We start from the raw sequence: 143,830 nt of genomic DNA, 5'->3' as shown, positions 1-143,830 counted from the left end.
ACACACCATCCAATCTGTTTGCCCAAGGAGCAGGAGACTCTGCGAGGTGGACTAAGCCTTGCCACGTGCAGAAGGATGAAAGAAATGCCAAGCACAAATGGGTTAAGATATCTCAAACACGAGGTGTCTAACGAACCCCATTCCTTTCTACATGGTAACTGTGGTACTCTTGTTATTGTCTAAATAAATGTCCTGTCTCTCTGAACATCACTGAGTTGTTGGATGGAGTAACATCCCACAGCGGTGAGGCCCACAGTCTAATGCAACAAGTATTCCCTCTTATCGGTTCCTACTTTCTGGACAGTCCCTGTTGACTCTCCCCTTGTTCTTGCTGTCTTTGATCACTTTGTTCATTTGATTAATCTCTAAAGTGAGCACTCCTCAATCCCTCTCTATGCAGCAGCATCTCAGGGTCTTTTACCATTTCATCCCTGGACTCCATGTAATCCAATGCCACAGATTTACATTAAGGCATTACATGATTTTCACTTTTATTCATCCCCAATTTTTATTTGGCCACAAGTCCACAGGCAACAGAGATTTCCTTCAAGTAACTTTGACGTGTTGGGGGAGACATTACAATTAATTTAGAACTCATCACAGCCTATTAGTTATTTAAATTATTCCTGTTAGAACCACATTAAATTCTTTGATTCAAGGAATACGCATCAGCTTTTCTCTTGTCAGAGCTCTCCACCTCTGCAAACATTTTTCTGCCTTAACCGGGCCGGGGAATGGAAGACTCGAAACTGCATTGTCTGCTGGGAGCACCTCACACATCTGTGGAGGCACATGAAAGTAACACCCGTGGGAAGGGGGTAACTGCCTGTTCCTCTCCTACTGCTGCTCGGGGGTTGCTGCAGGATTTTTAGGGGACCCCGGGTCATGCAAGGCCGCTCCACAAAAACCATCCTTTGTACAAAAACGGCTGTTTTTTGATCGTGGGTGTCTGTCAGCGCAGCAGCGTGGGCCGGCCGTGCCCACCCGTGACCCCCGCGCAGCGCCACCCCCTCCGTCCCACTCTCGCAGACCAGCACGTGGCTTCTCCCGCACCCGGTGGCCCCTGCGCCAGGTGCCTATGGGGCTGGGCCTCGCCGGAGGGGAGATGCGGGCCTGACCCATGGCTGCCAGCCCAGCACCAAGTCCCACTGGCCCATTCTCCCCCCTCCCCGACCGCTGAGGCGGGGAGCGCTGCCCCTTTAAAGGCGCCGGTAGGGGCGGGGCGTGCGGCGGGGCGTGGCGCGGCGTGCGGCGGGGCGTGGCGCGGCGCGGCGCGCTGAGGTCAGCGGCGAGCGGGCGCCGTCACAAAAGGAAGTGGCGGCGGCGGCGGCCGTCAGCGCGGGGAGGGGCGGGGGCCCGCGGGGCAGCGCGGCGGCGGCGGCAGCGGCAGCGGGGCGGCAGCAGCAGCGGGAGCGCGGGGCGGCGGGGCGGCGGCGGCGGGGGCCGCGCCGCGCCGCGCCATGGCCCAGCAGCAGATGAGCAGCTCGCAGAAGGCGCTGATGCTGGAGCTGAAGTCGCTGCAGGAGGAGCCGGTGGAGGGCTTCCGCATCACCCTGGTCGACGAGTCCGACCTCTACAACTGGGAGGTGGCGATCTTCGGGCCCCCCAACACCCTCTACGAGGGCGGGTACTTCAAGGTAGGGCCTTCCCCCCGCCCCGCCGGCGGACCGGGCCTCCCGCCGCCGCGGTGGTCCCAGGGAGCCGCCGCTGGGGCCTGCACACCTCCGCCTGCCGGGCCTCTTTGTCGGGCTCGGAGGGGCCCCGGTGGGGCGGCGGGCCCGCGGCCGCTGTCAGCCCCTCCGCCCCCCCCCGCGGGAGGGGGTCGGGGCCTGCGGGTGGAGGGAGGGCAGGGAGGCTCGGCGCCCGTAGGTGGTGCCCCGCCAGCCGCCCTTCCCCTCCCGCTGCCGTCGGCGGGGGGACGGGGCCGGTGTGCAGGGGCAGGCTGGCTGGGGCCTGCGGGACCTCCCTTCTCCCTCGGGATGCGCTCTGGGGAGAGGGGGCCGCGCCACAGCCGTCTCTGTTCTGTTATTTTCCTGTTTTAACCCCAAAGAAAGACAGGTACCTCGTGGCAGGGTGCAGATTATTCCCTTCCACCCCCAAGTTGTCCACTTGGCTCCGGTCTGTGCATATTTATTTCAAAGTGAGGGGCTTCCCAGCCCTCCCTTGATAGCTTCGCTGGTCGTGCAGGAGCATCCTGTGTAGGATGACTAATTCAGGATAAAGGCTGTGTTTTCCTCAAAACTTCACGGGCCCCAGGACTGTTTTTAACGATTATTTTTTTTCCCCTGTTTTCCTTTTCTTCCCTTCCAAACTTTAGAGGGCAGCCTTCAGAGGGCTACAGGAATACATAATTGGTGAAGGTAGATAAATGCTTTCAATTCCTCTCTCAACTTTCCTGTTAATACAAAAAAACTTTTGTGGTTGTTATTTCCCCTCTTGTAAATACAGTAAGCAAGAAATCTGGCACTGCCATCCCAGAAAGGAACTGAAAGGAGCAGACTTACATTTTCAAAACAAATGGAGGAGGAGGAGCAATTGCATATTTTTCTTAAAAGAAGCAATTAAAAAACCTTGGTGCCTGGAGAAGATATATTGCATTGGGCATACCCCTTTGCACTTGATGTCTGCTTGGTCTCTGGCAAAATATTGTCCCCTTCAGCTTGCTCCTGCTAGGAGTTAACTGGTTTAGTAGTGGCTCCTGCGTCTCCCATTTCATGCCCTTTGGCTTCGGTCAAACTGAAAAAAATTTTGGATGATCTCTTTGCTTGGCTAACATGCATCTTCGGTGCCTCTTGGCCTCTCTGGGTCAAGGTTTAAGAGTTTCGTTCCACAAAACCAAAATACCCTGTAGCTTGGGGAATAATAGATTTGAGTCACGTTCAGTTTGGCCTCATTGTTTTGAAGGAAGGCAAGGCTTTGGCACAAGGCTTGCCTTTTGTAATGAGTTGGCTAGCTTACTCATGTAGGTGTGATAGGTATATTCTTAGACTCACCTCCATTATTACTTATTCAGGAAGTCACTCTAGTCTTGGATTGGTAACTGGGTCATTTTTACATCCAGATGGTTTGGTGACCTCTTCCTGCACTTAAATTACTCATCCATTTTTTTCAAAGAAATCACAATGGGTCAGAATATTTTTTGTTTGGTTGCGGAGCTGTCTGGACTGTATGTTTGTAATTGTTCCTGGAAAGAAGCTGAAGCAGCCTGTGAAATAATCCTGGGATGTGTGTTAAAAAGTGTAGATTTAGGCAAAGTTGCCTTACCTCAGTACTATGAATGTGCTATCTTTTTTGGTATTTGATGTCCTTGAACTGTTGTGCCTTTCTTCTAAATTCTTCTGACCAATCCTGTGATACTTGTTTTGAGAGTGGGAGACTAAGGTCTTGTGATGCCTTCACCACTCCACAGAAGAGGGATTACCTTCAAGTGGCATGGCTGAAGTCTGTCACATGTCGTTTCTGTCTCATCTTTCCTCTGTGAGGAGCAGTGCGTGGTGTTTTTTGTTTTGGTAGTGTTTGATCTTTGGTTATGCGTCCTAAGTTCTGAGCCACTGAAAAAGTGGTCTTAGACCCTCATTCTGTCCCTAGGGAGAAGGAGTCCTGTTGTTCTGAGAAGTGATGTTCTTGGCTTTCTTTGTATTGGGCCTTCAGACAAACCTGTAGATGTGTGTCCTGGTTTTGGCTGGGATAGAGTTAATTTTCTTCCTAGCAGCTGGTATAGTGCTGTGTTTTGGATTTAGTAGGAGAATAATGTTGATAACACACTGATGTTTTTAGTTGTTGCTAAGTAGTGTTTATACTAAGTCAAAGATTTTTCAGCTTCTCATGCCCAGCCAGCAAGAAGGCTGGAGGGGCACAAGAAGCTGGGAGGGGACACCGCCAGGACAGCTGACCCAGGCTGGCCAAAGAGCTATTCCATACCATATGACATCATGCCCAGTGTATAAACTGGGGGGAGCTGGCCGGGAGGGGCAGATCGCTGCTTGGGAACTGAGTGGGCATTGGTCGGTGAGTGGTGAGCAATTATATTGTGCATCACTTGCTATGTATATTCTAATCCTTTTAGTATTATCATTGTCATTTTATTATTATCATTATTACTATTTTCTTCTTTTCTGTCCTATTAAACTGTCTTTGTCTCAACCCACGAGTTTTACTTTTTTTTGATTCTGTCCCTCATCCCACTGGGTGGGGGGAGGGAGTGAGCAGCTGCGTGATGCTTAGTTGCTGGCTGGGGTTAAACCACGACAATGTGTTAGACTTGGCTTACTGAATCGTTTGGAGATAAGATTAATACCCTAAACTTTTATTTGGTGGGGTGACTTCTATGATATATTTGTAGTATATGCAAGGTGAGCACTAGTTCAGATCAGCATCTGATTTATTTTTCAGATTTCTTGGCTTGATGAAATATCTAGCTTCATCTTGTTTTGTATTTTTGGTTTCCTAAGATGAGGTAAGCAGGATTAGAAATATGCAATTACAGGATATAACTTTTCCCAAACTCTCATTACCACAAAGTTTAAAATTTTCTTCCACTTGAGGTGTGGTATGAGGGTAGGAACTGGAGGGAAGGTACAAAGTCTTCTAGTTAAGCTCCAGTATAACTATTTTGAGGAAAACCTGTGTTTAATGTGACCTTAATAAAGAAAGTGTTAGTGATGGTTGATTGGGAATACAAATGCTTGATTTGTGCTCATGGAGCTCTTGGAGCTGGTAGCATCAGCTTTTGGCACCTTGTTTATTCTTGGAGAAATACGACCTTTCTCTCTGGGTTGTTGAACTAGCTGAATAAACTGAAATGAGGAAAGTGCTCTCTTTGCACCTCCTTGACAGGAGCTACTGCTGTTAAAAGCCAGTTCAACATTTCAACAGATTCTGGTTTCAGTTGCTAATCCTGTAACTCTAGCATTTGATAAACAGAAGCATAAAACATGTCCCCCTGAATGTTTGTTTAAAGGGTAGGTTATCAATACCTTATAATAAAGTCAGTGACTTCTTAAAAATTCAAGCACAGCATCTAAGCATATTTTGTCAACTAATATAGCATGCTCTGATCTGCTGCAGTACTTCATAGTTTGGGACCTCCCAGCTAGATGGAAAGGGCAGCAGCCTTCAGAAGCAACCACTGTGTGAAGAGCAGCTTGTGTCAGCGAGGGATAGGAGCAGTCCTGAACTGCAAGCCCCCCTATGCGATCAGCTGAAGGTGCACATCTGCAGTGGAGGTTATATCAACCTTTGCCTTACCTAATGACTTTATTCCTGGTCATACTGAATAGCTATATAATGTTTTTGGCAACCCTTTGCTCAAGTTCTAGATTACCACCTTCAAGGAAGGAGTTGAGCTATTCCATGCACTGGTTACTTCTCATTCCTTGCTGGCAAGGCAAAAGTAGCTCAGGATCAGTGATGTTAAGTCCTCCAAAGAGGTCCAGTGGTAAGAGCAAATGTCTGTCCCTCAGCTGCTGTCAGCAAGAAATTGCCAGCTTGACTAAAGTTTCTGGCAGAATCAGTTGTGTTGGGCTACAGGTATTTGACTGCAATAGGTGAACTCGATTTTTGGTCTCTGGCCCGTTCAGAGTTTGTTAAGAGTGAAAGGGGGTTAGACCTTGTGTGTCTAAGATGTTGATGTGCTCACAGCTGATTCAGTTACTGAGTTTGAGTGACAAAGCGAAGATTTTTCTCAGAATGAAATTCTTCATGTCCAGGTCATAGATAGTGTCAGTTGCTGCTTTCTTAGGTCAGCTAGGAAGGACATGGTGTGATAAGACAGGTCTTTAGATCAGACTCCACTGGGCTATGTGGTGGTTCTGAATTGCTCTGGAAGAGATGGGAATGCATTTTTCTGGTTCTGTGGGCAGTGCCTGAGCAGTAGAGAACCAGGTTGTGCTGTAATCTGCAGAACTATGTGTGAGCAGTTCATCAATGCCACCTTTATGCCATAGGCACCTTCTGTTCAGCTGAGAGGATTCTTTGCTACATGGCAGGAGAACTTCTTCACCTTTAATTTTGGCAGCTGATACTTAAATGAGGACCACCACAATGGTTATTAAGCTGTAATCTGGTAATGATAGGTGCTAGCTGGGATAATTTCAATGGCTGAGGGTTGTGCATGGTGAAACTTTCACCATCTCAGTTGACCATTGATCGGTCTCTCTGTCTGCCTTGAAATCCAGTGTCTTACTTTGATGCTGGTGCCTTCAGAGCCTGGAGGTTGATAAACCTCTGCCCAATGCTTTGATCAAGCAGTGTTTTCAGGATACTTGCAGAGCCATTAGAAGGTGTTTCCTGATGGCTTACTCAAAGCTGTGTGTTTGGTGCAATTGCACCTTAGTGTCACAGCTTTTGATTGTTTTTAAAAAAGGAAGTTCTTCTCACTTTCATAGTTGAATGGTATTCTTGTGCTGGGAGCCAACCTTTCAGGGAAAGTGCAAGTGAGAAATTATACAAATAGAAACTTCATTATTAAACACATAGTGCTGCCCAGAAGCATGGTTTGACCAAGTATGCTGTGTCAAGAAGCATGTTTAATGTAGAGCAAGAGTCAATATTAAAAGCTGCTTCAGAGGTGATTTAGGCAGGGTAGGTGAAAATGAATACATCTAACATGAAAGGAAATAAGAAAAATTAACTGCATTGTTAGAGTTGCTATTTGATAGTTCTTAAGGCAATTTATTTCATAAGGTATTTTTGCTACTTGAAGGAGCAAGTCTTGACACAAAGTTGGAGGGGGGAAAAAAACCCCAAGCATTATGATTAGTTTTCTCAGGTAATTTGGGGGCTAAATACTTGTCAAGGCATTGTTTTCCTTGCTTTTTGTAACTCATTAACTGTGTACTGTTTAGAGTTCTGTATTGTTGGATCTCAGCTTCTTCCAAGTGATTTGTTTTGATTTCAAAGCAATTTGCAATATGTGGGAATAATTTTTTTAGAGCAGGAAATTGATATGGAGCTTACTTACAGATAACTGATGGCGAGAACGAGTACCATGTTTAAAAGTTTGGTATTGTAGGCTACTTCCCAGAAAGGTTAAAATTAAGCAAATAGAAGTTTCTTAGGCACTTAGAATTATGTAACTGGTAGAACATTTTACTCCACAAAAATATTCCTTGGTGCCAAGGAAAAAATGTGTGGTACTCTCAGCACAAAAGCTGCCTTCTGCAGGCCTCTGCATTGCAAGGTGCTACAGAGCTTGTCTCTGTGTACTTAACTTTCTATTTTTATTGCCTTTAGGTATCATTGATGCTAATAAGCAGAGGTTTGATGCAGCGAAGGGATACGGAACTGTGGGTGAATAGAGCCTGGAGTTGTTTGCTCCAGGTCTGAAGAGCTCCTGTTCAGAGCAGGCTTTCTCCAAAGTGAAAGAGCCACTAAGCTGTCTGCAGGCAGGGAGGCAAGAAACTTCCTCTGATGTTGGTTCACTGATCATAAGCACAGTTACGATCTCTAACTCTCAGGCCTGTGGAATACCTGATTGACCCTCACTCTGCTGTTGCATATAGTTTTTTGGATGGCTGCCTCTGTGGGCCCCACAGAACCCCCAGACAACTCACCCAGCCTATAGTCTGTTTTGGACAGCAGTCTATCCTCAGGAGGAAACGGGCAAGATACTGATGGTAGCCAGCTCCTAGTCCTTTCCCTAGGACTCCTCTCATCCAGGTAGGGTTATTGTGTATGCTAAGAAGCACAGATAGTGATTTCCAGTTCTGATACTGCCTGAGAATACAAGATTGTGTGCAATTAGGTCCTGTTATATGGCAAGACGAGAGCTGTAGCACAACCCACCTCTGCCATTAGAATAAAAATGAAAAGCTTTCCATTTGGAAAGATTGAGCACTGTCAATTTGCGTAATTTTTCCATTGTATGCCTCTATTTCCATGAGTTTGCACAGAACGATCCTTGGATAAGGTAAAATACAACATGAATTTTTTCTTGGATAACAAGAACTGTGCCTCTTGAAATTTCTTGCTCATCTGTTCAAGAGATAGTAACTAAAAGCATGTAGATAGCTTTAGATCTGGTTCATATTATGGGAGTTAGTGGAAGTTTTTGACTCTGTAGTGTTAGAAGGGTGTTCTTAATTTTTTGTGTGTAAATCCTTAAGATCTCCAATATTGCAGTGATGTTATGCCAGCTTCTGAGTGTGGAACCACATCTGTAACTTCTCAAAAGCTCAAACATGTTTTTGCCTTAATGTTTCTGAAGTCACGCTTACGCTGCCTGCTATTTTACATAGTGATATATTCACACTGGGTATCTTCTCTTTAATAGCACTTTAGGTCTACTGCATGATGCTCATTTTGCATCTAGAGGGTAGGAAATGCCAGAGAAAAACACTTGCAGAACCTTAACTCAGATCTTTGACATGCAGTTTGGTTGTGTAGTTGATGACCATCATTAGGTGTTCATAGTAATGAGTAGTGTGGACTGAACAGTGGAGATTTTATGTTGAACTTAAGTGTAACTGAGTTAAAATTGGAAGTGTAGCAGTTACAGATGGACTGCAGTGTGGATGGACTAGAGGTTATGTGACTCATAATATAGCCAGTCCTTTTATAGTTTGGGCTGCATGTGATCAGATGTGTACATACACATATGCACGTGCACAAAATCAGCTTGCTGTTTCCAGAGTGCTACTTCATTTTTAAAACCTTAGTGTTTTAGCCAGCATTATGAGTTTGAGGAATTGCAGTTAATCTTACTAAGCTTTTGCGGTAGCGACTTACTGAGAATGTCTCATCTCACCATGCCAGTTTAATAGTAATAACTTTTGCATTGTGTACCCTCCCCTGAAGCACTAGTAGCCAAGATGAGCCAAATTGATTAATTGCCTATCTATACATTTCTGAAGTATTTAAAATGCATAAATATTTACCAAAGTGGCCTACGAATAGGAGGAAAAATGATAAAGCTACTGAATTAGGGTACATGTAGAGTACTTTGGAATCTTGCTTGACTTGAAGAAATGTGACCTTAAGACTTCCTGGCTGTTTGGTTTTTTAATTAAGGCTGTCACCTGGAGAACAAAGGGAATGTAAAGGGGCTGTCTTAAGTGGGTGACACTTTCAAGTATCATAGTATTTGTGATTAACAGAGAAGGCTGCCTGGCAGGCAGGCTGTGTCCTACTCCTTAAGGTTTTAGTACTAAAAGCATGACATGATTGTTCCCATTGGTCTGTTTTGTTGTCTTAAAATTATACAAGTAATTTAGAAATTCAGGTAAAGGGCTTTTGCTTGGGAGATCAAACTTAAGTTGGTAGCAGTAGGGACATGTTTGCAATAGCTATGTGACTCTTCCCCAAGTTATGTATCCTAGTCAAAGTATTAAAACATGTTTTAATGTTCATGGTAGCAAAATATGTGGAGAGGTTAAGAAGTAAAACCCTTTGCTGGAGTACTGGCACAGTGTAAGGACCAGTGTTTAGCCAGTTGTACACTTGGGTCAGTTCTTGTGCGATAGATGCTTGTCCGTTGTGCAAAAATTCTTGTTTTTAAATTAATCCTTAGACTTTTCTGCAGCTAGAAACCTTTTGCTGTCAGACCTAGGCAAAGGCTGAAATAATATTCTCTTTTGCAGCACCCTCTTTGGCCTTATCAAAACAAAAGCCATGTGATGGAGTAGCTTTGACTTACAATACATTCTGTGAAGACGCATTTGTTCTTGCATAAAGGCTGCTCATATAAGCCTCTAATTCATGGATGTAAACTACACTGGTGTGCAAGCATTTGCTTATCTTGGCTGGAACAACTATCTCTAAAAGCACTCACCTTTATTGAAAGAATGGGCTTCTTCAAATGTGTTGAAGAATGGGCTTCTTAAAATGCATTCAAGAAAACTGGATTTTGTCTCAGTGCTCCCAATTACTTCTCTTGCAGAATAGTAACTGTACCCACACTTAGTAGCTGAATGCCTTTCAGTGGTGCATTAAGCAGTATAACATGAGAGGCTAACATCTCTTCTGTACCTTTTAAGTGTCTTGCAGCTATTATCGAAATCCCTTCTAGTTTGCCATTCATGTGGTAACAAAATGCCCATACCCAAGTGTTTCAGATGAAGGGGTGTGGCACTTTTGGTTAAGGTGGAAAGAAAAGGCCTTGTCTGTTCTTAATGGTACTGCCACTTCACTGGGATCTCTGCCTAACCTCATCTTTTTTGGTGTGGCCATGTTACTCAAAATGCTAAGCAAAAAAGGCATTGAGGCTCAACTCTGGTTGAAAACTTAGTGTTCAAATTCAGTGCATGATGGTAACGTTTCTTCTCTTGTGTAATTCTGTAAGTGTCAGGTGGTTGTATCTTGAGACAACCACAGTCATGTTTAAACAATTCTCTATAGAGGACCTGTTGTTCTTTCTTTTTTTTGAAAGAACTTCTAAATGAAACTAGGCATTTTATATTGCTGTATGATCTCCATTGGAGCATATAAAAATGCAAGTTTTGAGACCAACATATGGAATGATTTCCATTTCTCAGTGTCTGCCAGAAACCTGAAAGCTTATGTGCTTTAAAATTTGACTAATATGCTTTCTGTGAAATTTAACTGTTTTTTTTTCCCTGCTGGTAGCAGTCTTTCATTTGTGTGGAGGAAGCTTGGCTGCCTTTGGCCTGAAATACAGCGATAGCGGCACTACTGGGGGAAGCTGGATAGGTGGGATAGACTTCACTGAGGCTGTGAACATTTAGGCTTTTACATTTTGGAATTGGCTGGATTGTTTTTGAAAATTTGTGAACACTGAAGTTTTTGACCCTCAGAGGTTTATGGGCAGACTCATCAGGAGCTAAAGACCAGCCTTGGCCGGGTCATTGTGGCATGTCGCTCTGGAGATCTGTTTTAAATGGCAATAATAGCCAAGTTCATGGTCTTGAACCCATATCATCCATGGCTATTCTGCACCTGGAAAGAGATCATAGTGGTATTGTCTGCTACTAAGGAAGGATGGGGTAAGAAGACTGCTGGTCTTGGCCGCTTTCTTCTGGATGGTATGGAATAAGTCTGGCTTCTAGTGCTGTTAGAGGTGATACTCTGATTTCACTGATTCAAAGCAGCCCACTTAATGTTCAGCTTGGACAAAGCATTGTTAGTTTTCATCCAATTTGCAAGCTTATCCCATACCTACAAAGTATTTAGTTGTTCACTTTGGTTCACGTCTCTGGTGTGACTGATAGGCTTATTGCTTGGGCTCTTCAACGAGGGACCATATTTTGCCTGCAAGGGACAGTTAAGTAACATGCTGGCAGATAACAAAAGCTGTGAAAAGCCTTGCTGCTTAATAGTAATGTCCACAGAGACCACAGCTAGGCTGGCTGCTGTAGGTATGTGCTGCCTACCTTAGCAAGGGAGCTTCCTGATGGGAGTTGTAGGTGTGTTGCAAAGTGGTGGATCAGGTCGGGTGGAGGTAAGGGTAGTGAGTGACCATCCCAAAGCATGGCATTGCCTGTTCCCAGGCCTCATGGGGGTGCAATGAAAAGTCACATGGGCATATCTTCAGCAATCTTCAGGACACGCACCATACTTGAGATATTGCCTGCTGTCCAAGTAGGTAATGCCACATACTGTGGGGTCACCTCTGTGCAATGGCAGAGGCATGGAGGAAGGCTCTAGTATGCTTGGCCACAAAAGACCTGTCATCATGATGCTGCCAGGCCTCTTCATCTGTCTTGGGGTCTCTGGGAATCCAAGCCCATCTCAGGTGTCTCCCTCTTCCTTCATCTTGTTTCCTATACTGGATTGACTGTACTTTGGAGCATGACTGAGGGCTGACATAAGGTCACCACGTGTGACCTGATTAGAGCTCCTGGTGTCTCAGCCTTGTTCTGTTTCGTCTTCCCCTCTCCAGCTCTCAGCTTTGCTGAGCATGTGGATGACTTTCACCTATTTCCAGGAGAACAGTGAAGTATTTTTGACCTGCCTACTTCTAACCAATACTTCTAAGATGGCTAGTTTCTGCTATTAAAAGGAAAGTAAGCTTGCTGGTGATGCTAGGTCAAGCCTGTGAATTATACTTCAGCAAATCTAGCAAAGCTATGGTTGGAGGTTAGTGGACAAAAAGAAACTCTTCAGGTGTTGGCATCTGCATCAGTTCTGTTGTATCTTTAACTCTTGCATGCACCAGTTTATTTGGGATCTCCTAGCTGTTTTGTGCAGCATGCATTAGCTCATAGCTGGGGGTCTAAGTAAGTTTTGGGGTTTTTCTTCCCTTCTCTTGTTAAGTATAGAGTAGTGACTTCTGTATTCTAGGAAGAATAAAAAATACAGTATGTTTCCTGGAATAAACTCTGTATAAATAGTGGGGTTTGCATTGTTGTCATCTAAACTCTATTCTAAATCTTTCTGTTAAAAAAAAATTACTATGAAGGAGGTGTTTTATGGCAGATGAACATAATGATGGCACTGGGAAGGAGATTCCCTCTTCTCAGAAGGGACTTCAGTTTTGTTAAACCACTTTTATGTGATAAATAACTTGTGCAATGGTAGTAATGCAGAAAACCTGAGTGACAAAATTTAGGCTAAGCCTAAAGCCTACTATTAACACTTGGTTGGCATGTTGAATTTGGATCTTAATTTGCAGATTAATAACTAGATGATGTCAACTTGAAATAAGAGGGTTATGGGAAATGAGCTTCTTCCAAGAAAGGTTTGTGTCTGTTACTAGATGCTTTTACAGCCAACCAAGGATTGTATTCTGCTAGGTAGCAGCCAACAAGCTTTCTTCAGTACATGTTTAGTTGAGCTTTGTTTGGTAAAGCTATTAAATATTGCTGTGTCACATTTACCGTGAACATGAATTGCTATGATCTGATGTTAGACTGGTGAAAGGGATGCACAGTCCAGAATTATCATCTGTTAGGCCCTTTGTGTGGGTGAAGCGTCGTACTTGTCGAGAATAGTCTGTGGATGCTACACAAACAGGAAGAGAGCCAATGCAATCCATTGTTCTAGATCTGTTGGTGACTAAGAGGTGCTCATGTGCAGGACATAGGGCTCGGATTCGAAGAGTCATGTAGAAGTGTGGGGGCTTTGTACAGCTTTGAATGTAAGGTAGGGCCAAAATGTTCTTTGACAACAGTAAGAGGCAGTATAATTTAGTGAATAGGATAGGGACTAGAAGTCTTCTGTCTGTAATGGGTTTGTAATCATGATTCTGGATAAATTAACGTTTTCATGTAAAGTGGGTATATCTTATAATAGCATAGTTGACTAAATCTGTAGGTAGAAAGCGTTCTGCTTTTTATGAATAGCACGTGGGAAAGCTTTCTTCCAAAACAAATTCAACTTGTATATTTACAAGTACAGTATTTAAATTTGGAATAGCTGAAGAAATAGTCAAGTGGATAGCTTTCAGGCTGCTTAAGCACAAAAGGAAAGAGATTTTTGGAATAAGAACTTCTGCTTATTCCTGGTTTTTAAAAATAAAAATCTGAGCAGTTTCCTGAAGTGCCCCAGCACAGATCCTGATGTACTGACAAGTCACACTCCTCTGCGCAGACTTTGTCCATGAGGCAGCTGCAGCAATTCTCTAAGAGCAAAAAATAAAGCTGGGGTTGTGTAACTTAACCTGGGGGAGGAGAGGGACATTCCTGGTGTTGAAGAGAAAGCCATCAAGTCAAAGCCTGGGTATGTAGGCTTGCTGGGGGAGATGTATGCTATGCAGGCTTCACAAATAATTCTCAGAAAGAGCGTATTGGGGAGAATCTGGGTAAACTCCTCATTGGAGGAGGCAAAACTATGCCTTGGCTGCCTTATTTGAAATGTCAGAGGGATCTGCGCTGATTTCAGAGCTACCCAGCTTTTTTACCTCCCACCTCTGGGATTTCTTTCTTGTACTGTCTTAATTGCTCTGGCTCCTTGTGCCCTTCTACTACAGCCACCCCAGGTCTTCTCTCCTGTGCTTTGAAGATTAGGTTCAAAATAAAGCCTCTCGGCATAGTGAAACCAGCGTGCAGGATTTGATGTCAAGTGTGGAAGTGTGAAATGGCTCACAGCTCTGTAGCATGGCCAGGGAAACAGCCTGGCGTGGTGCTTCATGGAGCCAGCACATTCACAGGCCAAGATTTGGTTCTAGTAAGTTAAGACGAGGTTTAAAGTATATTACTGACATGCGTCTGAGTTCTGTTGTGCTTGTCACCCGAAGTGCAATTACCCAGGCTATGCCACAACACTGAGCTTAAAGCAGATGGGCAGAAAGCCAAATTCTACACTTAGCAAGCACTTTAAATAGAAAACTACAGCACAACTGACCTGCAGGTACCTTTCCTTTTATAAGGAAAGCTGATGTTTCTAACTGCCAGAGGCTTCTTTGCTTTAATTATAAATGCATTGATAAATGCTGTTGTATAATGCTTATTCGCCAAAATAAGGTTTGGTCCCAGCTTAATATGATTGCCATGTAGAGTTTTGAGTTTCAGGCAGAATATAAAGTCTTTTTTGTGCTCTAGTTTTGTTAACCTTATATTGATAGGTACAGTGAAAGGAATTCTTGGGGCTTTCTCCAGTGACACTGTGTCAACCATGGCAAACCACCAAGGTTTGCAGGACTAAACCGTTGAGATCATTTTATAGTGTTTAAGTATGTCTGCATTGCAGCAATAGCACATTTGACCTGTCTCAAGCACAGTAGTGGCCTGGTAGCAGCAGCATGATATTTAACACCAGTTGTGAATTGACCCAGCTTATGAGTTGTTTTTGCAGCCCATGCTTAATCCCACGTTGCCATGGTTAGACCGCTACCAGTATCCGTGCTAATGGATGCAAAGCTAGTACAGTTGCAGCTATAAATCTGTAAGTCACAGCAGTGAGGGCCATGAAGACATAAACTTGGGAAGCTGCTCTCATATGGCTTCAACTGCTGACGGTACAAAGACGCTGGTAGCTTTGGTGGTGGAACTTAACCAAACTTGGCTTAACTGTTTCTGTTGGCCTCTCCCATGTTTTATAAGATGTACATTCTGATCAAAGCTCTTGTTGTGATTGAAGTTGTGATGCCTTCTTTTTTGGATCTAACACGGATGGATTGGGGGAAGGGGAGTGCTATGCAGGGTCTTATATCGCTACTTTTACTGTTAGTGAAACTCCTAGAAACTGTATTACATTTTCTGAGGACTTAGCTGCTTGCAGAGCTCAGCTGAATTGGCCACCAAGGTTTCATGGCTGCTGTGGCAGGAGAATCTGACAGCTTAAGCCTCACTTAGTTAAAACATACATATAGCTATGGAGGTTATCCACTTAGTAATTTCTTTGTGGAAGTTCTGTGATATTTTTTAAATAGCTGAGTTTGATAAGTAGTGTAAGAAATACTGAGTCACTCTCTGCTTCTCTTGGTAAATGAAAACAAAATAGAATGAAACTTCACTGAGTTACTGAAAGCACAGCATAGGTGTACATAAACCTGGTTTGGATGTATACCTCTGTGATTGCATCTTCCCCTTCACTACCTCCAGTGCCTTGGAATTTAAGCTATCATACTTCTTCCAGCTTTACAGGAGACCTCACTTCTGAGGGTATAATTAAAACAAATCTGTTCCTATGAAAGGAACTTGAGATTCATAGGACAGAAGATCTCAAAGGCTACTAAAAGTTAAAAAAAAAAAAAAGGCCAGATTTCAAAATGACTGTTTCTGGCAGCTGATTTCCTAGAAGTCATGGTGAACGGAAGGGAAGCCCAAGATAGATGAGCTGAGGTGCTGGTGTTGATGAAGCAGTTGTCTTGGCAACTGCAGTCACTTAAATATCTCTAGGAAAATAGCTAGCAAATGTTAAGATTGAGAAATGGCAATGGGTTGACAGAAGAACCAGGAGCAATGAGCAGCTTGAGGTTTATACAAGGAATTGATTTGACTACAATAGGAAGCTGCTGTTTTCAGTGGTGGGATCCTTCAGCGATGCAACCCTGATGGTTCTTCTGTTGTAATGACAGTGTGTCTGGCTGCCCTCTTGCTGCACGAAGCAAGATCCTTGGGAAGAAATGCTGACCTCTCAGGGAATATTCGTTCCCAAAAAAGTGGCTGATGAATGTGGTGTAAATCCAGGTACTACTGGAGTGCTTCATTTTGCAGCCACACTGTTTGATGTAGTCATACAAATATTGCAGCAAAACCCAGTGCAAAATAAACCCTGTATGCAAGCAGATATAAATACGAGAATTGTATTCCGTGTCAGAGCTAAATTGCAGAAGCTGCAACTGTCAGGGATTGTTTTAGGTCCTTGTAGTGCTTATCATGGTGAGAAATTGAGACATCTTACCATGTGTGTTTTGCTAATCATGATTGCACATGCTGTTTTGTGGTTCTGTAGGTAAAACTGGTAAGTTTTAATCTTTTACTTTCCTTATGGAGCACTTAATTCTCTTTCATGTTGGCACGAAAAGCAAGCCCCAGAGAAAGCCTGACTGAATAAAACGAGTGGAGTTTGAGCCAATTGTTTCCTGCTGCCACAAGCGTATTTGTAACTGCCAACTATGACAGGTATTTCTACAGGCACTGAATCTTAAGCAGAACACCAGGTGCTCGGAGAAGTTATGGAAGACCAAGTATATGCTTTCTACCTCTCATCTAATAGCTGGTTTCTGAGCTTCTCTTTGTGTAGTAACTTGTGCAAAGTCGTAGTCAAAAGCTTCATTCAAATGGAAGTGGAAAACTCATAAGCTACTTCTTGCTGCGAAGGGCAGTAAGTGGTGAAAACTGCTGGTAGGATCAATTTCCTATCACATTTTTTCCTAGGAAAAATCCTACCCTACAGATATAGGAACAGTCACTATATATATTTTTTACCTGCATGTTTAAAAGCTACCTAGCTCTGCTGGTAGTGGTCAGGATACTAGGCAGTTTTGATGTTTCTGTGATGCAGATCCAATTTGGCGCTCTGGTTATTTCATTCAAAACTTCAATCATTTGACCGGCTATTTCTGCTTAGCCACATTTTTTAGCATAGTAAAATCTCTTCTAACTTTCTCTACTAGCAATGTAAGCCAGTGTTACAATTAATAGTTGGTTGGACTTCTGAAGTCTTGCCAAAGTAGAGGGAAGTTTTCCTTGACGAGTGACATCAGATTCTGCAGTACTGAAATGTTAAAGTAAAAAATTGCAGTCCCTGGTGTAATGCAGATACTGATGGTAGGTTTTTTATTGGTGAGTAGCTTTTGCTGAAGGAGCAATGGCAAAAATACCTATTTAGATTTTTTTTCTCCTTTCTGGCTAATAAGCTTTTAACCGCTCTCACATCTCCCTCTGACCCTTCAAGGTGGTCTTGCGCTGAAAGTGCTCATGTCAGATACAGGACTTCAGACTTCTTGAGGCTTCTGAAACTTCATCTGACACTGATCAACAGATTAAAGTTCACAGATCACCTCTGGAAGTAGTAGTACATTTTCCAAATATTTCCTATCATGGGCAAAGAATATTTAATTAAAAAAGTGAGGGAGTATGGGATGAAACCTGGATCACCTTATGGAAACTCTTTGAATTCTGTACCTACAGTGGGCTGCTCTGCTGTTTGGATCTGATTCTTTTTTATCTGTCTACTTTCGCTATTTTAACAGCTAAAAGTTTCAAAAAGGCCTGGTACAATCAAAACCACCTTCTTGTCAAAATGAAGCTTGATATAGGGAGCTTTATAAACTAGGCACATGAGTAGTCTGGATTTTCTGAAGAGAGCATATGGTAGCTGGCACTTCAGCTGGAGATGACTTGGTAATTATAGCTCCTTTGTCTGAATCCCTCTGCCATTTCATGGGGCTAATGGCAAATTAAGCTGCTCTTTGTAGATGCAAGGAAGGCAGGCTGCTAAAAATATTGGTTTCTGCACATCTTTAATTATTCTATCAGACTTGCACTGGGCCAAAAGCTTAGAGTCCAAGGTATGAGGTCAAAGTGGTTAAACTCTTCTGAAATGCGTGAGTAGTGCTACCGCTGGTGACAAACCTTCTTCTGAATGGACAAGGATCTCGATTCTCTGGTTGATCTGTTTTAGGACAGGACAAGGCAAGCCTATTAGGCCATTGCTTTTTTCTCTAGCTTCAGGTATCTGAAGGTTACTGAAATCAGCTGAGAATTGCTTACTTAGGTGTTTCATTGTGATGGTCTGGATGTTTCATTGTGATCTGGCTTTGAGGGTGAGTCACATCAACTTCTGTGACTTAAATGTCTCAATTCTATGTGTTGCAAGCATTTTTAAAGGCAAATCAGCTAAAGTTTGGCCTGAGTTGCTTTTATTCCAAGATAAATGTAATAGAGTTGAACAAGCTCACTAGAGAAGCCTGAACCTAAGCAAGTGAAATCTAGTTTGATTTTGGTTTTTGTAGGCTGATCCTTGGTGCGATTTAGCTAACAGTTGCTAGAACAATGAGCATGGTTTCTATTGCTCTACACTAAGCAAAACAATCAAAGAAGAATTTATCTATGATATAGTGGCTGACTCATGCCACAAGGCTTGGTATTCCTTTAATCCTTTCATAAACGGTTTTATCCTAGCTAATGTAATTGTGGATGTTCTTATTACCCATATAATGTCTAATCCCTTTTGAATTCTGGTAAACTGTTGGCCTTCATGTTGCTTAGCAATAATTAGAAAAATACAGGTGGTTTGTGTATTGCTTAACTCTTGATCAAACCTTTGAAATTTTATTTGTGCTGACCTGTTACACTTTTGTGTTGATAATACTTCCACTGCTGAACAGTGAATGGGAACTCCTTCAGATGGATACTCGCATTAGCCTGATTGCCAGCCCTGAGCTTGGATCTTTTCTTAAGCTTGTCTTCAAAGCTCTTGTGTTGTGTTCCCTCTTGTCATGGCAGGCTCTTAGGAGTGCTTGATAGCCTCCTTCCCAAAGTATGGAGTATTTGGTAGGAAGCTTCACATTCACAGAGAAAACAAAGCATCTGTGTCCCTTTTTATGCAAATTTGTGAGTTGTGTTGCTGGATCCCATTCTACTACTTTCAGTTTAACCATGCTCTTCTTACACATAGCTATGATAAAGCAGGAGGAATGGTAGTTGGTGTTCAGACATTTTGGATGTCTGATCTGGAGGTTGTTTAGCTTTGCTAGGATACTGGAGAGGCCTTCACTTTGTGATTTTGATTCCTTGTTCTTCCTTTCTCAGATGCATTTGTTCTAGGCAGGTTTTGTTATTTAAGGTCAAAGTTCTACTTAAAGTTAAGGAATAATACAGGCTTCTTAAGTAATACCTGCTATGCTTTTGTTGCAATATTTTTATCCCATATGATCTTGCCTTGTAACTCTATCACAGTTTTAGAGCAATCTGTGGGAAGTAGGGTAAAGAACTAAAATTGTGCAGAGGTGCCTGAAGTGTCAACAACTTCAGTACAGAAGAGTGATGTTAAGGGCCACCCCACTTATTTTAAGTGCCCAGCTCTGTAGTGGGACTTGGAGGGGTTCTGCCATCTCTTGTCTGGGGACAACTGTGCCCTCCTGAGGGCTTTGGCTTGTGCAGGAAATTTAATATGTGGCTCAGCCAAAAGTACTGGTCAGCCTTGGCTTATTGCCTGGAGATGTGTTCAGTTCCCTCTTCATCTTGAAGGGACTAAGCCTATATCTTCTGGGTTTTTGGGGGTAATGTAGTCATCAGGCTGAGAATTTATACTTCCTTCCCCTTGTTGAAACTTTTGCCTCCTGGGCTCTTGGCTGCATAGTGGGGTAAGGCCAAAACCTAGCCAGCAGTGGGGGAATGTGCCTCTGTAGCCTAAGGTGCTCAGCTCAAAGGAGGGATTGCTCCTGTTTATCAGCTCACTTTCCAGTGTGAAATATTTATAATCCTGACAGCTTTTTCCAAGCTCTGAGCAGTCAGGCTCCTTTTGTTTTCTGGCTTGGGCTTTTGCATTCCTGTCTGGGCAGTGGCCTGATGCCAAGGGGGAAGCTGAAGAGAGCTGTGCTTAATGCCCTTCAGGGTAGGGCATCCGCCCAGAAGGTGGAGGATGCAAGTTAAAGTGCCTTTGGGCCAAATGCCCCAGTGCCAGCTGACTGAATAAGGTGTCCCAATTTAGCTTTTTTTGAGGAAAATAGGACAATCATCTGAATGAAATGCGTGGTAAGAGTGGTCATGTACAGGATTTCAGGCTCTGAGTCAGCCATACACATACCTGTGTGTAACCTTGAGTTCGGTATTAAATTCCCAGAGTTCAGTGTTTAGGACGTCTCAAGGCATTTCCTTCCTTGTCATTTCTGTTGGGCAGGTCACCAAGCACTACTGAGAAGGAACATATGGAGAATCCTGGGTTTAGACCTGGAGTTTCCCAGGGTGGGTCCCTAGTCAGCACTGGCTCCTGGGATGCACTTTACAAGCAGCAGACCTGTCATGCTCACCCATGCAATGCTTATTGTGTCACTCCTGTTCTAGCGGTGTCCAGAAAATCAAAGGATAAGCTACTTATAAGTAGCTATTAATCTCTTCTGGAGAGCGCAGGATCCTTTTTTTCCTGTCTAAACTTCTGTTCTTAACTTTTTGGAGGACAGTTCTGTTACATACGGGGTAAGGAGGTAGCCTCAACCAGTTCCTGTTCTGTGCTATGTATTTATGGGGGAAATACGGGAGAAAATCTTCCAATGTAAAAGGATGACGACTTCAAAATCCATCCTTATAAACATTTTGGCTGACTTTTTTTGCATATTCTTAGGTTTTTCCAGTGAAATTTTCTCACTAGTTTGCTGTAGTCAGTTGTCTCTTGGATGAAGCTGTGATTTTAAAGGCATCATTTCACATTGGAAGCAACTTTAATGTCCTATGATAACACGTACAAGAATGTCAGATCAGTCAGTGTTTAATTTGCAAATTAAAAATCTTGCTGTTGTGGCTTTTTGTGTTAAACTACTGAACTGTAAGGATGATGAACTAGTGATGCAGACTTCCATGATCATTCATCTGATGTTGCACTAGCTGTGTTTAAAGCTAACTGTTCACAGTAAAAAAGCAAATGAGCTATGTGTTACCTTAGATATAATTAGGTATGCTGCCTTGTATGTTTATTTTGGAGATTAGAGCAGAAGCATAAAAAACCGCTACAATATAGGCTGCAGTGTCCAGTGTAGAAGTGATTGTACAATGGATGTGAGCTCTGCAGCACATACTGCTTAGTGCACAGTATGGGTTACCCTGCTTTGGATTTGCTGAGAAAATTTTTTTTTTCCCTGCTGACAGAATGACAGCATTTTAATCCTGATGGCTGCAGCCAGTAAAATGGCCCTATGTGAAATACGAAATCCGGTGTCCACAGACATAGTACCCTGAAAGGCTGGGCAGCATTGCAGCAAACACGAAGGAGCTTGTGCTGTGTATATCATTGCTTGGGTACTCTTGAGGTCGCTTCCCCAGCATCCAGCTCCTCTATTTTCCCTCGGAGGAAGATCAGGGCTGTTGAGCCTAAAATGCTGTCCCACTTGCTGTTAATATGGGCTATAAACAGCCACTGTGTTCAACCTTTGTATCTCTGCAGGCTTTTTATCTTAAAAAGATGACATGACTTCACTGAGCAACACTAAACAATAGTTAATTATGTAGATGTCTTCCAGATATTTGTTTTGAAACACTTTGAAGCCATAAAATATACTGGATCTGCAGCAAAGCTGCCAGTATATTTGCTTCTAGCAGGAGAGCCATCTTGCCAGCAGGAGAAAGCACTTTTTCTTACAAAGCCCAAATTGACTCAAAGGTTTTTGATTGGTTGTTTTTGGTGTGGGGTTTTTTTTAAAAGCGCCTGGAACTGACTTTGTAGCTAGTGGTTCAGTGTTAGTTTCAGCATCTGATTCTTCTTTTTCTGCTTTCATACATTGATACTTTGAATGATGCCCTGTTGGGAAGAGGCTAACTGAAAATATTGCAGGGTAACTTGTGCAGCAAACAGTCTGGTACTCAAATGACGCTAATCTCTGTATAACAACAGTAAAGGAGCATGCTTTGAAACTTGTCTCCTTTTGCAGGAGGCAGTCAGTGCTGTTGGTGTATTTTAAGGGCAAGATATGTGTTACTGCTTGTGTAATGTCCAGTACGATGAGGCTGTGACTTGCTAGGTGCTCTCAAACCTGTGAAGTTAACCCAGCCCACAAATGCAATAAGGGGTTTGTGGCTACTAATGAGCTGCAAAAATGATGGTTAGTGTACGGCTTGTGGTATGCAAATACAAGTAAATTAGAGCTCTCTTGAAAGCCCAACATGCTCGAAAGGGTGGTGACGGGTGATTTTTTTTTCTGCTGTAACTAAGCTGTGTAAGAGCTGGCTTCTGGGGAGTGCTTGCTTCTTCCACTCTCCCAAAAAGTTAAACACGGGATGTTAATGACATGCTCCGTAGACGTACTTGTGCTGCTGAAGCCATAATTTTAAAATCTACATTGTAAATCAGGTGATCACTAAGTCTGGCCAAAAATTGCTGGCTTGGCTGTCTTTATCACTAAACAAGCAAGTAGGTCACTAACTTAACTTGCTTAGATTATTTTTCCCTGCTGCCATCCCCCTGCACTACAGCTGCTAATATATTGCTTGGGTATTAGGATGGAAAAGGAAGGAAAACTCTGGCTATGTTTTTTCTTCCCAGAGTAGAAAGGTACTGATAGATTGTATGGATGCATGCATGTATGCAGTTTTCAGATTATCATTAGATTATTAACACTTAGAACCACAATTGACAGTACACAAAATTGTCCTGTAATGAGTTTTTTCTACTAGAAAAGGTAACAGGCAGTTTTGCAGGATTTCAGTAGTAGCCAAAGGCTCCTGATGGGGATTTTTTCCTGTGTATGCAATCCCACACTTATTGAAAGAACCAAGTGGCTGCTTGGTCTAAGTGTGTCCTGCCTAAACTGTTGACACTTAACTCCAGAAATAAAGGTCTAAGTGGTCACTTCTTCCAAAATGAACCATTTGAGTTAAAAATGAGGGACTTCCTGGCTAGTTTATTACCTGGCTATGCAAATGGTGGTGCCAGGAGGGGTGCGAGGAGGAACCTCTGCTGTGACTTGTGCTGGTTTGTTCTTTACTTCTTGCTTAGGGCTTATAGTGTTTGGATGCTAAGGTATTTCTTAAGCTATAATACTAAGGATTTATCAGACCTGTAGTTGAGTGTAAGAAGTAGGAAACAACAGTTTATGCACTTTTAGTTTTGGGGGGTTCAAATGCCAGGGGCAATACTGCCCACGCTGTCATTATTCATCTGGTTCTTAATAATCCGTTTGACATGGTAATTCTGATTGCTGCTTGTGTCCTAATGTGACAACACGTTCACTTTGGTGCTCAGTTGGGACCCTGAGGTGTCCTGCTCAGCATTTGACTGGTTAGCTGCTCTTAGAGTACTTGCTAGTCCTCACTTTTTTTAAAGGCTATAAATCTAAACAAGCTCTGGGACTGTTTTGGCATTGAGCTTCCAGTGCTTTGCCATTTCCCTTAGCAGCTGGTACACTGCAGCCGTTTGTGCACAAGCAGAACTGTACACATGAGCATCCTTATAGCTGCTACTTCAAACGTCTGTAGCGGTGGAGAGAAGGCATGTTGGTAGTGAGCAAGCTTGATACTGAGAAGATACATGATGTTCTTCAAAGATAGCTGGGGAAGGAGGGTGTTTTCATTAATGGGAGAAATACAGACACAAGTTCAGGTTTCTAGAGATTTTGAACTTAGTTCAATAGAAGTTTATCAGATAGCGGTGTGGAGACTTTCTACCATCATTTCTGCTGGACAACTGTAACAAAGCTTACAAGGATGCTGCTTTCTTTTTGCAATACCTTCTTGGAATTGAAATCTCTCTCCTCAACTGAGAAGTCCAAGCCACATCTTTAATCTTTTAAAACTAGTTTCCACCTGTGCTCACCATCTAGTACCCCTTGAGCTTCCTCAGTGCTTTAATGAGTTCACTGTAACATTTTCTGTTACTTTAAAATGCCTCCTTGCTGTTGACAGGCTCTTCATGCTACAGCACAGTGAAGCTGACTGCATGGAAAATCAGCTTGAAAGAATGTCCAAGTCTGGTTTTGGCACTAATATGAAGTTACTTCCAAACAGTTGATATTTGAATCAAACTGTCATATTTTAATTTGTTGTCCTTCCCAATACTGATTTATGCACTAAATCACAATTGCTTATGTCTGCTCGGTCCACTGTTTTGTCCCTGATACTGCCTGGTAGGTTTTAATAAAAAACTTAAGGCAGCTGAACTTGCATTGTGTATTTTGATGGGGAGGAACAGAGCAACAAAAGAAAGGCTTTAAATATGGTTTGGTCATCCCTTGTGAATGAATGTAGGCATTTCTGTGAACAATTAGCAACACATGCAGATAAGATGCTGGAAGTAATGTGTAGTGGCAGTGTGTCCCCCAGAGATGGAGACCAGAGACTCACCTGGGGTCTCTGCAGAGCATTTTGATTGAGAATACCACAGTGCAGCTTAGTACTCCTGATCTTTCATGTTAGCAGGAAGGTAATTCACTGAATTTCTCAGTTAACCTTGTAAATCTTAATTTCCCTCACAGCCTTTTTTATTTTGCATTGTAACAGTTTGGAAGTACCACTTGAACTGTGTAGCACATTGAAAAATAATATTGGGCTAAATATGGCTTTCTGAAAGAATCGAACTTCTGGAGTGTGGGTAGTCGGTTTGGTGTCTTCTCTGCATCTTTCCTGTACAGACAGATAAAAACTTCAAGTCTACGAAGTGGCAGACTAAAATGGCACACATAGTACCTGAAATAATTTTGGATTTTAGACTATTCTAGGCTATTTAGACTATTCTAGAAACTAATGACCTAATAGTTGAGTTGGAGGAGACCAGGGCTGTTAGGACATTGAAATTACAAACTAAATACTACCAGGTAGAAAACCTTCCAGCTGATGCTTTTTGCTTACATATTGGGGAAGGGCTAAATGTGTTAATGAAGTTAAGAAGTTTTCTTGAGTTAGATAACCAAGGGGTGGCAGGGGGTGGTTCAAGGAAGGTAACCAAGTGACCATTTAGCTTGTGATATGCTGGCATCACATTCTCCCTTACTTCGTTATGCTACTCTGAGCAAGTGAGCTAGGTTTTATACTGATATCTCTGCAAATCTCATGTAGTAAGTGTCTGACCTATCCAAAACATTTCTGAGATGGGAGTGCCCGGACTCCCTAGACATACCATGCTTCTGCATGTGCAGTTCATGCTCCAGATTCTATAGAGGAGCTGCTGGTCTGCTTTATAAACACTAGTTAGCAGTTGTAGAAATGCTGGTTATTAGAGCTGGATTGCAGATATTTTTGCCATAGTACACAACTTGAACCAAGCAGCTGCAGCTGGTTTCCTGGGATACCAGAGCAGAAGCCACGAACAGATGAGATGTTGTTCCTCTTTCTCTCTTGGACTCATTGGCTAGGTTGTCAGTGTTGTCTAATCAACTTACATCACAGGTTTGTTTGAAGTGTACAATATTTGGAAAGGATTAGCAAAATCAATATGATGCTCCTTACTTTGTAGCACATGAAGTTGAAGACTGGTGATACAGTCAAAGGCAGGCATTTTTATTGTTCACTCTGCTTTCTATGGTAGATGCAGGTCATCTACTTGTGTAGCTCTCAAGTATCCTGTTAGGAAGGTTAAGGATTCCTGACAATGCTGTATATTAGTGTAAATGTTGTCTGTCTTATTTTAAGACATGGGATAACTTGTCAAGCATTCTGATATTTATTTTTTTTCATACCCAGATGAGTTGTATGCTGATGCTGACAGTAAGCAAGCTTTGACCTGAGCACTTCAAATGTTGGGAATGTCAAAAAGTCCCTTGAAGAAAAGTGATCCTTTTTCGAGCTTCTCTTTTCACATAGTGAATACTGAACAGTAACCTTTAGAACAGAACTTGCATGCTTTCTGTAACAGGAATTTGTAGGAAATCTCTTGCCACTTGTGGTGGTAATTGGGGAGTGGAGTGGACAACTTGTCCAAACTTCAAAGCATAGCATGCTAATTTGGAACCGTATTGAATGTCTTGAATTGCAGACTGTTTGAGAGACAGTTCCTTACCCTACTGCTAAAACCTAGTTTGGTTTGAACGCATATATGTCATGTTGGTGATATTGATAATGAACAAAAGTTAATACACTTTAAAGTCCTTCAGCAGCAGTGTGGTCGAGAGATGAGGAGACTGAGCATCAAGAAATCTGTAGCTGAAGGTACCCTGTTTGGGAGAGGGAAATCCTTGTTGAGAAATGTTTTTTCACTTCCTCTGATTCTAAATCTGACTTGAAACAAAAACATATAACTGATGTCATAGATACTATATATGGATTCTGCTGCTTCCTGGGATAGTAATGGCTTTGATTTCACCTCCTGAATTCACATGACAGTGGTAAGTGTGCTGTCTTGCTCTCCAGCAGGTTTCAGAAAGCACCAGCTTCTGCTGACATAATTGGTGCCAGAGGTGATAGTTAAGCTCTCTAAAAAGCTCTGAAGGCAGTCCTGTTAGAGTAGGTATTCATGACTGTACTAATGGATGGGTGCAAAGTGGGAGTTAAAAGGGATTCTCTTATGTTTTATGATTGCTTAGCTATTGCTATGCAGGGGAGGAGAGCTCCTCTCTTACTGCAAAGCATCTTTGTAGCAAGAAGATGTTCATATTAAAATATAAGCATTGTGTCTGGATGTGTTCAGGTGCACTAAAGTGTTTTTAAAGTGGGGGATTGCAGTTTTATTTTTTACTTCCAAGAAATTTGTCCATTTAAGAGCAGTGTGAGGATCTTTAAAATTAACAAGTTCAAGATGGTACTACTTGTGTGAACATTAAAATGAATGCTGGCGATGTTCCTTGTCCATGGGTTTGATGCATAGGAAAAGATGCTGCCATTTTGTTGAAGTGCTTTGTCCTTTAAAGTCTGATAGAGTTGTTGAGTTTGAGGTGTTTTGGCAATAAAAAAGGCAAGCTTGTTGGCCTTAAGCTTCAAGTAGCATGGTGTAAACTGCTTCCAGTGGGACAGTTAAAGGCCAAGTAGTTTTAAACATCTGTAGGATATTCTGTATTGCACCAGAACCAACAGTGTTGAATATAAATCAGTATAATGCTGAGTAGGCAGGAGTGATTTTAAGGGTCAGATATGCAGAGGTCTTTAGAGACAGTTGTGCTGCTTGGTTGAGCTGTTCATGTACCTGATGCAGAAAATGTGTGGTGGCATGGCCAAGGTCACTGGCTGTTGATCCTTCTTTGCAATGGTGTCCTGGTCTTGGCTGGGATAGAGTTGATTTTCTTCTTAGTAGCTGGTACAGTGCTGTGTTTTGGATTTAGTGTGAAAATGATGTTCATAACATGCTGATGCTGTTGCTAAGTAGTGCTTACCCTAAGTTAAGGATTTTTCAGTTTCCCATGCTCTGCTAGCAAGCAGGTGCACAAGAAGCTGGGAGGGAGCATGGCCAGGACAGCTGACCCGAACTAGTCAAAGGGGTATTCCATGCCATAGAATGTCATGCTCGGTATATAAACAGGGGGAGCTGGCCAGGAGGGGTGGATCATCGGGGTGACCCCGATGCTGGGGCATCGGTCAGCGGGTGGTGAGCAATTGCATTGTGCATCACTTGTCTTTTCTTGGGTTTTATTTCTCTCTTTTTTGTTATATTCCCTTTCATTACAGTTATTATTATTGTATTATTATTCTTAGTATTTTATTTTACTTTAGTTATTAAACTGTTCTTAGCTCAACCCATGAGTTTTACCTTTTTTCCTATTCTCTGCCCCATCCCACTGGGACAGGGGAAGGGGAAGTGGCTGCGTGGTGCTTAGTTGCTGGCTGGGGTTAAACCATGACATACAGCAAGGGAGGCTCTTGGATCTGATACTCAACTTCCCAGACTGCCTTCAGTGCCAGTGAAGGTTATTGCTGTTGCAGTCTCTGATGGAGACCATTTTGCTCAGCTGAAAACACTTCTCCTTAGAGGCTATGAAAACTGGGACAAGGTGGGGTGGGAGGGACTGAGCAGTGGTTCTAGTGAATAATGCTGAATGCCCAAGAATGGGAACAAAGGGAACTTTGTGGGTTTTTTTTCTGGGAAGGTGCTTGGATTCAGTTCCTGCAGTTGTCCCCCATGCCACCACTCTTGTAGTGCAGGTGCTTCCTCGATGTGTTACTTGAAATGCTTTGCAATATGACAGAGTGCATAACCTGAGATGTCTTTTGTGAGCTGTTATGTTCCGTTATTGCGCCTTGTGTGGCTAGATACTCTTAAAACTGAAAACATATGTATAGCATAAGGCTTTTCTTAGACTAAAACTTCCAGCATGTAGCTGCTTCTGTCAGAAACATAGCTGAGAGAAGCACAGAATGAAGCACCTAGAGGAAAACAGTTAGCTCCTGTTGGTCACCTTGCAGTGTTCTCCCATCCCAGTCAATGCTGTGATCTCCCCCAAAATCTGCCAAGACATACAGAGCTCTTAAATGCATGTTGTTGCATGCTTGCTCCACAGTAGCATCTGGAGAACTCTGGTGGTTTTTTTAGGCAATGAATTCCACGCAGGAATATAATTGTAACCAGGTAAAAGTATAGCTTTGTAGGCTACATAGGGGGGAAAGAAATTGTATTTGACTTCCAGTCAATTTGCGGTATAATTTTCATCCAGGGATCTAACACAGCAGCATGGTTTATTATATTTATAATTTAAATAATAAAAAGCTAAGCATCATCATATATGTTATTTATTAGGCAGAAAATGGCTTGAGGGCTATACTTTTTATTTCATTATATCCAGGTCTTCTAAAGCAAACCCTGACAAGTGGCAGTTACTGTAAATGTACTGATCATGTGTGGATGGCTTTTAAGTTAGTTTGCGAACAGCTGTATAATTTTTGGTAGTATTTGAAAAATTCAACATCAATTCTGTCAGTGATTTGATTTTGGGGAAATTATACTCTGCATATCAGATGGAGTCATAAGGAAAATAGAGACCTGTAGTTGTCAGACAAATCTTTCAGCTGCTAAAAACAAACCTCTGAAGAACTTTGACAGTGTTTAGTCTGCAGTTGTTGCAAAGTGCTGAAACAGCATTAACTTTTTCAGTGTCTGAACCTTTTAACTACCACCAAAAGCTGGCTGTTTTGTTCAGTACCTGATGCCAGATGAGCCTTTAAGTCCTCCAGGTGTCTTAATGGAACCTAAATGGTATGTGAGTGGATGCAGGCAGATGACCAAATGTGGGTTTTTAGCTTTTCTTTTGTGCTAGGCTAAAGAAAGTGTTACATCAGTATTAATGCTTATCAAAAACTGTAATGTTTCAGGGCTTCCTGAAAGAGTGAGACTAGCTTTCCAGTTTTTATGTGCCACATCAGTGTGGCTGCAACAGGTCACAAGATTGGAGAAACTGCATAGTTAATGATACTTGCTCTCAGGCTTGCAAATGGAGTACAAACAGAACTGCTTCCAGTTGATACTGCCAAACAAAGTTCATGCTCTGGAAAAGTCCTTTGCCAACAGTAAAATGTTCTCCAGGCTTGGTACCTATGGAAGACACTGCTTTAATGTTTGTGTAAAATTGCTCAAAGGATGTGTTTCTGCAGTGCAAATGTAAACATCCTTACTTTCTGTGTGCATGGACACAATTTATGTAAAAGTAGTGGTCTACCTGTGTCAGTATAACTTGGTGCAAAAATCGGGTACGAACACTGCTCCATGTTGTAGGAAACTCAGAATTCTTTATTCAGTTTATGTACTAAATGTTACCTACAAGCTGAAGAGGACAAGAAGCAAGCTGGTTTGTTCCCTTATTGAATCAAGGCAAGGTAAAACTTGTAAGTAGAGCACTGTTTAAATCATCCTACTTCGTAGCAGGTACATGTGTAGCTTTCAGATGCTGATCGCTGGTAACCTGACTAGGAGTAATGCATCTGTAGGCTAGTGTGAATACCAGCAAGGCTGTTAGCTTATACTTGAGCATCTGTTAATTCATAATCACATCTACTTTATCACCACTAGAGGCTCCTCCAAGTCATGCTTTGGATACGTTTGTGTCAGGAAGCAGCTCATGCTTTAAGTAGTATGCAGATGTCTGAACCTGTCAGTATAACACCTCTTTACAAGCAATGAATTGATTTTTTTAAATCAAAATAATTAGTCATCCTCTTGATGGTATAGTTGAACCTGAATCATCAGTTTGAAATAGTTACTGATCATTAACTACTGGTGAACTTAAAGTGATGTTGACTGGAAGCTTGTAGTGTTGCTTGCTAGTAACTGGAAAAAACAAGCTGGAAAATACTTGTAATGAGTGTGGGTAAATAATTTTCTTTTAACATCAACATATTTTATCCCAGCATAGATAAGGCTATAATTACCAACAGATTATTTTAGAATTCAGACACTTCCATGTGTGTCTGGGGTAGGTTTCCCATGACAGGGCTGTACTTACGCTTGTATTCTCAAAACACTGTCAACTTGCAAACTGATTATTACTGCATTGTAATTTGATAGGGTGTAGGCATCTTGCATCAGGGGCAGTGTGTCTGAGATACAGGCTCTGATCAAACAGCCTAACAACATTAAGACTAAGTTTTCAAGAATTAATCTTATAAGACAGGAAAGAATATCATCATGGGATCGTGGCTAGCATACAAATATGGATGAATTTTTTCTGTTCTTTGCCATTCCTGGGTTTTGGTAGCCTCAGCTTATTCCATATACAAGCAAGCAAGTCCTGTGCTCAGGTCTTAGGTTTTTGCAGATGTCTGGTTATCATTTTTCTGTGAATGGAGTAAGAGAGAATTCAGTTCCCAAACTGACCGTGTGGATGCTACAATTTTTGAGCATGGCAGTATGCTGGAGCACTGTACTTGAGCTATTGGAGAGACAGCATGCATTTTTGTGGATTAAGCATCAGTGATCTCTGTAGTCACAGATACTTACATGTGATGATCCTATTATTTAGAAAGTAGAGGAGCTTTTAGATGAGTCTTTGCAGGAAAGAACATGACTTGTTTCTGTGGAGGCTTCAAAATAAGGTGCTGTGTGGCTACTGGCATATGCATGAGGACCTATTGGAAGGTTATTTTTTATCTGTTTCTTTAGCATTCAGCTAGTGTTCTTAAACTTCAAGACCTTAAAGGAAGGGCGAAGCTGAAAAATAAGTTATCCAAAAATCACTAGAAGGTAGATAACACAAGTGTCTAAGTAGAAAGTGATGTCTCACAGTAGAAAACTAATTTCTCTACCTTTTTTTCTTGAGGTATCACCTGTTCCTACAAACCTCCGTAGCCATGATGCAGCACCTCTTGCAAGAGCTCTTACTGTCAATCTGCTACTGCAGTTGTCTTGTTGCTCAACTTAGACTGCTCTGGTTTTGTCCCCACTGTTGTGTTTGGAGGCTTTTCTTCATCCATACTCAAGTTCTCACTAAAAGCGGACTGTCGATCTGTCATAGATCTTGTCTTCTCTTCCCTGGTATGCCACTTACAGGTGATCACTTATCTGTCACACAGATTTTTTCCAAAGTTAAATCAGATAGGCCACTTCAAATGAAGAATAATATCTATGACATGCTTAAATACAGGAAGAAAAATTAAGTGAGTTTTAATTTCCACCCAGTTCCTTTCTTGGTACTAGTAGGCAATACTGCATAGTGTTACAGCTATTTAAGGGTTGTTTTTAGTTGCACAATTGTACAAGTTTCCTCTGACTTTCCTACAAGATCCAGCTTTCTCTGATCAAATGATCAGATCCCTTGCCTGTATTCTCATCTTACATCTGTCTCATTAAATTTCTGTCTTGACCTTGAAATCCTCTTGACCTGTGGTAGTCTGAAGTGGTTCTTCCTGACTGCTACTCTTACCCTGTAGGCCTTCAAACTTAATGTAAGTGTTTACAATTAATTAGATAGAAACTTGAATTTCAAGGATGTTTGTTCATGTACTGAGCTTAGCTCGATTGCACTGGTTCTGCTTTTATGAGAAGTATAAAGGGTACCTTAAATATCTATGCTGTACTGCAGATGAATCAACCTGCTTTGTACCCTTTTGCTGGCTGTTTCAGGAGATATTTCAGCAAACTGAGGATTCTGGCTTTAGATGTCATATTAGTCATTGACATGGCAACTAGTTGGAACATAGGTAGAAATATCAATGCTAGCTTTCACTTCAGTGTTGTACTTTCTCTTGCATATCCATCTGGCCTGAAAGATGTCTTTTTAAGGATCCGTGTATTGATTCAGGAACAACCATTTTGTAGATGGTTCTTGTCTAGTCATGTGTAATTAGCTTTTTAAATGGAGCATGGTTGTTATAGCAGGGAGGTGACTTCCTGGTGATCTGCAGGTGATGAGGACTGTATGTGAAGGGCCATGTTCTTCAGTAGCTGTTTCCTTAGGGCCACACTGGGAGCGTAAGGTCTATATGGTACCTAACACAAGGCAACTCGAGATGTGGTTCAAACAACGGTAGTACTTTGGAGCCACTGAAGGCCAAAGCAGTTGAATATCTTGTCCTTGTGACTACAGCAGCAGTGCTGTCTGATCTGCCTTTTTTAAGCAGACATTTAGCGTAAGAGCTAGTCTTCTGCCTGGTATAATGCAGCTGTTACACATATATTTGCAGGAGCTGCTACTGTGGCAGATTCGGGCTGGTGGGTGTTGCTTTTACCCCCCCAGCCCAGGCAAAGGTACTTTGTATTATGAGAAGTAGCAGCTTAACACTCTGCAGGCCTCAGTGATCTGCCTCTGTTTTGATTTTTGACTTAAGGTGAGTATCTGTGTTTTGAAGTCATTACATGAATTAAACATATTGTTTGAACTGGGCTCCGTTTCCTTAGTAGGCCAAAGCTCAAATCAAGACTTTAGCACTTCAGTAATCCTGTGGAATTTGGGGGGGGTTGTCTTGTTTTGAAAAACTAAATGTGGGATCTGAGCTACGATTCATCTTTCTTTAATTCTCATCCCTTGCAGTGCAGTTTACTGGCAAGCAAGCCATTGCTGCTCATGAGTAAAGCTACACTGATTGTAATGCTGTGAGCTCCAGATCATGTAAGCACAAGGCGGGGTGAAAAGAGGTAGAGAATGACAGAATCCTGAATGCCTCTTGAATTTGGCTCCTCACTAGCAAAAAACACCCAAAACCTGTTACCATAGAAACGATAGCCTTAGGAGCAAGGATGTGATATGTATCAGCTAATGCACTTATTTTAGCTTAAACTTTAAACTTGATCTGTTTGAAGCAGCCTATGATAATGCAGCTGACAGGTGCATCATTATGCAATAATGTGAAAATATGCTTTTGTGCCTCAGACACAGGCTTCTCACTAGGAAATACCTTCTGACACCAGTGCTGGTTCCTGCAGTGAACTGGAGGATGCTCGGCAGGGAGGCAGCTTGCATAGGTGTATCAGACCTCACAGGCTCATACAGGATTATAGACACTTTACAGATGGGTTATACACTGGGGCTATGCCTAATACAGTTGTACAGGATTATAAATCTAGACTAATACAATGCTGATTGTGTCTCCACACTAGGAGATGGTGCTGCTGTATTTAGCTCTTTCGTTGCAAGTGGTACAGCCCAGCAGACTTGCTTACTACTGCTGAGTAAGTGTTACCTGCATCTGCCTGGATTTACTGCCTGTGACCAGCTCCAAACAGGAGGGTTTATGGTCAGTAATGCAGTGGCTGAAAAATAAGTAGCAGGGCTGCATAAGTGCTTAGTTGGCTTCTGTGTGGCAGCCAGCGTAGATATGATTTTGACTGCAATTCCTGGGTGCTGCCATTCAGTTTCTAGAAACCTATATCCCTTGTTTAAATAAAGGCTGGTATGCCAGCTTGAGAAGTCTTGTCAAAAGAACTGCTGCCTGCCACGCTGAGAAAGGCAAAGTTGTGTAACACTGCAGCACAGTGCTATGGTTTACACTTACAATGCTATAAATATTCCTTTCCCCTTGCTGCTTATGAAAGAGGTGACTGCATGAAGACCTGCCCTGTGTTTTTAGCAGAACATGTGACTGGCTGTCCCTTGAGAAGAGCTTTCATCTTGCATCCAGCCCAGCTTGCATATGAAGAGAGTCAAGGCAATTAGTCATTCACTGACTCATGAATGGTGCTTGTTTAAAGAATTGTCTAAAAATAGTTAAAACAGGCTGAAGGAAAGAGTGTTCGTATATTGAGCTAGCTTGGTCATATCTTCAGTCAGCAGATGCAAATGGTATGGCTTGCTTCACCAAACAATAAAGCAATCTGCTGTATTTTGGTAAGTATGTAAATGGAGAAATGAATAGGTGAGTTCATAGAAACTGTCAAGCCTGATGCAAAATGCTGTGAAACTGGGATATGCTTTGGTTGTGATTACTTGAATTTGAGCCAACTAAACTATAGAAATGACCAGGATAAGTCTGAAGTATATCATACTGTCTCATGCTGAACCATTCCATAGACATGCTTGTGTGTAAATCTGCTTCAAGAAAGTAAATTACTTACCCAGGTCATGAAAGTTCAAAATATGAGATTGAGCAGGATGCTGAAGATGTCGTAGGCTAATGCAGTTCTTAATAAAAGAGACAATCTTCTGAAGCCTGGTGAGTGGAGGCAGATGCCCAGGGTGTCAACCCCATACACACTTGACTGGAGGACTTCCACACATGATGCCAGAGATGCCAGTAATGTAGCATGATACTTTGAATAAGCAGCCTCAAATATTCCCACGACTGCTCCAGCAAAACCCTATTCTTACAAATAGGAAGAGAGGGAAAATTGCTTTTTCTGAAGACAAACTGTTTCTAGAAGAGCTATGCTCATGCTAGAGCTTTAACAGTTCAGGTACCAGCATCCTCAGTTATACCTGCACTAGGGCTATTTCGAGTGCCAGCTTCTCTAAAGCAGAGACCTAAGAGGAGATGTATGATTTGGAGTAAACTTTAGGTGCAGTATCACCAAGTATCTTTGGCTCCTTCAGCAAGTATTAGACACTGTAGGGAGACTTAAGTTTCACACATTTGGAGTTAGTCTTCCTATTTTGTCCAAATGGGGAAGTCAGTGTGTTTGTACAGATATAAATAAGAACTGAGTCATCTGTTTCTGCCTGGAAAATAGTCACACAGACTAGCCTCTCTGCATAACACACACCCAATGAGCCTGATTTCAAGCCATACAACTCATGTACAGCCTGCAGGCAAGCAGAAGGTATCAGACCCAAGAGCACAATCTCAACCTGAGGCCTTTGGTGATGGCAGAAGATGCCTCACATCTGGCCTGGCACAATCTCTAATCTTAATTTTTTTCCCTGTTAAAATCAGGCCTGATCCTGGAGTGAAGGTTGAATTGGGGGCAGAATCTAGTAGTATTTCAGCATGGGAATTCCTGGGAGAATACAGAAACCTCAGTATGATGTCAGCTTTCTCACGTGAGAATCTGAAATTGCTTTATTGCTTGGCTCCTGTGGTCAAAGCTCAGTAAAGCTGTTGGGCTGGCAGCTTGCCCTACAGAAGAGGACCAAGTAGTTCTGTTTGGTGTTAGGTTTTAGAGCTGCTAGTAGTTGCCTTTTGTGTGATGAGGTGGCAGACAAATGCAAAAACTGAGTGAAAATGGACAGGTTATAGAAGAAATACTTGGAAGGCTCAGGATGCCACCATTTCCAACTCAATATCTCTTGCTGGATGCTACATCTCCTGCAGTTGTTGCAATGATAGTATTTTCTGTAGCATGGTGTAAAGTCAAACTGACAATAAAAGTAATGGAAGTGAACCTGGCAGTTGTTAGCCTAATGTAGATGAGTGCTCTTGTAGTCTGCTCCTTCACCTGAGCTCTGAGGGCACTGACCTGCAGTTTTGGGAAAAAATTGTTGAAGTAACACGGCTGTGTCTTACGGGTTTATGCTAAGGAGTTCAGAAGTCTAGCCCTGTCTGGCAGCGCTCTTGCTTTGCCATTATCAGCCTAGGACCTAGAGCTGAGGCAGGAAAAACCTCTCTGTCAAACTGTGGGTGCTGCAGGACTGATCTGTGCACAGCTGGAGATGGGCACCTGCTGGCCCTGTGTTGGTGGGGCTGTGCTTGGTTGTGCAACCAGGGAGGGGAACCGCTTCAGGAGCGTGCAGGTGGCCTCTGGCCAAGGGAAACTTCTTATTCAGCTTCTAGCCTGTCCCCAGCTTTCTGTTCCCAGCAAGCTCTCAACACAAGAGCGTTAACAGCTGCCCTGTCTGAAGCTGGACACTCCTTGGCTCAAGAGCACAGACAATGAGTGTTTCTAGCCAGAGCCAAAGTGGTTGTCACATGGTTCAGACTGAACGGCAAAATTAGCATGGACTGTCCCTGCAGTAAAACCCACTGCAAGAAAGAAATACCTTCTCTAACTGCTGAACTGCTCGAGATCCTAAACACAGCTGACTTGTGCAGGCTAACTCAGTCTGTAGATGAGTAGCAGCTGCCATGAGCAGTTATTGTCATGAAGGCTAGAACCTGCTGACTGAAATTCTAAGTTATTAAAGGGAGACAATATTAAAAAAAAATTATCTTTTGTTTCTTTTGAGTAATGTTAGAAGAAAATGGTTTGGTTTCCAGGCTCTGCTTGTTCTAACTTCATTGTTTAGAGCAGTTTTATTTACTCGGATCCCTTGAGAGATGGCCCAGGTAGCAGGAGTGTGAATGTGTGAGATCGCAGGAGCTTGGATGTAAACCGGCTTAACAGGGCTGTAGCGAATTCCCTCCGTATCATTCAGCTTAACTATGGTTTCATGTCTGTTGTTAGTCCTGATTTCAGATCTAAGGAGCAAAAGTAATGTGAGGGTGAAAGCCCTTTCTTTAAAGGTATAACTGTAACTTTGACCATCGTATCTCAGGCTTTCTGCTTTGGTCTGGGTTGAGTGATTTAACAGCAGTCCTAGCTTTATGAATCTACATGGGCAGATAAATATTTTAGTAACAATTTACTGTTAAAAGAAGTTTGGGTAAAAGGAAACCTAGTTTATACCAGAGGACTCTTCCATTGGAAATTACACGTTTTAGTAATGCCCCAGATAACTCAATTAGGAAGTGTATACAAGATATGATTTAGTGTGAAACAAGAATGGGCTCCTGCCTGACAAACCAGTCTCTGATTGTGTAAGTTAACCTCACTTCTTGACTCATCTTTGGCCTGCTGACTTGTGGCTCTATTTTCTTTCTTGTTTAGAAGCTTCCTGTCCTTTTTATGAGATCTAGTTCACTCTTCACATTCAGGTATTTTGTGATTTAAATTACTTATGAAACAGCGCAGGTAATACAGAATATAAGGGGTTTGCTGCTGTTAGTGTTCATATGGCCATTGTAGCAGCAAGGGAAGTTTCAGGACTCACAAGACTTAATTGACCTGGTCACTCATCTTCTAACTTGGACCAGAGATGTGGTCCTAGTTCTCTAAAAGCATGACAGATGTCAGTAAACATTGATATGGTGCTGCTGGGAAATGAAGCCAGAACTGGGCCTAAAATACCAGGCTAGTGCCAAGCTCTGCCACAAGAAATTACTTATGTCCTGAGTCATAATATCTAGACCTGAAATACATTGTTGGTCCTACATTCATTTTTACCGTGTCAAATAGTTGACAACGCAATGTGGCTAGTTCTAATGCTGCTTTACAGGTTCTGAAGCTGGACAGTATCGAGGTGCTTTAAACCTCATTGATGTGAGAAACAGGCTGCTAGTACTTACTGCTGACCTCTACTGAATGTGTTTTCCGGCACGTAGTATTTAATACTGCATGCACTAATCCAGGCTTAATGTGGAAGAGGAGAATCCATTAGATGAATTGTATAAATGCTTGATGCGCTGAAAGCAGTAAAGGGCATTTTGTGGGATTAGATACTAACACTTAACCTAGTAGTGGTCTGTAGTTCCTGTTCTTGTTGGCTTTCTTGCATGTTAAATGTACGGTGTAGTTAGCACAGTGGCAGGAGCCATTCATTAGGTGTGCAGCTATGGGAAGTGGTGATGTCCACAGCAAGGAGCCTGGTTATAGCTGTTACAAAATAAAATGAGGAGGCCTTGTGCTGTCTGCAAGTGCTGTAACTCTTACTGGGGCAGGGTGGCTGATCTGTAGGAGACCTTGGTGGTACCTGCACATAGAGTCAGTAGGAGCTTGTCTGTGGGCTGGCTGTAGCAGATAATTACAAAAAAGCAGAAAATAGTTTAAAAACTCAAACGTTTCCTTTGTATCTGATCTTAAATACAGTTTGCAAAGTATGCTCAGTTTTACTGATGCTGCGTTTTCATGGGGCTTGCATTAAGTTTGTGATGTTTTAAAATAAAAATTATCTTTAACTGGCACTTCCAGAAACACCAAGCAGCTGCAGTTTCTGTTGGCCACTGTAAAAGCTGCTGGTGCTCCTGATTTCCCCAAATCGGGTGAGTTGTGATGCTGGTGGCGTTCCAGGAAATGTGTGCTGTTCCCCCTCATGGCCTTTCTGCAGTGCGCAGGTAGGATGTATTCACTATTCCTACCCTTGCTGCCTAAAAATCAGGGATCTAGGTTTTGTCAGCTTGAGAAGAGTAGAAGAAATCAGTGTCAGACTACAGAAGTGTCATATACAGCTAGGCTGGAATAAATACTGAATTTCTAGACAGCTGAAGCTAGGGAGGAGTTCTGCCTCTGTTAGTGCTCCCCACTGAGAGGGAGATGATATTAATATGTAAGTGTCAAGTGCATGGCAAGATCTCCAGAAACAAAGTCACTGTAGTAATTATTCATAGCGACTGAATCGGGACTTAATTCAGTGGTTGGTAGAAACATTTGGTTTGTATTTTCAGTCAAATAACATAGTATCTAGTAAGACTTTGTTTTTCTGGTGTACATAGATTTTTGCTATGGCTTTTCCTTATCCAAACAGAAGAAGGGAGCAAGGCAGTAAAATAGGAAACAAAGTGACCATGCTGGTAGCAATATTCTTAAAATATGTGTTGTGGTGTAACTTTGAGGTTGAAGTTCTTGTGCAGTAGCTGTAAATGCCTGTAAAGGGCTGAATCTTCTGCCAGGCTGGTTTATTCAATGTAACATCAAGAGGAGTTTATTCTTTTTCTTGGGACTGTAAGTATGACTAGTTATAAATTGGGCAAAGGGGAATGGGTTGATGACTGTGGTCTCCACCTTCCTGGCTATTGAGTATGTTCAGTGGTGTCAGAGCCATGGTGAGCCGGCAGCTAAAATCAGGACACTGAAATAGGATTATTTCTGTTCAGTTTAAGCTCAGCTAGAGGAGTTGAGCACATGGTGAATGCAGTAATGCTTGGATACTTGTGGGGGGGGGACGACTGATCTGCATCGTTAGTCCTCCTAAATTAGTTTGGCTGTAACTGAGCTAACAATAAGCTGCCCTAGAAGTCTGCCGCTCTCTAGTACCTAGCAGCCTGGCTGAACTTCCCAGAAATAAGCTCAGATAGCTGCTTTGACTTACATCAGTGAAACTGTAGGGAGGAAACCTTTCTGTGAGCTCTATTTAAAAAAAGTTTATTGCCTAATGCAGTCTTTTTGTCTCTTAACATGTTTAGAATTGGGCTTTTAGTGAAAAAACTGACCTGTAATCGTGGCTGTTGCTGCAGCTTGTCTTGGAAATTCTTGGCTTGCTTAACCCACGCAGAAACTGAAATAGCATGCAGTGAGAGCAGAGTGGGTTTACATAATTTCCCATGATTTCTCTTACAGAAGAGATGCAGAGTAATTCTCTGGGACCTGTTTGTAATGCCCTGGAAAAGCATTTGGTTTCACTTTTCAAATTCTGGATGATCTCAACATAGGGACCTGAAAGTGATGCTTTTCTTTTTTTTTTTTTTTCTTTTTTTTTTTGAAAAAAATCCCTGCCTGTAATGTGGGGTTTCCTAGTTTGGTGGCTTTTGGCTCTGAAATCAGGTTTGTAGAGAAGCTTCACTTGCTTTATGCTCCAGTACAGCATCTCAATGTGCTAAACACTTACAGGCTAGTTAGAAATGGCTTATCAACAAGTAATGTGACTCTGATTTCTCTAAATATGCGATTGGTTACAGGCAAGCTTAGGTCTCAGCTGCCTCCACATGAGAAGAAAAGATTTCTGTAATTTCTTTCCAGCTGCATTTTCTGGTGCCAGAGCTTAAGAGGCATTCTTCATGTGGCAAAACACCAACTTTATTTAATTCTGTAATGATTGTTATTGCAGGCAGGCAGATAGCCCATTTCTAGTAGAGTTGTGGTTGCAAAACAGGATTTAGAAGTTTGAAACAGTCTTCCAGGATCTACAGATTCTACATGAGTCTGCGTCACGTACAGAGACCATAACTGGTGCTCCAGGCTCAGCCTTTGCAGTGATCTTCTCAAGATGAAACCCTCAGGGTTAGACAATTTGAGAGCAGAGGGTTTTTACTGAGAGGAATGAGACCTGCATCCTCAGCTCCTTGACCACGTATGTGGGATATAAACATGGTAATGCTGGTACACTACTGGCAGTATGCTTTTTTTGGTCGCCTAGAAACTATACCTGTGTAGAAGACTCATAGGTTCTGCCAAGAAATCTTGTAGCTAGCTCAACGCTGAGTTCTGTTGTCTCTTGCATTTTTAATCTCAGTCCTTGGGCTGTTTTATGTCTTAGATCTCACAAAACTGCGTGTAAGCGCAGGAATGGGCTTTCTTGGGAAAACCCCAGTGGTCCAGAGGAGTCTGCAGCTACATGATGCAAGTGCTTGAGCTGAAGTGAATCTGCTCTGCCCTCGGTAAATCTCTGCTCTGCTCCCAGTGCAGGATGGCGTGTTGTAGAGCCAGGCATCTCCTTGCTGCAGCAGCTGCTTTCTTCTGAGGTGGTGTGGTGACAAGAGGCATTCGCTTGCTCTTCTTGGAGCAATGCCATTCGTGTAACTGACCTTAAACTGCGGGCTAGGATTGTTTAAGTGGATCATAAATCTTTTGGTTGTGAGCATGCTGTGGCAAATGACTGCAGGGTGAGGACTTGGTGCTGCTGTAACATACCCACATACTGTCAGTATCACAAGCAGGCATGTACAGAACATAAAGCCATGTGAGCTGCTGAATTTGTTTCATAAGGGTGAACAGAAAACCTCCTTTTCTTGGCTACCCAACACTCTGGCCCCAGAAAATTTGGGTTGCAAGGCAAAGGAATATGCTGATCTATAAGTAAAACTGTAGTCAGGCACTTAATGGCTCAGTAATCCAGTTTGTTTGGTTGCCTGCTTCTGTTTCTGGGAATAAAACTTCCCACAGCTTGTCCTGCTGAACAAGGTCAGCACCCCATGTGCAAGTGGCATGGTTAGATACTTAAGTGGAAGGGGGTGGGCTGGGATTCTGCTCTCACCCTGTGCACCTTGCTTTGGGGGGGTCTCTGCTTGCATTCTCAGTTGCACGTGAGCCTGGCTGTGGTGCAGGGGCCAGGAGATGCTTCTCTGGAGGTCCTACGCTAGAGTGGTGGTGGGACTTTCTTGGCAGGTTGAGCAGTGCGAAGGGAAGGGTTTGTGCTCCGCAGCGCAGCAAGCAGCGTGCGAGTCCCCCTTTCAGAGGGGAGTGGCACTTAATCGGTCCAGATTCAGCCCGGTTTCCTACTGTCTGGCTTTTCTGACTGCTGTGAATGGCAGGACAGTACTGAGTAGTTAATATCCAGTGCTGGGATCTCTGCAGTCTTCCCACAACTGACTCAGGTCAGAGTCTTGCCCCACAGCTGGTTGCTGACCACTGGAAGGTAATGTTTGCTGTCATTGCCCATCAATATTTGATTCATGAAGTTGCACTGATTTATTAAACAGACACAGATGGTATTCAGGCTTGGGAAATGCTTGTGATGGCATGAAATGTAGTATTAGGAACACAAGTAGATGGACCAGCTTAACTTTTGCACAAGAAAGGCAAAAAAACTTTGGATCTCAGTAGAGCCAGTATCTAACAAATTTTTTTCTGCACAGAAAGAGTAATTTAAAATATTTGCATCGGCAAATGTAAAACAGGTCTCTTTGCCTTAGCAAACACTTTTAGCCTGCTTCTGAACCCAGAAGGACAGCAGTAGTCTATTTTACCCTGTTTAACAACAGTTGTTGGATAGTGCTTCTTGAATTAGGAGGTGGTAGATGCCTTTTGGCTTGTTTTCTGAGCGTTACCAGGCCAGGTCAGTCCTGGTGTTTAGATTTTTTCTTGTTCAGTTAGTGTTTTGCTCGTAAGAAATTGTGTAGAGTTATACTGTGGGGCCACATGGGCGCTGGTATATAGAATGAACCATTTAATGGCCTTAATTGAAATTGGTTTTTCCAGTTTTTCACTGTAATGGTTGCTTGTTGATCTCTTTTGGTTCTGTTTCATAACTAAAATATTTTGCTTTTTTCCAGGCTCACATTAAATTTCCTATTGACTATCCATATTCACCACCTACCTTCAGATTCCTGACCAAAATGTGGCACCCCAACATCTATGAGGTAAGGTGTTTTTTAAATAACTTTTTCTCAGGCATGTGGGAAGGCTTTCTACTTCCTCAAACTTCTGGAAGTATTGAAGGTACTAAATGTCTCTAGCCATAACTGAAGTGGTTAGCTGTTGGTGTTAAACATTAGCTTCATGGTTGAACAGTTAAATCTGGATGTTGTAGGAAATGCTGTTCCTGTAGGCAGGGATGGAGCCTTTCTCATACCTGCAAGTGCAGCAGGTAGCCCCAGCCGAAGTGCAATGTCATGAGCGTTGGCAATTTTAGGGGTTTCTTAGGTCAAGGCTGGTGTGTGGGGTCTTACCCTACTGTGATACTTAGGCAACTAATCGTTGTTTGTAAACAGTTCAAGTACACTTTAATTTGAGTATATCCTGCAAAATTGTGTGCTGAGACAACAAATAGTGGAAAACAGTCTTCTGCAGCAGTCGGCCTACAAATGAAGGTGATTTGGACTTGGGGTGCTCCAACTGCAGAAAGAACTGGAGCTGGGCTGGAGTCCAGCTTCAGAGGGAATCATGCACAGCCCAGTCACCCTTGGACCGGAGTGAACAGATACCCCCACACTTCATATCCGCTAGCCAATTTGAAGTGGCCCGTAATTCAGTGCATGTACAGGTCACGTTCAGAGGGTAATGCTGTGGGCTGTCAAGTCCCTAATTGGATCATGGTACAACTACATAGCAGGCCCAGAAGGGGAATGATTTTATATAGAAGCAATTGGTTCAAAATTACCAAATTTCGTAGAGCTGTATTTGAAAGCTGAAGGCCTGTTTGGCTCAAAACTTGACTTTTAGTGGAGGCCAGTCAAATCCTTGCTGAACTTTTGGATATCCTAGACAACTGTCAGCCTGCTGAGAGTACTGGTTGAATAGTGTGAGGAGCTAAAGGCCTTTCAAAACGTTCCTGTTGGTGCAGCTCTTGTCACCTTATCACAGGTCTTCCTATGAGAGGTTCTGCAGGCTTCCTTTGAACCCACTTCAAAACAAGAATGTCACTTCTCTTCCTTGCTGTGAACAGATGATGGCTTCAGTTGATACCTTGGGCTTGGAAGGCCCTTTTCTAACAAGTTGTTGCTGCTAAATGTCCAGCTTGGAATGAGTGTGCTTCAAATGTCATGGTCAAAACAGCACTGATGGCTTAGTAATAAATGGCCAAAAGCCTCTCCAAATTTCAGTGCAGAACAGGATAGTAATCAGCTTTAATTACTGGATGCCTAAGAGGATTGCCCTAAGGTCAGGGACATCCTGAAATCAGTTATCTGACAGTCTTCTGACTTGAGTTTTGGACTCAGCACAGAATCTTGCATGTAGCCAAGGATGGTGTTTCTCTTTAAGGCTCTATTTCAGTTACATGGGAGTTTGATCTATAAATAAAGACAACTTTGAGACCTGCAGATTATTGCAGATCTATACTGTGGATGTTGATTCTGAATCCAGAAATTCTCATGCAGGAGGTGAGTGGGAAATGGTTACCAAAATGGTATGTACAAAATGAGTCTTAGAAAGGACCTCTTCCAGTCCTGGTGGGAAAGATGAAAAATTGGCTCTAGAAACAACTGAAGGTAGGAGGAGAAACTAACCCAAAACTTGATGGGTGTGTCTTGGGGTTACTCTTCAAATACTCCAGCTCTCAGCTTTGTACTTTGTGTTCGTAGCAGTATTTCTCGGAGCTGAGGGAATCTGAAGCAGCTTGCAGGCTGTTTTGGAAACAACATTTAAGCAATGAAGATGAGACACTGGGATAACTCCAAATGAAACAGAGTAAATCACCAAAGGGCTTGAGGTTTGAGGATTTGTCAGGAGGAGGGAAAAAAAGTCTTTCAGTGCAAGGAAGATGAAAGTAAGTAGCAGTTTACAGAATCTGCTGGTGGGACCAGATGGAGAGGTTGGGGCTGACGTTCCAGTTCTGAGCAATGAGACTTGAGTAACTTGTGTGTTTTCCCCATCTCCAGTTTTCTTGGGTCATCTAGTTGAATTTTGGTAAAAATGCATTCACTTGTTCTTTATGACATAGCAGTTCTCAGTCCTAATAGAAGTATAGGCTATTTCCCATTGACAGATGAATACCCTATCCTCCTTGTTTATATCTTTCAAAAATGTATGTAGGGAAAGGCTCTCCCCTTCACTATGCTGATCCCTAAAACCTTGTGCTGATCTCATCTGGCCCCATGACACCTTTACCCTTCCAGACTCTGTAATGCAGTGCTGCCCTGCTTGAATTCCCAAACATGTAACATTGATTGTTGCAAGAGGGAAACTTCTCACATCCTTGCTTCCCTCTGTATTTTCATACTGCCAGACATCTGCTCGTCCACATGCTGCTGACCTGATCACTCGAGGAACTTCCCGAAGTGCTGTGATGCTTTCTCCTGGCCACCAACACTGCATTCTCCCAGGAGATGGTTAAAGGAAAAACTGGGTAGACTTGTGGAAATTACTAATAAAACCAGAATAGGCTGTGAACATAATCTAACATTAGTAAGGTTAACTTCACCTTAAAATGATACTAAAAGATATTTCTAGATTGCACAGGCCTGTTGGAGTCCTAAAAAGGAAAGTGCCTTGTTATGGCAAACTGTTCCAGCAACATAAGTGCATGCTTGGGTATTCAGCAGCTCCAGGTGCTATGTTGCTGTGTGTAGTTGTGTTCTTGACAAAAACCTGCTTCAAAATGATGAGGGCTTGCTAGATTAGCATACCTGGCAGGGTTAGTGAGCCTCTGAAATATGGATACTGATCACAAGCCTCCAGTGTTGAAGTAGGATCTTGTTTGCCTCTAACACAAATGTCACTGTTAATCAAGGTGAGTTGAAATGTTTGGGAGGCCCTTCAGGTGAGCTGCTGCTATCTGTAGCTGTGATCACTGGCTTGGGCTCAAAGGCACAGATGATATTGCTGTGAGCAGCACTGCTTTGTGCTCTGGCTCCTGTGTATTGAGCAGCATTGGAAGGTCCTCAGGACGTAGCTGAGACCTGGTGTGTGGGGAGCTGCCAGCCTGCAATCTTGAACAGAACTGATCTGCAGCTTCTCTCTTGTTCGTGTCATCAACCTGTGCCTTGGGTCAGGGTGACAAGGGGCAGTGTGAGTGCTGCCCATCAGCTGAGGCTGTGCCACCTGAAGGTGTGGAGCTGCCTTTAGGAACTTGTAAGTCATCCCAGCACCTGGCTGCAAGAGGCAGCAAGCCAGTGGGGCCCGGAGAGGCAAACATCTGCTGGCTGGCCTTGGGCCCCGTCTGCACCTTTTCCTCATCCTGTAGTAAGGCATTGGGACCCCATGAGTCCCTAGAGTCAATTTCAGTGGAGAATATCAGCTCTGGTGAATACTGCTACAGCACTCCTACAAAGTAATTGTCAGAGTGCTGTTGCTGATGGAGAATTGGTTTCACAGGCTTCTTAAAGTGTTTATAAATGGTAGGCATTATGGAGCTTTAAATCTATATTCAGGCTATAACACTTGTGAGTAAAACACAGATTGAGGATTACATGGCTGTATGGCTTCCATATGCTCTCAGAATATTCATCCTCTTGCATGCTGGAAGGGATTTTAGTGAAACCTTCAGAGAGTGTCTCCTGCTTTTTCACCTGATATTTCAAACAGCTGTGTCCTAGGGGAGTAGTGTAAGCCTGCCCCGCACCATCTGTTCGACCTCCTTGTGTCCTGGGAGAAGCATTGTTTTGATACCTGAGTTAGCAGAGAGTGCTAAACCCTTCAATTCAAAAATTCTTGTAGCTAACTCAACTACCACTAGGAACAAAAAATTTTTTTAACCCTGCTTTGGGTCTCCTGTGACTAAAGCTCATTTCTATCACTGTGACAGTACTTGCTATCTGGAGACCAATTTAGTTTTATGTGACTTTATTACTATTTTTGCTTGCTTTGTATGTTCTTTAAACCTCTTGACTTGAGAGTGTTTTGTACCAATTTGCAGACTAACCCTGTTTAGCAAGGGAAACTTTTGAGCATATAGATAGAGTAGACCCAGGAACCATTTCCAGTTCTTGCATATTTTTACTGGCACTTGGGGTGTTGATGTCAACAAGGTTAAACTGCTCAGAACATAGCCAGAGTGGTGGAGTTGAGTCATCAGACCTCTGCCTCAAGCCAGGCTATTCTCAACTTTTGTTTCTGTCTTGCAGAATGGAGATGTATGTATTTCAATTCTTCATCCACCTGTAGATGACCCACAAAGTGGAGAGCTGCCATCAGAGAGGTGGAACCCTACCCAAAATGTCAGGTAACTGTGAATCTGATGTACAATGGTGACCTCAAAGGCCTGTTGTCTCTCTCAAAGACTAAGGCCTGTGTTGCGAAGAGGTTTGGAAAGGAATTTAAGACTTTGGGAATTTCAGGGCTTGAATCAAGTAGGAACCAGACTGCTCAAGCTGTCTGAAGATACTGGAGTGCTGTGTGTCCTGATACTGGGCTAACAATGTGGAGCCTTCTGTGCTGTTCACAGGGTTTCATGCGTTTAAAGCAAATTATCTCAAATGTTCTAGCCTTTCCCAGTCCATGTTGTCCTACATGTAGGTTTTTCAAATTCCTCCAAGATATGACTGGTGGAAAAGAACATTTTTGAGTATTCAGGCCCAGTAGGAGTAACTTTGTGCATAATCCTACCTACTGTTTGCCTTCCAGTATTTGTCTCTGTCTCCTGTCCTGCAGCATGGTATCTTGAGCAGTTAGCCAGGTAGTTTTCTTCCTGCCAAAAAACCAAAGGATCACTAAGTACCAGGGGCATTCAAGGCTAACCGCTCCATTTTTTTGAAACACTATCTGAATTTCATTCTCATTACAAGACACTGCCAATAAAGAACTGACTAGGTGACAACTGTGAACTCATAGTTAGGAAACAGCTTTGGGCATTAATTACTTATATCGCACACACATTTTGAGTATTTCATTATATGCAGCCCTAAAGATTGACATGAAACTTCTCATGGTGCTAGGTCTCTTATTTCTGCTCTCCTTTACCATGGTGCAGTTTTTGATGCTTACTCTTTTGGAATGTGTTGGGCTTAAGGGTGACATCTGGGGAGAAAACATTCCTCAGTTGTATCAGCAAACAGAAATAAAACTTGTCCTTAACTGCTAGCCTGCTACCAGCATCACCCGTTGGGCTAAGTGCTGATAGAAATGCATCCTGCTGGGGTCCCATCTGGCTTTTCAAGGCTCTGGAGTGTCAGACAGGAGGCAGCAGGGCTGAAGGTGTGGGAGGGGAGCATGCTTCTTGTAACGAGCTGCCTGTGTAACCTTGGGCTTCTCTTCAGCTGCTGAATTTTGTAAATCCTGCTGAGTGTTGACCACTTATTACAGACAACTGTGGTTGAAGTGTCTGAATGGGGGAAAGTTATTCTTCAACTTTGAGAGCACCTGTGCTTCCACCTCTAATGGTGTCAAGCATGCTCATTATTTTAAACACAGTCAATAGGGACTTACCCATCACTCAGAGCTAGATGAGGCAGGCATAAGTAAATATGGCAAACATCCAGCAAGATGTGACGGAATGCAGCTGTGATCTGTGTGGCAGAGAATACTGCTTTTCTCATGTCCTGAGTCCCATAAAGCTGAGGAAGTGGTGGCAGGGCTTAGAGTTGAGGCTCTTTGATCATTTTAGTTGCCCTTCTCTGTACCTCCCCTGTCTCTCCTCACACCTTTGAGGTGCACAGGCCAGAACTGAGCACAATACTCAAGATGTTGGTACATCTCTATCTTGTGAAGGTAGGTGATGCCCTGTCTCACTATTGCTTTGTTTCCTGAGGATGCCCATTTTTGTTGGCTTTTTTGGCTGCCTAAGATCTGGACAGTTTCTGCAGCTGGCTCAGTGCACTAACATGACTGTCAGTACAGCCTAAGCCAAAACTTCTTGCTTTATACTGGAGAGCAAAAATGTGCTAGGACAAATCTATACCTACCTCTAAAGGTGGCTCTGAGAGGCTACAATGTGGATAGCAGCTGGAACAAAAGAAAAATCCTTTTTCAACAAGGTGTATAACAGGATGTGCTGGTTGGGAGCACCAGCCAGTCTACATGATGTCTGTTTTAGATGAAATTCGTCTGTCTGAGCCTTCTGTTGATACATGAAGAGAAAAAGGCACTTGACAGGTCTGTTTCCTTGCGCCTCTGCTGGCTGCAGAGGTACAGGGATGTAGAGGGACTCACTCTGAGACAACAGCACCGTAAGCGCTTAAAACAGCTCATAGTTCCCCAGAATGGGGTGGAGGATGTAAGAAAGCAGAAGGCAGGCTTGAAATCCCCACCCTTCATGCAATCAGCTTGCATGAAATGACATACTAGAACAACCTCACCTGAGAGAGAAACAGATCCCTGACAATATTGCGGAGGGTCAGTTTGTACCCAGTCCAGTGCAGTTTGCATCTGATGCTGAGGATGTTTTCAGTCACACGTGGTTGAACTCTTTTGTGGTTTTGGTCGTGTTGGATCCCATGTGCTGGGATCCCTTCCTGTTACTGTACCTTGTTCATGTTACTTACCCACAGCATGCAGGGTTTGAGTCAGAGCGGACAGTCCAGCTCTTAAGGTATCAGCAGTGATGGAGCTGATCTAACGCGCTGGTCAGGAATGAAGAGTGCAGAGAGCCTCACCTCTAATAGACAGTTGCCTTGGTGTATTTAAGTAGCTTTGCAGTGACTTTGGAGTCAGAGGCACTGCAGTGGAAATCAGCTTCTCCTCACTTTGCTGATGGAAGTGTGGTAGAGCAGATGCTAAATCCAGACATGAATTCCTGTCCTTGGCCTTCCCTAGACTTTGCTTGCCCTAGAGTAAAGCTGCTGCAATGATGCTGGAGCTGACATGCTGGCTTTACAGCCTGTTTGCTGAGAAACAGAGGCTTTTAAATGAATTGTTCAGATGAAGTAGAAGATGGTCTTTCTTCTGCCCATCGTTCCAGTCTGACCAGACAGTTTTTTCCAAAGCTGCTGTTCTCCTTTCCTACTGAATTATATCATTTGGAAAATAAATTGTGTAAGACTCTCCTGATAGCTGTGCTGAACTGTCTGGCCAGACACAAGTGTTTAGTTTCAAAATCTTTCAAGAAACTCAGCATCCAAATGACTAAGCATTTCCTGGAATTGTATCCCAGATTTATGATCTGGTAGATGTGCTCAGCACAGGCTGCTCTGAATGTGCCCCTAAATCAATGCAAGTACAGCTGGGGCTGTGGTCTCCTTTAATCAAGTTCTACAAGGCAGTTGCTATGTACTGCTGTATTTCAAGGCTTATTCCTTGTTTCTTGTTCTTCCTTTCCATTTAAACCGAAAGCTGTTGCCAGCAGGACCACCTCAGACATGTGAAGCTATTGCAGTGGTAGCTACAGCCAGGTGGCCGGATGTGTAGAGCTGGCTGGTGTGACTCGCTGTTGGGTTTTGTGCTGGTTGTGGCACTGTGTGAGGAGCAAAGAGCTGAATCTCTGAAGTGCAAAGGGTTGTAGGAAATGCAGGAGAAGGGTCTGGGTGAGGGAGGTGGTGTTTGCCTCTGGTAAATGCCAGCAGGGCAACTAGCTAGCTCTGTGCTGCTGATAAATCCAGGAAGGCTGTCTGTCTGCTGGGGGTTGCGTGACAGGCTCATGCTGGCTTTGCTGGTTACCAGAAGCCAAATCTTGCTGGGCCCTTGGCAGCTTGCCTGGGTATTGAAAAACATCTGCACTGTCTTCCCCTTGCTGTGCTCGAGTGCTGCTGCAGCAGCCTTAGCGATGCATGAGCTGAGGAGAGGTGAGACCTGTCCACAGCTTCAACCTCTTAACACCCAGTGGGGCAGGGAAAGCAGTATAGCCTTATCTGATGGCCTTGGGTCGTAGTGGTCCTCCCCACACAGGGCAGGCAAAGAGCCTGGCTTTCTGCTGGGAGGCTGAATGTCACCAGGAACAGGCTCACCAAGCAGGTTTCCAGCCCTGTACCATCCATGGGTGGTGTGGACAAGCTGAATTCTGGTCTGATCTGAGCTTTGCCTGCTGCCCTGTCACAAGCACGTGCACAGACATGATGGTCTGTAGTCAGATGAGATCATTCAGGGTTGTATTGTCACCTTCCCTATGCCAATGGCCAGGGTCTGAAATTCATAAGTATCTGCTCTCACTTCAAGTGTTATCCTTGGTTATCCTTAGCTTAAGTTTTGACTTTAAACAAGTTTCTGATGCATCACCTAAAGAAGTCGTCAGCATCCAGAATCTGTGAATGCGTTAGTTCTGACTCTGCTGTTGTGGTTACCTTTTTCAGGACTATCTTACTGAGTGTAATCTCTTTGCTTAATGAGCCCAACACATTCTCTCCTGCCAACGTGGATGCGTCAGTCATGTTCAGGAAATGGAGGGACAGTAAAGGAAAAGACAAGGAGTATGCTGAAATCATAAGGTAAGCTTTGCCATGTGTGATGCTGTGCTACCAGCCTCCTGCTTTGAGTCCTGTAGAACAGGCTGCTTGCGGAATTTGCTGAAACCAGCTTCTCTCTGTGGTTGCTTCTTTGGAAATGAATTTTTACTGTCTTATTCCAAGTCCACACTTCAGGTTCCTCTAGGATTTTCAGCACACAGCAGCAGTGCAGACTTCTGGAGCAGGACAACTGGGCTGATCCGTCTTTAAATTGTTCTTTTTTCAGACTAATCTGGCATGATGCTCTGCAAAACCTATTGGCTGCTAGTAAATCCCAGTCAAAGTCCCCGCTTGCCTTTGAGCACTGCCTGCGTTGCTTGGAATGTGATTCAAACTGACTGCATCCTACTAATTCTGTGCTTAATGCACTCATGAATCATAATCTTGTCCCTCCAATTCAAAGGAATATCAGCAGGATTTGGCAAGTGCTTGCAAAGCTGGGTTTGATTAGCTGGAAGCACTGTTCAATCTTGACTGTCCTTTGAGAAGTTCATGGTTCATCAGGTGCTGTAGGGAGATGATGTAGACTTGAGGCAGGGCTGCTGTAGAGCAGCGGATGGGCAACCCGTACTGCAGTGGGACCGCTGTCGCACTTGGCCTGCGGCAAGACCACATCTGCATTGACTCTGCTAGTTGGGTGTGCAGGATATAGCCCTGGTTGGAGCTACGCAGGGCAGTCAGTCTGTGCGAAGAGCCTTGCTGGGAGGTTATCTTAGTCCCCTCCAGCTCCCTTGGCTTCAGCAGAGCTGGATGTACTCCATAAACAGAGTATGGTAGGCTGATGAGCAGGCGGGTGGAGGTGAAGGGACAGGCTGCCATCTGCTCCTCTCCCTGCTGGGAGGCAGTATAGGCCAGCAACAGTTCACAGCCTGAGTGCTGCTGGGAGGCAGCAGCAAGAGCCTGGGGTGGCGAGAAACACTTGTCTTCTGCCAGCCCCAGGCAGCGGTGGGGTTACAGCTGCATCTTGGGGTGTAGCCATGTGCTCTGACTGCTCTTACCCTCCAGTGGGAGCTCAGAGCTGCCAAATACTTGTGGGAATTGGAGTTTTGAGCATGCTGGGGCAGTCATCAGTGGTGGAGTCAATAAGTCATCTTAGGAAATCCCTGACCGTCTCTTCTGTAGCAAATGTAATAAAATTTGCTCTGAGGTCTGGCAGGTCTCTAATACAGAGTCCTGTAGAATAACTGATTTCATATGTTGCTGAGAGTGTGTGCTGCAAACACCTCCCAAGCCTGGGGCTGCAGGAACTAAATCTGTTTCTAGTGCTGCTTGTGGTGCTTCAGCCAAACATCAGCTCTTCTGACTCTGTGCTGCCAGGAGGGCTGGGGCTGGGGCTGGCTGGGAGGTGGGGAGTTGAGCCATGCTGCCACTGGCATGCAGCTCTGCTCACGTTGCTGTGTCCTCCTCCCCACAGGAAACAGGTTTTGGCTACCAAAGCCGAAGCAGAGAAGGATGGTGTGAAGGTCCCCACTACGCTGGCAGAGTACTGCATCAAAACTAAAGTGCCTTCCAATGACAACAGTTCAGATTTGCTTTATGACGACTTGTATGATGACGACATTGATGATGAAGATGAGGAGGAGGAGGATGCCGACTGTTACGATGATGATGATTCTGGCAACGAGGAGTCGTGACCTGCTCCCTCTATGCCCCTGTACTGCCCTGCCGACTCAGGCCAGAAGGGAGCAGCGGTAACCTAGCAGCAGTCCAGCAAAAAAGTGTGGGGGGGGATCAAAAAAAACTTTTTGTCTCCTGCTGTCTCCTGTTGTATGGATCTGTTTGCTCCTTTTTTATGGACCTCTTAGAGACCCTCCACAGAATGTCTGAATTCTTGCATTCTTAACCCTTTCATCACTGTATTATGATTTCTTTTTAAAAAAGAAACTCCCCTTTTCACTTCTCTACAAAACGCTCACAGCGAAACAGGTTTGCTCGTGTTTAGATTCTTGAATTAAATACAGTCTTGCATTGAGATGTTTAATGTATTTAAAGCTGGAACAACCCCATTGGAAGCTGGGTTTTCGGGAGCTCAAGTGCTGCATTTACTGGGAAGAAAAAAAAAAATCCACACAAAGCAAATTGCCAAGGTTTAGCTGCTCCATTTACAATAATAGCGTGTGTACATTCGTTTAGCCTTGTGGTGGTGGCTTTTCCTTTATAAGGTGTGGGGCGGAGAGTGTAAAGCTACTGTGTGTTGAGCTTGATGGGATGTCTCTGAAAGGTACAGTATTCCTTTTCAGCCTGTTCAAGTTAGGAAATAGCTGGCCCCTGGAGCCCCAGAGGGCACAATCAGCTTTGTCTCTGAAAAAAGCTTGTGATATGAACCCTAAAATAAACACTTAACACTTCACGTCTGTATAACTGAGCCCTGGGTTGCTATTTATTTTTTTTTCAGACTAGTTTGGGGTTGAAAAAGTTCAGTTTAGCCATGCTGCTGAGATCTGCTGCCAGCTGCCCCTCTCTGGAGGGAGGAGATCAGACATGCATCCTGCTGCCCAGTGGGCCAGCATTCATCCTTCCTTTTGGCAGTGGGAGAGACGGATAGCCTCCTGCCCCAGTGCTCACTAGCAGCTGTTGCTTCCTGCAGCCCAAATCCAGTGCTGGCCTGAGCCTTCTTTCTGTTGCTTATGTAGGTCATGTGTTGGTAAATGTAGCTCTGCTGCAGCCCTGTGGGCTCTGTGGGGTTGGCAGAAGTCAAAGCTCCCTTTGGTGCCTGCCTGGGGGTGGCCAGGTTGTCTCTGTGCCTGCAGTGGCTGCTGGGGCGTGGGGCAGAGGGGATGGATGTGTGCTGGGCTCTCCCCTGCCTGGTTGGGGCATGGGTGAGCATGTGCAGCCCCACAGGAGAGGGGTACACAGTGCTTTCAAGCTGGAAGAGAAGGCCAGTGGCAGGGTTTGACAGGCTATTTAGCAGCATGCTTCAGCCAGTGCACTGAGCTCAGCCTCCTGCATGTTTTTGGGAGCTCTTGGCAGAGCTTAGGGCCCTCCCTCGTGGGCAGGGGGGATCCTGCATGCTTGTGTCTGCAGAACCCTCTTCCTCGGTCCCTCAGCACTCTCACCCTGTGGCAGTGTGCTCTTCTTGTTCGGCTGTGGTGCGGTGGCCTGAATTCGCCTTTTGCATGATCCCTTGATCAGCAGCCAGCCCTGCTCTCCTGCGCTGAGCCCTGGCACCTCCAGGAGCAGATCTGAGGTGCTGGCCCTGCTTGGGTGAGACCCTCCATTCCCACAGGTACAGAGGCAGTTACCCTGATAAGAGCTGTGGGCTGGGGCATTTGTTTATGCCTCCCCTATGTATATCTCAGGGTTTTCAATGGTACGTCACCATCTGCAGTCCCTCGAGGGGTGCTTTGTTGGGAGTGAACTTTGTTCTGCAATCAGCTTGGGTGGCTGTGTCCCCGGGCAAGGAGTGGGATAAGAGTGAGCAAGCAAGCTCAAAGTGTGCTGCCTGGAGGGAGAGGAGGGGAAGGCAGCCCTTGGGGAGGGGAGGAAGGCTGGTGGGGCTCTGTTTGAAGTGAGGAAGGCAGAGGTGTTTTCAAAAACGTTGTTTGGCTGGGATTTGCTGCAGCAGGGGCAGTCCCTGCACCGCTGCTGCAGGGTGTGCTGGTGGTGCATCCCTCTGCCCCCTGTGGAGTAAAGGCAGCCCAAGTGGCGATACCTTGTCCCCCCTGTGCTCCTTGCGACGGTCTGCCCTCCTGCTTGCATGTTACCTGGGGAGGCAGCTGGACCCCTCCTGAAGTGTCCCACATGGGCTGCTTCAGCTCATCCTTCCAGCAAGGACTGACTCAGCCCCTGGTGCTTTTTGGAGCCGGCAGTGGGGCTCCTGTGCATCTAGTGATGGTGTGGGGCACCCCCCAGCTTCACTCCAGCCCTGCGAGGGCAGCACCAGTGTTGGCAAATGGGCCCCTGGCACTCCTGGCTGCAGGACTGGTCTGGGGGCTGCACTGGGACAGTGACACCAGCCTCCAGCTTTTGGGGGCAAAGGGGCAGAGTATGGCAACACTGGCTGTGCTGATGACTTGGTTTGAAATGAGGATACTGCATCTTTCAGGATTTCCCTTGTACTTTTGACCGTCTTCACTGTATACTCTCCAGTGACTTGTATTTTCAAGCTTGGTGTTGTAAGATGCATTATCATGACTTCTGTTACCCTTTTTTAAAGAAAAAGCAACCTATTGTGGGAACTCCTGCATTAACCAGACTAATTTCTCTTCCCCATGGTCCTGTGCAGTGTCATTGCTTGTTGACTTGCTGGTTTCCTTTTTTTGAGATATCAAACTGAACTATGAGGGTTTTTTTGAAACTATTTAAGAGATTGCAGAAAAATGTTTACCTGATCTGTGTATTCTGGTTTTTTCTTAACCCTTTTCTCCTGTCTCAGCCAATATTAGCGTTTACATTTGCAACTACATGCCCCTTCAAATGCAGTTTTCAACCATTCTGAAACCAGCAGGGTACACTAGACTAAGTAGTTTTGTTAGCTGAAATCCCAGATGTTTTCCTTTTTTTCTTCAGTATAATTTACCAGAAAGGATTAACTGATGCATTTTTGTGTTGTCTCCCCCTTCAGTAGTTATATTTTGTCTTTTCTGCACATCTGTCTACTAATAAAAATGTGAAATGAAAATATCCCTGCACTGTTACTTCCCTGTTAATTGAGCTGGTTTATTTGCATGGGTTACTTAAAGCTTTGAATAACAGCTATTCACAAGTTTGGTGCTGCTCCACTATCAATGCCTATACATATACATAAATATCTATAAGGTTATTGGAAAATAAAGCTGCTGTTTGGCAGCTGCCTGCCTGAATGCAAGACTGAAGAACAAACTGATTTAGAGAAGTACTTTGGCAAAAGGCCATGGGCTTTGCTTTTATATTTAGTCTTCCTAAGTCAGGAAGGGGGAAACCAGTGGGAAGATGGTTCATGGTCTCATATGACAGCAGCAGGGATGCTGGACTTGGGGCAGAGGGGTGCTGCTTGTGGCCAGTTCCCTGGCAGGGCAGGAGCACAGTGCTCCTGAAATGGCTAGACAAGGCAGTGGGGAGGGCTTGCTTGCTGGGGCAGAAGGCTTTGACCTCATGCAGAAGACTGGCAGAGGAATTGAGGTCATCACTGCCAGTGCTTGCCCTGCCTGGCCCATGCTGTTCCCTGCAAGCTCAAGAGTGGAGAAGTTTGTTTTTGCAGTGCCTTGCTGCTGCACTCAAGCTAAAATTAGCAGACAAGTGTACAGGAGTTGCAGTTGCTGTGCTTGGCATTGTTTGCAGTGCAGCAACTGCTGAGTCAAATGTGGTTGTGGACCGAGTGCTTCTGATTCACAGCTGTGCTGGAGGAATGGTGACGGCATTTCAGAGCTGCATTCCCAGAGGAGACTCCATATTGGAGAACGAGACGGAGACAAATGGTGCTGTCTGGGCCTTCTGACTTGGATCAGCCTTGCTTGTGTCTCCTGCCTGGCTCCTACAGCACTGGGCTGCCCAGAGCTGCCAGTAGCTGCTTCATCCAGCAGCAGGTGTGGTACCAAAGCCAGGACACACTCTCCAGCCCACCCTGCACTGGGTAAACCTGGCTGTCACTTGTGCAGGTTTTTTTACCCCTTCCTTGATGGCCAAGTGCAGCTGAGCAACCTTGGCTCTACCATCAGACTGGAACAGGATTAGAGAGGAAATTGCTGGAATGGACAGCATAAGGAAATGGGAAGACATCCTGAGAGAGGAGAGGGGAGGAGACTGCCTGTGGCTGACTGCACAGTGCTGCCTGCAGGCAGGACCCCAGAGCAGTTAGAAAGGTGCTGGAGTTGCCTTTGCTGCCTTGTGCTGGGGAAGAGGAGGGTGCTGGAGGGATGGCCTCAATGCATGGAAGCACTGGCCTGTGCCTACAGCCGAGGACTGGAAGTTGTGCAGCTGGGGAGAGCGGAGAAGCACTGGCTGAAGTCCTTGTGAGGGAGTCTCCCTTGCAGCTGCTGGGCAACAAACCTAAGGCTCAGGGGGTTGCTGTGCTGGCACCAACTCTTATGTGTTGCCTTTTGCCACTTCCAGCTGCTTCTGTACCCTGACTGACACATGAGCAAGGACTGACCTACACCTGTGGGCAGCAGTGGATCTCTATGAACAGGAAACCAAGTGTGTGAAGATGGCTTTGGGGGAAGTTTGCTTTTTGAAGAACAGCTCCTGTGAGGCAGCTGCTCTGACCACCGGTAAATGAGGTGCCATTGCCGGAAGCCCTGTGAGCTCAGCTGCTGGTGCAGCCCTTGTACAAGCTGGCAGTGTGTCCCCTCCTTGACATTCCGGCCCCAAAGCCAGTGGCAGTGGGACAGCAGCTGCCAAGGGCTTGCTGCTGAAGTTTGACCACTATCAAAATGAGCTGGGGCAGAGGAATGCCAGTGCAGTTCATGTGCTGCTCAGAGGTAGGGTGAGGGCTGGGTGACACACTGACTTCTTCAAGCCAACTGTGCCTCACAGGACCCAAGAGCTGGTGAAAGTGTGACTCTAAGAAAGAAAAGTAGTTCTCATGGTAGAAACAGATTTTTTTTTTTCTTGACCTTGTGGGTCTTGAAACAGAACTGGGAAGTGCAAAAAAGCCCCTTGCCTGCTGCGTGGACACATACAGCTTCACATTTACTCACCTCCTCTGCTGCACAGGGCCAGGATGCTCAGGAGGATGAGCCTGGGGCAGGAGCTGTCCCTCAGGAGCCCTCACCAACTGACCTTCCTCCTGGTGGAGGCCATGGACCTCATGGGCAAAGCAATGGCAGGCAGTGCTGCAGCTGTGCAACCTCCTTACCTATCCCAGCTGTTCCGCAGGGACTCGTACAGAGCACAATGCCACAGGACACCAAAGGCAGAGACGTGAGGCTTATGGCAGCAGTCAGGGTGCTGCCCAGGATCCCATCCCTGCTGCAGGTGCCTGTAAGCTCTCAGCACCAAGGTGCACTCACCTTTGTCACAGTATTCAGCACTCCCTGCAAACCCATCTGCTGCTCTTACCCTCCCAGCTCAGCTTTTGTTGCACAAACAGGTGGAAAGGGACAGGCTGTAAAAGCAAAACTGCTCCTGGAGCCTTTGAAAATGCAGACAAACACCAGCGATATGCTCAGATCTTTATTAGGTGGAGGAAGGGCTAAAAAGAAATGAAACTCCTAAAACATTCACCGCACTGGTGCAGGACAAGAAGGACCAGGAGTTGCCTCCAGGGTCTGTGTTTTAAAAAAAGTTGGGAGGGATAGGTGAAGTTTCCATCCAGTAGCTCTGGCTTTCCTGGGCAGGGTGGCTCAGGGCAAAAAGAGGTACAAGACACAGCTTATACTTTTATTTAAGAAACCGCTACATAGTTTTTGCCTCTAATGATGCAAAGGAGGTTCCAGGACACACTGAGCCATCCAAAGTATCTTGCTAGAGAAACAAACAAAAAAAAACTAAAAAAAAAAAAGAAAACCCTGGGTTTTTTTTAATTATTCAAAATTTGAAAAATAAAAAGGTGAGGCTGCAGCTCAGGGCCACAGTGACCAAATGGCCCATGACAGTTTGTCTTCCACAGCAGGAGGGAGGGGGGAGACGAAAGAGGGGAAGGCCCACAAAACTTCCCCCCTCTCTTTAACAGCTATGCTGAGGGCAGAAATCAAACCAACAGGACACGTCTTGATTTCTTTGGGGGTTGGGGGGCAGGCCTCCTTATTTGCTTGGATTTAGAACTGCATTAAATAAATGGGCTCCAGCTCCAAGAAAAGGGCACAGCTTGTCTTTGACAAAGTTATAAAGCCCACAGAGCTTAAAAAAAACAAGGAAGGATGCCCTGGTGCAGATGGGAAATGAATAATTAGTTTTCCTACAAAGAAAATAAAACAGGCTGCAAGATGCAGAAAACCACATTTAGGCTCTATTACATTTACAAATACATACATAAATATATTACATACAACAGCAACTCAAAGAGGAAGCGGGCGAGTCACACAGAGGATGGATGGCTGGCTGCAGTTCTCCCCGCACAGACGTTTGGCTGAGCAGTTACTTCTCCTAATAATTCCAGGAATGGGCTTCGGCTTTTTTTTCTTTTTCTCTTTTCTTTTGTTTTTTTTTTCCTCCTCCTCTCCTTTCATTCTCTCCTCCTTCCCCCGTTTCGGATTTAGTTTGTCCAGTATGGAGAAGTGCCATAGGCGGTTTTGGTAGCCTGAGACTTTTGCTGCATGGTGCTGGGTTGGTTGCGTTGGCCAGATCCACCCTAGAAATTGGAAACGAAGGAGATATCAGCATCCACTGCCATAGCACCAGTGCTCGCCAGAAGACAAGCCCATCCAAACCTCACCAGAAGAGCTGCCACCCCCAGGGCCAACCCTGACACCCACCAACACAGTGATGCTCCCCCTGAACAGATCCATTTCTGCCCTGCAACATCGCATCTCGCAATCCAGGACCAGTGGCCACAGAGACACCAAGCAGGAGCGCAGGGACACACCATCCCACTGCCCCCCCCCCCCCCCCCCCCCCCCCCCCCCCCCCCCCCCCCCCCCCCCCCCCCCCCCGAAAGGTTCAAGCACAGGGAAGGAGAAGAGCAGGACTGGGGACAGCAAAGGAGCTCTCTCGAGGTGAAGGGAGGCAGTGCTCTAGCCAAGGATGTCACACATTCAGAGAGAGAAATCATTTCCTATTTCTGGACTCTAAGGCAGAACGCTCTGTTTTTTCAGGGAACATTTATAGTGAGGAAAGGAAACGCATGGGCTGGTGAAACCAAATCAGAGCTGACATGCAACCTGCAATGGGGATGCTTGCTTTTTCCCCCAGAGTTACAGTAAAAGTGCTCGCATCCTGCTCTCGTGCCGCAGCCAGGGGACAGCAGCGCCTGCCTCAGCTTCACACCTCACAGCCCATCTCTCCACACCCCACATCAGGATGGCCTCTTCACAGAATCACAGGCTGGCTGAGGCTGGCAGGGACCTCTCGAGGCATCTTGTCCAACCCCTCTGCTCAAGCAGGGTCACCTAGAGCCGGCTGCCCAGGACCATGTCCAGACAGCTCCAAGGATGGAGGCTCCACAACCTTCCTGGGCAACCTGTGCCAGTGCTTGGTCGCCATCCCAGTAAAAAAGTGTTTCCTGATGTTCAGAGGGAACCTCCTGTGTTTCAGTTTTGCCCATTGCCTCTGGTCCTGTCACTGGGCACCACTGGAAAGAGCCTGGCTCCATACTCTTTCACCCTTCCTTCAGATATTTATATACATTGATGAGATCCTCTCCCAGTCTTCTCTTCTCCAGGTTGAACTGTCCCAGCTCTCTCAGCGTTTCCTCATACGAGATATGCTCCAGTCCCTTCATCATCCTTGTGGCCCTTTGTTGGGCTCTCCAGTACATCCATGTCTCTCTTGTACTGGGGAGCCCACAACTGGACACAGCACTCCAGCTGTGGCCTCACCAGTGCTGAGCAGAGGGGAAGGATCAGCTCCCTCAACCTGCTGGCAATACTTTGCCTAACGCAGCCCAGGATACCATTGGTCTTCTTTGTGGCAAGGGCACATTGTTGGCTCATGGTCAACTTGGTGTCCACCAGCTTTTCTGTAAAGCTGCTTTGGCCCCCAGCGTATATGTACTAGTGCATGGGGTTGTTCCTCCCCAGGGGCAGGACTTTGCACTTCCCCTTGCTGAACTTCATGAGGTTCCCTCTCCAAGCTGGTAAACAGCATTGAGTCTGTCAGTCTGCAATCATTGTCAAGGCCCTTTCCCAATGAGCAAAGCAAAACCCAGAAGGAAGCAAAAACCCCCTAGACCCTGCTGGGATGTGGGGGGGGGGGGGGGGGAGCAATCTGCCCTCAGGCACGCTGTAGAGGCAGAAGGGGCCGACTCACCTGCCCATCTTGCTGAAGATGGTGATGCAGCATCTGGGAATGAGGCTGCTGATGCGCAGGCAGGATATGGAGAAACGGGGCTGGAGCATAACCCGGGGCAGCACCAGGGTTCAGGGGCCCAGTCGATCCAAGAGCAGAGGGCAGGCTGAAAGGAGGCGGTGTGCCAGCATGGAATCCCTGCTTGTCAAACGTCTGCACAGGAGGCGAGGGGGACAGTGTCAGAGACTGGTGTGAGCAGCCCCACAGTGACCAGACAAGAACAAGAGGTGCCCAAACACACATCACCTGAACCTCTCGCCAACCCCGTTAGCAAGCCAAGTCACATCGAATACCTGTGACCACTTCAGCAGATGAGTTTCAGCTCCTGTTCTCACCCATATTTCTGCACTAATACCTCTGACATTTTATTTTATTTTTATTTCCATGGCTGCTGTGTTCCTTTTTTCCCTGACCTCTTTTTACTCAGTGGGACATGGGATGGCAGTAGCTGCCTGAAACCAGTCTTTTACACGTTGCGGGGGCTCAGCCTGGCATTACTCAACCTACCCAGGGAAGCCCAACAAAAATGCAAGAAGAACTTGCAGTAAGATTTTCCTCCCCCTGGCCAAAGCTTGACCCCTAGCGCTAAGCGTGTAGCTGAGAGCTGGCTTCCTACCTGTAAGCATGGATCACAGCCAGACACCAGTTCCTCCAGCTGAGGGTGCAAGGAGGAGAAAACAGGAGCTGGACATAAGCCCACTGCAAACCACACCTTGTCAAAGCGCTTTCTGCTTTCCCTGGGAAGCTGTCTGCTGAGCAATGGCCACAGGAGAGCGTGGGACAGGAACCTTCAGGTGTTAGGGGTGGGCACTACTGACTGGTCTCTCTGGTAAAAAGCAAACGGCCTCTCGCCCTGCTGTGGGGGCTATTTTGACTAAAAACATTAGCGCCATCACATTTCATTTGCACCCAGGACACAGCTTGTGTGGGGCAGCGTGGGCAGTGTAGAGCGCTGCGCCTATGCCAGCAGCTGCTGCCGGGAGCTGACATGGCAGAAACAGTGGGCCAGAGCGTGAGACTCCACTCCAACAGCAAACAGAGCCAGTGTAAGAAATGCCACAGCCTGCTGACCCTGACACCAACTGGCCTGGAAACAGGAGGGGAGCCATCGGCCTGGCCTCAGGCCATGAGGGAAAACAGTCCAGCGTTGCTCACCTGAGTCTTGTTATAGACTGAGCCACTGATATCAGGCACACCTGTGTTACTTGAGGTCACAGAAACACCTGGAAAACAAACAAAAAAAAGGCACCGACAATGAGAAAGTCAACCACCACCCAGTGTGAGCCCCATGCTTCGCTCCTGGCACCTCCGGTGGCCTCAGTGGGTGCACCTTTGTCTGCAGCTGCTGCACCACATGCCCTGCTGCTGCTGCCGGCCAGCCTGGCAGGGTTCTCCGTGCTCTCAGACCCACGGCACCCCACATGGGAATAGAAGAAAGGGCTCGGTTCGTCGCTCCTGCTGCAAAGTGGGAAACCAGCCCACTGGGATAAATCACCCATGTCCACAACCCAGTGGTTGCTGCTTGGATTCAAATGCACTTCACCAGGCAGCAGCTGGCTGCACTCATTTAAGCTCGTGAAAAGCCAGCTTTCCCCTAGGATTAGGGATGCATTTGGCTCTATTGCAGCATTCAAGAGCTTTCCAGTAGTGTGCTGAGCGATGAGACTCAGCATCTGCTACACATTTGAGCCCTTGTCCTTTCACATCCCGCAGAAGGGTGAGGTCTGCAATGTTCCTCTGCCCTGAGAGAATTAACATCACTGATCCAGGCTGGCTTCCACCTGGACCAGCTGGTGCCACAACAGGCTCAGAAACACTCACTTACCAGCAAGTTGACTCTCAAACCAGCCACTTATTCAGAGTCTTATAAAGACGGGCTCTAATCATTTCACTTGGATCAGAATAAAACCAGCGGTTCCTTTGGCCAGAGGGTATACGCTGCCCTAAGGCTGTACCCTTCCTAGGACATTGCTCTTTGGATTGCTCCTCCACAGAGGAGAGCGTGATCAGCTCTTGGCTGAAGACAGTCCAGTTGGTGTTTCAAATGCACAGCAAATGCCTGGTATTTGCTTAAGCCCAAGGATGAACTAGTTAGTGCTAAGCAGTTCAGTATACATTTCTCAAATCTAACCAGCGTGTGCAGAATAAAGCTTTCATATAAGCTGTATAAATTCTTCAGCTTTTACAGTCACGAAGGAAACATTTCCAGGCATGAAACAATGCGATGAGTTACAGGGTGTACGGACAGCAGCTGAAACAACAGCCCAGAGATGTGTGAACTGCCCTGCTTGCTCCTAACACACTGCTATCTCAGGTAGCTACCAAGAAACTCAAAATCTAGTCACCGTTTGGCAGAGGACCATTTCAGCAGCAGCATCCAACTGCTTAGGCTTCAAAAACATGGCACTGCTGCAGGACCACTGTTCTTCAGCAAAGAAAACTTTGGCAGAGGAAAGAGCTCACCATTTCTCCCATGTACTACTGGGGACAAAGCTGCGCATCAGCCACACAAATCCTTATGCAAAGTTCAGCCATGAGGTTTAGAAGGAACACTTGGGCCATTAAAAAAGCATTTTGTATACGGGAGATGGAGAAACAGCTTGGATCGTGACCCTGTTTAGAGCTGGCTGCTGTGTCGACTGCACAGCACTGGGAGTTTGCCCTACTAAATCGCACTCAAGAGCAACCTCAACTCTCATGTGTTACCTTTCCCAGGTCCAGTGCCAGCAGATTTGTTTTGTGCTTGAGATGAACCACTGTAGCCTCCTTTGCTGTAATCTCCAGCTGCCGTTCCCTGCGTTAAGTCATCATAGCCTGCCGGTGTGTACAAGACAAGGTGTTACAGTGTGCAAGCAGCTCTGCAGACGCTCACATGAAAAGTGCGGTGGCAAGCATACCTGCTCCATAGCCGTGCTGCCCATAGCCACTCGCTTGCTGGAAAGGAGTTGATGCGGTGTTCAGGTTGACTCCATGCTGTTTAGCAGATGCCGGAGGTACCTGAACAAAGGAAGGGAACAAAAGGTGCTGTTAACTGTGGAACAGCACACGAAACACAAGCTCCCTCTGCCATCTAGTGGGGAAGGCACCTCCACCTCACGTGAGAAGTTTAATCTGGAGTTGGGAGCACTGGGGTGGCACGGGACGTTGCAGTCATGCTTCCAGCAGTAAGTTGCTGTAGTGGATTTGTGCAAGCCCCAAGTTTTCTGCTAGAGCCACCCCTCTGATTGCAGTGCAACCCCCTCTCAGAACAGGCTACATAATTCTTTCATACACCGACTGTAAATAGCAAATTCTCACCCACAAACCCAAGAAGGAGCAACCACAGTGCTCTCCCTCCAGAATCAAATGAAACATCAATTCCTGCCTGAGGCTATTTCATAGAACCCTGTCCTACAGGGCCCTAAAATAGACTCATCTACCCTTCTGCCTGGAGCATCACCGCTTCCCAAATAACCTTCTTCCTCCTGAGACTACCAGCACTGCTCTCTGACTTAATGGGGTCTCCTCATCCTCAAAAGGATTTCCTACACACTGTCAGCTTGCTGACTCAGCTTTGCGTCTCCCCTTGACTCTCCAGAGACTGGTAAGGGCTTTCAGGAACAGCGAGTCCATGAGCTGCAGTAACATGCGCAGGAGTCCATGAGTTCTGGCCTTTTAAATTTCCTATTTTCTTGGGGAAGGGACTGCAGCTATTTTCTCATGCTTGCACGTTTTTGGAGATCACTTGCAGACTGGGGAAGACGACTCTACTCCGTTCTCAAGAGACCCCACTTGAGTATTGGATCCAGCTCTGGGGTCCCCAGTACAAGAAAGACATGGACCTGTTACAGTAGGTCCAGAGGAGGCCACAAAAATGATCTGAGGGATGGAGCACCTCTCCTATGAAGACAGGCTGAGAGAGTTGGGGTTGTTCAGCCTGGAGAAGAGAAGGCTTCGGGGAGACCTTACTGCAGCCTTTCAATACTTAAAGGGGGCTTATAAGAAAGACAGAGAAAAACTTTTTACCAATGGTTTTAAACTGAAAGAGGGTAAGTTAAGATTGGACATAAGGAAGAAATTTTTTATGACAAGGGTGGAACAGGTTGCCCAGAGAAGCTGTGGGTGCCCCATCATTGGAAGTGTTCAAGGTTAGGTTGGATGGGGCTTTGAGCACCCTGATCTAGTGAAAAGTGCCTGTGACAAGGGGCTGGACTAGATGATCTTTGAAGGTCCCTTCCAACCCAAGTCATTCTATGATTCCAAGATGTAGAAGGTTTGGGCTGGAGAGAGCAAAACCAGAGGCACGAAGGGAGGGTTACAGTTCAGGCTGTCACACTTACAAACATGGTTGGCCCATATTGGAATGCACTGGGTACGCCGGGCACACCAGCGTAATAAGGTAACCCAGTGTAGCTGTACCCCGGGGGCAGGGTCGGGTTGAGGAAGGGCTGCTGAGTTGTATGGTGAGTCTGCGTCTGGTTCTGCTGTGGCTGGGCGAGCGTGGTAGCAGGAGCAGGGGAGGCAGAATCCCCACGGCCAAATTTTGTTACGTCACCTGCGAAAGAAAGAACCGATCAGAAAAGCTATCAAAGCTACTCCAAAAGTGGAGGACTCAAAGGACTCAAATCCTCTGAATACAAGTAGACAACTACAGAAGAGAGCGCATCCTACACTTGAAAGTCTGCAGTTGATGGGAAGCGCTCTCCCAGTCTCTGTTCCTGATGGCCACAGGGACACTGCCTGTTCATGGCACAGAACTCCATGCCATGGCTAATCCATTGATAAAATGGAGATACCAATACTTACCTATCTCACATGGTCTGAGCAGATTCATTACTATCAGATCATTGCAATAAAACAGGCTAAAAGCAGAAGTATGGTAAATGGCCAAAGAGCAAATGGTTGTTGGGTTAAAGTGTGACTCTCCTGGAGGTTAAACTGATTAGCTAAGCCTCATGGGCTGAAAGCAAGTTAGGATTTACAGGCAGTGATGGGCATATTTTTGTCAATGTCTGTTTATTTGTCAAGCATGACTAGTTAGATGTCAGGTTCCTCACACCACCAAAGTTCTGGAGACAGTAGCTGAAGACCAGGAAAGAAAGGCTTGCATCGCGGGCCACCTTATTAAAGAAGTAGGAAGGGATATTCGGTTATTAACCCAAAAGCAGCCTCCCGAGAGAAGTGATTACGAAGCAGAAAACTCCCTAACACTTGCATTTTCTGACAGCCTAAAGAGCAACATGTTCATGTGTATATCAATCACATCTGTCTCATTCCCAACCAGTATTCCTTTTTATTGGTTACCAAGAAATATGACAACACTTAATACCATCATTACTTATTAGAATTATAATGCCTACGGCTACAGTTTTAAGCTGTAATCAGATGGCAGTGGATAAAAACCACTGGCTGAAAGTCCTGGATGGCATTAATGTCATCTTTGCACAATAACTGAAGAGCAAGAGCAGGAATGAGGAAGGGCTTCTTAGACCACATGCTTTTGGGAATTAAGTCCATTAGATTTGGGGAGGGCGAGGGAGCACCTGCTAGATGCAGCTCATGCTGGAAACATACGAGTGCTAAAATAGCAGTAACAAAGTATGGGGAGCTGCTGAGGGTGGTCCACTCCAGTGCCAAAACAGGAAAGCAAGCCAGTTGAATTTCAAGAAGAATGATTAAGCTATGGAGTATTTTTCAAGCACCTGTATGTGCTTGGGAAGGGCACTAGATGACACTGCCATTTACATTCATAACAATTTTGCACTTAGTCTCAAAGGCTATCCAACTTACTCCCAGAAGAAGTCACATACGAATTACTGACCAAAACCATGAAGAAACATCAATGTCAGGGTTGAGAGGGAGATGCTCGCTTTTGTTTGACTAGTTTGGACTGATGGGTTTAACTGCTTACAGAAGGGAAAAATGATTGCTCTTTCAGCAATGGCAAAGTGACCTGCATTTAGAAAACAGCACACCTCACCTACCATCCTCGTCTTTAAATAGCACTCACCTGAGTAGGGGTTGTTAGCAAGGCTCCCATCTCTGCCTGTCAAGGTTGCAGGAGCAGGGAATGTAATTCCGTAGTAATCCTTGGAAAGAGACAACATCGTTTATTAATAGTTGAAACCATAGAAGAGCTGGACAGCTCTTATGAACCCCATATTATACGCATAAGAAAATTTAAAAAGGAGGAACTAAAGGAAGTTTGGGCAGAAGCTGACCTTATCGCTTACAGCAGAGCTGAAGATTTACCTGGATCCTCAACTTCAAAATAAAGCTACTTTATAGACATTTTTAATATTATATTAATCTCTTAATGGTAAGTTAAAGGCAACAACTAAATGCTTTTCCCTGCCAGCTCTCAGCTCTGAGCTGTCATCTTCCAGCGAGACAGCGGCTGGAAGAGCAACAGACCGTCAGGGACCAAAGACCTGGGGTCAGGCCAGCACTGTAATCACAATGTGGATATAGTGTAAAGGTTTTCCCTTGTACCATGCTATGTTTTCTAAAAGTGGAAACGTCAGCTAGGAAAACAGCACAAACATTAAAAAAAAAAGGGGGGGGGGAGAAAAAGAGTTACTACTGGATGACTGGAAAATTTATTTAAACTATGTTACAGGAGACCTCAGATCAGAAGTCTCCAAAGTGGGGTGCGCCAGACAATCCATTGGGGTGCATGAAGAAAATGGGTTTGGTACCATTAATAAATAAAATTTAAAAAATGTAAAGATAGTGTTTGTATAACCTTTCTCTCATCCTTTTTTAGTTTTTATTTTTGTGTATGTTTTATAACATACATATTAGTACAGTAGTATATGTATATAATTTAGAAATAAAAATACATTGGGGGCGAGTGCTCAGAAATTTTTTACTGATGAGGTGTGTGAACAAAAAAGGTGGAGACCACTGCCTTAGATCTTTCTTCTAAGTCCTCTGCCTTAGATCTTTTTCTAAGTCCTCTACAGGAAGGTAAATCAGTCCTCACCCTAGAAAGCTTGCACTCCAAGATGACAGGACATGCCAGCAAAACCAAAGCAGCATTTTGTCTTCAGTTTGGGAGAAAAAGAGACAGGTTTGCCCTTCTCTCTCTGGGTGAACTCCACATGTGGGGCTGGTACTCTAGTAAGTGTTTTTCTTCCTAATTCTCATGGTTTACTCCTCACCACCTCCAATCCATCAAGAGTTAATGCTTTAACCACTAACATATCCATTTCCACACATTCTCCAACACTGGAAAAACATCCTCCTCCATCATACCCCTCTCTGCAAATTCCCCAGCACCTCAAATGCTTTCTCAGAGCTGACAGCACCCTCCACCTTGCTGCATTTCTGTGCATCACCTCCCTGTTTCCTGCACGCAGTCCTCCATCACTGAACATGAAATAATCCGGCAAAGATTTAGTATTGCAGTTACTTTCTGTAACTTGAAACAGTGCCATATTTCATCATCCTTTGTGATGAAATGGTAATTCCAGGTAATTCCACCTTATCAACTCTGGCATAAATCACTTAACGAAACACAACCAAATTCACATTAAAAGGCTGTCGTGGTTTAACCCCAGTCAGCAACTCAGCACCACGCAGCCGTTTCCCCTTCCCCCTCCCAGTGGGGTGAGGAGGAGGAAAGCAAAGGAAAAAAAAAGTAAAACTCGTGGGTTGAGATAAGAACAGTTTAATAACTAAAGTAACATATAATACTAACAATAGTAATAATGAAATATAATAATAATAGTAATGAAAAGGAATGCAACAAAAACAAAAAAAAGGGGGGGGGGAGGAAACAGTGATGCACAATGCAATTGCTCACCACCCGCTGACCGATGCCCAGTTAGTTCCTGAACCGCGATCCGCGCCTCCCGGCCAACTCCCCCTGTTTATATACTGGGCATGATGTTCCATGGTATGGAATACCCCTTTGGCTAGTTCAGGTCAGCTGCCCCGGCTATGCTCCCTCCCAGCTTCTTGCACACCTGCTTGCTGGCAGAGCACGGGAGACTGAAAAGTCCTTGGCTTAAGATAAGCACTACTTAGCAACAACTAAAACATCAGAGTGTTATCAACATCATTCTCACACCAAATCCAAAACACAGCACTGTACCAGCTACTAAAAAGAAAGTTAACTCTGTCCCAGCCGAAACCAGGACAAAGTCTTTGCAGGTTACTCAAAAGCAGCCCTCCCGTCTCCTTCCCAGGAAAATGCCACAAAAAGCAGATTTGGAGAAGAGATCTGAACAGGATTCGCTGGATATCAACTGGAACTGTATGTTGGGTTTGTGTAGCAGGGGAGGGGCTACAGGGGTGGCTCCTGTGAGAAGCTGCTAGAAGCTTCCCTGGCTCCAACCCGGACCTGCCACTGGCCAAGGCCAAGCCCATCAGCAATGGTGGTAGCATTTCTATGATAGCATACTTAAGAAGAGGAAAAAGACTCCTGAGGGAGAGTGTAAGATGGAGGAGGAGGAAGAAGAAGAAGAGCTACAGTAAAAAAAGAGGAGGGGAGGAAGAAGAAGAAGATGGGAGAAGAAGAAGAGGAGCTACAGTGAAGAAAGGAGTGGGATGTGAGAGAAACAACCATGCACACAACGACATCAGCGAAGAAGGAGAGGGAGGAGGTGCGGGGGAGCAGAGATTCCCCTGCAGCCCGTGGTGAGAGGGCAGGCTGTCCCCCTGCAGCCCATGGAGGTTAACGGCGGAGCAGAGATTCCCCTGCAGCCTGTGGAGGACCCCACGCCGGAGCAGGTGGCTGGGCCCGGAGAAGGCCGTGACTCCGTGGGAAAGCCCACGCTGGAGCAGTTTACAGAGGACTGCAGTGCGTGGAAAGGACTTGAGCTGGAGAAACTCATGGAGGGCTGACTGCCATGGGAGGGACCCCACGCTGGAGCAGGGGAAGATTGTGAGGAGTCCTCCCCCCGAGGAGGAAGGAGCAGCAGAAACAGTGTGTGATGAACGGACCGCAACCCCCATTCCCCGTCCCCCTGCCGCTCGGGGAGAGAAGGTAGAGGAATCGGGAGCAAAGCTGAAGCCGGGAAGAAGGAAGGGGCAGGGGGAAGGTGTGTTTTTAAGATACGGTTCTATTTCTCATCATCCTACTCTGATTCAGTTGTTAACAAATTAAATTGGTTTATTTTTACCCAAAATGGAGTCTGTTTTCCCTGTGACCATAAGTGGTGAGTGATCCCTCCCTGTCCTTGTCTCGACCCATGAGCTTTTTGTTGTATTTTCTCCTTCCCATCCCGCTGTGGGGGAGGAGTGAGCGAGCGGCTGCGTGGTGCTTTGTGGCTGGCTGGGCTTAAACCACGACAAACTGACACACTAGCATTTTCCCCTATATAAACTGGATGAAATATAACCAAATCTGCACGAGAACAAGGTCTAAGGATTGCAATTATTCCCACTGCCTCTCAGGTGGGGGAAAACCACATCAGCACTCCATATCCCTACCCCACACACCTGTGCATACACATTCAAAACAAAAAAATCATTAGAAAATATGAGTGCAAGGCAGTTATCTTTGCACTTCATGTCCACCCCTAGGAAAACATCAGAAGAGATATTCTGCTCTTCAAGCAACACAGGTACTTCCTGACCTACAGAAGGCATGCAGGAGAAGGTGCCTAAAGTCGAAACTGAAATATCAGGAATAGACTCAAAAAGTGAGACAGAAAAGGACTGCTAAATGATAAGGGATTTGATGTAATAGATTTAAGCTCCACCAAGCAGCTCGCTAGGTACCATACACACCAGCGAAGGCATTTGTAACATCTCTGCTACACAGGCAGCCTGTAACAGACTAACAGAAAAGATAGTATATCCCAATGTAATACACACACACACAAAAAAACGACCACCAAAAAACCCACAGTGAGAATTTACAGCATCAACGTACACGTTAATTAACTGAGTTAAATTAAAAAAGAACACGCCCCCCAAACCTCAGGAGAAACCCTCATTTTCGCTGTATCAGCAGCCACCAGTACCTCTCACTGCTGGATGCCTCCCAGGAAGCAGTGACGACTTGCACTTGGGACTCTGCCCACTTTCGCTTTCTCAATGTAAGTGAACCAGCATGTCAAAGAAAAATATTCCCACCCTCTCCTGCCTCCCAAACATCTAATATTGCCTAATTTTTACAACAAATTCAAAACACAATAAAACCCCCAAAATCTAGAAATCACAATCATTGCATGAATAGTTGATGAAAAATCCTTCACAACATTTATGCATTTATTTCTGAATATCAACGCACTGAGGACAAATAACTCGGGGCGGGATGGGGGGTGGGGGTCAGGGCATGACAGATGGCCCCCAAAATATTCTGCAAGATATTTGCAAAGACAGGAAAAACTCATCCACCAGAAAAGCTGCAGATGCAATAGAGAAAGGAAAAGAAAAAAGGAAAAAAAAAAAAGACTGAAAAAATATTTGTCAATAAGAAATAAAGGAACACATGCATTAACTCATACAGAAATAATATGAGAGCATGAAATAAGAAAAATAGATGTTGGTAGGCAGATAGGCAGAGAAAATTCAAAACAAAACCCAAGAAAGACAATTTAAAAAACAGACGAAAAGGAAACCCTGAAATGCATCCCCAGCACAGCTGCCCCAAAAGTTTCTGCCACCATGCTTACACATCCCCTGCTGAACCATGGCAGCACAGGAGCTGGGCTCCCCCCCATACCCTGACAGCAGCCCTGCGAAAGAACCATCTCCCCTTCCAAGGGCAGGGTATCCTCCTGCTTACACTTTGACAAGCACAACAAAAGCTCTCAGGAGAAAGTAAACGGAAAGCAAAAATGAAAATGGAAACAGGGAAATTCTGTCTAGATGATGATGATGAAAGGAAACCCACCGCACCACATAAAGCCCGCCGCCCGGCAGCACCCCAAGCACAGCGCCCACCCGCACCCCCAACAAGCCTGACCAGGCTCCTGCCCACCACCACCCACAGCCCCGCCATGGCTGCGCCCGCAACCCCACAGCACCGCCTGACCCACGCCGCCCCGGCGCTCCTGCTCCTCCTGCCGGCTCTCGCCACCGCCCTCGCCTGCCACCACCTGCGGACCCGCGACGCCACCTTCCCCTGGGACAGCCTCCAGCTCCTCCAGGCCGTGGCTCCCAGCCCGACACAGCCCTGCCACCACCAGCACGCGCCCTTCTTCCCCGACACCCTCCTCCACACCAGCCACCCACAGCAAGCCGCAGCCGCCGCCCTCCACATCCTCCAGCACCTCTTCGACACCCTCAGCAGCCCCAGCACCCCACAACACTGGGACGACCAGGCACGCCACCACCTCCTCAACAACCTCCAGCACCACATCCACCACCTGGAGCAATGCCTGACAGCCAACGGCATGCTCTTCAAAAGGCAAGGGCCCCGCAACCTGATGCTCAGCATCACCAAATACTTCAGGCACATCCACGACTTCCTCCACGCCCACAACCACAGCGCCTGCGCCTGGGAACACGTTCGCCTCGAAGCTCTCGTCTGCTTCCAACACGTGGACACACTCATACGGCGAATGAAGAACTGAGCCGCTCCTGCCTGCCACCAAACCCACCCGTGCCCAACGCCCATCCCCACCCAACGCCAGCGGCCACAGATTGAGCTGAGGCAGCAGCAGCCCCGGCTGGGATTGCTCAGCACTGCTCACAACTCTTCCAGCCAGGACCCTGTGCTGACAGGAAGTGGGCATTACTACGGCGAGGCCGGGGCCAGGCTGTGGCAAAGCCCAGACACCTGCACCGCAGCCACACCTTCCCTGGAAAGGAAGGAGGAGGAAATTGCTGTGCTGCACGCTCATGGACAGCTGCGAGGCGATGGGGAGAGGGGTGGTATTTAATACCTGCTTTGTCATCTAGCCTGTCCAGACTGCGACCTCCCCTGACGGGGGGGAACGTCCCCATGGACACTGCGGGACTCTCACGCCAAGGACTATTTCTCACAAAACTCTATTTATTTATTTATTTATTTATTTAGCTGGTCATTTATTTATTTATTTATTTATCTATCTCTTTATTTGCTTGCTGGAAATAAAGACTTGTTGCAAAAACAAAAAAGAGGAAAAAAGAAAAGAGGTGATCATCGTGCATATACCTGACAGGCAAAGACAGGGTCTCTGCAGGCAGGCAGGGATGAGCCTCCCTCCTGCAGCCTGTCCCACTGATGCCTCCTGCCCCGGTCGAAGGCTCCGGACAGCGGGCCACTCTCAGGGACCCATCATGGTCCTCCAAGCCCACAGGCATCTCCTGCCGATGCCGGACCCTTGGAGCACGCACTTGCCCAGACCACACGATGCCTGTCCTGCACGCTCCTCCTTTCCCACCACCCACCCTGTCCCTTCCCAACCTTCTCCCACTGCCAAGACATGAAAGCCACCTCCAAAACACCACCCCATCACAAACAACCACTCAGCAATACCACAGCACTGCTGGGACCAAGCAGGGTGGCACGGACAAGGTGCACCTCAAGGAGGGGACCCACCAAGGCCTGTGGAGATTTGGACAAGGAACAGCACCCCAGTGCTACCAACCCCCCCCCCCCCCCCCAAGGAAACACCAAAAAGTCACAAAAAACACAGGACATACCCAGGACTGCTCATTGCTCTCCTACAACCACCACAACTGGCCCAGGGCTCGCACACCAGTGGCCACAGGGACCTCCCTCACTACACAGAGCACATTGGCCTAGGCCTTCTTCACCCCAACACATCCTCAGCAAACAAAAAGATACATCCCCCAAACACCACCACCCAACATGGTCCAAAACTACTAGCACAGAACAGCACAGCATTCCCAATGAAGGAAACTGCCCATGCACCACCAGCACCAGCTGCTCCTTCACCCTTCAACCACCATCCCAAAAATATCTGCCCCAGGTGCTTTGCCCTCCCCAGGTAAGCCCGAGCAACACAACACAAAAGTTCAGCAGCTCTGGCCTCCTCCCGCATGGGACAAAGACGTTGTTCTCCACGCTTAGTCACACCACCTGCACCAGCACATCACTACAAGGACACTGCTCTGTGCAAACGCAAATGGACGCCTCCCATGCTGCTGCAGAGGGAGACAAGAAGTGGGACCAAATATATTCAGGTACACAGCAGGACCCCTCAAGATGCATCTTCCAGCTTGTACTACAGTCCCTCTGATGTTCCTTCTAATCAGAAATACCCTGTTATGCCAGGCAGGGGGAACCTCATTGGCTCTCTCTTCTCTGAGGTGGCTGAAGAAAGCAAACCCTCCTCAGACATAAAAACAGAGAAGGAGAGGTAACAACACAAGCTGCAACACAGGAAATTCAAACATGAAAGAATAAACACGTTATTATCATCTGTACTATGAAGGTGACACACCACCACAAGAGGGATCAGAGAGGTTGTGGGATGTCCATTCCTGGAGACAGATCCAAAAGCATCACTGGACAAGGCCATCAGCAACCTCCGCCGACACCACCTATCCTCAGCACCAGATTGCACTCGGAACCTCCAGACCAAAATATACCATTGAAAAAGAATTTTAAAAAAGGAAAGAAATGAGGCATGAACAGTGGTAAAATAAAACCACAGAGAAACTGAGAAGTTCCAGTAGAATGAGGGCATAACATAAGACACATGCATTTCACCAGGCAAACACTGCTAATTCGAAAAACGGAATTGTTTGTAGAGGACTTCTTCCGCCGCGCAGGACAATGAGATAGTGGTCACGAAAAATTCTTCAACCGGCACAAATAGCAAAAATCATCCTATAAAAAAAATACTTCTGGCTGCATCACCTTCATTGTTCAATAAGCAACAACTTAGAATACACTTCTTATCCCCCATCACAAAGAGGTTCAAAACAAGGAAAGGGAAGCAAAGAGATTATAAAAGTTTCATCAGCAAACATTCAGACCTCAAGCGCTTACACCCAGAGCCACCTACTAAATGGACATCTCAACTTACGCAGCTCCTGAGATCCTTGAGAAATACATTAGTTTACAAATCTCCAAAAACGTAAAAAGAAATTATGTATTCATATTAAAACAAACATCACAAACATACTGAAAGTAAAAAATCCCACAACCAATACTGGAGTATTACATAAAGAGAAGAGACTTGGGCAGGATGGGAAATTCAGCGGAACACAAAAGGCAGGACAGCTAGCCCAGGAGGGAAAGCAGAAACCACAAAAAACCCACATCAGGAGTAGAACTGCCCCATGTGTCAGCAACGCTACGCATTCACATCCACTACTCCAACAATACAGGCAACCTCCCGCAAACCGCCTTCTCCTAAAACGCCACCAGCAAAGCACCGCCACCGCCCTCCCCACGCACGGCCACCCCACCAACGCACTTCCCCAAGACCACCACAGCCACCAGCCAAAACTGAAAACCACAGCCGGAAACTCGCTGCAATCAGAAAGCGAGGAAGGCAAACCCGACGCACCACATAAAGCCCGCCGCCCGGCAGCACCCCAAGCACAGCGCCCACCCGCACCCCCAACAAGCCTGACCAGGCTCCTGCCCACCACCACCCACAGCCCCGCCATGGCTGCGCCCGCAACCCCACAGCACCGCCTGACCCACGCCGCCCCGGCGCTCCTGCTCCTCCTGCCGGCTCTCGCCACCGCCCTCGCCTGCCACCACCTGCGGACCCGCGACGCCACCTTCCCCTGGGACAGCCTCCAGCTCCTCCAGGCCGTGGCTCCCAGCCCGACACAGCCCTGCCACCACCAGCACGCGCCCTTCTTCCCCGACACCCTCCTCCACACCAGCCACCCACAGCAAGCCGCAGCCGCCGCCCTCCACATCCTCCAGCACCTCTTCGACACCCTCAGCAGCCCCAGCACCCCACAACACTGGGACGACCAGGCACGCCACCACCTCCTCAACAACCTCCAGCACCACATCCAGCAGCTCCAGCAATGCCTGACAGCCAACGGCACGCTCTTCCAAGCCCAAGGGCCCCGCAACCTGATGCTCAGCATCACCAAATACTTCAGGCACATCCACGACTTCCTCCACGCCCACAACCACAGCGCCTGCGCCTGGGAACACGTCCGCCTCGAAGCTCGCGCCTGCTTCCAACGCCTCCACAACCTCACCCGCACCACGCGCAGTTAGACCAACGACCCTCACCCACCCGCGCCCACGACGCCACTTCTGCACCACTGCCCCATCCCCACCTCTGTCCTCCCGCTTCCCCTGACCGACGGCACGACCCGCTGCAAGAACGGCCCTGCACCCTCGGCCTCCACTGACTGCTCCTCTATTTATCGCACCTACTCTATTAATGTTGACAATGGTTCTTATCTATTTATTCACCTATTTATTTGACAGAAAATAAAGACCTGTTGCAAAAACCTTGCCACTGCCTCTCCTCTCAGCACCACAGGAACGAGCCTGTGGAGTGGGGGGGAGCCACCTCCACTCAACACCTACTCCAAGCCCTGCTCCAAACAGGGCCCTGCAGATCCCGTGCCCACTCTTCTCTGTCGCACCTCCCCGAGGCGGCGCTTGCCACAACCTCTCTGCAAAACCTCTGCCAGCCTTGAGCCACCCTCACCAGAATCACCTCTTCGGCCCTTCTCTCCTCAACGTTTTCCACCTTCCATCCCGCTTTAGACCGACTCGTGATCGGCTCTGGAGTCCTCAGTACAAGGAAGGCACCGACCTCTTGGAGCGGGTCCAGAGGAGGGCCACAAACACCATCAGACGGATGGAACACCCCTCCTCTAACGAAAGGCTGAGAGAGTTGGCCTTGTTCAGCCTGCACAAGAGAAGGCTCCGCGGAGACCTTTGTGCGGCCTTTCAGGACTTCAACGGGGCTTATAGGAAAGACGGGGACAGGCTTTGCAATAGGGCCTCTAGCGGCAGCACAAGGCCTAATGGCTTTAAACTACGAGAGGCTAGATTCAGGCTAGACACAAGGAAGACATTTTTTACCACGAGGGTGGCGAAACGCTGGAAACCGTTGCCCAGAGAGGCGGTAGATGCCTCATCCCTGGAAACATTCAAGGGTCAGCTTGGACGGGGCTCTGAGCAACCGGATCTAGTTGAAGATGGCCCTCCTCACTGCTGGGGGGCTGGACCAGATGACCTTTAAAGGTCCCTCCCAACCCAAACCATTCTACCTTTCCATGAAGGAGAGGCACGGCGGAGACCGCTTTGATTAGCCTGACTTCGGCTACTCTTGCCACTTCAGGCATCGTTCACGACAACTCTCTCGTTGCGCTGCTTGAAAACACCTTGCAGCACCAACTATTCTAGGGCAGCACGGACAAGGTCCACCCACGGACCTCCAGCATCACCCGACCTCCCGCAGTGACGGCACCTAGGTACGCCAAATCATCCTGCACGTGCCAGCACCCCAAGCACAGCACCCACCAACACAACGCTGCCTGACAAGACCACCGCTCCCAGCCCGCCACCGCCCTGCCACCACCACCCCACACACATTGCCCCTCCTCCACAACCTCTGACAACACACGCGGCAGCCGCTCTCACACCAGCAGAACACGATCCTTGCTGTCAGAACGGACCCGAAAACCTCAGCGACTGCAACCTCCTCCTCCTCCTCCTCCCACTAGAGCTCTACAACTGGAGCAGCTGGCTCAGCTCCACCACCGGAGGACTCTTGGACACCCCTCCTCTAGGGGCGCAGGCCCTCAGGCCAGACCAAACGCAAGACCCTTCGCTTACGGGGCACACTGTCTTCTGGCCTCTCCAGACACCTCAGGCCAGGAGGCAGAGAAAACACAACACCACCCCTGCTACACGGGCACACGCATGGCACCACAGCCAGGGACCCAACCCAGCAGCAGCAGCAGCAGCAGCAGCAGCAAAACTCTTCCCTTTTTCCTCTTCCTTTTTCCTCAAGCCTTTCCTCCTGCCTTCCTTCCCCATTCTCAGCAGCTTCAAACACAGGAGCTGGGGCAGCTCCATCCAGGAACACATCCAATGCTCAAGTGCCTACACCCAGAGCCGCCTCCTCGCAAGCCGCCGCCACCCCAAGGCCCTCGCTCCAGGACGGGGATCCCCAGGCGCTGCCAAGTGACATCACTTCACAACCTTTCCCAACACGAACAGAAAAGAACAGCTAAGACGAAAGCAAAGGCGAGCCACAAGTGAAAGGAAAACAGACCACAACCAACACCAGGGCATTAGAGGCGGAAAAGACACTGCGGCAGGAAGGGAAACTTCAGCTGCAGAAAACAGGCACCACAGCTCGCCCTGCACGCAACAGGGAAACCCTAACACACCTCCCCGCCGCAGCTGCCCCCAAGGGCTCTGCCCCAGCGCTTTCGCATCCCCCACTCCACCACTACACTCAACCTCCCCCCAACACGCCACCAGCAAAGCACCGCCACCGCCCTCCCCACGCACGGCCACCCCACCAACGCACTTCCCCAAGACCACCACAGCCACCAGCCAAAACTGAAAACCACAGCCGGAAACTCGCTGCAATCAGAAAGCGAGGAAGGCAAACCCGACGCACCACATAAAGCCCGCTGCCCGGCAGCACCCCAAGCACAGCGCCCACCCGCACCCCCAACAAGCCTGACCAGGCTCCTGCCCACCACCACCCACAGCCCCGCCATGGCTGCGCCCGCAACCCCACAGCACCGCCTGACCCACGCCGCCCCGGCGCTCCTGCTCCTCCTGCCGGCTCTCGCCACCGCCCTCGCCTGCCACCACCTGCGGACCCGCGACGCCACCTTCCCCTGGGACAGCCTCCAGCTCCTCCAGGCCGTGGCTCCCAGCCCGACACAGCCCTGCCACCACCAGCACGCGCCCTTCTTCCCCGACACCCTCCTCCACACCAGCCACCCACAGCAAGCCGCAGCCGCCGCCCTCCACATCCTCCAGCACCTCTTCGACACCCTCAGCAGCCCCAGCACCCCACAACACTGGGACGACCAGGCACGCCACCACCTCCTCAACAACCTCCAGCACCACATCCAGCAGCTCCAGCAATGCCTGACAGCCAACGGCACGCTCTTCCAAGCCCAAGGGCCCCGCAACCTGATGCTCAGCATCACCAAATACTTCAGGCACATCCACGACTTCCTCCACGCCCACAACCACAGCGCCTGCGCCTGGGAACACGTCCGCCTCGAAGCTCGCGCCTGCTTCCAACGCCTCCACAACCTCACCCGCACCACGCGCAGTTAGACCAACGACCCTCACCCACCCGCGCCCACGACGCCACTTCTGCACCACTGCCCCATCCCCACCTCTGTCCTCCCGCTTCCCCTGACCGACGGCACGACCCGCTGCAAGAACGGCCCTGCACCCTCGGCCTCCACTGACTGCTCCTCTATTTATCGCACCTACTCTATTAATGTTGACAATGGTTCTTATCTATTTATTCACCTATTTATTTGACAGAAAATAAAGACCTGTTGCAAAAACCTTGCCACTGCCTCTCCTCTCAGCACCACAGGAACGAGCCTGTGGAGTGGGGGGGAGCCACCTCCACTCAACACCTACTCCAAGCCCTGCTCCAGACAGGGCCCTGCAGATCCCGTGCCCACTCTTCTCTGTCGCACCTCCCCGAGGAGGCGCTTGCCACAACCTCTCTGCAAAACCTCTGCCAGCCTTGAGCCACCCTCACCAGAATCACCTCTTCGGCCCTTCTCTCCTCAACGTTTTCCACCTTCCATCCCGCTTTAGACCGACTCGTGATCGGCTCTGGAGTCCTCAGTACAAGGAAGGCACCGACCTCTTGGAGCGGGTCCAGAGGAGGGCCACAAACACCATCAGACGGATGGAACACCCCTCCTCTAACGAAAGGCTGAGAGAGTTGGCCTTGTTCAGCCTGCACAAGAGAAGGCTCCGCGGAGACCTTTGTGCGGCCTTTCAGGACTTCAACGGGGCTTATAGGAAAGACGGGGACAGGCTTTGCAATAGGGCCTCTAGCGGCAGCACAAGGCCTAATGGCTTTAAACTACGAGAGGCTAGATTCAGGCTAGACACAAGGAAGACATTTTTTACCACGAGGGCGGCGAAACGCTGGAAACCGTTGCCCAGAGAGGCGGTAGATGCCTCATCCCTGGAAACATTCAAGGGTCAGCTTGGACGGGGCTCTGAGCAACCGGATCTAGTTGAAGATGGCCCTCCTCACTGCTGGGGGGCTGGACCAGATGACCTTTAAAGGTCCCTCCCAACCCAAACCATTCTACCTTTCCATGAAGGAGAGGCACGGCAGAGACCGCTTTGATTAGCCTGACTTCGGCTACTCTTGCCACTTCAGGCATCGTTCACGACAACTCTCTCGTTGCGCTGCTTGAAAACACCTTGCAGCACCAACTATTCTAGGGCAGCACGGACAAGGTCCACCCACGGACCTCCAGCATCACCCGACCTCCCGCAGTGACGGCACCTAGGTACGCCAAATCATCCTGCACGTGCCAGCACCCCAAGCACAGCACCCACCAACACAACGCTGCCTGACAAGACCACCGCTCCCAGCCCGCCACCGCCCTGCCACCACCACCCCACACACATTGCCCCTCCTCCACAACCTCTGACAACACACGCGGCAGCCGCTCTCACACCAGCAGAACACGATCCTTGCTGTCAGAACGGACCCGAAAACCTCAGCGACTGCAACCTCCTCCTCCTCCTCCTCCCACTAGAGCTCTACAACTGGAGCAGCTGGCTCAGCTCCACCACCGGAGGACTCTTGGACACCCCTCCTCTAGGGGCGCAGGCCCTCAGGCCAGACCAAACGCAAGACCCTTCGCTTACGGGGCACACTGTCTTCTGGCCTCTCCAGACACCTCAGGCCAGGAGGCAGAGAAAACACAACACCACCCCTGCTACACGGGCACACGCATGGCACCACAGCCAGGGACCCAACCCAGCAGCAGCAGCAGCAGCAGCAGCAAAACTCTTCCCTTTTTCCTCTTCCTTTTTCCTCAAGCCTTTCCTCCTGCCTTCCTTCCCCATTCTCAGCAGCTTCAAACACAGGAGCTGGGGCAGCTCCATCCAGGAACACATCCAATGCTCAAGTGCCTACACCCAGAGCCGCCTCCTCGCAAGCCGCCGCCACCCCAAGGCCCTCGCTCCAGGACGGGGATCCCCAGGCGCTGCCAAGTGACATCACTTCACAACCTTTCCCAACACAAACAGAAAAGAACAGCTAAGACGAAAGCAAAGGCGAGCCACAAGTGAAAGGAAAACAGACCACAACCAACACCAGGGCATTAGAGGCGGAAAAGACACTGCGGCAGGAAGGGAAACTTCAGCTGCAGAAAACAGGCACCACAGCTCGCCCTGCACGCAACAGGGAAACCCTAACACACCTCCCCGCCGCAGCTGCCCCCAAGGGCTCTGCCCCAGCGCTTTCGCATCCCCCACTCCACCACTACACTCAACCTCCCCCCAACACGCCACCAGCAAAGCACCGCCACCGCCCTCCCCACGCACGGCCACCCCACCAACGCACTTCCCCAAGACCACCACAGCCACCAGCCAAAACTGAAAACCACAGCCGGAAACTCGCTGCAATCAGAAAGCGAGGAAGGCAAACCCGACGCACCACATAAAGCCCGCCGCCCGGCAGCACCCCAAGCACAGCGCCCACCCGCACCCCCAACAAGCCTGACCAGGCTCCTGCCCACCACCACCCACAGCCCCGCCATGGCTGCGCCCGCAACCCCACAGCACCGCCTGACCCACGCCGCCCCGGCGCTCCTGCTCCTCCTGCCGGCTCTCGCCACCGCCCTCGCCTGCCACCACCTGCGGACCCGCGACGCCACCTTCCCCTGGGACAGCCTCCAGCTCCTCCAGGCCGTGGCTCCCAGCCCGACACAGCCCTGCCACCACCAGCACGCGCCCTTCTTCCCCGACACCCTCCTCCACACCAGCCACCCACAGCAAGCCGCAGCCGCCGCCCTCCACATCCTCCAGCACCTCTTCGACACCCTCAGCAGCCCCAGCACCCCACAACACTGGGACGACCAGGCACGCCACCACCTCCTCAACAACCTCCAGCACCACATCCAGCAGCTCCAGCAATGCCTGACAGCCAACGGCACGCTCTTCCAAGCCCAAGGGCCCCGCAACCTGATGCTCAGCATCACCAAATACTTCAGGCACATCCACGACTTCCTCCACGCCCACAACCACAGCGCCTGCGCCTGGGAACACGTCCGCCTCGAAGCTCGCGCCTGCTTCCAACGCCTCCACAACCTCACCCGCACCACGCGCAGTTAGACCAACGACCCTCACCCACCCGCGCCCACGACGCCACTTCTGCACCACTGCCCCATCCCCACCTCTGTCCTCCCGCTTCCCCTGACCGACGGCACGACCCGCTGCAAGAACGGCCCTGCACCCTCGGCCTCCACTGACTGCTCCTCTATTTATCGCACCTACTCTATTAATGTTGACAATGGTTCTTATCTATTTATTCACCTATTTATTTGACAGAAAATAAAGACCTGTTGCAAAAACCTTGCCACTGCCTCTCCTCTCAGCACCACAGGAACGAGCCTGTGGAGTGGGGGGGAGCCACCTCCACTCAACACCTACTCCAAGCCCTGCTCCAGACAGGGCCCTGCAGATCCCGTGCCCACTCTTCTCTGTCGCACCTCCCCGAGGAGGCGCTTGCCACAACCTCTCTGCAAAACCTCTGCCAGCCTTGAGCCACCCTCACCAGAATCACCTCTTCGGCCCTTCTCTCCTCAACGTTTTCCACCTTCCATCCCGCTTTAGACCGACTCGTGATCGGCTCTGGAGTCCTCAGTACAAGGAAGGCACCGACCTCTTGGAGCGGGTCCAGAGGAGGGCCACAAACACCATCAGACGGATGGAACACCCCTCCTCTAACGAAAGGCTGAGAGAGTTGGCCTTGTTCAGCCTGCACAAGAGAAGGCTCCGCGGAGACCTTTGTGCGGCCTTTCAGGACTTCAACGGGGCTTATAGGAAAGACGGGGACAGGCTTTGCAATAGGGCCTCTAGCGGCAGCACAAGGCCTAATGGCTTTAAACTACGAGAGGCTAGATTCAGGCTAGACACAAGGAAGACATTTTTTACCACGAGGGCGGCGAAACGCTGGAAACCGTTGCCCAGAGAGGCGGTAGATGCCTCATCCCTGGAAACATTCAAGGGTCAGCTTGGACGGGGCTCTGAGCAACCGGATCTAGTTGAAGATGGCCCTCCTCACTGCTGGGGGGCTGGACCAGATGACCTTTAAAGGTCCCTCCCAACCCAAACCATTCTACCTTTCCATGAAGGAGAGGCACGGCAGAGACCGCTTTGATTAGCCTGACTTCGGCTACTCTTGCCACTTCAGGCATCGTTCATGACAACTCTCTCGTTGCGCTGCTTGAAAACACCTTGCAGCACCAACTATTCTAGGGCAGCCTGCAGAAGTTATGAATCCTTATATTTTTTGTTTTTCAGGCTTACTCTTGAATTTAATGGACAAGTTAAGAAATTTTTTTCTTTATGTGTTCTACTGTATTTATTTTTGGTTATGTATTACTCATTGATTTTTTCCCCTGCATTTGCTGTCACCACATGTAAACAACATCAGCAATCAGGTGCTGGCCCCTTAGAACCAAACCTCTGCACCAAGAGGCATGTTCTGCTCCAGCCTCTGCATGGAGCTGTGGTACAGCTACATGAAAAAAGCACTCCTGTCCATAGAGGAACAGAAAAATTGAGCGAACACATGGGAAGCGCAAGCTGGTTAAATTTGAACAGCACTCCTAGAAAACATTTTGTCTCCTACCAATGTAACTATGTGTATTCGGTTTGTGTGGCAAGGCTGTGGTAGCGAGGGGGCTATAGGGGTGTCTTCTGTGAGAAGCTGCTAGAAGCTTCCACTGTCAGACAGAACCAATGCCAGCCAGCTCCAAGGTGGACCCACTGCTGGCAAAGGCCTAGCCAATCAGCGACAGTGGTGGTACCTCTGTGATAACATATTTAAGAAAGGGAGAATATTGCTTCACAACAGCAATTACAGCCAGAGAGAGGAGTGAGAAGATGTGAGAGAAACAACTCTGCAGACACCAAGGTCAGTGGAGAAGGAGGAGGAGGTGGTGCTCCAGGCGCCAGAGCAGAGAATCCCCTGCAGCCCGTGGTGAAGACCATGGTGAGGCAGGCTGTCCCCCTGCAGCCCATGGAGGTCCACAGTGGAGCAGATATCCACCTGCAGCCTGTGGAGGACCCCACGCTGGAGCAGGTGGATGCCCAAAGGACGCTGTGACCCTGTGAAGAGCCTGCGCTGGAGCAGCCTCCTGGCAAGACCTGTGGCCCCGTGGAGAGAGGAGCCCATGCTAGAGCAGGTTTGCTGGCAGGACTTGCAACCCCACAAGGGACCCATGCTGGAGCAGTCTGTTCCTGAAGGACTGCAGCCCGTGGAAGGGACCCACGCTGGAGCAGTTCGTGAAGAACTGCAACCCGTGGGAAGAACTCACTTTGGAGAAGTCCGTGGAGGACTGTCTCCTGTGGGAGGGACCCCACGCTGAAGCAGGGAAAGAGTGTGAGGAGTCCTCCCCCTGAGGAGGAAGGAGCAGCAGAGACAATGTGTGATGAACTCACCGCAACTCCCATTCCCCGTCCGCCTGTGCTGCTGAGGGGAAGGAGGTGGAGAAAATCACAAATGAAATTGAGGCCAGTAAGAGGGGAGGGGTGGGGAGAAGGTGTTTTTAAAATTTGTTTTTATTTCTCATTACCTTACTCTGATTTGACTGGTAACAAATTAAACTAATTTTCCCAAGACAAGTCTGGTTTGTCCATGATGGTAATTGGTGAGTGATCTCTCCCTGTCCTTAGCTCGACCCATGAGCCTTTCGTTCTATTTTTTTCTCTCCCTTGTCCAGCTGAGAAGGAGGAATGATAGAGCGGCTTGGTGGGCATCTGGCATCCAGCCATGGTCAACCCACCACACCATGTCTCTACTGGGCCCAGAACTGTAAGTATTTTGTCTTTTTGCTGGTCTGAAAATAATCCCATTCATTTCAGCTGACAATCCTTCCAAGTATCATGCCTTCATCGGGTAGTTAAAATCTTCATTAATGCGCTCAACTTTATTTTTTCAATTCAGTATGTACAGCTGGACAGGGTTTGTCTAGGACACCTCTGTACTCACCTTTGACTGACTCTGGCTGTCCCCAGACTCCACATGGAAGACCGGGTACTGACTTGGACCTTTAATTATGGCACTCATTCAGTGATACTTCTTTTCCAGATCATTGCTCATTGCTCCATTTCTGCCTCTACGGATACACTGCATCGCGTAATCCTGTGACTTTTCTCAGTTACGTACTACCAAAATTTCTCTCCAAGATCCTTATCCTAGTTTTCTGAAAACAAAATTCTTTACCTTTTTGCAATCTAGGCTGAGGCTCTTTGTGAATCTGCCTAGGAGCTCAGCGTCTCTCACATGCCATTTACATTCTGGATCCAGGTAAGGAAGAAAAACTTTGTATACTCTTCCTCCTGCAGCTCACCTGCGTTTGTTACCATGATGCATTCACAAAGATCTCCACCTATGAGCACCTCCAAAACCTGACAGATGCACCTATTGGCTGCCAGTATTTGCTGTTCTACCCTACCTCTTGGTAAAAGAAAACATTCATGCTCAGATTTCAACTAGATTTGACAAGATGTCATACTGTTGCTACAACAATTAAAAACTTCTCCACTCAAAGGCACAGAGTACACTTGCTTCTATTTAGAGAATTTGCAGATGGACGAATGCACGATGCAACAGTTGCTCTATATCAATTTACACCACCTAGAGAAACCCTTTGTGGATATTTAAAAAAACCAAAATATAGAACATAAGGATAAGCTCTTAATCTCCATTAAATGAACCAATTTGTGTTGCACAAATGATCAACACTGAAGATAACTTGCTTAAAATTAAATAAACGAAGCCATGTACTTACCATTGGCAGCCTGGATTGAAGCATCTGCAGATCATCATAACCATAAATCTGCTTAAAGACAGATAAAAATACAACATCATTATAACACTCTTCTCTGACACTGACCAATTTGGGGCTTTAAACAGAGTTTAATGTAGGCCTAGTCTATTTTAAAGGTGTACAGCTATACATCGCATTGTGCCATCATGGCACACTGTAGCATTTTAAGGCTAATTAATAGAGCTACGCTTAAAATGGGTTGTCGCTCTGATGTTGTTTCTTGGTGACAGCAGTCCTCTCAGAAGAGTTTGACTGTCCCATCTTCAATACTGTTTTCACAGTAGCATCATTCATCAACTATTGAAAAATCTACAGGGCAGTCAGATTTGGGAGTAAGAGCAACAGCCTTCTTTGCTGCAATCATTACTTCTGAGAATAGCAGGATTGAAGATTTGATGACTAGACCACAAAGCAACCTATGGTATCCCCTTGCATTCAGTGTGATACAGAAAGATGATTAGAATAAAGTTTCTGACTCAAAAAACAGATAGCCAAAAATACGTTGATCTTGGTCAGACATCAAAAAGCTGTGTGCAATCTTTCAAAATATGACAGACAGGACACATGGCACATTTCAACCATTACTACAGTAAATCTATTCCAGTTACACAAACCTGAATGACTCTAATTTTATTCAAAGGGCCTAAAACCTGATATCACTGAAAACCATAGCAACACACGTTTAGCTTCAACAGCAGCCAAATCAGGCCTGTACCCACAGTTCTGCAGTTCACTATCAACAGTAAACCCCCAATGAATACATTTCATATATTCTTCAGCATTTGGAACAAGAATTCCAGGTGCAGCATGTGCCAACAGAAATGCCTTGGCGTAGACAGCAGCAGGTCTGGAGGGCCCGCCTGCACCAAGGGTTAAGCAATCAAGGAGAGGAACAATTAAATTGCTTACTGGGTAGGCAGGCAGAAGTCCTCCAGGTCCCACAATATACTGGTTATGCAACAAGGGTGGTACACCTTGGGGCAGGTTTGGGGGAGCTTTACCTGTAGAATCAAAATACGGACACTTTAACAAGCCTTTAGAAAAGAAAAGGCTTCAGCACTGAGACAAGACAGCTCACAAGCCCTGGCAGCTGCACTGTCATAGCTTGTAAATAACAGAACTAGGCAGACGAATTTTGTGATGGTTGATGAAAATGTTCAAAATAGCACGAAGAGTTTAACCATGCCTCAAGGAAGGGAAAGCACAGGCTACTTCAGACTGAAAACAGTCCCATCCGAGAACAGTCTGATTTTGTAATTTATTTTGTCCAAGAGGATTACAAGAATTACAGAAACTTCTCCTTTCCTCAGTCCTCTCCTGAAGGCAAAGTTCAGGCATTGTTCTCAATCTAAGAGCAAATTCTCCCGTTTCATTTTCTGCTCTGTCAACACATTCCCCCTTATCGCCAGCAATAGACTGGAAAGCACTAAGTGTTGCCATCGTACTTTTTGTGGGTGACTTATTGCAGCTGAGAATAGCAAAGAGAAGAAGACTGAAACAGTTTCAGTTGCCTCCACAAAGCAGTGCTAGGAAGTAGAAAAGTAAAAAAATGCACTTTGGCCAGTCATCAGACATTTCGTTTACAAGGTACAGGAATGAGAAATGAGAAATCCTTCTGCAAGTAAGTTCGATCTTAATATTTAAACCATTCACTTCCCTCCATAGGATTTCCTTTTAGCAGTTCAGGTTGATTAGAGAAGCAAGAGAGAATTTAGCATTGCTTCCACTTCAGTGCAAGAAGCCTCCCCACCTTCTCTTTCTGTGGACTCTTTTTCTGAAGTGCTATTTGCTGTGGAATGACCCAGACATCATACACTTTTTTCCTTTCTGTAGATGTGGCAGTAGGGATGTGGCATATGATAATGAGGACACTGCAGTATATTCTGATAGTGCCAAATTAATTCAGGCCACAGAGAAGACTAAAATCAAAGCTAATGTGAACTCACAGCCAAGAGCCGATCACAACCTGGAATACAAACCGGGTGAATTTCCTAGCCCAAAACTTTCAAAGTCAGAACTGCTCTGGTGTCTATTTATAAAGCTTTTTGGGGATGGAATGTGCTATATAAATGCCACATAGCACCCTAACAAATATTTCAAATACGCCAAACCAGGTAACTTTATTTCATAAGCCAGTAAATAAGCATGCTGAAAACGCTAGTCAAGAGTGTGGATTTCTTAGCACAGTTATGGCTGGTGAGATGCTCAACTGACAGCCCTGCTGACTGAAGTCCTCTGGCTATCCACGTGATCTGTTAATATTGCGAACCTGAAGACACTAAGGGAGCTGCCCGTGTGGTAGCAGCTGGTATAGACACACTGGTAACGCTCAGGCCAAGGCTGTTTGTAGTGTTCATACTGCTTGCCATGCTGACAACTGAAGACGTGGTGCTAGTGGCTGAGGTTGAAGCAGTTGAGAAGGTTGTTGAGGGCTGGAGCGAAGCTGTGTTCTCAACACTAGTGTGCTAGAAAGGAGACAAAAAGAATGAGGATCACAGAGCAAATACACCACAGTGGAAGATGGGGGGGGGGGGTTTAAAAAAAAAACCACCACAACAATCTTTTAAGTAACAGCAGCACATGCAAAAGATATGCATTATCTATATACCAAGCAAGCAACTACATTGCATGCTTGCGATTAAGTATTCAAAGAAAATTATTACATGAGAGTTAAATTAAAAGCGCTATATCGTCACAAAATTATACCACAGTAACTCAAATGTCACTCCATTGCATTGTTTCTTGCCCTTTGCTTGTATACTCCTTTAAGCTAGTACTTGTTATGCTAAATAAACTCCTATATTCTTCCAAAAGACAGTATTTGTTTTCAAAATACAGGACACTGCTATCGTGATGTCCTCAATGCACTTGTGGAATTTAAGATTAAAACTGTAGTGCCCCACAACAGAGTCAATGTGGTAGACTCAAACGCAGACCAGATGTATTACAGGAACACGTGAGAATAACAGAGTTCCTGGTTTAAATCCAGCACAATACAGTGCCTTAACTGTAAGGTGATCACACTTGCAAAACGGTGTCATCAACACACAGAAGCCAAAACAACTCTGACAACAGAAAAGAAGGACATTTGAATAAGTGTGAATTTTGACGTTACATATTCAGTAAGGATGGAGCATTACAAACCAAAATGCAGGCATAAAGAAAAGCAGTAACCTATCTGCACACCCCAACTGGGCTTGTACAGAAGTACCCCATCACAGAACAAGGCAGTGTGTCTCTGACTTTCGTTTGTGCAACCTCATCTAGAGCACTGTGTTCACTACCATTTGCCTTGTTACCTCAAATGCATTAAATACACAGGTGACAACATTGCCACATGGTAAACTCTAAATCATCTGTCACGAGGCATTTGTCATGACGTGTATCATTCCATCACCTGCATTTTGCCAGCTAACCTCTCCAGTGGAAACTGCTAACAATCCACATGTCAGAGCAGTTTCAGACAGCCGCTTCTAAAGGATTTTTTTTTTTTTTTTAATACTTTTGTTACAAGAAATTCTTCCTTTATTCCATCTCCCCTTACTGGCACAAAAGTCTCCTCTGCAATTGTGTGACTGGCAAGTCTCTCTAATAGCTACTCCTGATCTAGTACAAATCACAAGTGGTAAAGACTGTTTTTACCACTAGAGGGCTGGCAGTCCTCCTTCCCTGAGATAAGGCTCTTGTTTCAGTTCTTAGTGTACTGGGACACAGTAGAACTTTAAGAGAGGGTCTTAATCATCAGATAAACTGACTATATGCCAAACATCTGTTGAAATGCAAACAGGACTTACTGCATGTGATGTGCTTGAAGACAACACTGAGGCAGGGGAGAGGCTGCTCTGATGATTGGAAAGGGAGCTAGAAAGAAATTGTAAAGAATTAATAAAATTATTTTTTCCTAGAACTATTTTTTATATATGTATGTATATATACACATATAGATACACAAACACAGAGTAGGTAGTAGGATATTAAAGAATAAAAATTGTAGGTGTGTGTATACACATACACACAGTAGGATATTAGTTAAAGAAAAAATTGAGTGTAGGGAGGGGTGTATATATACACACATACACATACATATGTGTGTGTATATATACACACCCCTCCCTACAGACAATTTTTCCTTTAACTAATATCCTATTACTTTTTAATGAAAAAAACTGACGTACAGAGACAACTATTACTAACAGGAAACATCTAAATCACCATTCATTTACATTTATCAACTTACTATATTTTTAGAAAAACAATAGTTACTTCAGGAATTATGTAGCAATGACTCCAAGACACATACAACTCCAAAACCAGAAGAAGGTTCACACAACACATGGCTTGTCTCTCATTCTTCCCCTGAGCAACTGCTGCTGCCTGCCACGGGGCACAGGTATTAATTAGGTGAGGCAGTGCTTTGGTTTGACTCACTATGGTATTTCTCCTGCCTATGTAGTAAAAATACTATGGTATTTTTAACCTGCCTAACATTATTTCAACCAATTAGAACTGCAGGGTATTTGCCCCATAACTCTGCCAAAAGCCCCAACTCACTCTCAAAACACAGTGCTCAAAAAAACCAGCAAATGAAGAGCATCTGTGAAAGCCCCAAAATTAGCTATACTACTACAGAATCTTGCAATTTAATCAAGGCCAGTTCGTATCTCTATACCCCACCAAAAGCCATTTCCTTTTTGAAAAGGTGAATCAGAACTATCAGTTCAGTTTTATACATATACTGTAAAATATGACAATAAAGAATCCCCTGCTGAAAAACATCTGCAGAAAACTTCATTTTGGGAAGCAACTCTGCTTTAGCACCATCTTTTTCCCTAGCTGACCAGGCCTGTGAACTTTTGGCAGTAATAGTAGCATCAACATTGATCTGTAATCCAAAGATATTTAAAATCTCCCTGAAAGGTGACTGAAACTGGTTCTTAAACATTTACACTGATAAAAGTTATACCTTACATTCGAGGTCAAGAATGTTAACTTACAGTACAGTAGGGAATAAACAGAATGAACACTGAACAAAGGCAAACAAAACAAAGCCATAAAAAATATGTATGGTTTGGTGCTCAAAAAGCCCCTCCTCATGTGAAATCAGAAGTAAGAGAGATCCTAACCGTAACAAATACTTTAGTATTCTCTATGGAAATAGCCACAAGAAAATACAGCAGTTTTCATAACAAAGCTGCAGGCTAAATTGTATGCCCTAATTTAAGGGCAAACACTTCTGGTAGCTCTTCAAGGTGTGGGACCAGAATGAATCTTGGCAGTTTCATAGATTAATTTTACTTCAATTCTTTAAAACTGTTCCCCACCTGCAGGAATTACAATGACACCACTTCAGGCAGCAAGGAAAGAAATAGTTCAGTCCAACATACGGTTTTAAACCACTCCCTCACTCACCCTCCCCAGCTCTTCTAATAAGCCTTAATTCACCACCTGACCTATGGTAGAGACAAAGATAAGAGCCATCAGCACAACCAAGTCAGACATGCTTGGAATTCAGGCATCATCTTTTCATGGCACTTGGTATCTGCCCAACAGCATCAACCCTCCAACTAAAATTTCTACCAACGTACACAGCTTTTCAACAAACAAATGTGGGGAGATGATGCTTCTAATGTGAATGGAATGATTCTTGTTATTTCACATATTTACCATTTTATTCAACAGAAAACACTAGTGTATTAAAAGAGAATCAACCATGTCGTAGCTGTGAAACAGGAAAAAAAACCTGATATCCCATCAAATTAGTTTCTTACATTAACAAATACAGTACAAAGGTGAGTATTAAAAATATAACTCAACCAGTACAGCCTCAGGATGTCACCTGCCTGAGGATGAAGCTCAAGTAACAGGCACTGTGAAAATCAGACAGATAGTGCAAATGAGTTAAGCTGTGCTGAATGCACGTCCAGGAACACCAATCTGATATTTCAAAGTGTCTTAAGGAAATGTCTTAGAAAAAGAAAAAACACACACTTTCTCTGTGGAATTATTTCTGTATTTGAATTTTAAGACATACAAATATAAACAAAACTAGAATATTTTGAAATTAGCCAGGAAGTAAACTGTTAAGGAATAATTTCAAACATATGACACTAAACAAACAGCAGGCACTATGGACAAAGTAGGAAAAACAAACTGGGGGAATCAATTTAGCTAATTTAGCCGGCATGATTGAAGCAAGAACCCCTTGAAACACAGTTGTTTATATACCACAAAAACTTGAGGGCAGCAGCTGCTCTATCATTAAGAGGCAGCCCAGAGCTCATACTTTGCAACGAGAAACATCCTATTCTCTTCTGAATCTCTCTCCTAATTCTAGCTAACATCAGAAAAGGGGACCCTGGTGTCTGAAGCCCCCATACGCAATGACCTTTCCCCAAAATTGAACCCATTTCAGTTTATCACAACTCCTACTGTACCTGCTTAACTGGGAAAGTGAGCTGCTGACCAAATCACTGGACTGAGGCAAGCTGGGCAACGTTGCCACGTGCTGCGATGCTGAAGGCAGAAGCGAAGCAGTGGTGGATACCACACTAGGCAGAGAACCAGCAGAAGGCAGTGAGGGAGAAGGCTCTGTCTTAGGCGCTGGAACTGATGAAGTAGCTGCAACAAATTAAAAAGAGGCATTCAAAGACAAATTCCAGCATACCTGACATCCCAGCCTGGATTCAGGAACACAGTAGTATTCTCCCCTTGGTCTACAAAAACCTAACCATTAGCAATCAGTAGCAGTATCAAGCAATCTGGCTATTAAGGAAAATTCAAACAGCAACAGAACTATCATTTTTTCCCTTCAAGCCCTTCACCTACAACAGATTTATAATTTTCACTGCTACACGTCTAGTAAAGTACAGTCTTCTGCACTTCACCTCCCACTATCTGGCTTACTAGCTTTTGCTGACAAGTCAATCCTCATTTTAGAATTCCTTGCATTTGGTTCCGCAAACAGAAGTCACTTGTGCTTTTCAAGGCACTGTACAAATCTGCTTTTACCTATAGCTCTGCTTCTTCATTCCAACCTACACAGCACCTTTGATGATCAAGACTGAGATCGCCGGAGTACAAGGGCACATATAACTTATTAGTTTGGAGTATTCAGTCAAATGTGTAATGCACTAGAATAAAAGAAGCTACACTAAAAGGACACAACTGAGCACAGCATTAAGAGTTGTCAAATACTGACTTACTTTATTTGACCTAGATAACAAAAAGTGTTCACGTTTAATATTACTTTTTAGGCTACACAGAGCAAAACTTGTTTACCACAGATGTGCCTTTCCAAAGGATCACTATACTGTAATAAGACACTGACCAACTCTACTGCCCAACATAATTTCTTCACTTAACTCATCCTGCAAAGATAATATAAAGAATTAGAGACACTCAACTCACCAATAAAACTCAGAGAGAGAGTTGAGCCCTGCCTTCTGCTGGGCCATGCTTCCATACCACACCAGAGACCACTACTCAGTGGATCATCACTAACTTGCAATGCGTGTGAAGACAGTTTTAAAATGGTCACCAAACAAAAGTCAGATATATGCTTGGAATTTACGTATCACAGTTTGTTCACGTTATTGGTTTGGTTTCCTCGCTAAATGACCCAAGTCAGGTTGCTGGACTGGGTGCTACGCGAACGGAAATCAAGAGGTCTTGGCCTTGGCAATAAGTACGAGGGTAACTGACAACAGAGAAGGAAATTCAAGTGACAAACAGAAAGGCATGAAGGCACCAACTATATCACCTGATACCTACTGGCAAGATTCATATAAAATAACTAAATAACATTTACAACTCTCAATACATTTAGAGCAGGGTTCCCCTTCTTGAGGTAAAAGTAGGTGTCCTGAATACAAGAGACAGAATCGCTATGTTCATTAAGATCCCTTACAAGATGCCTGAATACAACGTGCAAGACAAAGAAAAATCAGGAGACAAGTAAGAGGGTCAGAATTATAATACATCAGCTATGCTTTGAACTAGGGGTTTAGGAAGCATGAGATCTGGATATTAAAGAGAACAACAGCAAAGATGAGACATGAACAACCAGGAATATTATCAGCACATACAGAAGGGAAAAGGTCAGGACTTCCAAAAGTTGAGAGAATTTCAAAATCTTTTGGATGCATGAAATAGATACATAGAAGACGACTGATTATAGTTTATGTGCTTGAGATACAAAAAAACCCAAAAGTGTTCTCAAAAGAGAACTGGCATAGAAAAAGGGACTAACAGAGCCATTACAGAATTATTACAAAAATACTAGGAATTCTCAGATCTTTGTTTTCCATAGCAAAAAGACAAGTCCTGCAGTGAATTTCATAAATTGTTTATTAATTCTGTACACAAGAGTGAGAAAGTCTTCCATTTGAAAAGTTGTCTTTATATATAACAGTCTTTTAAGTGGTAACTCTTTGGGCATATACACTCCTCCTGCTCATTTAAATTAAACATGGCACTAACAAAACACTGTTTACAGGTGTGAATATTCAATTTCTTTCTACTCAGAAGTATTAAAAAAAAAAAAGCTGCCCAACTAATGACCTGCCTGAAGAGATGTTTAAGAGGATGACAGACTGAAAATTGAAGTGTTGGAATTCCAAAAGATGTTAATTCACACTGCTGGCCTTGAAAACTTCCACAGAGCAGCACATAAAGGTCAGAAGAATGAATACTATATTTTAATTATTTTACCTCCAGGAAGAGAGCTTTAGGGGTTCTACAAGTAAAATACCACATTAGAAACAGGCCAAGATGAAGATAACTAACGCCTGTATCAGAGCCAGTACTGTGTTACTGTTACTCCACTGCAAGGCAGCAAGCTACCCAGCAGCGGGAGCATGTTAGTCACCCTTATTCCCCACAGGCTTGTAACAGGGCATAAGTAGCGCTACACCCAGTGAGAGGTGCATTCAAAGAATGTGACTTTGTTTCATGACAGCTAAACGCTACTCACAGCTTCCCACTTGAGAATTGGAAGAATTGCTAAGAAATTTTACATTAATTTTTAATTCCATATTTTATTTTAATTTCATATTAAATAGTTTTTGACAGGTAAATTCAAAAGGAAAAGCAGCAGCAAAGCAGCTTCTCTAATTCTAAGACTGCTTAGGTTTGCAGATTTAATAGGGCCGCTTTCATACTTCAGTTTTAGTCAAGAAGCAAGCAGTGTATCCTATGCAAGCACAAAATAAACTCAAATGGGTCAGCCAAAAATTAGTCAGGCAGAACAATATAAAACCTTAAACCAGATGTTGCTGCTACAGTTGTGCGTGCAGCAGGTAGTAAGGAAAGATCAGAAAGTCCTGTGCACAACCAAGCTTTGTAAACTTACTGTCAAGAGTTGCCTGTGTTCTAACACCGCTGTGCCCATTCTGTAAACAAAGGAGAAATGAATGAATAAATCATCTTAGAGGTATATTAAGTTTTCAGACTGAATCACATATTGAACATGCTTCATGCAAAATTCTATATTCATTCTAAATTGAAAGACAAAAAAAGGCAGAAAATTAACTTTTTACTGCCTTTAACAAAACCACGTAATAGTTGTCTCAAGTGCAAGGTGTCCTGAACATACAGAATCCCATACACTGCCCATACTACACCCATCAGCAAGAGACCTTCCCATGTATTGTATATAACATAAACTTTAGGTTCACACCGATATGAAAGAATTGCATTAACATATAGGAAACGGTTGTGCTTTTGATCTAATGCAACTCACAATTTTAACTATCCAAGTTACACAGAGACGCCAATTTTTTTCCATTGAAAGATAAGACTTGAGAAGCACCAGTTGTTTTTTGGATAACGCTGGAGTACAGAAGTGGATAGTCTACGCTTGATCCTCACCAGTACATACGAGCTAGTGCAGAAGACAAGTGTGACTGAGCCATTACATAACAAAGGCCAGAAGTAAACAAACTTACAAACTCTCACAAGTTCCTTAAACATTTAATAAATTAAGTCCTCTTAAAACAAACCTACATTCCATATACAAAGAGAGTAGGTGCTTTTGAATCTCCCAGGAGAGATCCTCTCTGTCCTAGATTAGACCTCTTCCTATGCTTTTTTAAAATAAAACATGAAACTAATTCCCACTGGTGTTTATATCCAACAGAAGAGTAATGTTGGAGGGGCCACAAACAGTTTGGGATCCATTTCCTAGGTGCCGTATAAATTTAATAAATAATATACCTTTGGATAAAAACTGTCAAGTTACAGGGAAAATACCATGACTAATATTTACATACAGAGATAGTTCCTTTTTTAAAAGCTCAGCTTCAGAGCAGGAAACTCAAGTAGAATGTTAAGTGTTACGAAGAAAAATGGTCAAACAGCATTTAAAGATGTCAAAACCCATAAAATCAGAGGTTCTTATATCCCAAATACAGTATGGCCAAAAATGGCTACACAATAGGAAAAGCAAAAACAAGTAACAGGGTGGGCATGGGAGTCAAAAATACCACCTGGCTTGGTTAAAGTATTAACATAGCAGAGTAATACAAGTCTAACACGGGTAAGAATATTTCACCTTTTTCAAGGTCTTATTTCTGAAATTCACTCACCGTAACTGCAACAGAGGTTGATTCAGACGGAGGCATGGAGCTTTGGTACGCTATCCTACTATGCACAGAAGTCTGGTCATAGGAGGAAGTTGTTGTTACTGGGCTAGTGCTCTGGGATGAGCAGGACAGACTGGAAGAGGTGATGGCAGAGGTTGTGTAGGTGGACTCCTGTACTGTATTGGATATTGGCAAAGAGGTATTCAAAGGATCACTGGAAAAAGTAGAAATTATTTATCATCTTGGTAAATGACATCTCAAACACCTTCATGAAAATATCAGCTCCTCTACAGTTATCTAGAACTACCTTAAACATGCAGTCAAATCTACGTTATTTATACTAGAAGATCTAATCACGAAAAAAAAATATATATAATTTTGCTTTGGTCCCCAGTAGTCACTGCTTCAAAACCATCAGCTGCACTAAGTACCATTCACCTTCCTCCTGCCAGCCCAACCAAAACAAGAGTTTACACGCAAGCACTTTTCAGTCATGTTATTTCCACCTTCTCAAAGGATAAATTGATGATCATAATCTCTCTTTTTTAAAAAACTAAATCCATAAAGTCTGGTATATGATGAGAAACACCCAGTCTCTTTGCAATAGAATTCTAATGATACAGTAGCAGTCTAACAGAATGAACTATGCAAAGAGGGAAAAAATACTTTAAAACATGCAGGAGTGTTTTACTTTCTAAACAGCTTAAATTATTTATAGAACTAGAAATGAACGTGAAAGTTCATTTTTACTAGTATTTCTGAATCAACTTCAGGAATCTTTTTACTGAAGCCAATTTTTGAATGAATAAGGAAGGAAAAAATGCTTTACTGGTACATTGGCATTTATCATTGGCTATTTCAGCATTTCAGTAAGAGCTTCTGCATACTGAAAGCCTGGCTTCTTTTCTCATCCGACAGGAGCATCAAATCTGTAATCTGCTGCCAATCTACTAACACACATATATGGTACAAGGGTCACCTCTCTTGGATCAAAAGCAGAAAAATTTGGGTTGTGAGGAACAAACCCACAAACAAATTTGAAAATCAGGACAATTAAACATGAGAAAGCAATTCTATAAAGGGTAGCTTATTATAAGGTTATTTACATTTATGTCATCTTCAGCTTCACATCGACCCATCCAGGGAGATTTTGATTGTCATTAGAAAAGAAATGTCTCCTTTAAGATGCCATCCACAGAAAACACTTCGCCTTACAAGTCATCATATTTCCCCCTCTCATCACATGGTAACTGTGCCTTGATGTTTTTGGCACAAACTTGACCCCCTAAAGAAGACATCCAAGAATGCACAAGCGGAACTCACACGTACTTTACAGATTTTGAGTACAAGCTGTTGTTGGTCGCCTGGCTGGTATTCTCACTGCTTGAAGTTGATCCAAACTCTGGGAGTGCAGGCTCTGAACCAAACTCCAGAGCTCCAAACTGAACATTTAACCCTGTCACATCTGCTGATCCAGGCATCTCCACTGCAGAGGCAGGAATCTTAAAGGAAGAAACAAAAAGCCATAATACCTTTCCATGCACTATCTGTATTAAAGATACCAGTAACTGACACCCTCTCCTCCCTTAACTACAGGCTTCTTCAGTTACTGCCTCAGCCTTTGCTGCTAACTAGATCTGCAACAAGTCCCCAGTTTACATCACATAAATTAACTACATTCTTGTAACCTGAAATTAATTCATTAATTCTGTGCCCTGATCTGGAGCTGAAAGATTAAGCCATGCTATTCTGCAGTATCACCCGTGTCCATCCCCCTTCAGCCAACATTCATCTTGTGGCTACTAAGTCAATCCAAAATCACTCAGCAACAGTCATTTTCCACACAGAGCAATCAGATGCATGCTTGGAAAAGACAAAATCACTGTATTTTGGACCTAAAAACTATCCAGCTTAGAATTTCCTGCTTTATAAACAAGAAATATACCATGGTCTTTGCTCTCCTTCTCCCTAGCAACTTATATATAGAATAGAATCATAGAATCATTTAGGTTGGAAAAGACCTTTAAGATCATCAAGCCCAACCATTAACCTAACACTGACAAGTCCACCACTAAACCATGTCCCTAAGCACCACATCCACATGTCTTTTAAATACCTCCAGGGATGGTGACTCAACCACTTCCCTGGTCAGCCTGTTCCAATGCTTGACACCTCTTTCGGTGAAGAAATTTTTCCTAATATCCAATCTAAACCTCCCCTGGTGCAACTTGAGGCTGCTTCCTCTTGTCATATCACTTGTTACTTGGGAGAAGAGACCGACACCCACCTCACTACAACCTCCTTTCAGGTAGCTGTAAGAGAGCGGTAAGGTCTCCCCTGAGCCTCCTTTTCTCCAGGCTGAACAACCCCAGTTCTCTCAGCTGTTCCTCATCAGACTTGTGCTCTAGACCCTTCACCAGCTTCGTTGCCCTTCTTTGGACATGCTCCAGCACCTCAATATCTTTCTTGTAGTGAGGGGCCCAAAACTGAACACAGTATTTGAGGTGCGGCCTCACCACTGTCAAGGTCAGTCACAGGGGGACGATCATTTCCCTAGTCCTGCTGGCCACACTATTCCTCACACCAGCTTTTTATGTTTTTACGTTCACTAAGGACAAGCCACCATTCAATTACCTACCTTGGATGCTGGAGTTATCCTCCGTTTTGGTGGTTTTATCTGTTTCTGCTGGGTTTGATGTGCAGTCACTGCCTGGTTATCCATAGATATAGTGGGGAGCTGTAACATTTTGCTAACAGCTGTAGATGTGTCTACTGGCGATGGCTCACGGAGTTTTACCTGGGAGGAGAAGGACTCCAGCCCAGGAGGAGGAACAGGAACTGCCTGTGTTTGTTGCTGCTGTCGCTGGGTCAGCTGGCTCAGAACTGGGGATGGTTCAGGCTGGGATTTAAAGTCTGGTCAGTGTTGGGAAAAAGAAATATCAAAATTAAAGCATTAAACTCTGCTCTTCATGCTTCTACTCTTTACGAAAGAATCTGGGTGACCTGACATACTTGTCAGCTGTGATTTTATACCATGTGCAAGTCTCTTTCAGACATCACATGAGTTCACATTGAACATTACCACTGCAATAATAAGGCCAACATTTGATATTCTCTACTTTAAATAAACAGCTGTGGGCAAGCATTATTTAGCTTTCTTCAAAAATATGAAAATAAACCTATCTATACAGTCACATAATATTATCACACATTAGTTCTCAAAAACTGTTATGGATTATTTTAATCAAACACTGCAAGTTTCACTGCAATTAACTGTGCTGATAAAATGTGATTACTTCCAAGGAGCCTGGAGTTGCAATTTAGAGGTATTATGAGTTAGGATTTCCTGCCCCTACAAAGGAGAAGAATTTCAACACAAATAGGAAGTCATCTACGATCTCAACCTGGCTGAAAGTCAAGAGACGCTGGACACAGTTTTTTTCCAAGTATTCCCCTTTCATATTTTTCAGATGCCAAAAGCCATGCAGTGACTCAGAGCACTGGTCAACAAATGTAAGAGATCCACAGCATTTGCAATGTGAAGGTTTTTTTATTCATTTGGTAAAGTGCATTAGAAAGCAACTTAAAATGTACATAAACATTATTTCAGAATTGCTGCATGGCAAAGATTATAACTGCTACCAAATTGGCTGCTTATCTATCTGGAAACATATACCCATACACAAGATAGATACAAGAGCTATCACTCTTCACAGTGAGAATACTTCTAGGAACTACACTGCAAAAACCAAGTTTGTATCATTTTCACTGTTTCTACTAATTTTACTCAATTAAATGAAAAATCCATAGAATTATGAATAGATAAAATGGGTAACCTGCACCATTCTCAGCACACTAGGAAAAGAACACTGGGATGTGATGCAGATTATGAAGAAATTATATAGTACTCATTCAAAATTCATGTAATGGCTAGGAGAGAAAAATTTGGGGGAAAAAAAAAGAAAAAATATGGTACAACCTTATACTCAGCTAGAAGCAGCACAGGCACAATGAAAAAAAGTATTTTCCAGGATTTGTTAAGAAACAGTCACACCAAAGTTCCACTTAAATATTCAAGCACATTAAATCAAAGATATCACTACATGAAGGCTCAACAACTTCTAAAGATGCAATGACATTTATGGATAGGCTTAAGCCTATCAAAACTTAGTTTGTGATATACTCATGTCATGGTTTAACCCCAGCCAGCAACTAAGCACCACGCAGCCGCTCGCTCACTCCTCCCCGCTCCCAGTGGGATGGGGAAGAGAACTGGGGGGGGGGGGGGGGGGGAAGTAAAACTTGTGGGTTGAGCTAAGAACGGTTTAAAAACTAAAGCAAAATGAAATATAGTAATAACAATAATAATAATTGTAATGAAAAGTAATATTACCAAAAAAAGAGAAATAAAACTCAAGAAAAGACAAGGGATGCACAATGCAATTGCTCACCACCCAATGACCGATGCCCCAGCAGCGATCTGCCCCTCCCGGCCAACTCCCCCCGTTTATATACTGGGCATGACGTTCTATGGTATAGAATATCCCTTTGGCTAGTTCGGGTCAGCTGTCCTGGCCATGCTCCCTCCCAGCTCCTTATGCACCTGCTTGCTGGCAGAGCATGGGAAACTGAAAAATCCTTGACTTAGGATAAGCACTACTTAGCAACAACTAAAACATCAGTGTGTTATCAACAGTATTCTCACACTAAATCCAAAACACAGCACTCTACCAGCTACTAAGAACAAAATTAACTCTCTCCCAGCTGAAACCAGGACCACTCAATGTCTATTACCAGCAAGTACGTGTAACTCTTACAATGTTGTAACCAATTGTATTATTAGGATTACATTTTTTAGAAAAACTCTTTCGTTAAGGCCACTTTAAACTTTCATTGGCATTAAGAAATCTTACGGGCTAATAGAAAGAGAAAGAGAGAGAAAGCTATGTCAAAGCACTTACCAAACTGATTAAGGACTGAGGACTGAGTAATGGGTGGTTTTAGATCCCAGGATGACGTGGTAGTTGTGGTAGTGGTGGTAGAGCTACTATTGTTTTGTTGAGAGGTAAACTGACCCAATCCTGGAGATTTCAATTGGTCCAAGATTTGGGATCCAGTAGAGTTCGCCAATTTAGAGGATCCGAGTTCTCCAAAGCCAGAACAAAGAACTGCAGACTACCAAAAGACAAAAAAGAACAGGGAAAGGTGTGAAGTATTTAGTAAATAATTTGAACATAACCATAAGGTCAATGCCTACAGCATTGCCTGTAGTTGCCTACAGCAACTAAAACCTCTTCAGCCCTAGATTACTAACAAATAATCAATAAAAAATTCAGCAGTTGTAGCATACAGCCAGATGCTCTCTGGTTATCACCGATACAACTTCCACCACTGTGACTGCAACAATACTGATTTACTTGAATCGATGCATCTCGAAGTAGCATATATTTACTAATAGTTGAACTGATTTTCAGGGAATACATATAAGTTTCAAGCCCTCACAATTGACTCGGAAATAGGCAGGTTTCCACAAAAAGGAGTCAGATATGTGCTTGGAAATAACACATCATAGTTTTCTGGCACAGAACTCTTCACTGTAAACGAATTATTTCATCCTAAATCTGCATGCAGTAAATGCATCTGCTCTCTACTCAAAAACTAATACAAGTACTTCATGTCAACCAAGAAACAACTATTTAGCAAAACCAGAAAAAAAGTAATCTTTGTGTGTGTGTGTGTGTGAATGGAAGGAATGGAATTCTTAATTCTGTTCCTTCAATATTTGCAACCTGAATTTTACAAATACTGAAACATCTCATGAAATGACCAGTACTGGAAAAGTTGTTTAACCCAAAATATTTACTCATGAAGACTATTTAGAAAGCATAAGATAATTTTACCAGGCTTTGAGGAGAGTAAGAGTTTACAGCACTGGAGCTGCCAGTTCCTGATGCCATCTGGGTGGTGTGCTGAGAATTTGTGAAGACTAGGGCTTGGCCAAAGGTCTGCTGCTGGGGAGCCTCAAATGAGTTGCCTTCTGTCTCTCGGGTAGAAGTCACAGGCTTTTGAAGCAGTGTTACCAAATCAATGCTGTAAGAAAACACAAAGTTTGGCTGGAATAAACATGATGATTAGGCTGCGCTGAAACCGAAGAAAGCACTAACAATACTAAAGCTGCCGTACTGGCAACAGAATTATTACTGATTAACAGTCTTTCCAAATATTGCTTGTCTGCCATACAAAAAGAGGTAGAATAGAGGCTTTTGCCAGAAAGTAATATTCCGCTAGCTGAAACCTTCCACTACAGTTAGAATATAAATTATCTTTCCACTCTTTTCAAACATTATCAAATTTATAACATCATTTATCACATAAATAACCTATATGATTAATATAACTAGGTAACCGAAGACAAGTCATAAAAGACACATTATGTTTAAGTGGATCCAGCCTGCAAGCCCATTATACATATTGATAATCCACATTCTCTGTATATCATGGTATTCCTTTAAAAAGAGCAAGGGATCAAAGTCCTACCTCTGTATAGGGTGAGTATGAGGACAGTAAAGGATAAAGTCACACATGCAGTGACTGAGTGAATATGTGATGACATGGAAGTCACAAGAGCAGCAGAAATAAAAGCTAAGTTTCTCAGATAGTAGGCACATATTCAAAATTACTCTACCACACATACCTGAGCAGGATGAGAAACATGAATTTTCATATATTTAGCATGGCTTACTAACCCCTACCACATGTTTAGCACAGGTTTATCCAAGGAAAATCCAAGGAAAAGCAAAGCATTCAGACAGCAAAAGAAATCTACCCCAAAAATTCTGACTTAAGTTTATCCTAAATATACTGCAGGCATGGGCTGAAGAGCTGCTTCCAGCACTTTCATTAGCATAGATTTCTTAATGCCCAAACCTTTCTTAAGGCAAGTGAAAAAACCAACCAACCAAAATAAAACAGAAACAAATACACACCCCAAAAAACAAAGCACCAGAATTTGAGTTGATGAACTAAAATATTTTCTAACATAATTTGAGGGACATCCACTGGAAGAATATTTGCATTAGAACAATGAACATGTGAGCATATCACCTTTAAGAAGGAAAGGAATATAAACTGGAGACCACCTGACACCATGCCTCCTCCAGATCACATCCATGTTAAAAAAGGAAAATTTTGCTGCAGTCTGGAGTACAGCAGTACAGCTGTATCAGGACATTTGGGACCATTAGGCCATCTACTTTTCAGATCTCATGCTATCCAACTACCAAAGTCTTCATCACGTAACTTTAACCTGCTTTTCTGGGACCTGAGGCTAATGCGGACAACTGATTCCACAACATCATCGCCCATGCATTTGGTGAAGACAAAGGCAAGCAAAGGATGGCAGCACTGCCATCTTTTTCATTCTCTATCTGAACTCTGTATCATCAGCTAAGGCAAGTAATTGTGATGCTTACCAGGAAATTCACCTTCTTGCCAACACAAGCTCTTCTGTTAACATATTTGTCAAAGCACTACCTTCTGAACACTTTCTGCATCTACAGGGGCAGGCTTTCCATTTTCTGGACAGCAAAGCCAGAGTTTCCTTTTCAACAGCAGGAAACTTTTCTTTCCAGCTACTTTTGTTCCTGCCTGTAAGCAGTCTTTGTGCAGAAGACAGGGTCTTCTCAGTATTAAGCTTGTGGATTCATTGAGTTTAACTCCAACTCTGTAGTCAATAATAGGTAACACAGGAACCCACAAAACCAACAATTTGCAAGCAAGGCTTTCACAATTTTTAAATTACCTTGACCAACCTCTGACAAGGGTTGCCCTGTGTTTTATTCAGCATTTTATATGTGCAAGCTAACACTACTTCGCAAAGCAGAAGGTTTTTAAGGTATAGGGAAAACATGGAAGAAGAGCTTACCTTTGCCCAGGAGTCACATGATTCTCAGCTGGAACAGAGGAAGCAGTGAAGACTTTTGTTTCAGAAAGCTGAAAAAGAGAGGGGGTGGAGAGTAAGGTATTTTAATCATACACATGCTCACACTTCACTGCTGCAACATCTGCAGAAATTCCATCCTGGTCATGGACTTTCAAGGTAAAAGTAAAGTCAAACTACCATTACAACCAGTTATGCTGGAGGACAGGGAGGTGACTGAAGGTAGCCAGCAAGGCTTCACCAAGGGCAAGTCCTGCCTGACCAACCTAGTGGCCTTCTATGATGGAGTGACTACATCAGTGGTCAATGGAAGAGCTACAGATGTCGTCTATCTGAACTTCTGTAAGGCCTTTCACATGGTCTCCCGCAACATCCTTCTCTCTAAATTGGAGAGATATGGATTTGATGGGTGGACTGTTCAGTGGATGAGGAATTGGTTGAATGGTCGCATCCAGAAGGTAGTGGTCAACAGCTCAATGTCCAGACGGAGATCACTGACAAATGGTGTCCCTCAGAGGTCCGTACCGGGACCAGTACCGTTTAATATCTTCATCAATGACACAGACAGTGGGACTGAGTGCACCCTCAGCAAGTTTGCAGACATCACCAAGCTGAGTGGTGTGGCTGACACGCCTGAGGGACGGGATGTCTTCCAGAGGGACCTGGACAAGCTCAAGAAGTGGGCCCATAAGAACCTCGTGAGGTTCAACAAGGCCAAGTGCAACGTCCTGCACCTGGGTCAGGGCAACCCCCAGTATCAATACAGGCTGGGGGAAGAAGGGATTGAGAGCAGCCCTGCCGAGAAGGACGTGGGGGTACTGATGGATGAAAAGCTGGACATGAGCTGACAATGTGCGCTCACAGCCCAGAAAGCCAACCATATCCTGGGCTGCATCAAAAGAAGTGCATCCAGAAGGCTGAGGGAGGTGATTCTGAGCCTCTACTCTGCTCTGGTGAGACCCCACCTGGAGTACTGCGTCCAGCTCTGGAGTCCTCTGTACAAGGAAGGCACCGACCTCTTGGAGTGGGTCCAGAGGAGGGCCACAAACACCATCAGACGGATGGAACACCCCTCCTCTAACGAAAGGCTGAGAGAGTTGGCCTTGTTCAGCCTGCACAAGAGAAGGCTCCGCGGAGACCTTTGTGCGGCCTTTCAGGACTTCAACGGGGCTTATAGGAAAGACGGGGACAGGCTTTGCAATAGGGCCTCTAGCGGCAGCACAAGGCCTAATGGCTTTAAACTACGAGAGGCTAGATTCAGGCTAGACACAAGGAAGACATTTTTTACCATGAGGGTGGCGAAACACTGGAAACCGTTGCCCAGAGAGGCGGTAGCTGCCCCATCCCTGGAAACATTCAAGGTCAGCTTGGATGGGGCTCTGAGCAACCGGATCTAGTTGAAGATGGCCCTCCTCATTGCTGGGGGGTTGAACCAGATGACCTTTAAAGGTCCCTTCCAACCCAAACTATTCTATAATTCTATGCTGCAGCTCTGCTTAAAAAGACAAAAACACGTAGTCAAACTTCAGCAAAGTCTTCTCCACAGAATCAAGTACCAATTTAAAGTGTTAGGAAATTTGATGTAGTGAACATACACAACGGTATACCAATGTAACTACATCAGTTTGAGCAATAGTTTAACTGAAAAATACACCAGTAGAAAGTAATTAACATGACAGCTGGTATATCATCAGTGTAAAGATACCTTGTGCAGACATAATTTAGGACTCCATAGAGCAGCTCTGATAAATCTTGTTGCAGAAGTCTACCACATTGCACCATTCCCACTCATTTCGTGTATCCCTGTGTTTTACATTTCAGCTCACATCACCAGTGGAGGCAGGTTTGCACTCAGGTATGTACAGTGAACTAGCATTCGTGGTTCCTTCTTGGCATTTCTGCTAGGGGCAGCAGTAAGATCTTAAACCGATTGCTGTGTTAGCATGAGCTTGAAACAATAATAATGGGAGAACCATGTAGTTGCTTATACTAGTATAACCAGTCAGACCACCCACAGCAGAAAACTCTACTGCTGTCACCATGCTGTTACAATAAAGATACATACTTGCACAGGTAGCTGGGGAGGGGGAGCTGGTTGGTTGGGTTTTGGGGGGGAAGGAGGTGATTTTGGTTTGTAGGGGGGTTGTTTGTTTGCTGTTCGGTTTGTTGGCGCTTTTTTAGCTTCTCTTTTTTAAAAAATAGTAGTTAAACAGCTATAACTTCCTAGGGCTAATTAATTTCTATTGACAAGGATACTTGCAAACCAGAATAGGTCTTAAGCCAGTACAAGTCAGGTTTAACAAGATAAAGATATGCACGTATATGTTATATTTTAAATTAAATTTGCACAAAATCACCCTTAACTACTTTGGTGTAGCTTTATATTTAGCCTAAAGAATAACTGACCTATTCAAATGCTCACAAAGAATCCCTTTATAATGTGACACTTGAATACAGCTCTTCCAGGAAATTATGCATTTTTAATTGCATACATTGCTAGCAGCCCAGTTTAAAGAACATCATGGACATGAGCCAACTTCATCTGCCATCCCACGGGCAACTCTACTGAAAGCACGTATATCCCTGAACACAGTCATCTGATTGGGATTCTCCTATGAAACACTGTCAATTTCAGCAGGATGAAGAAGGGCTGACTAGGAGCAATCCCTTACCACTCAGAGGCAAAGTTCAAATGTTTCACGTACTCTCCTAGCACCCACTTACGTGCAACACACTGTGTCATGAAAAAATAAATACCACCACAGTTCCTCCCTCCATTTCCTTCCCTTCTCTTGCTGCCAATACAACGTACTTTAATCCCATCTTTCTGGAACACCACTCTGTCCTGTGCATAATGCTGCCAGCCCCCAACTCCATCTACTGACCAAAATGAAGAAAGAAGATTCAGCTCAAGCTTATTTCCAATTAAAAAGGCTGTTTCTCTATTGTTCAGCCCTTTCCCCACTGTACATGTTATTTTAGAACAATGTGTACTGTACTTCTTGCAGTGTTATGAGACTCCTGCATTATATGGCAAAAGGAGGTCAGCTAATGGCACAGGCAGCAGCCTACGGTTTGCAATCCCTTGGTTAAATATTAAATTCTTTGTAATGTCAACAGTTTCTTACGCTCACATAACCCAGGATAAGACTAACTGTGGCCAAAACACTGATGAATCCTGAAAACTAAGCAAATCAAGGAGGCTCAGGACGCTTCTGACAACGCAAAAACATGCTTGACATATGAGAGAGGCAATGTTCTCTTCAAGTGAACCAGCACACAAAACAAAAGTCTCCAGCTACCAGCTCAGCTACATTGAAGTTTACACTGCACTCTGTGGCAAACTCACTGCCACAAGCTCCAATCAAGCACTTAATTCAGAAGTCTGCTGGAATTACAGCATTTGTCAAAACACATACTCCGTGCAGCAGCAGCTGAAAAGTTTTACTACACATATGTATTTAGTATTTTTTAGAAGTAGTATTGTATTTAGTATTTTTTAGAAGTAGTATTATCGGCTCCTAACAAAGTTATTTACGCTCACTGTACACTACACTCACAAATCTTTCACTGAGGGTCTGGCATTTTCCCAGAATTGAATGAACAGTCATGAACCATTTGCAAATGTCAGCCTCACAAGCGTATTTCCCCCATCTGCAGTGAAATGCTTGTGCTTTTCAGCTCCTGCTCCTATGATAAAAATCATACTCCAATCACTGAACAGATAATCATAGAATCATAGAATGGTTTGGGTTGGAAGGGACCTTAAAGATCACCTAGTTCCAACCCCCCTGCCATGGGCAGGGACACCTTCCACTAGACCAGGTTGCTCAAAGCCCCATCCAACCTGGCCTTGAACACCTCGAGGGATGGGGCATCCACAACCCCTCTGGGCAACCTGTTTCAGTGCCTCACCACCCTCACAGTGAAGAACTTCTTCCTTACATCTGATCTAAATCTACCACCTTTCAGTTTAAAGCCATTACGCCTTGTCCTATCAAATATATTTAACAACTGGCTACCAGCTCCTATGGCCAGTTGATAGGTGAGGAGAACAGCAAAATATACTCCAGCATCCTCATAAAAACTCAGCATCAACAAATAGGAAATAACAAAACCTTATTACTGTTTTGATATGATGTACAGAAGTTAAAGAAAGTAAAACAAGTTCTCATGCTGCTTCCTGGTAAAGGAAACACTCCCACTAAAATACACTTTTTTTCTTTTTTTTCCCTCTTTTTTTAAAGTGTTGCTGTTGTTTCAAATAAAAACTAAGCTTACCAATATTGTGCAGAAAATGTTTGCCTTCATCCACTTTGCAGCAATTTGTATGTATTCTATTTCTCCCGTTCTAATAGTTTCTGTAGTTAAACTTTATTTTCTTTAGTCAGGAGAATATGATCACAATTTCAACAGGAAAACCCAGAGCCATCTACAGTACCTCAACATTTGTCTGGTCCTTCATGGTCCATGCCCTGAATATCCCTCTAACAAAATACAACCTCCTATTTTCACTGCAACCAGTTTCCACTCTATTTAAGAGCATGCTGACAACCTACTGTACTTGCTCAATACTCACTACTAAAGACAAATACCAGACAGGACTATTAGATCACAAAAATCTAATCCTTCTCACCTCAAACAACATTAAAATTCACTCACCTGCTTGTAACTTGTATCTAACTAGAGAACACCACATTTAAACAAAAATATTCTTCAGAAAAACACCTGGTCTTTATCTGCAGACAGCAAATACATCAGCTTCCTTGGTTGTTTCAGTCATTAGTCATGCTGCTAGAATTGTTTGTTTATTCTACATTTAAATGCACAACTCCATTTTCCAGCCACAGGTTGATATTATGCCTTTGTCTGCTAGACTAAACCCAGAGCCCATTATATGCTAACAAAGTAACCTTTTCAGAGTCAGTAAACTAAAAATCTCAATCTCAAGGACCTCTCCTATCAGTAAACAATTTTCAGCTATTTTCCACAATTTTTGTTTTGTAAAAGCAATGAATAATCAGATGTAGTACTTCAGAATCAAGTTCAGGAGAGTGCACATACAGAAATATAAATCAAGAATGATTAAGAGACAGGGAAGAGTGCCTACAGGCAAAAAGACTACAACAGGGGTTTTTTGCCACAGCATCAGCCCTTTAGGAGATCGTGCTGAGCTGTTCTTTTTTCACCATGCACTACAATCCTGAAAATTTTTCAGTTGCTGCTTTCCAGAAAAACAGCCCCTTGTTCTGGAGGTGTGCCTTTATTCCTATAAAACAAATGGGCACTTGACCTGTTCAAATGAAAAATGCTTTAATATAGCCAAGTCTAGCAGAGGTCCAGATTTGTCTGCATGACTGGCTTACTTTTAACTGCCATTCCAACAATGTTTTGATTTCCCACACATTTTATTCAACAGTGATTTTATTTTTACTTCCAAATCATTGATAAAGACACTAGATGGCATCTGGCCTGGGACTGGATTCCTTTATAGCCCTCCTATAAATGCCCACGTTGAATAAGGGTCCTCCTGCAAAAGATTTATTTGCCAAAATTTGGAAGGCAGATTTTAATCTACCTAATGTGTTTTGTGATAGCATGTAATTATTTTTAGAACAAAAGATGTAGATCAAATCTCTTACAAGGACATACTCTATCTTCACAGTTAACTCATAATTTACTTAAAGACCAAGATCAGGTTTATTTCAAGTGGACCTATTTTCCATAAAACTACAATGAATGGCACAAGCTGTATTCTTATGCTTCTATTTTTTTTAAATCAGATGAATCAATTTTTCCTTTCTTTTTTCCCCAGGCATATTTTGGGCTAATCTGTCTACAGCTCCCCATTGCATTCACTCTTTCTGAACATCAGCACATGAACTACTTTCTCCTAGGTTACAGGGATTTTTCCAGGACTCTAAAATTAATAAAATTAACAACAGGCTAGAGATTTCATCTGCTGCTCTTTCAAGATTCATGTGCAAATTACTCAGGTTTAATAATTAGTTTTAAAAAATTCTATCCTAGTAAGCATTGCTCAACGCCCCTCCCATACTACAAATGCTGTATTGTACCAGCATCAAACAGGGGTGAGAAACAAGGCCAGAAATTTTCACTATCCTTAGCCCTTAGTTCACCTCTAGCATATACTGCAGAAATAGAGGACAGGTTTAAAAAAGATGCCAGCTTTTGATGGTAGTAACTAATACAGAAAACCTAGGAAATTTAGAGTTTCTTTTAATTTTCTTGAAAGACACAGCCCTCTCATTACGTAAGGACAGCGTTTTCATATCTGTTATATGAAACATTCACACACTTCTAGGGATAACACTGACATGCCACCCTACAGGCGGAGGCAAAAGGGATGACTTCCCAGACAATCTCTTACTCTTCTGAAAATAAACTTGAAATAATGGATATTCCTGTAGAAGATGAAAAATTTCTTAAAAGCTAAGTTTTCCTTTCCGTATTTCTTGCTACCTCGTTTGTTTTCTGAACTGCTTAAGCTTTAATACAATAACTGAAAACTTAAAATCACAAATGTGATTTTCACATGTGATGATCACAAATGCCAAATATTTTGCAGACATGAAGACACCTCTTGCTTGATAAAGAACAAGAACCAAAATTTTTGTAGTACTTTAAACAACACATCATGATGAAACAATAGCAATGAAGTAATTAAGTGCTAACTTCAGCATACTACTAGCTCCTTTTTTTAATATTACGAACATGAAGTGGACTAAGTGGAACAATTACGCAGATTTCAAACAAAAAGCATCAAATGAGGAATCTAAAGTTGTTAGTAAGCTTCAGCACTTAATTACATAAGAGTCTTGATAATATGGCTTTAAATCCCTACGGAATAGTGCAGGGAAGCATGCAGTTAACACCCATCAGCACTGAGCAGTGGAGAACTATAATTCACAAATACTTAATTTGGGATAAAACTTAAAATCTTATTATCTATGTATTGTCCACCCTGCAAAATAAATTACTATTTCTTCAATCAATTTTGGTTAAAAAACAAGCTTATCTAAATATATATATTTTAAACAGGAATTACAGCAAGAAACACAGTAAGAAATATCATTGCAAATACAAATACAGCAAAGTATTACTTCGAACATTTAGTTTTTGAAGACAACACAGAAACTCTGAAAAGGGTAAATAATCAATCGGTCTACCCAACAAGGTACACTTACATCTTCATTCCAGTCTTCTGCTGTCCATTCTTCTATTGAGTTTTTCCACGCTCCTATTGTAATTTGGGGAAGGAAAGAAAACAGTTACAAGCTAAAAGCACAATGTTGTATTTCAACCCTTCTGCTTTATAAGTAATCCTGTTTTCATTATCAGTGGAACACAAAGTGAGGAGATGGTGGTTGGAAACATGGGAAGCTCTAGAAAATTGGTCTGCAAGTTTAAAATTTTGGGGGGCGGGGGGGTTCCCCTTTAATTTCTGATTTCAGGAATTTCTTAGCCACTATGGTACCAGACATAATTTGCACGAACGCATGTCTGCAACCAGTGATTAATCCCAAACGTTGGAAGAACTTCCTCCTATGTCCCCAATGACAGTGAGAAGTTACTCAACCCTCCCACGGGATCTCCCAGTTTCACGCACAAATTCATACAGAGCCTGAACAAAACACAACCACAATACCTGCTCCGACATCCATAATCCTACTTTCAACATATTCAAATTCCAGACCCAAGCTATGCCTCTGGAGGCTCCTTTCCAACCTGCTAACTCTCTCCTCAGGGCAGAACAACCCCAATCCCTTCCCCTGATAGAGTAATTTTATTTTAAAACATATCTAATTCATATAATGGCAGCAGAAGAGTCAATAGGCTTCCACTGTAGCTGCAAAACACTTCTTCCCATAACTTGTGGCAGAGTTTATTTGGCAAACACTGGAACACAGCACACAGTCCACAGCATGCGGCAATGGGAAAACTACAGGAAACGATCCTACGGATGCAAAAACCTGATCCCTTCCATAGGAAACAGCAGGCACAGACATGCAAGAGCAATAAAGGGACTGAAGGCCTTGCCCACCAGTGTAAGCATAGGGAAGGTTATCCCAGCAACAACCAGAGCCTTCATTTAAACTACATAACCACGAGCAAAGAAAACACCAGCAGTAAAGTTCCTGCTACCATCACCTTTGATGAAGTACAAAAGCAAAAGAACTACCGCTTTAATCATCTCCTTTTACTTAACCAGGAACCCTCTGAGACACATTCATCCAGAAACAAGCCCCCTGAAGAGAGCATCAAATACAGTTTGTACTAATGCCATCACTACATTAGCGCATTCTTTTGTACACTGTTACAAAGCAGCATCTTGGGCAGAGGAGGGTCGAATGGCACTAATCCAGTGAGGTGAACAGGCCTACCACGAATATATACACACAGTAGGGAGAGGGAGGGGGTTTATACCTTGGAGTCCAAAATTATTTGCCAGGTCCTGAGCAAGGTAACATCCGCTCTGTGTTGGCTCTGTGGAGCAATATAGAGTTGCCTGAAACATCCCGTGCTCACTTTTTACCAAACAGCCCCTAACCAGGAGGTTTCTACATGCTGCAAAATAAGTAATAATCATATCCAAGCACACCAAAATTACTACAATGCCTTAAATTTGTAGACTAATCCACACATTTCCACAGAAATTCTGGAAAGGAGGAAAAGCCCAATGGGCAGCAGGTTTTAGAGAAACAGTTGATCTTCTTTCCCTTCCCCTGACCAGCACAGGATCCCTTCCTCTGATATGTCTTCTTTAAAGAAATACATCCTGATACTTGCCCTGCTTTTATTTATCTCCCATCAGTCAGAGCAAGGCCTGCCTCTGTAGAAGACAAACCTCATGCTGGTGTCAGAACTCTAACAATGGAGCTCTGAGTCTGCTAAAACAAACACAAGAAGAGCTCAGACAAACCAAGCCCAACTCTTGAGTATCTCCCACCACCTTTGGGAGACCAAACCTGTTCAGAATAATACTTGGCACATTTTCCTGACATTCAATTTAAACGTTTATCTGTTGCTCCTACTTATGAACATGGTTCTGTGCGTTTACTCTTTTTAACTACTGAACACAATCCTTCACCCTTTTATTAGCTCACCCAAGCTAAGTTTATTACTGTCGCTTATTAACACTCTACCTTCCCAACTCAATCCTTCCAGCCTCAGTTATTTCCCTGCTCTTCTCTGCATTAACTCCAGTTTGCTAACGCCTTTCTGCTATTGATGGGACTCTAAGTCTCATCTTGCCACAAGCGCATCAATTTCCTTTTAGTCCAAAATCCACCTTGGCATTATTGCAACTCCATATATCCTCTTCCCAATCTTTCCCCTATGGCTTGCAAAGCATCACAATTTAAGAGTTCTCTGTTTTCCACCGAAACTAGGCTTTGTGTTTTCAAGGATCCTTGTCATAGCAACTTCAAGCTAGATGGTTATCTGTGACTCTTTTCTGTTTTCTTTTGTAACAAGCTCAGTTTTAGAAAGTTATAACGCCAATAAAAAGTATACGATATGGTTTGCTAAGTCTTCAGCTATTCCTCCAATTCCTCACTTCCTGTCACACTACTTGATTTTTTTTTCCTTTTTTTTTAATAATCAGCCATAGATATTAGCCTCGAAATAATTTTATTTTGGTCTATCCCAAACTTATGTACTAATGCTTTCCTTCTGGATTACATTCACGTTCTAGAATGACCTGAAGGTTTCCTTAAAATGTTCCTTCTGACTTTTACAGCAGTCCTAAAAAAAAAAAAAACACTTCCTTGTAACTTCCAAGTTACACAATTCCCTTCTTTCCCCTTGACAGTTACACTATAATTTTTTTTTTTTCTTGTCATTCTTGAGTTTCAGAGTCATTTAAGGCTGCTCATAACTAAGATAACAAAGGAAGTTTTTCTGTGAAATTTATGAAACTCTATCAAAGTAGACGTATCAGTAAATTACCAGAATACAACACCGTTTTTATAACCTACTTTGAAAACTGACCACCTCCAACATAATTTATTTATAAGAACTGCTGTGATTTGTTGCTCAGGATCTCCCACTGCCTTGTACATCACAAAAAAGGTAAGAGACTGAACACTCAGCATGCCTGTAAGAAAATACTAATCACGCTGTTCAAGTTTATTCCCTTTTGGATGAGGATTGGTCATTTTGTTTCCTCCCACCTGTCCCTTCTCTTTGCCTTTCAGTTGTACATTACTTCTATAAAAATTAGGATGCAGGAAAATCAATGCGGAATTATTTGGAATACAATTACACTTAAATGTTATGAACCATTAAAGATTCGCCCTTTACTCTCTTTTTATTTCAACCAACTACATTAAACTTTACCTCCACAGAACCAGCTAGCTTTTCTATAGGATTACACGATGGTACACCTAGAAATATCTTTCATTCAGGCTACCGCGATTCCTCTGGCATCTGCAACAATTCAGGACAAGAGGTTCTAGAGCGCTTTCACAGCATATATCGGGGCAACTACATTTTGGAAACAGTGTATTTCTTTTTAATTGAAAATGTTGATGTTGATAATTTCCCAGCACCGGCTTAAAGAGGAAATACTTAGTAAATACTCAGAACTCCACAGAGAGTTTATATTTGCATGATGTCTTCAGAAAACATTTTGATAAGCAAACTGGTTTTGCTTCTCCAGGTAGTTGCCCAGTTATCTCCTTTTTAATGTAACCGCAGATGAAAGACACTACTTTTCCAAGTAGCTATTATGAGCTAATTTTGTTTTCTTTCTTTTTAGATGAAAGAAGTAATGGGACTGGGTAATGAGGAACAAAGAGAGGCATTTCCATCCTGCCCTTCCTCTGTGTATACTCTTATCTGACATCCTTCATTAGCCCACTGCAGACTTTATGGATTTCCATACATATACATCACCCTCATTCACATCTTTAGTAACTCCAAATTGGTAACTTATTACTGGGACTATTGGTCTGTAACTAACATAACAGCACTGTAAACTAAGGGGAAAAAAAACAACTGAAAACTAGTATTTGTGATTAACAAGCCGAATCACCAGCTCAACTTTGTACAACCTGCTTCCAGTCCCATACCTTGTCTGTCACTCTTTCACCCTACTGCCACTTCCATCTTCCTTCCCAGCACCCTCTCTTGTGCTTTAAAACTACCCCAGCTGCAGCCTCCTCTAATAACCCTCAAGATGCTTTCCATGACAAGGTTGAAAGTGCTTCCCACTTGGTCAAAACTAAATCATTCAATTTTAAAGCCTACTCTTTTTAAAGAGATCTCTTCTTTTTGGCTCGGGGACTTGCTTCAGACTTTCCTACGGCTTGTCTAAAGAAGAAACACTGGAAAATAAAACACTCTTCCTATAGTCATACATACAGAGACATTTTTGTTTCGTCAGTTATGGTGCCTTTTCCATTTGCACCAGAAGTAAATTAAGATTAGCAGCAAAAAGGTACTTAGCACCCAAAAAGAACATTCACACTTAACTAGTTTACTTTAAATTTCCACCAACCAAATGATGTTGCAGGAACTCCCCACGCTGACGCTCACTCATACCCCTAAGAACCATTAATCTGATGAGGCCAGGAAAAATTCCCAAGTGCCTTCTCACACCTTCTTCTCCATACCATGCTCCCCAACTTTCCATACATGCCTTAAGTTGTGTTACTGAAGTTCAGTGCAGTTCTCTGTGACGTGTGCACAGCCTAACTGCAAAAAAGCACTTGGCATCCAAAAAGAAGCTCCACACGTCAACCAGTACACTTTGAATCTCCACCAATCTGTTTGCTCAGCAGCAAACCCCTCAGGTAGACACATTCGTACTCTTACAGGGATCTGTTTACCCACAGCAAGCTACTGTTATTCCTAGGTAGAATTCTTCCATTACTGAAGACTGAGGAGATGCCTACAAGAAGGAAGAGAGGTTGCCATAGGGGAGGCACATGAAGGCTACCCAGAGTTAGCAGGGAGGGTCACAAAACAATCAAGCTGACTTGGGAAGTGGAGCACAAGTCAAAGTTGTTCGTAAGCCACAGCCTTACGGTTGCATTCGTTAACAACTAACCAGTGAATTTTCTGCCTCTGGTCCAGTCTCCTCATGCCTTTGTTGTATATCTTCTTTCTTTAGTTAGTTAACATTATTGCTTCTACAGTACTTGTGACAACATACCCTGCCCTCCGCTACCATATAGCAAATAACAGTATCAGTATTCCTAGGGGAATTTTCAAGCCATTAGGTGTCCCTCTAACTCATTATCTGACAAACTTATTTGAAAAACTAACATGAGTGAAAGTAAAAGGTGCATTTCTGTTTGTGCTATAGCACCAAGTAATTTCAAAAGCAATTCCTTGGAGAGATGCCATATTTGGCAAAAGAGCTCCCTTTCAATAACCATTAATGTACTCAGGGCCACTCTCCCACACTGGACTAGAAGGCACTCAAGAGTGACAAGACAGCTGCCTAATAAGCCCTTCTAAACTCTGAGCCTGTTATTGTCTTCTCTGGTTAAGCGGAAAATGGCTTGTATGAAGTTTAGAAAGCTGCATCTCAAGTGGCTCACAGCAGAGCTCAATGGAGCACACCCTGGCCTCCAGTATCAGTCTTTTCCTTCCACACTTGACACAGGGGTTGATGAAAAATCATCTGAGTAGGCTTCAGTGATGAAGAGATCAGAAGAGTTACCCTTTGCTAGGGTTAAAAAAAATATCTCTCCTATCACTCAGTGGTTCCCAAGTGTGGACAATAACGTACATGAATTTCTCCATCCTAATACAGAGTTTCCTTTGTCTTCATCTCCCGTCACAGAATATGGGAAGCAGCAAGGTATCCTCTTTTCCCAATCACAGACAAGCAGGTCACATTCTTCATTGCTGAATCACCATGAGACCACTGTTAAGTGGTTCCTTTCCAAACTATGTCTGTCTCTTGCCTTTAGCCAGGAGTGCATACTTCACACTTGAAACTTCATACAGAAACACACAGTTGCCTCTATCTTCAGACAGGCAGACTGCTCTTTTGGCTTCTATTCAAGTGCCTACTTGTGCTTCAGTTAGTAATTTTTCTCTTCAAAGGTGGCAGATCTTGGAACTCTCCTCCATCCCAGAGACTCACTTCCTTACACTCCTGCACTGTACAGGTGGGGCTTCCAAAGCCATCCCAGTCTCACTGAGTGGATTTGTATTTGTAAACAGTTCTTTTCTTTTTCTTCTTCTATTTAGATATTCACACCCTACTGCCCAATGCCTGTGGACCAATCACTTTTAGTAGGACTTATACTCCTTAACTACATTAGGTGAGCTCTTAAGCAGTACTTAAGATATCTAAACAGTTCTTCACATACAAGGTTCTTCCAATAACTCTTCAAATCCCTTTGTCTCTCAAGGGATTGTTAGTACTAGAACAAAAAAATTACAGATTGTCTTCCCTTCTTTCTAACCAGATAGTCACTCAGGCTACAGCATGTGCTCTGCACATTAGTAGCAGTTAAGCTACAAAAATGAACTAATCTGCATCATGTGAGATGTATTCACATTTTCAGAAGTTAACTGAACATTAACAGAATGGTTATTTTAACTGCAATTTGCTAAAGGTCTTCATTCCAATCCTTCCACTTCTTGAAGCATCTTACCAGTTCCATCATCTGCATCATTCTGACCAGTCTCCCAAATCTCTGATTTTGTCCCAAAGCCATCAGTGGCAGAAGACTCCATATAGTCTGCAGGGTTAAATGTCCTAGAGTTTTAAAAGTTAAGAAATGGAAGAGAACACATGGGTCATTCAATGAACACAAGTGTCATCATTTTTAGCTGAAGTTGTATTAGATTTAACATCTCGATTTCCACATAATTTATCTTGATAGTTTTGGTTTCAAAAGAAATTTTCCTCTATGAGCAGACACAGATAAAAAGGGGAGAAAAGAGAAAAGAAGTAAGAGGAGAAAAAAGTGAGGACACTGGGAAAAAAAAAAAATTACTGCAGACAAACTGAACCAAAACAACAATTCCTGAAAAAGCAGTTAACAGCATACCTACTCCTCCCAGTCTTATAAAGCATTAGTTTATATGCGCAACAATAAGCCTCTCCCAGCTGATAGTTTCTCAGCAGGTGGCTGACTGATGAGAAACCAGTATCATATCCTTTCAGAGCACCAGACCTGTGCAGGACAGGAGTCGGAACATCAGTAAGACTACTTCAGAATGCACTCCTGACATCAATGCCAAAACACACAGATGCAGCTAAAAGGTGAGAAACAATTATTGAAGAAAAACCTCTTTTCAGTTTATCACCTACAAGTATGAACAAGAAGGATTATTAGAGAAGTAGAATGAGCCTTCTGTTCATCATGACATCACTGCTATTACATGACATGTCATTGAAGGCAAACACTGAGTGAAAGTAGTGGAGGCTACACTTCCATGAAGCAAGTTATTCCAACAAAACTGAGAACAAACTTTAGAGCTGCTAAGTAACTTCTTTTGATTCTGTTTTAGGGTCCACGTACGTCCAAACAGCTAAAGCATGAAACCTCAAAAACTGGAGGAAGTTTACAATCACTAGACTTTCTGGTTTTATATAGAACTTGCACGTTCTACATCACACTGAAACAAGTCTATTTTTAAATTGACCTAGGACTATACGCACCACACAGAACTTTCAGCCTCCAAGGCACTATGTGGCTGCTACTAATAGGTACAAATGGTTTCTCCAAGTTTCAGATATTAACATTGAGTGAACATACATTAGGTTTGTATAGGTGTGTCTACTTAGAAATAGTCGTTTAAGACAAAAATAATCCATTAATCATCTAACAGTTTTGTAAATTTTTGCATCCATATAGGTTTATCAAACATACAGCAATATTAATACATACAGTGGCAATATTGTCAATTAATATTGCCACTGAGTTTGATCCTTGCAAAAATCTGTGCTCTGCATGTTTCTTACCCCATGCCTTGGGCTGAAAACCTCCCCGCTCCTCTCCCTCTGCCACGTCCAAACCCTAGGAGAGAAAACACCATTTAAAAGCAACAGCAGAAGAGCCGCCAATCACTAGTCTGTCACATTAGAAAATACTATGGTTGAAGAAGAAAACTACGGTAGTTAAAGGTAAATATCATTTACTTCCCAAATTTCCTTACAGGAGAATTTGTTTCCCTAACACACACAAGTAAGCCACAGTTCATCTAAGACTATGTGTTTCAGCAGGACTTGCAATTCTTTGCTATCTTTTCTGTATCTAGTGAAGTGGCTCCAACTACCAAGAAAAGGACTTACCTAAAGACCCACTCCACATCAGACTGCGATTGCCAAATCATTAGATATTGTTTAAAATTTTGTCTACTATTCTCACTCTTGCCTAAGATGCTCTAGAATCCCAGCCTCCCTGTTTACCTTGATCTCTCAAGAAATTTCCCGTCACTCCTTGTCTGTGAGGAGAAAGTTTAACTACTCCATTTATTTCCTTCTCTGACTCAGCCCACCTGTCCACCCCTACCCTCCTGTGCTTTCGCCAACCTGTGACCACACATTCCTTCTGCTTCCCCCTTAATCATACTTACTGACATGAAAACTACCCAATTCAAATTACTCAAACAACTTCCTTGTTACCACCCACAAGAATATTCATTTCTATTTTAACAAAAACAAATATTTGTTGCCTCCAATTTTGGTTACCAGCCTCAGTTTACAAGCTTCTTGATACAGTGAATGAATGGCTTTATTTTTGCAAGTTGCATAGTGCCAACAAGGCATGAAAATTTTTGTATTACTTAACTATCCATAAAGCACATGTCTACGTAAACTGTTAGAAACTATTTCTTACATGCGGCATATTTCTACATAGATTTTTTTTTCCTTTTTTAGGACTTCAATATCTGAGGCTTTTCCAGTTTGTTGGGTTTTTTGAGGAAGACTCTGAATGTTATTTTGTCTTACAAGAACAGAAGGAGGTCAAGAGCTGCAGACTGAGAACAAAGCAATGTTTATTTTAACAACAAAATTATGTGGTAATTATAAGTCACCAAGGAACTACAAGTTTACCAGAGCACAAAAGTTATAATCCTAAGTCACCAATACACTGGTGGTCCAAACATCAGAATTACCTCTTATTTTCAGGGGACCACTTAAACTGAATAAGAACAGTAGCTCCAGCACATGTTAAAACCATTTTAGGAAGTTCCTGTTTTACTGACTTTCCCCTCCCTCCCCTCACCACTTGTTCTTCCCCTTGCCCTAGTTCACTGTCCAAGTGTTAAAACATATTTCTGGACCTCTAAAATGTCTACTACTTACATTTTCAAGGACTTCTTAGAAGCATCAAAATAGCAGGATAGCTTTACCCACATTTTGATGAAAGAGTTTACCTATATCGTATACAAGATGACAACTGCTAGCTACAGCGGAATCGTGGAAACCTGCAGAGGAAGGATTCCCATCCAGCAACACACAGTATTTTGGTGGGACAAGAACACAAAAGAACTGAAGTTTGACACCAGTCCAGGCCTGCTATCTCTACTTTTTCCCCTCTTTGCTCTCTTTTCACATTCGGTTGGAGAGAAGACAGACAGAGGTTAGGAAAGAGGTAACAACACCTGCAACCCGGCAATTGCCATCCCTCTTCACTGAGCCCACGTGTGAAGCTGTGCTATTTGCTCTGCCATAAACAACAGTGCCCCAGATTCTGCTGTACCCAACTGATCGTAAACTTGGCCTCTGACCCGCTTGCTCAGCCTACCTATTCTACTGCTCTTCTCTCCTTCGCCCACCTAAAATCCTCAATCTGGGAATCCGATCCATGGCATAACGAGGTCGCAGCTCTCAGATGCACAGAAGTCAATGCGCTCTGGATTATCTTTCTGCCCAGTAAATAATTTTTTTTTAAGAGTAGAACCAGCTAAACAAGTTTACCTGGGGACACTGTAGGGGTCATCTATGTAATAAATTTACTTCCTACAGCTATCAATATAGCATTAAACACCATTTACTAATGACGCACAAAAGAGAGATCAACAGTTTTTTGACAAGCTCAGCTACAAGACCAATTGGGTGCTGCAAATCACAGAAACAGTCAAGCAGCATATTTTTGAGTGAGGTGCATATTAGGTACAAAGAGATTAGCTGGAATAGCTAGCACGAAAGTACAAATAGATTTTAGAAGAGGAGATAAACCTCCCCAGCCTCCCAAGTGCAAAAGCCTGAAAGAATAACCTTAGCATATTAAACAGAAGATGAAGTTTTAGCAAGCGAAGCATATATAAGATGCCATACCAGCATGGGCACAATAAACTACTGGCTAAAAACAGCAATAAGAACCTGTAACAATTTCAGAAATTGCTAGAAAGAAATCATGTTGTTCCTGAAGTTCCATGCACAGTCTTAGACTACTAGCCAGCAAGGTTTTTTTTTAATACCAGATCACTTTGAAAGTTAATCCTGAACTTGAATTTCAAGTGGATTCCCTTAACTTCACAAAGCTGTGTCTACGCTTTCTGTCAAAACTGAAATTAAACTAAGTTTAATCAACAAATGCAACAAAAAGCATTCCAATGAAGACAAAAAGGAAGTACCAAACCAGTGGGGTTACAGAAAGCACTGAATTCAAAGCTAGAAAAGACACTTAGGAAGAACTAACTCAAAATATGGGACAGTGAGTACTCACCACTGAAAGACCACCCCAACTCGGACATGGAATCTCATATATCATGGTCATTAATGTGCCAGTGGGAAGGGCTGATATTCTCCTTGACACAATCAGAACACTCATGCTAAGAAAGTTACTTCTCTCACCCGCCAAAATTAAAACATGGCCTTAAAACAATTAGAAGGCACAGCCTTCTAACACAGAGAAGTTAGTCATGAAGCAACTATGATGCCCATCAGGTATTTGCAAACTTTTGATGCTTTTTAACAGTGACTAAAAGGTCAGTGAGCAAATGGGGCTTCACACCACAATTCAGAGCAGGGACCCAAATTCTGAGCATGCAATCCCACAGTAACTTAAACCCATTTAAATCAGAACTACTAAAACTGAGGTCTTCCTCACCAGTGATCACAAACTCTGCTCTCTTTCCTGCACTGACAGTTTTGCACGTACCAGTGAGTGAGTGCAAAACCACTATCAGAAAACAAAACTATTAGTTCACTTTTGCATCAGCTCTCCGAACCAGTTCCCTGCTTGTTAAATGCCAGAAAACCAGTCACTTTTACGCCAAGATATGCCAGCAAAAAAAACACTGTTATCCTCAGCTACCATGGTGCCTGCTCCCTTTTTTCTTTTTTGGCTTGGTTAGTTTTAAACTTAGACCAATCCTCTGATACAGTTCAAATGCACCAGGAGACAGACAGGACCAATTCCCCTCAGCAGTAATGCCACTTTATGCTTGTAACATAAAAAGAATAGCTTTAACACTACTCTAAGATGATGCATATATGTGGTTTAGATAGCAACAGTCAATGTTCACAAAAATATTTTTCCTCTGGTAATTCACAATGAGCAATTCTTCTATCAAGATTTTTATCTACCCACAAAAAGAGAACAAGTGATTTGGCAGTAGCTCATTAAATCTTCTAGTCAGTCTAAAGGAATAGATTTTCTTACAATCAATCAACATGTGGAGCACAAAACCAAATGATGGACATCAAGCAATGAACAAAATTACTGCCCTGCCTCATATAAACCCTCATAACATTTCTTCACATTCCTTTACACTTGGATCTACAAACAACAGCCTAAAGGATCAAGGCAGCTTTGCTTACTCATTTCTGTTCCAGTAAACCAGGACTGAGGAACCATGTTTCAAGTTGATTCTGATTAACATTCCTGCTACTACCCCTATCCAACAGAATTTAAAACTATGAAGTATTTAAAACATGTTTTTGTTTCCTTTAACACTGTAACTGTGCAACTGTGTATTGTTGGGGTTTTCTTCCTGCTCTCCAGCACATCTCCCTCAGTTGACCAGGTTCACATGAGCCATCACTTATTTAATTTACTTTTTTCTTTTCTGCAATGAATTAGAGAAGTCAACACTTATACCCAGGCAGGTGGTGAGATTTTCTGTTTCCACTAAAACCCATTGGGAGTTCAAAACACTCATAATCACATAATCAAGTCTTCACTCTGGTACCGTCCATGCGTGGAAAGAATTGTTCATCTCATTCACAACATTTCTTCCCCCAAAACAAACGCATGCTACATGGGAGCATGAGAAAAGTGTGTAGTACCAGAATTCGGATGGGCCTAGCCCATTAATTTAATAGCCTATTCTGTAGAAAATCCAGTTTGCTGAGCTTGCAGACCTAAATCCTTCCACTACAACACAGGTGCTTTATTTCAAACTCAGATTTTCACACTGACAGGTTTAAATTAGATGAAAACACTTTAAGGTTAAGAAAGAGGCCTAAGAACAGCTGAAGGAAAAGGAAATGCAGAGTGGAAGAGTAGGCAACACCCTAGATTTGTGCTTATCTCTGACTACACAGTAACTGAACAGCCCTGGTCTCTGCTCTGGAGATGCAGAGCCAGCCATCCTTCCAGCAGACGCCGAGGTGACGGAGGCTTAAGCCTTAGGAAGAGATAAGGAGGCTAAGTATAGAAAGTTTGTATTCTAGGTATTCCATACTATCAAAACAAACACTGAAATTATATTTAATAATTCAAATCACTTTTGTCTTATTAGTCATCATAAAGCTAGAAGCGTTGGATCAGTTTTATATACTGCATGTACTCTAGTAACCATTTTTAGAAGCACATGCAGAAAACTTTCAACTCTAAAGTTATGTTTAAAAGAAAATAAGTAACTTATGTTAAAGCTAAATTCTGGTTAATCTCAAAAAAAAAAAAAAAAATTACATGACACACACAGCTTCTTAATCAATGCAGAACCAACTACAGCAAAACTAAACAGACTTCAGATTGTGACTTCCAGAAGGTCTGCTCTACATTCATGTTTTAGAAAAACCAACATCCTTACTAGTTCTGGCAAAGGAAATCCAAAATATATCCTGCGCCAACTGTGCTAAGCTTTTAAAACAAGAAAATGTTTAGACATGCAATTCTGGTTACAGAAGCTCAATTTTTTCCAAGGATAGCGTATTTCTTATGTAAAAACCTTTTTAAAAAAAAAAGATCAAGAATACAAGCTGGACTGTAGTCAGATATTTACGAAAAGCGTAAGCTGCTTTGCTTTCTTATACAGCTAGCAGAAACCACAAGAGTTTGAAAGGCTCCTTGTCATGCTGTTTAAGTCCAAAATTAAAACATAATGTTTTTCTCTTTCATTTTTATTTCTGTTTTGCTAGAAAAAAATTCCCTGTCAGCATCCACATTTATGGAACACTCACATTGCTCTGGAAGAATGAAGAGGAAGAGAATAGAGGAACAGAAGTAAAAGTGACAAATCCATTCTCACTTTGCAAACCAGGAGAATTGCTACACATGAATCTCTAACAATTTCTATTCTGAATCAAGTTCAAAAGTTCATCTACCTGCTATCCCATTATCAGCTATGGTCAATTAGATATCTAGGGAAGAGGACACAAACCGAAACCACAGTGCAGTTACTCTGGACAGTCTCCTGGTATTCAACAATTTGTGGCTCAGACTTCCTCAGCCAAAGAATTTACATACATCAAAACCCTCAGTGGTTTTTCCTTTTCTTGCTGTGGTTCTTTTTTAGCATGAAACTGTCAAGTCTCTCTGTGTCAAGTTTTCAGCACCCACAACATCTCATTGAAAGGAATTCCTCATGTTAATTACATGTATGAAGAACCACCTCTGTAAATTCATTTTGAACCTGTAACCTACTGATTTCATTTAATATTCCCTCATTTGCACACTTGCTTGGAGTGATCCATTGATTTCCCCACAGAACCTTCTCCACAGAAATTTTACAGATCTCTACCATACACCCACTCAGTCCTCTCTTTTGCAGGCAGAGAAGTCCTAGTCTGCTTGTTCCTCACACTCCATAAATGCAGTCTTCCCAGTACCTTCAAAAGCCTTTTCTAGCTCTAGTGCATCCTTTTCAATATGGGGTGGAGGGCAACGGGAGAATCAGACCTGCGCTTAAAATTGAAGATGTGAGAACAGTAAAAACCAGCAGTATTAAAAAAAAAAAGTGCCTGTAAAGTTTTGTCAATTTGTGTATAACACTGCAGCTGATTAAAACACAAATGAGGAAACACTTCTAGAGCTGACAATCCTAAACACATAACCATCTTCCTCCGTAATTCCTTCACGAGATTCCGTTCCAGACAGTTACAAACCCTTGCAATACTGACATACAAATATAATCACTTTGATGCAATTACTATTCATCACCACTATACTCTTTTTTTACATCTAAATTAAGCTCATTCAAGAAATTCAGTTCTGAAAAGAGAGATGGGAAGGCCATCTTAAAAAAAAGAAATTCTGTGACTCCTTTCCAAGCCAAAGTTTACACCCTCAGTTTAGCAAGCAAAAGTTAAGGGCAGAGCAATTCCAGCTGGGATGTGTCCTGAAACACATCCTGTGATGCATTTTTGGTTTCTCTTAATCAGTCAATAACACGTATCTACTTCAAATTCCTGATCTCCTGCATACCAGCAACCACTGGTGTTTGTACACTGTGTACCTACCGCCCTATGAAGTTGCAAGGAATGTCACACAGTCATTAACGGAAGATCTACTGCACAATGAAGCTAGTGCATACAGCACCAAGGCTGAAATACTCAGGGTTTCTCCCCCTCAGTAAACAGCACATTATCACCCCAGTGTCAATCCCATTTCTGCTATTTTCAGTGCATATCATTTCTTAAAATTAGGTTGTTCTACAGTGAGGCAGTAATAGGATGGCCAGTAAATCTTCCCGTAGAAAGCAACTAGTAAGATAACTCCAGCCTAAGAAGGTAGCTTAAAATAGAGAGAGACAGTGCGTTGCTTAGATATCAGCTGACCCCTAATTTTGTATCCAATGCCTAGATTCCTACACACACACTCTCTGCATGAAACATTTCTAAAAAAGGGTTTGTGGTCACTACCAGTAATCTATTTACTTTCAGCTGAAGTACTTTATCCCACATTTGACTACTCTGTGTAACAGAAAAGAAAGACTACTGAATGAAATGGCAGGAAGCTTTTTTTTATTATTTCTACTAATATGCAAAGAAAGAAGGTCATGCGTCCCTAAAATACTGAGAAGTGAATTACACAGCTTTATACAACAATCTGCAGATTTCAAGGCCTTGCATTATAAAATTAAATTAGGTATTTCCTGCCACAGAATACACACACTTGTAATATAATCATCCTGAAGTCGTTCAACAGGTTTATCACAGACAGTTGAGAACACTTCATTAAGATACTTTGCTCACATGAATGTACAGTCTAAAATATTTGGTAGAGATATAGTAATACTATGTACACTAAGCCAGTGAACAGAAATTGGTTGAAGTTGTTCCTATTTCTTCAGTCAAATATGTCAGTTTGATCTGATGATTAAGTGCTTTGGCTTGAGACATATTATATTCATCTAGAGAGCTACAGTGTTGACAACAAAAGCAGTGTATTGTTCATAAGGTTACAGAGCAAAAAATAGACTGCATTTGAAATTAACCTCTAAGTTTCACCCAACAACTTAAAAAATCCTACCTTTCTAGTTATAATTTGAGTATAAAGGATTACTTTATAAAACGAATACTGAAAGACTTACATTCCATCTATTAACAGTGCTAACATAGCAAAAACTGTAGCTGTGAACTATACCACACCCTCCCCTGCAAAGCCACCTCTCTGCACACACCATTTGGTATTTGCTGATTCACAGGCACAACCGAGTCATTCTTGCAACCCTCTGGAAGCTACATGTCTTTGCATCTTTCCGCTCCTTCAAGATGCAGATCTGGAGACAATGAAGTTGGATATGCCTGTCTTTGAATGCCTCATTACTGGATATTGGAAAGAGAAGGGAGTCCTTTGAAGCCAGAATTTTTCACGAGTCAGACATTACTTACTAAGTACATTAGCTCTGCTGTGCACTTTATCAATTCAACTCATTTAATACCCACTTCTCCACACAATCTGCACTGTACCTAGGTTACTCATTTTCATTCCTCCTGCTTTAAGAAAAAAAAAAAAGCCTCTTTCCACCCCAACCTGTGAAAATCCAAACCAACTACACATCCCTTGACTCCACATCAAATCCATTACCAACATCTTTCCTATCTCTTCTACAGGATAGGATCAGAGCTGTACCTAAGACTCCGCAGTATTCTTTTTCCACAGTTCTCCTCATCAACTCTTTCATGCTGTCGTGGTTTAACCCCAGCCAGCAGCTAAGCACCACGCAGCCGCTCGCTCACTCCTCCCCGCTGCCAGTGGGATGGGGAGGAGAATCAAAAAAAAGAAGTAAAACTCGTGGGTTGAGATAAGAACGGTTTAAAAACTAAAGCAAAATGAAATATAGTAATAACAATAATAAAATATAATAACAATAATAATTGTAATGAAAGAGAATATAACAAGAGAGAGGAATAAAACTCAAGAAAAGACAAGGGATGCACAATGCAATTGCTCACCACCCAATGACCGATGCCCCAGCAGCGATCTGCCCCTCCTGGCCAACCCCCCGATTTATATACTGGGCATGACGTTCTATGGTATGGAATATCCCTTTGGCTAGTTCAGGTCAGCTGTCCTGGCCATGCTCCCTCCCAGCTCCTTGTGCACCTGCTTGCTGGCAGAGCATGGGAAACTGAAAAATCCTTGACTTAGGGTAAGCGCTACTTAGCAACAACTAAAACATCAGTGTGTTATCAACAGTATTCTCACACTAAATCCAAAACACAGCACTCTACCAGCTACTAAGAAGAAAATTAAATCTGCCCCAGCCAAAACAAGGACACATGCCAAATTCCTTCTCTTACCAAAAAGTCTCTAAGGTGGCTTGTACTTTCTCTGATTGGGTACCGAAAACAGAAGGCAAGCCTGACAACCGGATCCACCCCAAAGAAACGGCACAAGTACACATCAAATCCCTCCCCAAGAGCCCTACAGATGGAATCTTGTACTCTCCTGCTGCCAAGGTATATCCTGAGCAGCCCAGTGCGCTCCCACTCACAGGAGGCTGGCATGAGTCAATCTGGGAAAACAGCTCTCCATAGCCAGAGCACACCAGCCTGCTACACAGGAAATGACCATAAAGGTGATTTGTGTCAATTCTTTTAAGTTGTTCTGAGACCAAGACATGACAAGGGGTAAGGGAGGGGGATGTCCCTAAACTAATAAAGATGGCTGAAGTGTTTATGGAATCAAAGGATAACCAACAAATGCTTAAAAAGAAGTGTTTAAAGAAATAAATGGGAGAGTTCCATTTCAGGACATTAAATCAGTGTCAGTCCCACATCAATGCCACCATCTCACCTCTCCCACGGCCACGTTTCCCACGGTCTGAAGGCCTGTCTCCTTGATTGTTGTCCACTCCATTCTCTTCAGCTCTAACTGTGGAGAGAGGACAGCTTAAGAGAAGCTTTAGAGACTCATATATGAGACAATCTGCTTAACCTGAACCCCAAAAGAAAAGGTAAGATTTTAAAGCGGGCTCGTCAACAGATCTCAGTCACCCCTCTTCTTTGGGGGCCTAGCTACAAGCAAGCTATGTTTACCTTGCACTGGACAATTAGGAAGCAAAATATCTAATAAGAGGGAAATGTCCCTCAGCAGACTTTTAGGTTGGGGGGGAGGGGTAGAGTGCAGTGTTTTGCAGCCTGCACTATTACATTAATTATGGCCTCACTTCTTTAACAATGTAGGAAATACAGCTGCCTCATGCTATGCTTCCTTGATAAGGCGCTGGGTGGCAACAGTGAAAGAATAAGCAATAACCAAGACCACCACCTCTTCTCCTGTCTGCCTATACCACATCCCTGTACGATCACGGAAACTTAAAAGAACTCTCCTCTGTATTTAAATCACCTTCACGGCTGGGTGAAGGTGAGGCACTAGAAAAGCACCGCAACTTAACTATTTTGCAGAAAACTCCTGAGGAGGTACTCTGAAAGATGGTTGGCTCCTTGAAGGGGGGCGGGGGGGGAGCGGGAAAGACTGGCCACTTAAAACATTGCTGAGATTTTGTACTGCACAACTTCTGCTAATGGCAGCAACAAAATCATTAATGCTTGGACATAAAGCTGGGAAGAGAATATCAAGATTTGGTAACCATCTGAAAAATCTCTAATTCCAGGTTACAAAAAGAGACAAGCAGCATTTGGCTCTGGCAAAAATTTTGCCCCTCACTTCCATTTTGATGGATCTGATTTCAATTTGTTCTAAGCATAGCTGCAAGTTTTATTAATATTTTTTCCTATCTTGAGGTTACTCTCTTCTACAAAGATTCACAATGTCTTCATTGGCACAGTATTTTAATATATTCCAATAATGAATTAGAAGAGTTGGCTAATATTGTAAATATTTTTCCTGCTTTTAAGTGAAAAGCTAAACATATTGTTTTCATTCTGGTTTCTCCACTCATCTATCAGTGTTGCGTATGGCCCTTACAGGCAATGTATACAGCTTTGATACTGCGATAAAACTTAGAGAAAAAAGCAACCTGTATCCAATGGTGACCTAATGTGATTCTACTTAATTTGGGAACATCAGTTTGCTTTTGTACAATGTATTATTGCACCTGTATAAACCGTAGCAAATTTTTAAATGTTTCAACTCACAAAGAATTTTCTCCGTTGTAGAAACTCACCTTTGGTTGGCTTATGAGAGTAATATATGCTAGAGATTAATAATGATCCCAGTCTTTTCATTCCCCTTATGAGAAGATGAGAACATCTTCAGGTTCTCCCACTCATAAAAGGAGATGGAGTCAAAGCTGGATAATTTTTTCATTAAAAGAAACAAAAAAGCGTATCAGCTGTGCAGCGACATACTTGCTCTCAAGCAGTCTTACAAAGAGTCAATTCTAAAACTTACATAAAGAATAGCAATTTGTACAAGATCAATTAATCAAAAAAGGACAGAAATTTAAACTAAATTGAGTGTCTCTGAACGAGCACAGACCATCCCAAAACCAAGTCACATAGACAGATCAAGCATACCTGTTGCACAAACAAATTATGAGCCCTTCAGCGCTGAGCCCTAGCTTGGACGGACTGTACTCCATTAAGCATTCGCTCTCAACTCAGCCAGTTTCAGCTGCAAGAAAAGTGTCTGAATCTTTAAAAATGAACCCCTATACGTACACTCTCGGCCACGGCTGCCTCCTCTTCCCCGTCTGTTGGAACTTCCCCGTCCGCGACTCACTTCTCTGTCCCCTCGTTTTTCTCTGTTCTCTTTGTTTTCTGAACTTTCCTTTCCAAGGCTTTTCTTCTTTCCCCCTACAGTCTCCCAAGAAGTCTATTTGGGTAGAATAGAATTAGATACAAAAGTCAAAAAGGAAGAGACAGCTCTCAGTGCACACTTCCACCTCACACCCCTCCACTTCATGGAAAAAAAAAAAAAAGACGTATTTGCATAAAGTCACATACGTAATACCTTGCAAACTACACTGACACAAAGGGAAACACAGGTTGTATTTTTGGGAAGAGATTAAAAAGAAACAAGTTTTAGAATTTGGATTGTCTTACGGAATGTGAGAATCCCAAATATTTCTGGCTACAATGGACTTTTACTAGTTCAAGGAAGCCTAGGTACAACCACAACGCAGAAAATCTGCCAAGTAAGCAACAGTTTCCCTCTCAACTACCTCCATAAATCTAGCAAGGGAGCATGCATAGAGCTATCTTTTTCTCCCAAGGAAATGAAAAAATGCTTATAAGCATCATTGAACAAGAGACTGATGAGAATAAGTCAGTGGTCTAAGGGGGAAAAAAAAGAAAAAACATTATCCAGACATACTAGAATTCAAGCACCCGGAGACAGAATGGCAGAACAGCAACTTGGGAAACCTGGGGCCATGAAAAGCCAGACCATCCACTCTTAACAGCTACAGCTCATCACACACAGCAAAATACAGGAAAGATTGTGTATAAACAAGACAAGAGACCAAGGTCCAAACATCAGGCTTCAGCTTTAATATTACACTCCATTTTTAAAATAAATTCAGGGATCTTATCGGCTCCACAGGGACTATCTGTGGGAGTTGAAAATAAAATTACTAAAACACTTGCTAAGAATAGCACAGCACCTCATACATTATGCAATTGCATGGTTAGTCTATTGAGCCATAGTTGCAAAGCAAAGAAGAAGAAAGGTATTATTTGCAAACCATTAAGATGGCAGATAGGTTTATATGTATGTCCTCATCTCTAGGAGCTTATAGCCTAGGTAAGGTATTTAAGCAGGAAATTTGCATATGCAAATAAGGTGCCATCAACTGTGAAGCACTAAAGCCATGACCTCTGACAGGCACCTGCCTCAAACAAAAAAGGCTGGCTGTCAGTACTTTTAGGTCCTGTCCTATCTCCTCTCAATTCAGACAACAGCAACTCAGAAGCCCTCACGAGGTAGGCAATGACCAGCTAGTCCAAGCTGTCTAGAATTGAGAAAACTAATGCTATTGAGAAAGCATGTCACAAAGCAGTTTACAATTCAATGTTCATGTGACATATGACATACATGAGCTTATAACATATGAGTTATAAACTCAAAGTTTCAGTGTCTCCTTTGAGAGAATAAGTACTAAGCGAATGGTTACTCTCCCTTATTTTTTGACATGGCATAGGTGAGAAAGAAGGCTGAAATCACTTTTCAATTTCATCTCCAGTACAGAAGACGACATCACCATAAGCCAACTTAGGTGAAGCACAGACAGGGCAGATTAGAAGTACAAAACTACGTGTTTGACCAATACCATGTTATTTGTGCGACAGAAAACCGTTTCCTCCAGTAACTATCATATGGCTTCACCTGCCGTAGCCTGTGTAACTGCACTACACAGTAAAACATTCCGAGAGCTTTAGAGACACTTCACAGGCGGAAAAATAACTGCACTGACAATGGAAGAACCAAGTCTACATAGTTCAGAATGCACTACTATTTCACTGATGAGCATGCTGCCAAAAGATCTTTGACCATTTTAAGAAATACCCAGAACTGGATGAACCTGCAAAGCTTAAGAGGAAGCAGCCTCTCCTTAGTAAGGTTTTACATGACTTGGGAAAGATCACTAAAAGGACGACTATGAAAGCATCAGATCCATGCTTTCCCACAATATAATCTTGAGGAAAGCCTGGAGAAGTCGGGCATGTCCTTTAAGAGAGAGGATGGTGCTATCTCTGGGCACGGGAATCCATCACAGACTATCGAAGCTGTCTGTTTTTTTAAGGGAGCTAACGGATTACAATTTCAGCTGACGATGCCTGAGGCAACCCAAATGACAGTTGTGGGCCTGACCTTCAAAAATATGTAACAAAAGCCTTCTTGCTGGCCTGATCTTAGATGGAAAGAAGAATAATCTGAAAGGTCTCCTTTGTTCTGTCTTCAAAGGTTTAGGAAGTAAAACATGGTCAGGCATAAAACAGATCCCACGCCTGTAGGAAGTTAAATGAATAGAAGTCTTGGGCAAAGAAACATGCCCTTCTCTACTTTCATCCACAAGCCTCTGTCTATCCAAAGCCAGACTGTCACAACTGTTGCAAGTGAAAAGTCTTCATAAGGACCAAGTCACACAGCATAAAGCCTTAAAGATCACAGCACTAAAAAAAAAAAAAGACAAAACTAGCAGAGTACCAAAAAAATTATAAATAGACATTCTAGCTATCACTCCTTGCTCTTCTAATTCCTCAAACTGGATGGACATATCTTCTTCCAAATGAGGTAAAAAAAACCTAGTGCATCAAAGCAGAACGAAACTAGAAAAAGAGATTTGGGAATCTGCATTCAGAACTAGTAGTACATCTGTTTCCAACTTTACATCAAATCCATGGTTAAATTGTTCTCGAGTATTATGGCCTTAAAACAAACCCTTCAAATTGGAGGTCCACAAACTTCCATAAAGAAGAATAAATTTCTTCACGACCTTCAATTAATACTCCTTCCTCCTTGAGCCCTTTACGTTCTCTGTATTTGTTCCTAAGCTGCATTTTGTCTAGGGAGAGCAGTGGGTTCAAAGGGACTTGTCAAAAGAGCAGAACATATGGATGTTGCTTCAAATTGATAAATGAGTTCAGAAAGTTTCTTCCATGTCATGATCACTTACAGCAATTTGCTAAAGTAAGAAAGCATTTAACATTCTCTATCAACCAGAAAACTATTTCCAACTAGAAAATGGCAAATATGAGAAGTACAAGAGAACACAAAACCAGCACATTACCAAGACAGATTTAATCAAGGTGAGATGCTCTCTTTAATCCCAACTTACCAGTTCGCTCAGTATTATATAATTCTGTGTTTTAGATGACCTCAACTCTGATAAATGAAAAGGGGATAGAAAAGAAAGTCCCCTCAGTCTGAACGGTATGTGTCCTAGACTTAGGGTGTGGGGGGGGCGAGTTTCCTCATAAACAATAAGCCAGACTACACATCCTGACAAATCACAGGAAATATTGAATGTTCAGCATTAAGAAAGGATGTCCAGGTTTCTTTCCCAATTTAGATGAGATGGAATCTAGTTTACTGCCTCGGATAAACCGTAAGAAGTCCCTCCAGCAAAAACTTCAACCACAGCAAGACATATTTTCCTGATATCTCTTGGGATAAAAAATTGCTCTGTGCAACATTCTATGCGACCTTCTTTGTTGTCATATACACATTGTTTAGCCTCCTCTTTCTGTTCTTCAATGAAGTCATGCAAATGAGCTACACAGTGAAAGGAGCAACTACTTGCTGTATCCTCTTCTGCCATTAGTAGTGTTGTCAATGCAACCTGCAGATGTGGAAACCTCCTCCAACTTCAATACGGACAATGCACACCTATAGAAGTTGCACGACAAATATCTGCCTGCCCTTTAGGTTTGTAAAGACTGCCTTTTCTGGCAAACACTTAGTTTCAGGTCTCAGGGTTGTGGAGATGCTACAGAGTAACAACAAACATTGCAGCAAAGAACTGGACCGTGTCTGCCAGAGCACTGAGTTCTGCTGCAGAGTTAAAATTGCTGCATGTAAATGAAAGCCGGAGGACTCTGCAAGAGATCAGCTGAACACCCAAACATTTTCAAGGTTCAGCCTACTCTAAGGCATGCACGCAGTAGAGAAGCTGCCCCAGTCTCCATTTCCTTCAAAAGAATTTAAATGGAGACATGGAAATCAAAAGCTTCCAAAATACAACTTTCCCAATCACTTCTTAGAAGTAGAAAGACATAGCAAACAGAAAGAGCGGTTTAGTATGACAGTAAAACCTTACCGTGTCTGAACTTCCTTCCAGCAGTATGTTGATTGCTCTGTTCACGTCCCCATTACAATCATGTAGTGCCACTATGCACTCATCCTGGTTTTTCCCCGTCACTTCCATAAGCTGGCAGTAAAAGTCAGACATGTTAAAATATCTAAATTATCATCATAAGAAATTAAGAGTTAGCACCATCACAGATTCCAAGAAAGTGCATAGCTGCTGTGTCAGAGCAAACTAAAATCCTAAATCAAGGTATCTGCACTTTACAGATCTGCTTGGGATTCAGGCAAGAGACAGGATGAAACAGAAATTAAATGGTAATCAAGAAAGCGCTCTCTTTCACACCTTTTTTTTTCCTTTATGCTTGCAGCAAATGCTGTGACCCCAGAGACGGTAGCATATGAGTGTAAAAATGTAAAAGACCAGGGTACCTCCAGTATCATCCTCTCTCCCCCCCAAACATCCCTCTCTTTATCCTACTGTGTGAGAACAGACATAAGGTAAGCCATGGCAGAGAACAGATCCATCTGGAAAAACATCCAGACTAAGAAAAAGGTTATTTTTCAGCCAGATGAGCTCCCTCGATCCATTTCAGCATAAGGCCACACAAAAGGCATAAGCTGCTTAAGGAGACCTAGTACTAAATTGTGCTCCATGGACCTGCCGTGTACATCCTGAGGAGCGCGGGATGGAAATAATCACAGTCTGTCATGGGACACCCAGCAACTTCACCCGAAGGAAAAAAAGCTACATGAGCTAGAAATATATATGCACAATGTAAAATATTGGAGATTTCCTGTGCAGAACTTAATTCTTATCCTTCCCACCAGCAGAGCTACAGGTACTATTGATAAGGCTTCAGCAAGTACAAGACTTCACTTCTGGCACAGCAACAGAACAAGTTTATAACATAACAACAAAAAACACTTAATGCTTCAGAGGAGGTTTTACAAGAGAAAAGAAATCAAGAAATCTGCTCTTCTGCTGCATTAATGCATTCATGCTAATTCTTCTCTCCTTCTGGGTGTACTCCCAGGTTCTTCATAAGTTGTGATGTGTTCACTAGGACAAAATCATCGATACCCACAGCAGAACAGGGACCCAGATTCTCAGTACTGTTTTAATTAATGGTCTCAATTATAACTGGGTAATGGAAGCTTGAGCATCTACACCCAAAACTCAGCATGGTAGAGGAAATGGTGTGAGATTTCATTTTAATGCATACACAGATCTTGGAGGTAAGATATTTTTTTTTTTTTAAATAACACTTCAATTTACCTTTAAGCTATGATTAGATTTTTACTTTTTCTGAAAAACAGCCAAGATATTAGCAAACTCAGTTTACAGAGGTAACATTTTTCCCATGTGCATGTACATGTGGACAAGCTGAATGCACTCTTTATTCTGACCATCATTAAGCATCAGGACCATACTAGAGAGATACAGTCTGGAAGAGACATCAAGACAGACGAGGTTTGGTTTAAAGGCTTGTCTACAAAGGAAAAATACACCGATGTAACTATACAGTCAGAGCTGTATTACCACACAATTTCTTGTAAACAGACTTTAGTGCAATAAGAGCACCCTTTCCCAGTTAAACTTACGTCCTTCTGAAAAAGGTTTCATCTAAATCAGAAACACACGCTCTAGCTCCAAAATGTAAGCCACCTTTGGAGCACCTTATTGCAGGGCAGAAAAACTCTGTACCATAAGAAACATACTTGTTTCACTTTATCTTCAAAATCTGCGTCGTTCTTATCGTAGATCATCTGAGCAAGGCGAATCTGTTCTGCTGTTGCCTGAAAAATGCAAACATCCAATAAAGTACACAAAAGACAAAAATATATTTTTTTTAAAAGTATCTCCTAGTGTCATTATTTTTTTTTCTCCAGATTCTCAAAAAGAACATATACAACAAGCACAGAGGTGCTATAGGGAAGGGATTAACATCTCCTGTATGCCCATTTTATAGTTAAAAAGTTAGCTGGGACAGAAGCAATTTTAACACGTTCTAATGTGTTTGAACCACAGTTAAAAGTCACCACATAGACAAGACAACCATATAATAAAATAGAATTTACCACAAAAGCCTACACTTTGATATTATTACTTTTACTTTTACTTAGTACCTACCACTCCAGAGTTAGAGTTTTAGCATAACAAACTGGCAATGGTATTTCTAAATTAACCACGTCTGATGATTCCTGCTCACATCACCTTCCACAACTCTCCCAACAACAACCTGACTGTAGTTTTATGAGCACTTAAAAAGAGACTGAGTCATGCCTCAAGATTTTGCCTGTGAACAGCTGCACTTATTTTCTTTATAAACGAACACTGGTCTCTGAAAACTGCTAAAGGATCTTGCTATTGATGAAATATTTGGTGCTTCTGTAACGTTTCTGGACCACATATCCATGCTGGCAACTTCTCCAAAAGCTGAAAGACTAAAATGGATGGATGCAGTAAAGTGCCATAAATCCGAATAGGCTATGGCTGCCCCAGAGAGAAAGCAAGTCAAGAACACTAATGTCTCGTCATACAGGCCACTCTTCATAGTGCGGCATTTGCAGTCTACTTGAACTGCACTCCCATGAAAATACCAAAGATAACTCTATGCTACATGATCCTGGACCTAATTTGATTTCTGCTCAAACAGAAGAGGCTTCCATCTCATGCTAAAGAAGGCCAATACTGAAGAGAGCCAGGACCTGAAATACGAGCCGATGTGCTGCGGAAGACTTCTTCATTGACAAGGGGACCACCTCATTCACCGAAATTCTTGACAGGAAGGATTCACCCTGGGCAGCTTGTTGAATCTCACCTTTCACAGTCTCACTTCAGAGGATACCCACATGAAATTCTGTGCCTCACGAGTTCAGACTTAATCAGCCTCAAGCTGCTTGGCTTTTGGAGTTTACCACAAATACAAGCTCTAGAGGAGGTCACCAAGTGTAAATACTGAGAAGAGTCTAAAAATTACTCCACCGTACACCACCAGCTGCTTATTTTCTGAGAAGTTACCGCAGCTGTCCCAGTTCCTTGAGGGAAGCGACATTTGCTGTGCTCAGAGGCAATGTTCCAAGACAATTAGCGTTTGTAACGAGTTAAGTACTCTGCGCTACTTCACATTTTCAAACTGTCATGCTGACAGCTTCATACGTCACTCCACTCAGTAACACAGAGGAGAGCCTGCTCTGGAATTCCCCGTGCCAGCCCTGGTGCCACCCTCCACAAAAGCCTCCTGGTCAGTGCGGTGCTCTGTGCGAAGGAGCTCTTCCTCGGTGTCTGCTGAGAGTTCAGCAGAGAGCAAAAACAAAAGGTCTGCTGGTTTCAGGAATTAAGCCCTGTTGATCCATCTTCTCACTCTGACTTCAGCCTCAGGCCCACTGCAACTTTTAAGCTAGTGAAGAGATTTCCTTTAAAGATATCCAGAGTAAAAACATTCAGACAATGTAATTTCTGTAGAGACAAGACAACATATTTGACCAGAAACAGGAAGCCATTAAGATTTATTTTTAGCTTACACCAACTTTTTTTCAAGTCCACGTTAGAAGACAAAAATATACCAATTTTATAATGATATCATATGTGTGACAGTATCTTCAGTTTTCCTGTGTAAGCAGAGAGCTTAGAAACAAGTAGGTGCAATATTGCTAATATTTATGCCAGTGCATTACACCCAGATGAAACTGACGATTCAGAAGAAAAAAACAACAAAACCCCACAAGATGTGTTTACTACACAAACACGAAATCAGTGTCACAAAAAGTCTTTTTTTTTCCCCAGCAAGTGGTTCTTCTTTATTTTTAAGGCACCATCATTACAAGTAACATTGTAGTATCCTCTAAGAGAGTATAATTAAGTTTTAATTGCAACTAAGAAAATAGTAGCATCTTAAGACAGCTAAAACTTTACTCAACCTTACAAGATATATTATCTTTGCAGTATAACAGTGAAGGAAATTTTTCACTAACAACTTCGAGCTACCAGAAAACAGAATTGTGCAAAACACAAAATTAAGTGACAGTAATAGGCCCAGATCTTATAATAAAATGGTATATTTATTATCCAGAAGCAATGCAAAAGAACTGCAACGTAATTTCTTAAATAACTTAAATGATGACCAATGTGATATTATGGCAATGAAATCCCCATTTGGGAAAGCAAGATTATTCTACACTCAGAAAAATGAATCAGTGGTGATTAAACAGTAAAATTCCACATATTTCTGTTGATCTGTAAAGCCTGATTAAGCAGGAAGGTCCATCTGATATCTAAACAGTAAAAAAAAGGGTACACTAAAACGAAATTGCTGTATATTAAATAACCATCTTTTCCACTGAATTGACCAAACCACCATCTATTATGCAAGAAGTAGAATAAGCAGGCAAAATGCAGAAGGTGGTCTGTAAGACTTAATGCTTAAAATCAATGAATCACATACGTTGGAAAGGTCCTCCAGCGATACTCAGTGCAACGTCCCACTGAGAGCATGTCCCATCAGAGGAGCTGCTTGGGGCCGGACAGAGATCCCACAACATGGATTAGCCATGACCGTGTTCATGGCAAACAATTTTTTTCCTTTTAACAGCTGCAATTTCCAGTGTTCCAACTTGTGCCTCTGAGAAGAGTCTGGCTTCACCTTTTCTATACCTTTTCATGAGGTATCTGAATAGAAGATACAACTTTGCCTTGCTTTCTTAGGGCTGAAAAAGTCCAGTTCCCTCAGCCACCCCTCATTCATCCTGTGCTCCAGCCTCTCAACCATCTTCGCAGCTCTTCGCTGGACTTGATCCTACCTGCCAATGTCTGTCTCGTGCCAGGGAACCCAAAACCAGGCAGAGTACTCCACTGCTATCTTGCAGATGTCAAAAAAGGGGAAACCACCGTTTCTGTCAACCTGCTCACTATACTCCTGCAGCCTTACTTGTTAGGTTAAAACAAATTCAACTTAATCTGTTGAAAGTCACTTTCTAAATCCACATAGCATGAATCACCACTATGCAAAGCGCTGCAACACAAGGAGATGTTAAGGGCCTGAGCTCACGATTAATACTGTACAAAACAGAACAAGAGCCCCTCCATGTTAAAGATCAGTCTAGAAAACAATAAAAAACACAGTTTCCCAGGGGAGCACCTCTAGATTGAGCACTCTCTGCCAGCAGAGAATTAAGGCAATTCTTGAATTGAGTCCAATTTTGAGAAGTACCTGACAATAGAATAATGAGTTGGTAGGAGCAGCGACATTTTGCACTCTCTGTAACCCAGACAAGCACACAACTTAACTACTCTGCTGCTGAGAATCAAGACAATGGGGTAAGAGCTTAATTTCAATCTCTCACAGATACTGAAAATAATTTTAGTCCGCTAGTGGACGACCATCTTCATTTCACTTTGTGAGGACACTGCACAAGAAGTTTAGGATTTTGTGACTTGCAGATATGCTGCATCATGCTGTAGAACACAGCATGCATCTAATGAAGCTTTTCCCACCCACTCAAATTCGTCTATCGACCAGAAATCTTCTAGCATCAGGAGGCTGGCATATGGAAGAGCTGAGATCTGAGGACACTGAGGTCACAGGACAGAAATCCTGACACAGGCGTAGGCATAGAATTCCTCACTGATGGGAAATGTTGCTGAAGAACACAAAGCTCCTTTAGAGACAAGAATACAGGAACAACTTAATGCTGTGCTGGATTACTGAGTAATTAAAGAGAGATATCAAACATACTCTTCCAAAATAGACCATGATTTTTCCTCCCGTCTTTTCTCAGTCTTTACTGACTTAGGGAAGGAATGCATATCATTATATGCTCACTTTCAACTCAAAGAAGATTATATAGTATCACGTACCTGTACTACTTGTTTCTGTGGTTGTGTTGGCTGTGTGGTTGAAATTTGCGTTTTGTCCCGAGTGCCCCGGGTACGTTCACTGCCCACCGAAGTCATCATATACAGTATATACAAAACAATGTATGTACAAAATAGAAAATCTGAAAGAAAAAAAAAAAAGAGCATGAGTTAAGGCAATTCAATACCCAGATAACATACAAATGCAGTAGCTTGAACTCCTTCTGCCTTTACCACGAACTCTATACAGACTCCTGAGAAAGCAGCTTTAGTACACTATTAGTGGATTTACCAGTCTTTACAGTAAAGGGGGAAATGCAGTGGATAAAAAGCATTTTTGTCAGCTGATTGGCATCTGTCTAGATCTGTACTTCCAGACAACATCTAAATCTCACAGCTTTTTCCAGTTATTTAACATACAGACTTTTCTATCTGCTACTCTACTGAAATTTCAGCTCCAGCTGTATCATTTAATTTCTGTAATACCTGCTGTTTTGTTTTGATGCCTGGAATTTAATCACTCTCATACCCACTCAGAACGCTAATGTAAAAATAACATTCACAAACTAGACAGTTCCTCTCTTCCCTACCATTAAACTGCTTTCCTGCACATATACAGAGGTCACGGCCAACACCCACTGTACTTCTCACCTCTCATTTATAAGAGAAATGATGATGCTTACCTTTAAATCCAGCCTCTGCAGCCAGTATTTCTGTTTTGTTCTCCCTCATACTTACAGAAATGTTTTACAAAACCACCTATTACCTTGCTTTAAACATACCTTTGTTGTATGGCAACAAAGAAATCCGAAAGAAAACCCAAATCCTGCACACACATCACTGCTATTCCATCTGCAGCAGTCAGCTTTCATTCTCATTCACCTTCTAGCATTAAAACTACTTTGAAACAAGAAATTTATTATTCCCCCTGTGTTTGTACAGCATCTAACACAAGGCTAATTGATGAGTATGGTTTATAATAGCTACAACTGGAAACAGATCTCTCAACTGGTCAGAACGGTCACAGTCAACTGCCTGGTTTCCGTCCCCATGACACTGGGAAGTAAAACTGCAAATTTAGGGAACTGAGGACAACCTGTAAGTGGTGCACCTGGGCAGAAGGAGATGTGCAAACAAGCAGCAAAGCGCTTTCACTGCAGCCCCAATGTACGAATGTGCCTCCGCACGCAACTTGTCAGGGCAGCAGCTTTGATGCAAGCTGGCTAGCACCAAGTTCAATGCACAATAATGCTCAGATGAAAAATGAGCAAACTGCTGTGACTGCATGGACAAGGATGTGTTCAATACCCAACTGCTCACTAGCATTCACAAGTAATGGGTACTCAACAATTAAAGTTGCAATGAGATGCTTCAGTTTAAACATCGATTCACGATGCTCAGGAGCCTCATCTAGAATCAAAAAGACAATTAACCCCATTATCATCTAAATTTCTTCCTCACTTTAGAAATACATTTTTGTTGGCCAAAATCGAACCCCAACATTGAATTTCCTTATGTGCTAGTTAAAGCATTCAATAAAGTCTGAGGAGAAAGTATATTTCCATGAACTCTTACATATTTAAAAAGAAAAGGCCTGCCTTTACCAGGAACTGACTGTAGTATGAGCTGAACTCAAACACTGTGTTTCTCCAGCTTTATGAATATATTCACCAAAGCCAATCTGTCTCCCAGTCTCTTAAAGTAGTCTAAACTTTGTTGTCTTCTAAGCCCCAGAACACACAGGCCTTCAGAGCACTGCGCTTGATACCCTAAAAGCCAGATACAGTCAGAACAGAGGTTATTCAAGCTCATGACAACATGTTCTATGGAAAGCAAAATATTAAGTAGATGTGCAGATGCTCTGAACAGGAAGTTCAACACTTGACTGCCTCGTCGTGGCTCTCCACTGATATTTTAAACACGTTATGGACAGTCTTCAGTTGAGTTTGCAGTAGAAATTACTTTTGCTCTTTGTGTTACAATCTGCTTTATCAACCTTGCTGACTGGATTGCCAATGTCTGAAAACTTAAATTTATAAAGATTAACAATGACCTTCGGGGTTGGGGTTTTTTTTAAGTATCGGTCAACTCATACGATTTGAACCTAGCACCATGAGCAATGAAAAAAAGCCCTGAATAGAGAACATAACAGAGAGCACTAATCTCTCTGAAAGACAAGCTAATAGTTTCAAATATGATTGTCTGGAATTAGCCCACTGATTTAAGATATTCTGAGAAATTACAACTCCATTGAGTCTCAATTTGTTCATCATTTCTGAATTAACATAATGTTTACACAGACTCTGGTACCTAGGAATTCTAACATAAATTTCAGTGCTATTTTCTCTAATTTCACCAACGCTACTCAAAATATTGCGATCCATGTTTTGGACACACACACACGTTAAAACAAAGAGTTTTACATTTGTTTGTGAAGCACATGCTAACTAGAGCCTACACTTCTGATAGCCAGGCAACCTATGGTACCTGAAGAGGATTGTGCCTTTTCTCCCTCTCCTAACATGTACTTTACAGTGTCTCTCTGCCACAGCTGTTTAAACTATGTTTGTTTTTCAGGATGAAAGGATACTTGGAGGAAAAAGGCAGGCACACAAATGTTTGAAACACTCCTGGGGGATGAAGCAGCACAGCAAGATCAGCCTGCTGTTGGGAACAGAGCCAAACAACCTGAACAGTATACGGGATCTTTAAAGAGGATCCTCGTCTTGCTGACTGTGCAGCCCATGAGCAGCACAATTTAGCAAGAGGTCCGAAGCAGAAAACTAGTGAAGGTGAGAGCCTCTTCTGGCAGCAGTATGGACTTGTACTTGCTTCAGACAAGTGTGGAAACACCCTCAGGTTGACATTCCCCACCAAGCCAACATGGACATGTTATAATCCATTTCAGACAAAATCCAGTCTTCTTAAAAGCACAATTAGCAGCTTGATATAAAGAGAGCTTTCAAAATAAAGCTATTTTATATCCCCTTAGTTGGCTCCCACTATCTGTAGGCAGTGCCCAGACACAGCAACCAGCCCAGCCCCAGCGTGCACAAGGAGCAGCTGAAGGGCTCAGCTCCACCGCCAATGGTGCACTGACCACGGAAACACCACAACTCCCTCACACAGGCATGTCTTCACTGCGCCAGGCTGAAGCTTCACACCCTACCACACCTACCCTTGAGAGTACCAAAGCAGCAGGCAGAAGGGAGGCAGATAGCCTCTGCCTTCAAATTACCATAGTGACTACAATTTCAAGCATTAAGTGGGATATTATTAATTAATAAGATCGGGCTGAACAAGAACATTTCCTTGCTCGCAAAGCAGCTTCTTATTCTCTCCAATTCCTCATATTAAAGTCTGTTTGGCAGGCTGTTGTCATAGCAATGAGTAGGATATCACAAAATGATGAACTTAACTGCAGATCAAATGAGGAAAGAAGATCTGAGACTGGGAGGAAGACAACTCTTAATTAAAATCTGTTTAATAAAGATCAAAAAAATATTCAGACAAGCAGATGTTTCAGGTTCCAGGTCAGGGTCTGGCTCAGTGCAGAAGTCCCTCATCAGCAGTTAATACTTGACCTTGTAGACACACTGCAAGTCTAGTAAGCAGCCAAAACAGCTGTATTTTGGAGAAATAGACACACA

General features: G+C 43.9%; 6 protein-coding genes and 2 non-coding genes across 11 annotated transcripts; 5 read left to right on the top strand and 3 right to left on the bottom strand.

Annotated features, from left to right (window-relative positions):
- The first annotated feature begins 1,449 nt into the window (after window positions 1-1,449).
- On the top strand, window positions 1,450-52,680 carry UBE2R2 (ubiquitin conjugating enzyme E2 R2). Its single transcript, XM_050912938.1, has 5 exons — window positions 1,450-1,637; window positions 42,231-42,317; window positions 46,461-46,558; window positions 50,556-50,690; window positions 52,123-52,680. Exons 1-5 carry the CDS (start codon window positions 1,461-1,463, stop codon window positions 52,340-52,342), a joined length of 717 nt encoding a protein of 238 aa, XP_050768895.1. The 5' UTR covers window positions 1,450-1,460; the 3' UTR covers window positions 52,343-52,680.
- Window positions 52,681-58,781: 6,101 nt separating this feature from the next.
- Window positions 58,782-140,939, bottom strand: UBAP2 (ubiquitin associated protein 2). Of its 4 annotated transcripts, none has more exons than XM_050912934.1 (29): window positions 140,864-140,939; window positions 140,184-140,323; window positions 136,046-136,123; window positions 134,337-134,447; window positions 130,237-130,390; window positions 128,408-128,485; window positions 118,951-119,005; window positions 117,635-117,738; window positions 112,443-112,502; window positions 111,203-111,255; window positions 103,980-104,047; window positions 101,956-102,145; window positions 101,017-101,230; window positions 98,694-98,968; window positions 97,385-97,557; window positions 96,059-96,269; window positions 94,825-94,864; window positions 91,910-92,093; window positions 89,270-89,336; window positions 87,745-87,940; window positions 86,385-86,476; window positions 85,437-85,487; window positions 66,562-66,640; window positions 64,892-65,106; window positions 63,470-63,569; window positions 63,279-63,386; window positions 61,728-61,795; window positions 60,534-60,725; window positions 58,782-58,917 (listed from the first exon to the last, which is right to left on the bottom strand). In XM_050912934.1, the coding sequence occupies exons 1-29, from the start codon at window positions 140,910-140,912 to the stop codon at window positions 58,822-58,824; spliced, it is 3,501 nt and encodes a 1,166-aa protein (XP_050768891.1). In that variant the 5' UTR covers window positions 140,913-140,939; the 3' UTR covers window positions 58,782-58,821. The 4 variants fall into 4 exon arrangements, with proteins under 4 accessions (XP_050768891.1, XP_050768892.1, XP_050768893.1 ...); XM_050912935.1 differs by having other exon boundaries at window positions 85,437-85,484; XM_050912936.1 differs by lacking the exon at window positions 112,443-112,502.
- LOC127027306 (interferon-like) lies at window positions 71,507-72,082 on the top strand. The gene has a single exon (XM_050912943.1). The coding sequence runs from the start codon at window positions 71,507-71,509 to the stop codon at window positions 72,080-72,082; it is 576 nt and encodes a 191-aa protein (XP_050768900.1).
- LOC127027305 (interferon-like) lies at window positions 75,076-75,651 on the top strand. The gene has a single exon (XM_050912941.1). It carries the CDS (start codon window positions 75,076-75,078, stop codon window positions 75,649-75,651), a length of 576 nt encoding a protein of 191 aa, XP_050768898.1.
- LOC127027304 (interferon-like) lies at window positions 78,127-78,702 on the top strand. Its single transcript, XM_050912940.1, has one exon. It carries the CDS (start codon window positions 78,127-78,129, stop codon window positions 78,700-78,702), a length of 576 nt encoding a protein of 191 aa, XP_050768897.1.
- On the top strand, window positions 81,175-81,750 carry LOC127027303 (interferon-like). Its single transcript, XM_050912939.1, has one exon. It carries the CDS (start codon window positions 81,175-81,177, stop codon window positions 81,748-81,750), a length of 576 nt encoding a protein of 191 aa, XP_050768896.1.
- LOC127027883 (small nucleolar RNA SNORD121A) lies at window positions 97,866-97,950 on the bottom strand. Its single transcript, XR_007767846.1, has one exon. It is a non-coding gene; the product is annotated as a small nucleolar RNA SNORD121A (small nucleolar RNA).
- On the bottom strand, window positions 101,554-101,637 carry LOC127027884 (small nucleolar RNA SNORD121A). Its single transcript, XR_007767847.1, has one exon. It is a non-coding gene; the product is annotated as a small nucleolar RNA SNORD121A (small nucleolar RNA).
- Window positions 140,940-143,830: the final 2,891 nt, after the last annotated feature.

This window comes from Gymnogyps californianus, chromosome Z (genome assembly GCF_018139145.2).
Source record: "Gymnogyps californianus isolate 813 chromosome Z, ASM1813914v2, whole genome shotgun sequence".
In the NCBI taxonomy this organism is placed as follows: domain Eukaryota; kingdom Metazoa; phylum Chordata; class Aves; order Accipitriformes; family Cathartidae; genus Gymnogyps; species Gymnogyps californianus.
Note: the sequence above shows the minus strand (reverse complement) of the source record. Positions and strands in the feature narration are given on the sequence as shown.

Bases quoted from the DNA above. Each gene is read 5' to 3' on its own strand.
- UBE2R2 (XM_050912938.1), top strand. From the start codon at position 1,461: ATGGCCCAGCAGCAGATGAGCAGCTCGCAGAAGGCGCTGATGCTGGAG. The intron at 42,318-46,460 runs GTAAGGTGTTTT...TCTGTCTTGCAG, and splicing joins GGCACCCCAACATCTATGAG to AATGGAGATGTATGTATTTC. The intron at 50,691-52,122 runs GTAAGCTTTGCC...TCCTCCCCACAG, and splicing joins GAGTATGCTGAAATCATAAG to GAAACAGGTTTTGGCTACCA.
- LOC127027306 (XM_050912943.1), top strand. From the start codon at position 71,507: ATGGCTGCGCCCGCAACCCCACAGCACCGCCTGACCCACGCCGCCCCG.
- LOC127027305 (XM_050912941.1), top strand. From the start codon at position 75,076: ATGGCTGCGCCCGCAACCCCACAGCACCGCCTGACCCACGCCGCCCCG.
- LOC127027304 (XM_050912940.1), top strand. From the start codon at position 78,127: ATGGCTGCGCCCGCAACCCCACAGCACCGCCTGACCCACGCCGCCCCG.
- LOC127027303 (XM_050912939.1), top strand. From the start codon at position 81,175: ATGGCTGCGCCCGCAACCCCACAGCACCGCCTGACCCACGCCGCCCCG.
- UBAP2 (XM_050912934.1), bottom strand. From the start codon at position 140,912: ATGAGGGAGAACAAAACAGAAATACTGGCTGCAGAGGCTGGATTTAAA. The intron at 117,739-118,950 runs GTAAGAAACATG...TTAAAACTCTAG, and splicing joins TTTTCAGCCCAAGGCATGGG to GACATTTAACCCTGCAGACT. The intron at 112,503-117,634 runs GTAAGATGCTTC...ATTGCTCCACAG, and splicing joins TGATGCAGATGATGGAACTG to AGCCAACACAGAGCGGATGT.